The 127695-nt window shown below is 41.9% G+C and overlaps 1 protein-coding gene, 1 long non-coding RNA gene and 1 pseudogene across 7 annotated transcripts; 2 read left to right on the forward strand and 1 right to left on the reverse strand.

Annotated features, from left to right (window-relative positions):
* Positions 1 to 12896: 12896 nt before the first annotated feature.
* LOC130848333 (uncharacterized) lies at positions 12897 to 26961 on the reverse strand. 2 transcript variants are annotated; one of them, XR_009052604.1, is made up of 5 exons: positions 26675 to 26961; positions 25647 to 25726; positions 15088 to 15174; positions 14195 to 14387; positions 12897 to 13624 (listed from the first exon to the last, which is right to left on the reverse strand). It is a non-coding gene; the product is annotated as an uncharacterized LOC130848333 (long non-coding RNA). The 2 variants fall into 2 exon arrangements; XR_009052603.1 differs by having other exon boundaries at positions 12897 to 14387.
* Positions 26962 to 27303: 342 nt separating this feature from the next.
* Positions 27304 to 96306, forward strand: DCUN1D4 (defective in cullin neddylation 1 domain containing 4). Of its 5 annotated transcripts, none has more exons than XR_009052600.1 (13): positions 27304 to 27441; positions 47633 to 47703; positions 47880 to 47919; positions 56267 to 56381; positions 59218 to 59309; positions 67305 to 67375; positions 72208 to 72299; positions 78705 to 78813; positions 88518 to 88573; positions 89049 to 89281; positions 90567 to 90671; positions 92763 to 92865; positions 92981 to 96306. XR_009052600.1 is itself a non-coding variant. In XM_057726719.1 (10 exons), exons 1-10 carry the CDS (start codon positions 27417 to 27419, stop codon positions 93034 to 93036), a joined length of 774 nt encoding a protein of 257 aa, XP_057582702.1. In that variant the 5' UTR covers positions 27304 to 27416; the 3' UTR covers positions 93037 to 96306. The 5 variants fall into 5 exon arrangements, 2 of the variants coding, with proteins under 2 accessions (XP_057582702.1, XP_057582703.1); XR_009052601.1 differs by lacking the exon at positions 27304 to 27441 and adding an exon at positions 27740 to 27912; XR_009052602.1 differs by lacking the exons at positions 89049 to 89281; positions 92981 to 96306.
* On the forward strand, positions 94929 to 109551 carry LOC130848417 (ferritin heavy chain-like; annotated as a pseudogene).
* The last annotated feature ends 18144 nt before the right edge of the window (positions 109552 to 127695 follow it).

Consider the following 127695-nt stretch of genomic DNA (forward strand, 5'->3'; position numbering starts at 1 on the left):
CATAAGGAGGCAGGACCTTGTCTTCGCTGGAGGCCAGAGGATAGACACTCAAGATCCCTCTTGTTGCCAAGGACATTCAGCTCCCTCTGTTCATGCTGGGCTCTTTCTTTAAGGTGAATGTCCACTTCTGCCCTGCTTCAGATCCAGTGACTTAATTGAAGAGTTAGGCCAATGCTCTCCAAATGTTTTGATGGGTGCAGCCCTATCACTAAAAAACAATGAGCATGCACTGTCAACATATGTGCTTATAACTTATATGTGTACTACTATTAATCCATACATTAAATATGAGTAAAGCTGAATTTATCTCCAATATTTTGGAGTAAAAAGAAATATAAAGAAAAATTGTCACAAATTCTCTTTGTACATCCTCCATCCCCCAACCACACCCCAGAACCGCTGAATTGGGCAAGTGGATGCTCTGGGAGACACACATGGAATAAGGCTGAGTTCAGTAATACTAACAATTGCTGCCACGTTTTGAGCCCTGACTTTTTATTTGCTGCCAGGCATGATAACAAGTCTTTACATAAAATGTGCCATTGAATTTTTGCAGGGGCTCCACGTGGTAGGCACTCTTGATTCTCATTTTATTGTTGAAGAACTGAGGCTCAGAGATGCTGAGCTCTGCCCACCATTGCCACTAGCAAGAGGCAGGGCAGAATCTAAGCCCTCTGACTCGAAGCACATCTTGGTCACTGTGCTGTGCTGCTTCGGAGATGACAGTAAGCATCTGAGGACTAAGCACTGTGCTGAGCCCTGGACACACAGGGAACAGGGACGCAGCCTCCGCCCTTGTAAAACTGCCATCCTACTGGGCTCAGACACCCTGGGGGCTCCCTAGATCTGACTGAAAAGGGTTTCATCAAGTTGAGTGTATGTTGAGGCTTCAAAAAAATTCACAGCATGGAATTGGTTGTAGGAAATTTTTTAAACCTTAAAATGTATGCTTAAGCAGTATTGTAGCACATTTGGGATTGTTGGCTCTGAGTCTGGAAATCTTAGCATTTATAGCATTATTTTAATGGGAAAAGGCATTCTAAGTTTCAAACATTCTAAGTTTCAAACTTATAAACTAACTGCTTAATAAATTAACTTTTCACAATTTTTTCACGAGTTTGGATTTCCCGAACAACATACTAAAACAAAGTTATCATAGCATTTTAGAAAGATCAACAAGAAGCACTGATGAAATTTTTTGATAGAGTACCATGTTCTTCGAATATTCTGGTTAATTGAGATTATTCCTTCAAAATACTCTACGGTGAATATAGTCAGAGGAAAAGAAATCATTGCCCACATTCCTGAATGAAATAAATAACTTAAAGCCTGATGACATATTCTTTCCCAGCTGGAGATAACATTAATATTCCTTACTCACAAAGCCCTGGCCCCCATTAAAGAACTAGAAGTTGAATGTATTTCTCTTCATTTCTACCAGTGGTACCTGATAGCAATTGACTTTGCATCCCTAAACAGTAATGACAAATGTCACAAAAATTAACCATTGTAAACACCAGTATTCAGAGACTACCTTTGTTCTTTTATATAATAATGACGGAACATGTTGCTTTGTAGTCTGCAAGTCCTCTTGCAACTACAATTTCTTTTTGATCATCACAGTCATCTTTTTGAGCTGATGTCCTAATTTTCTATTATTATGTAATAAACCATGTCTCATGATTTTGTGGTGTTGACTTAAAACAAATAGACTGCCAGATAGTTCGCCAGCAAAGATGGGTTTACTCTGGATCAGTAGAGAATTGCAATTTGGTGTCTGAGACCACTACAAGCCATGTGCAAGTCCCAATACGGCCAGGGAAGGAGACCACTTGTATAGAAAAGGAATTTGGAAGGGCTACAGTAAACAAAGAGTCCAAGGCTGAGTCCTTGCCAGCCAAGAAGAGGAGTCTTTCTTCTTCCTGTGGGGTTCCACTATCATCGCCGGGCGTGAGAGCTCCCCGTCCTGGTCTCCTGAGTCTATTTAATTGAGGTTTGTTCAATAATTTTTTACAGTGGGTTAGAAATTTGGGCAGAACTCAGCTGGGCAATCCTGTTCCATGCGGTAATGCCTGGGTCACTTGCTGGCTTGTGGATGGTGGCTGGGCTGGACCAGAGGGTCCTAGCTGGCTTTACCCATGTGACTGTGTCTTGATGAGGAAGGCTGAAGAGGAGGACTCGTCTGAGTCCCTTAGCTGTCTTCTCTATGTTGTTGGGTAGTTGGACTTTATACATGGTGGCTCAGGGCTCTCAAGTGAGTATTCCAGGAGTTAGAAAATAGAAGCTTCCAGAAGACTAAGACGTAGGCTCAGATGAAACAGTCACTTCTGCCATATCCTATTCACCAAAGTAGTTGCTCGATTCAAGGATAGGGGACCAGAACCCCACCTCTCAATAGGAAAGGTATCAAAACGTATGTGACCATCTTTAATTTGCCACAGCTAGATTTCAGGAGGTGTTCTTTGCATTTTCTAGATGAGGAAACTAATACTCAGGCTGAGTTGACTTGCCCAGAAGGGCGTATCTAGTAAGCGGGGAAGGTGGGACACTACCCAGGACTGCCGATTCCAAGGCCAGTACAGCTACACTGCTGGAGGCCTTACTGGGCTCAAATAAGTATTTCTGAAAAACAATACGCAACACTGCTTCTTCTTTTTTTTCTTTTTCTTTTTTAGCTTTTAAAATTTATTGGGGGAATTCAGGGCATTTGAGGGCCCAGACAAGCCCTTAAGTGTCTGTGTTTCTGATGGTACGTGTGCCCAGCGGCTCTCTTTTCCCATTTGACCTATTTTCTTCCTGAGGCAGCAATGAAGTGAGGGCCAAGAGGGAAAAGGCGGAAGACTTTCTGTAAGAATTGGGGGTCAAGATAATTGTATTCAGCAGCACCAGATGCTGCCCTCAGCATTGGCTGCTGGTCCCATTACCTTGAGTTCTGAGTGAGCAAGGCGCTTCACCTGCGCAAGCAGCACCATTTATTTGAGATTAATGGGGGTGGGGAATTAGTCAGGAAATAAGTCACCATGGGACACAGAAATAAGTATGAGCTATTTCATTGACCAATAAGAATCAGTCCTCTGGAATCTGGCTTTAAATTGAGACATTACTTAACAAAAAGCCAGAGCAGTTTTCCTGTACAGTACAAATGGCTTTTTTGAAAACCACCGCCCGGTCCACGACATTTGCTCTATTGATCAGATTTGGTCACAGGAAATCCTGGGGTTGTCTCTGGTAGAAGGCACTTTGTCTTTACTAAAAGCTATGCTTTCACTTTTCTTTTTCTCAAAATGTCAAAAGATGCTTCTTTTCTGCACCCAGTGAAACAATGGCTATACTAACCCTCTCCTTTTTTCTTATTACAGCAGAGCCTATTGTTATATTACCCAATATTAGTTTATATTATTAATTATGTAACATTATTTTATTTATAGTATAATTATATTGCTATAATAGCCTACTGTATGGCTGCTATAGCCTATTGCTATAGTATCCTTTAGATTTAAATTAATGCACCAAGTCTTTGCAAACACTTCATCTCTCCTCTTCCAAAGTGCTAGAATTTGTTTTATCTACTGAAAAGAAACCTGCCCTATTTTTTACCAAACAGCAAATGCACTAAGGAAATCTACAAAAGCACTTTGGAAATCTACATCAGATGTAAGCCGGGAAAAATTCCCTTCTAAGTACTTCTGAATGTGACCATGCTGAACAGCATATTGCATACCCGTAGCCCAGGACTTCAAAGTAACAGCAAAATTAAAGTTCAATCAAAGCATCATTCACTCAGAACATTTTTGCTTTGTGGATACCAAGCACTACATGTACTTGCAGTGGCTAGAATTTCCATAAAAGGAACAACAGGAGTGCTAGATTGCATTACCTAAAAGCAATGGTGGCTGTTATCACAAAGGGAAAAAAATTAAAGCAGAGGAAAGATGATAGGAGTAGAGTTAGCTGAAAATGAAAGGCAGCGTGCTTGAGCACTACCAGCGAATGTTAGTGGGACCATGAGCTGTGCTCATCTGATGTGTCCCTTTATTATCTCCTTTATCCACAGTGTCTGAGGCTTGGGAGATTTCTGTGATTTATGAAGCTTGCCTCTCTGGCAAGGAAAGCCACTGTGGCTCAGTTTAGTGCAGTGGTTTCCAAAATGGGATCTTTCACTCCTAGGGTGCAGGAAAAATATTAATTAGAATTACTATTTTATTCCATAGTATTTTAGCATTTTAAATCTTGATTTTGGGGTCATGTTTATAGCGATGCTATTGAAAGTGAGGTCCGTCACAGGTAGCATCGGTATCACCTGGGAGCCTGTAAGAAATGCAAACCCTTGGGTCCCATCTCAAACCTACTGAATCTCTGCTGCTCTGGGGGTGGGGCCCCATGAGCTGTCCTTGAACAAGCTCTCTAGGTGATACCCACGAGAGTTTGAAGAGGAAAGGGTTTCTAGTGTATACATTTATAAATAAGTATACATAGGAGATGCACGCAGACGTTTTTACTGATGGGATGCTCAAACAAAAATGTTGGAAGATGATGTTGCGATGGAAACCTGCTGACTCAAGAACCAACTTCCCTTTTTTCCCATTTTGCTAATTAACCCTGGGATGGGGTGGGAAGGTATCATTTAGCCTCTTTTACTTTCTAAGTGAACTTAAACAGGTTACTTAATCACTCTGGAAAATGAGAATAAAGGGAGATGTTTTATGTCACAGGTCTGTTAAGGAGAGTTAAGTAAGCTCGTGTATACCAGAAGCATGTAGTGAACTTTGAGCACAAAATAGATGCTTTGTTTCTCTTTTCCCATATAGCTGTGGATGCCACAACATCAGCAGTGTAAGTTCTTCTGCCTGCTACGGTAGATCTATTTGTCCCCAAACACTGTACGTACGGAAGCTAAAAAAAAAAATCTCTTACGGTCTATAGACTATATAACCTTGTATATTACATTCTGTGACGCCAAGCCAATACAGACAAGTGGAGAGGGCAGCAAATGAGTTTATTCAACGCATTCACCCTTTCCAAGAGTTGTATGTCATTTTCCATTGAAACTCCAAGCTGCAAAGAATAGCAGTGTTGGTGATGCTGTAGACCGTAGCAGTTCAGCATCATGCTGTTGTGAGGAGCACCTAGCAAAACCCATTACTGATTATCCTCTAGAGCAAGTAGCTTCTGACTCGAGCTGTGCATGCTTCAGCCTGGCAGTCAGACACAGCTGAGTTAGTTCGTGGGAAATGATGAAGAGTATTAGCCAAAGTTTTTCTCTAAGAGATCTGGGAAATGTGCTGAAACTTTTGTGTCCACAAGAATCACCTGCAGAGCTTGTGCAACTGGCGCATTTCTGGGCCTCAACCCCAGAGATTTTTATTCCATCGGTATGAGGCGGGACTAAGAATCTGTATTGTTAACAAGCTTCCCATGTGATTCTACTGCAAGTGGTCCATGCAGAGGAGAATTTATATGCCCTGAATCGCAGATGTTTTAGAGCTGATTAGCACTTTAGAGCTCATTTGGTGTAAGATTTCTTAACCTTTTTCCCTTTATGAGAGCCAAGACGATTGCCATTAAGATAAATGCATGACACTTTCTCATTAATATATTCACATGTGACAAAACCACAAAGGTTGGGAAAGACTAAAACATACCACATCTATTAGCAGCAGTAATTCACAGCAGATTGAGGCATTGATAAGATTGTGTTTTACTCAATTCCCTGCTGTGGAATTTAATATTACTTCTCAAGAAAATTTATCAAAATATGAGGGAGAAAGAAAAAGTGTTAACACAGAGATGACCTCGAATCTACTCCTTTTAAAGAAATAAGTCATTAGTAATCTTGAGTACTTTATTAGTAACAGATTTCCTGGTGATACAAATCACAGCTGAGACACACCCTTGTGGCAGAGCCTGCTAGTTGTCTCCTGATATTTCTTATCCTCCATCCTCTGTGAGAACCTCCAAATTCTATTAGGGCACACGGATACTGAGGAAAAATGGCTACATTTCCCAACCTCTCTTGCAGCTAGGAATGATCATAGGCCCAAGTTCTTGACAATAGGATATAAGAGGAATTAGTGTGTGAGACTTACAGGCAGTGTCCTTGAAGAGAAGACATGCCTCTTCTCCTTTCTGTGGCTAGAATGGGAGGTGAAAGTTAAAGCAGCCATCTTGGACTATGATGGGGAAAGTATGTGTTGAGGGTGGCAGAGGAAAGATACAAGTAGAAGGGAAGAAATAATCAAAGAAATGATAGGAGAAAAATGCCCAAGGCTGAGAAAAGGTGGAATCTTCTGATTGAACATATTCTCCAAATCCTGAACAGGATGAAGGAGACTAAATCAACATCAAGAGACACACTGGTGACATTTCAGAAATCACAGCCCTTGCCATAGGATCCAGAGAGTTTTCAAATCGCTTAAGACTGCGGGATTGTGAGCTGTTGCTTCAGCACCTTAAATCTTGAAATAACTGCTCCTATACTCTGTTTCCAAGGTATAGAACAAGCAGTCAATAATTGTGTCTTAATCAATGTGCCTCAAGAGGAAAATGCTCAGACCAAGATGATGGAGTAGGAAGACCCTAAGCTCACCTCCTCCCACAGACACACTAAAACTCTCTCTCTCTGAGAATGACCTAAAGGTTAGCAGCACAACTCTTCTACACTTAAGGATGTAAAGGAAAACCACATTGAAACAGGTAGGAGGGGCAGAGAGTGATCTAGCCAGAACCCACACCCCGCCACAGGCTACCCAAAAGCAGAAGGGAATATCACAAACTCAGGGATCCTCCCTGAGGAGTGAGGGGTTCAAGTCCCACACTGGGTACCCCAGCCCTAGGTACCAGGACCAGGAAGATGAACCCCCTTAAAGGGTTTTGAAAAACAGTAGGGCTAGGGACTTCCCTGGTGGCACAGTGGTTAAGAATCTACCTGCCAATGCAGGGGACACAGGTTCAAGCCCTGGTCTGGGAAGATCCCACATGCCGCCGAGCAACTAAGCCAGTGCACCACAGCTACTGAAGCCTGTGTGCTTAGAGCCCATGCTCTGCAACAGAGAAGCCACTGCACTGAGAAGACTGTGCACCACAATGAAGAGTAGCCTCCGCTCACTGCAACTAGAGAAAGCCCACGTGCAGCAACAAAGACCCAGTACAGCCAATAAAAACAAACAAACAAATAAATAATTCAAAAAAGAAAAAAGAAAAGAAAAACAATGGGGCTCTATGACTCGGGAGCCAGGGGCTGGAGGAATCTGTGACTCCACTCTTAAATGGTGCTCACACAAACTTACTTGCTCTGAGTCCCAGCCCAGAGGCTGCAGATTGAAAAATGCCTGGCATTCTATCTGGCCTGCCAGGACCCCAGCACACCCCAGCCTGCACCAGATTCCAGCTCTAGGCCCCCACACTGCCTGCCAAGGCAGCAGCCCTCAGTGGGCCCCAGGAGAAGCCCCAGTCAGCACCAGGCTCTGGCTACAGCCCCACCCATCAAGGTGGTGACCCCTCAACATGCCCCAGGACAAGCCTCAGCCTGTGCCCACTTCAGGCCCAGTTCTCCCATCAAAGCCCCTGGGTACATGCAGTCTGCACAGGGATGTTCCTACACAAGGACATGCCTTTAAGACTAGGAGAGTTAACTGTTTTGCCTAATTCATAGAGACAAACACAGAAAGTCAAATAAAATGAGAAGAGAAATGTGTTCCAAGTGAAAGAACAAGAAAAAACCACAGGAAAAATACCCTAATGAAATGGAGAATGAGTAATTTACCTGACAAAGAGTTCAAAGCAACAGTCATAAAAATGCTCAACAAACTCCAGAGAAGAATGGAGGAACACAGTGATAACTTCAATAAAGAATTACAAAATATAAAAAAGAACCAATCAGAGCTGAAGAATATAATAACTGAAATGAAAAATGCACTAGAGGGAATCAACAGCAGACTAGGTGATACAGAAAAATGCATAAGACAGAATAGTGGAAATCACCCAATCAGAACAGAAAAAAGAATTTAAAAAAACAAGAATAGTTTAAGGGACCTCTAGGACAACACCCAGCATACTAACATTCACATGATGGAGTCCCAGAGGAGAAAAAAGAGGGAGGAGGGCAGAAAATTTATTTGATTAAATAATGGCTAAAAAGTTCCCAAGCCTGTGGAAGGAAACAGATATCCAGGTTCAGAAAGCACAGAGTGTCCCAAACAGGCTGAGTCCAAAGAGATCCACATCAGTACAAATCATAGTTAAAATGGTGAAAGTTAAAGAGAAAGTTAAAGTTAAAGAGAAAAATTTAAGGCAGTAAGAGAAAAGCAAAGAGTCACATACAAGGAAACTACCAGATTTTTTCAGCAGAAACTTTTGTAGGCCAGAAGGGAGTAGCACGATATAGTCAAAATGCTGAAAGGAAAAAACCTACAACTAAGGATACTCTACCCAACAAGCTTATCATTCAGGACTGAAGGTGAGAGAAAGAGTTTCCCAGGCCAGCAAACAATAAAAGAATCCATCACCACTAAACTGACTTTATAAGAAATGTTAAAGGGCCATCTTTAAGTGAAAAAGGAAAGGCCATAACAACAAATAAGAAAATATACGAAGGAAAAAAAATCTCACTGGTAAAAGCAAATTTATAGTAAAGGGAGTAGATCAACAACTTACAAAGCTATTATCAAAATTAAAAGACAAAAGTTGTAAAATCAACTATAGCTACAATAAGTAGTTGAGAGACATAAAAAGATGTAAAATATGACATCAAAAATGTAAAACAGGGTGGAAGGAGATGAAAAATATAGAGCTTTTAGAATGTCTTAAACAGCTATCATCTTAAAACAAAATTATCTATTATCTATCTATCTATCTATCTATCTATCTATCTATCTATCTATCTATCATCTACCTATCTACCTACCTACCTACATACCCACCTATCTCATGGTAACAATAAGCCAAAAACCTACAATAGATACACAAAAGAGGAACCCAAACATACTGCTAAACAAAATCATCAAATCACCAGGGAAGAGACCAAAAGAAGATGAAAAGAACAGAAAAGAACCACAAAAACAAACAGAAAACAAGTAACAAAATGGCAATAAGTATGTACCTATCAACAATCACTTTAAATGTAAATGGACTCAATGACCCAATCAAAAGACATAGAGTGGTTGAATGGATTAAAAAAAACACTCATCTATATGTGGCCTACAAGAGACTCACTTCAGGTCGAAAGACACAGAGAGGCTGAAAGTGAAGGGATAGAAAGATATTCCATGCAAACAGAAACTAAAAGAAAGCTGAGGTAGCAATACTCACATCAGACAAAAGTGATTTTAAAACAAAGTCTATAACAAAAGACAAAGCAGGGCACTGCAATAATGATAAAGGGGTCAATCCAAGAAAAGGATGTAACACTCATAAACATATAAACACCTAACACAGAAGGACCTAAATATATAAAGCAAATATTAACAGGCCTGAAGGGATAAACTGGCAGTAATACAATAATAGTGGGGGACTTTAATACCTCGCTTACATCAATGGATAGATCATTCAGACAGAAAATCAATAAACACTGACCTTAAATGACACATAAGCTCAGATGGACTTAATACCTATAGAACTTTCCATCCCCCCCCAAAGCAGAATACATATTCTTTTCAAATGCACATGGAATATTCTCCAGGATAGATCACATGCTAGGTCACAAAACAAACCTCAATAAATTTAAAAAAAGAAAAAGAGGAAAATGCCAGAAACATTACATACACAGATTCTAGAAATAGCATCACATACAACAGAATGCAAAATAACAGTAAGGTAGATAAACAATAATTCATACAGGAAAATAACTTTTATATCTGTACCTGCTGTTGAAGTCCCACAGAAAATGCACCCAGGAAACTTGCTGCTTATACAATCTGAGTCTACTGACATTGCAGAGCAAGGAAAACATAACCTTTTCTAGAGTCTCAGTAGGATCTCCAAAGGGGGAAGGTAGGGAAGGGGACTTATAGAGTTTGGAGGGCTGGAATTAGTCATAGGGTGGTTTAGGTCAGGGATCGACAGAAGTTGTAAATCTGGCAAGTTGCTAGAACTGTCTGTGGTCTTTAGAACACATAAATCCACGTGGAGTTATTGCTAATGTGGTCTTATATAGGGATATATGGGTCTGAATGAGCAGGTGCTAAAATAATTTGAGTTTAGATAGTTTATGTTGCACACTATAGTCAGCATAATCTATTTTGTGAATCACAATACAGGTTGTTTTTGTTTTTTTGCAAACTGTGGTTTTCCATTTCTTTTCTCACTGTAGTATCTAGCATAGTGCCCTGGTGGGCACTCAATAAATGTTTGGTTGAATGAATTAGTAAATTAATTATTAAAGGTGAATCAAGAACAAAACTAATGATCCAAGTATCTACACACAAAGGCATCTGGCAGTGGTACCTAATAAAGTACCTGGGGTCACCCCCCCAGAGAGTGTGATTAAGTAGGTCTAGATTTGGGGCTAGATGATTCTGATGCAAGTGGTCCACAGACTTCACTTTTGAGAAACACCAGCATAGTGGCATGGTGATAAACACAGTGGGCTTAAGATGTTAACATTGGAAGGAAATAAGACCTTATAGGTATCTCTGAGACTTGGTTAAATAGGATTGATAATTGAACTAAAGAAATCAAGAGTTATGTCCACTTCAAAATAAGCCAGCTGATAGAAAAGGATGCAAAATGAATTATATACCTACAAGCACACACCTACCTAAAAATCCATGCATTTTTATGTGATACAAGTGGTGAGCACTCAGCTGAGAACTAAAGGAAAGAAACAGAAGTGATATTGTCATGGTAGAGCAGGTCAGAATACAGTGTCTTGACAGAGCTATGATACTAGGTTATTTCTTATTAACAATAAAATGTCTAAATTTGAATGCTTTATTATGTTTTTTATTGAAGTCAAATTAACATAACATTAAACACTTTAGAGTGAACAATTCAGTGGCATTCAATTCATTCACAATGTTGTGCAACCACCAGCTCTAACTAGTTCCAAAACATTTTCATCACCCAACAGTAAAACCCTTACCCATTAAGCAGTTACTTCCCAATCCCTCTGCCTCCCACACTCCAGCTCCTGGCAAACGCAGATCTACCCTGTCTCTATAGATTTACCTATTCTGGATGTTTTACGTACATGGAATCATATAATATGTGACATTTTGTGTCTGGCTTCTTTCACTTAGCATAATGTTTCCAAGGTTCATCTATGTTGTAGCAGGTATCAATACTTCATTCCTGTTAATGGCTAAGAATATTCCACTGTATGCATATACCCCAATTTGTTCATTCATTCAGCCATCTGTGGACATTTGTGTTGTTTCTACCTTCTGGCTACTGTGAATAGTGCTGCCGTTCATGTGCAAGTATACTTGTTTATTTTACGTATGTACCTAGGAGTGGAACTGCTGCACCACGTGATAATTCTATGTTTAGATTTTTGAGGAACTGCCAAACCATTTCCTGCAATGGCTGAACCATTTTACATCCCCACCAGAAAAGACGAGGGTTCCACTTTCCCAACATCATCACCCACACTTTTTATTTAGTTGTTTTTTATTACACCCATCCTAGTGGATATAAAGTGATATGTCATTGTGGCTTTGATTTGCATTTCCCTAATGACTAATGATGTGGATAGTCTTTTCATTTGGTTGGTCATTTGTATACCTTATTTGGAAAAATGTCTATTCAAACTCTTTGCCCATTTTAAAATTTGGTTGATTGTCTTTTTTTTTTTTTTTTTTTTTGAGTGATTTCCTCCTGCTGGAAGCCTCTCTCAGTCATTTTTTTTCTTTAAGACCTTTTATTGAGATACAGTTGACATACAATAAACTGCATATATTTAAAGTGTAAAATTTGATATTTTTTTTCTTATTAGTAATGTATGTATGGCAAACCCAATCTCCCAATTCATCCCATCCCAACACTCCCCTCTTTCCCCACTTGGTGTCCATATGTTTATTCTCTACATCTGGGTCTCTATTTCTGCCTTGCAAACCGGTTGATTTGTACCATTTTTCTATATTCTGCATATGTTAATTTATGATATTTGTTTTTCTCTTTCTGACTCACTTCACTCTATATGATAGTTTCTAGGTCCATCCATGTCTCTACAAATTGGTTATCTTTTTATTGTTGAGTTCTAAGAGTTTTTAAAAATATATTCTGGTTACCAAGCTCTTATCAGATGTGTGATTCAAAAATATCTCCCCCATTCTGTAGGCTGCATTGTTTTTTAAGTTAATTGAATTGATTAAAAGTTATCTTTATACTAATGTAAGTTTCACTCCCTTGCATTCTCATATGCTTTCTTGAGTGGCAGACCTAGTTAGGGCCATGTGCACACATGCAAGTCTCTGGTATATTCTGCCTCACTCCGCATCTTATAAGTCTGTGGGAACAAGTTGCTCATGGGAACATATTTTTCAGGTGTATCATGGCAAAAAAAAAAAAAAAGAAAGAAAGAAAATTGCTTTTCTAGACCAAAGGTTCAGATTCAAGAAAAGGATGATGTATTTTTTTTAAGTAATTAATTAATTTATTTATTTACTGGCTGCATTGGGTCTTTGTTGCTGCACATGGGCTTTCTCTAGTTGTGGCGAGTGGGGGCTACTCTTTATTGTGGTGCGTGGGCTCCTTATTTCGGTGGCTTCTCTTGTTGTGGAGCACAGGCTCTAGGCATGTGGGCTTCAGTAGTTGCAGCACACAGGCTCAACAGTTGTGGCTCACAGGCTCTAGAGCACAGGCTCAATAGTTGTGGCGCACGGGCTTAGTTGCTCTGTGGCATGTGGGATCTTCCTGGAGCAGGGATCGAACTGATGTCCTCTGCATTGGCAGGCGGATTCTTAACCACTGTGCCACCTAGAAAGTCCCCGGATGATGTATTTTTGATTCGTGCATACCAAAAACTGGTTCAGAGGTGAGAAACAAAAGCAGGAGGGACACCAGCCTACATGGTACATAGGAAGTCTCCTCAGCCACAAGGACCTTGCTGTTCCTCAACCCTTGGATCTTGAGACAGTGAAGAAAAGCAAGATAATTCCATGATTCTTATTCACAATGTTGGCTCATTCAGCAGCTTCCATAGAACAGAGTACAGCTCAAGCCATTAGAATCTGGCTTATTAAAAGGGGACAAGAGTCTCACAAAGCCTCAAATACCAACTTTTTTTTTTCTTAAAACAAAACAAACTAATAGCAGCAGCAGCAGCAGCAGCAGCATGAGATGTAGCATGAAGCTGAAATGGTTCAGGTCCTGGAGCTGGAAGGGAACAATATGCACCAAAGACTGATTGCCCTTAATTTAGGAATAATACGAAGACCAATGGGAAAGCAGGCTGTTCCTGGCTGATAAAACCACGGAGGATTTCAAGTTTCCCAACACTTCTAGACAGGGCCCTAGCAGACATTAAGCACAGAGTGAAAACCATCTTTAATATTCGGCTGCAGACTTTCAGATCTGGAATGTGCTGCATCTTAAAGGAGGCCCACTGGCACGCAGCACGCAGAGACAGAATAAAAGCTGCTGATTCTTCCTTATGAAATCAATCCTACTGGCTACCCACAGCCAAATTCTAGACAAAGCAGAGCCATCTGTTAGCATATGTATAAACTGGAGACTGTGCATACTCAGGGCCAGTAGAGACCATGGACGAACTTGGTGGGTGATGAGAAAAGTACAGAAATCTACTCTGGCCTCTAATGCTTCACCACTTCTTCCAGTCCCAGTGGACACAATGATCACCAGCACAGAGCAACTCTTGATGGAGGAAATGTTTACTGAGTTTCTGTTACGTGCTGGAGACAGTGCTAAATGGTCAAAGACAGAGCTCCTGTTCTGAAGGTGAGACAGCCATACAGCGTAGAGGTTTCTCACACGGGACGATGGGGCCTGGCGGAGTGGGGAGGCCCACGGGACTTGGGAGGAAGGAGGGCTCCCCTCCCCCCACTCAGCTCCCTGACTGAATCTCACCCAGAGACCCGGCTGGTCTATACGAGCCTTTGAGGCAAATTAGAAAAAGTGACCCTTTTGTGCGGACACTGCCAGTGTGTGAAGAACAGGGTCCCCCTTCCTCTGGGCATGTACAGCTTCGCACCAGGCCTCACAGCCTGGTGAGGAGACTCTAGGTGGGGTTTCAGCCTACCTGCCCCCTCCGCTGTGCTCCTGTGCGCAGTGTACGAACTAGCCCATCTGCCGTGCACTCCGCAGTCCTCAGCTAGCCCGACTGGCTGTTGGAGACCCTGGTCTTTCTGTTGAGCCTTTCCTCAGAGCCTGTGCCCACCTACAGTGAGGGACCACACGGTGGCCAGGCAGGTGAGAGACTGAACTTGCATCGCCTAAGACAGAACATGGAAAAACAAAGAAATAAAGTGATGTGGTGCTCACAAAAAAACCCTGTAGTCTATTGTATAGTCTCAGAAGGCTGTACCTTTTCTCCTTCCTACTTGTCAAAATAGCAGCTTTACTTTGCTTGCATGATTATTTAAGGAATGTCTCCCCTGCAAACTTGTAAGCCCCACAAGGATAGCAACTGGGCCTGTTTTTGCCCAATATGTTATTCCTAGGGCCCAGCAGTGTCTGGCACACGGAAAGCCCTTAATAAATAATGTTTGTTTAATGAATAAAAGAATGAGCAAACAAATGAGTGTGTGTTTATTTCTCTGGGACTGGCTTTTTGAAGGGAGTCCTGAGGGGAGCCGTGGTTGCTGGCAGCTTATAAGCCCACAGACAGAGAAGGTTGCTTTTCCTTAATTCTGATTTTTAAAATTCCAGGGAAGGATGCTAACTGGCCCATTTGAGATCATATGTCCACTGGGAGTGGGAGGCACCCTGACTGGCAATTCTTACCAAAGCTCTTTTTGGGAAGTAGTAGGGTGAGCAGTTCCTCAAAAGAAGAGGAGACTGGTCCTGGCGAAACAGGGGAAGTCTGGGCAGAAATAACTCTGATGGTCCCCACACCGCCACTGATTTGCCATGGGCTGGTCACTTCCGTCTTTGTTTCCTCACCTGTGAAATGAGGGAATGAGCTGAGCTCACCTCTGAGATCATCCTGCCCAATGTTCCATTCCTTTGTTCTGCTTCTGGTTCTGGTTCTGTTTCCTTCTGCCAAATTCTGTTCTGGTGCTGCAGGTGTTAAGTGGAAAAAGACATGACTGTGGGCAGCCTCAGTCAAGGAAGGCTTAATGGAGGTGAGCTTCACGCTGAGTGGGGCAGGCAGGGGAGTTGTATATGGAGAGAGGGAGGACGGGAGGCTTTGCAGGGTGAGGGGCTGGCTGGGAGAATTATGTTAGGGATTGGCGTTGAGCCATTTGTTTGCTAGAAGTCTTTTTTTCTTTTTTTTTTGAGTAACTATCTTTGTAAGGGGTACCATGTTAACACCTATATTTTCTCCTGAATTAGCTTACCCAAGAACAGCAAGCCGGTCATCCACAAGGATCTGAGGGAATGAGACACTGGCCAGGTAAGTTCTGACCATCAAAATAGGTCCTGAGTACAAGCATCTCTTGTGTGTATGAATTAGGTTGATCACCGTGGGGTGGATGTATACAGTAGACTCTTGAACAACAATGGTTTGAACTGCACAGGTCCATTTTTATGCGGTTTTCAATAAATATACAAAAATATACCTGTAGAACGTTGTGTGTAAGACTTGTATTGAACTGGACAGCCTATCCTTACATATGTACAAGGTGAGTGATAGTTCATGTAAAATTACTAATATGTTAATTTTCTTACTGTTTTATAACTTTGCTTTCAAAGAATTACATTACCGTACAGTATGCTTCTCTCTCTCATAACTGGAGACACTACATATCAGCCTATCATCACGTAAGTGGTTTTTAAAAAACATGTAACAATGTTCCCAACATTGTATTACAAATATGACACTATATGCCATAAAAATTTTATAGTAAGTCATTTACTAGTGTATAGGCTTGGCTACTGGGAAGCAATCGTACCAATTACACTAGGCTACCATAAAGCAATCGTACTGCTGCTTCTTAGTCATCAATGCATGAATTGTGATACTTGTAAATATATATGAACGTCTTTTCCACATTATCTCTTCAGTTTTGATGACTAGTGTTATTAATACATATAGCATCTACAGTGTTTTATATCATGTAAGACTATCGATTTAGGTACTAACAGATGACTTGTAAACAGATGGCGTAAACTTACAGTGTTGATAAATACAGTACTGTAAATTCATTTTCTCATCCTTATGATTTTCTAAATAACGTTGTCTTTTCTCTAGCTTACTTTATTGTAAGAATACAGTATATATTACATACAATGTGCAAAACATGTTAGTCAACTGTTTATGTTATCAGAAAGGCTTTTGGTCAACAGTATGCTATTAGTAATTAAATTTTGGGGGGAGTCAAAAGTTACATGCAAATTTTTGGTGCCCCAAACCCATCTCCCCAATAGTTCAAGGGATAACTGTATTTTGTATGTGGGTTAGTTGGGGGTGGGAGATAGCTTTGCTCCAACAGCGGGAGAGTAGACTCAGGGAGGCAGGAAAGAAAGAAGTGTCTCCCTTTCATGATGCTAAAACGCATGAGGCTCTTACATACACAACTGACCCTAAACCCTTCCCATGATCATTAGGTACAATAACCTCTCAGTCCCTGTCTGTTCTCATTCCAATTTTTCAAGCAACCCCCCTGGTTTTCCTTAAGGATGTTGTTTAAGCTCAGTTCAGTCTCTGTCAATCTTGTTCCTATTGGAGAACAGTGAGGTTTGCCTTCGCTCCCTAAGGATGGGCCTTGTCCTGAAAGTGGGAGCAGTCTGTCCAAGAGAGCCATCCACCAGGCATCATGATGGAAGCTCTGGGCACCTGGGAGGGGGGCTGGAAGAGGGAGAGAAGGCTTCCAAGGGGATATGGCAAGAGGGGGACAAGTGGCACAGTTTGGAGCTGGGTTCAATGGCAATCCTATAACAACACTCTGCTACTTTGGGCCCTGCCCTCACACACCCCAACATATCGTCCTGTTGCCGCACCCTTGGATCTGTTTCACAAGTAAGAGAATAAAATTCCATACCCTGGAATTGGGGAAACTGTGTTTCATGTTACCACTAACAATGGACAGAGAGACCACAGGACATGGCCTAGATCCCTAGAACAACGTAAGGTGTGAGTGCCTACTGGTACCAGAAAAATAGGTCCAGCTTCCGCATTAGAGGCCCTGGAGTGTGCGCTGGGAGAGGGGGCATGGGGTGGGAAGGCAGCCCCCTGTAAAATGCTGTACAAAGATGCAATACAGCAGTGACTATAAACACAGATCCGAAGCCAGTCTGCGTGGGTTTAATTCTCCTGGTTCTGCCGCTCACTAGCTGTATGACTTTGGGCAAATTACTTTACCTACTTGTACCTCTGTCTCCTCGCCTGTAAAATGAGTTTAACACGAGTTTCTACCTCGTGGGATTGTTGGGAGGGTTAAATGAGTTCATACGAGCACTAGCACAGTGCTTGGTGCCATGTGAGTGGTACTTCAGTGTTTGCCACTATTTTTATTCCCCAATCTATTGTCTGTGAATTTGAAGTGTTTCCTAAAGCTGAAGTTATAAAATTTGAATGGAGGCTTAGAACAGACTAAGGTTGTGGTGATAGAGCTTAGAAGGCAGAAAAAGTGATTGTGAGGATGAAGGGATGGAGAATAAAAAGGATAAACCCACCAGACAGTGGGGGTTGGGGGGAGGGCAGCTGGGAGGCCTAGAGGTCAGCAGGAGCTGATGAGGGCCTGGGGTCGGGGATGAGGAGAAGAAACAATTAAAGGAGAGAGAAGGCACTGGGTGACTGAGGACAGGGTAGAGCCCAGGGTCTGGGTGGGGGGGGGGGGAGGGGTGCTGCAGAAAGAGCAGTTTTGACTGCAACCAGTTTGGAACTGGAGGTGAGCAAAATCTGGAAAGAGATGTCTATTTTTGGCATCTCCATTCCAGAGAGCACCACTCCTCTTTTGCTCTATGTCTGATACCTCCACACTGCCTTGAGAATGCTGCCCCCCAGAGCCAAGCCTCCCTGTTCCCACCTGAAACTGCTCACCTCACCCTCCACTCCCCTCACAAACCTCCCATTACTTGAGTGCAGGCTCAGAAGTCAGCCTTCCTGGAGGAAAGCTAAGGCTGGAACTCATCTCTCACTAACGAAATTACTGACAGCCATGGACTAGTCCCTAAGGTGCCTTCGTTTTAAAACGGAAAAACTTGTAAACTAAAATGAATTTCTAAATGAGGAATTCTTAATTTAGGGGGTGATGGAGTGGGCGTTGGTAGGTTTCAGGCCTTTGACAGTCATCATTTTCAACGATTCTTAAAGGGAGGCTTGTGATTCCCTAAATGTTAAGGGCATTTGCTTTAACCTATTTTGGCAAAGGCAGTGGAACAAAGTGTAAGTATTCAGGTTAGTTGGAAGAAAACAGTTTTCAGTTCTCTGAGTTAGTGGTTTGCGTGTGACTGCGTGTGTGTGCGTGCGCGCGCACGCGTGTACGAACGCCTCCAAATTCTTTTCTGCTTCTATTTTGGAGCCTTAGACATTTTTCTTAAATGCTTGAATTCATTGCTTTCTTCCCACCAACATGGCTCTTGCGGTAGCTTCAACTGGGGTTCAGGTGTGACTGTTGGGAGGTGTGGGGTAGCTGAGGCAGGTGTAACTGGATTGCAGGGGCTGGAATCTGCTTAGTCACAGGTTTTTGACATCCTACATCGTCTTCCTTTCTGAAACAGGAAGTCCATTACACGTTGTCATCACCAAGGAAGTGGGCATACATTTTCCACAGCGCCCATCCTCCTCTTCCCTCCCCCATTTCCTATTGCTGTTTGCGGCTCCATCCATTCTCCCAGAATGCTTCACTTTGCCATAATGAGATGCTCGGCTGCTGTGCAGCCACAACGTCTGGAGATGGATGGGGCCTCCTGTACTGCCCTGAGAGGGATGTTAAAAAGACACTGTATTCAGGGAAGCAGGCAGAAAAGGTGAGGAGAAATGAAGAGCCTCATTTCAACAACACACAGCAGCCATTGCCTGAGTAAAATGGTTTTTCCTTCTGTCTAGCCCCTGCGAGCTGGTAACTGAAGCAATGCTATATTTATGAAAGTCACTCTAAAGGTCATGCATTGTTTAGATTCTATTGGAAAATTATACCTTCTGGGATTGAATTTAATGAGACATCATTAGGACTTGATTAGCTCAATGCGATTAAGGTGAAAACATCCAATTCAGAGAAGAACATGTGGTGATGAATGAATATATTTTTATTCAAATATTCTGCTCAATCCCCAGACAGGTGTGATTTCCATAAAATAAAAGGCCCTGGATAGAAAAGAAAGGAGTCAGTTTAAGCATCTTATAGTTGTGCTGGAGAAAAGATTAATTTTTAAAAAAGGCTTATTAATGCTACCCTAAGAGTCACGTGTCAAGAAATCTTAAAGGTTAGAAATAGTTTCAAAAATCAATGAAATTTTCTCTACATCTAGGAGAGGCAAAAAAATTCATTGCTAAATGAAACTGAAATTGAAACACATGTCAAATCTCAGTGTATTTGAAAAATTCCTAGCTTTTCTGAGAGATCCCTAAGATGGCTGCTTCCTATAGAAAGAAACCAGGATTTTCTAGAAATTTAAAAAATACAGACTCAGTTTTACCTGAAATAGTCCCAAGCATAAAAATTAGCCAACTGCATCTCACAAAACTGCATTAAGTTCACCCAGAAATATGTGACACCATCACATAACTGGTGCTCAAGCATTCATTCCTGCTTCCCTCCTACTTTTACAAATGCTTCTATATATTTTATCTTATTTAGCCCTTGAAGGTATTACTACCATCTTTTATAGATGAAGGAACAGAGGCCCAGACAAGTTTAATGCCTGTTCGTGGGTTTAAGTGTAGGTAGGGTCTGAGTCTTAATTCAGGCTGGCCCAAGGGTAATACTTAAAAACATTTTGCCTTTGCCTCTAGTATAGCAGATTTAAAATCTTTTATACCCGTAACTGTGGCTCTCAGGGAAAGGTAGTATTACATCAAAGCACAAGGAAGAGAAATTATTCATTATGGGAATACAATATGTGTCTCTATTCAGGTAGAATCCCCCGTAATTAATTAATGATCTGTTTACTCGTTTGGGATACCATCCTTCTATAGTCACAGGAATTTCCTACATCCATTTGAACTTCCAGTATCAATAAATTTTCATTAAGCAAGGTTTTAAAGAGTTTGAATGACGGACATTGATACCAGGTACTCATTTTTTTTTCTTTACTGTATAAAGTCTCACGTGTAGTTCCAAACTACACTGATTTCACACTGGTGGCATGTCCTAGTGAAGGACGCTTTTGTATGCTAACTCAACGTTCCCTGTGAACTCTAGAAGGGAAGAAGGAAGCCCGGCTAATAGAACATTGTGACTGTGGAGTCACGGACTAGCTTAGAGGAAAAGACAGATTTGGGATGACAAGCTGGATGTGAGGGAAAAAGAGTACAGAATGTGTTGAGCCCTGGAGAGTGTCACACTGACCACAGCAGCTGTCGTTTATTGAACGTTACTACGTGCCAGGTACTTTTAAGTGCTTTACTTGTATTTACTCAGTCATTTAATCCTCACAACGTTCCTATGAAGTAGGTCCTACTGTTTTCACTATTTTGCTGATGAGGAACCAATAGGAGTTTAATCCAGGCCATCTGGCTCCAGAAAGCCTAAATTCTGCTTCAGAAAAAAATGGCATAAGTGCTCCCAAGGCTAAATAATGTCCAATGTAGAGGTGGTTCCAGAAAGTTCCATTTTTTTTTTTTTTTAAATTCGGAGACATGTTATAGTCCCAGCAGAGGCTGATGAAAAAAATGCAAGTCTCCTGAATGTGCATTATAAGCAAGCCCACATGACAGAAGCCTATCAATTTTATGAAGAAACCTGTAATGACTGTCACTTGTTTGTGTTTAATAGTCATTGTTCTCCATACACAAAAATAAACTCAAAATGGATCAAAGACCTAAATGTAAGGCCAGACACTATAAAACTCTTGGAGGAAAACATCGGCAGAACACTCTATGACATAAATGACAGCAAGATCCTTTTTGACCCACCTCCTAAAGGAAATAAAAACAAAAATAAACAAATGGGACCTAATGAAACAAACGTTTTTGCACAGCAAAGGAAACCATAAATATGATGAAAAGACAGCCCTCAGAATGGGAGAAAATATGTGCAAACAAAGCAACTGACAAAGGATTAATCTCCAAAATATACAAGCAGCTCATGCAGCTCAATATTAAAAAAACAACCACATCCAAAAATGGGAGGAAGACCTAAATAGACATTTCTTCAAAGAAGACATACAGATGGCCAACAAATACACGAAAAGATGCTCAACATCACTAATCATTAGAGAAATGCAAATCAAAACCACAATGAAGTATTACCTCACACCAGTCAGAATGGCCATTATCAAAAAATCTAGGAACAATAAATGCTGGAGAGGCTGTGGAGGAAAGGGAACCCTCCTGCACTGTTGGTGGGAATGTAAAGTTATATAGCCACTATGGAAAACAGTATGGAGAGTCCTTAAAATACTAAAAATAGAACTACCATATGACCCAGCAATCCCACTACTGGGCACATACCCTGAGAAAACCGTAATTGAAAAAGATACATGCACCCCAGTGTTCACTGCAGCACTACAATAGCCAGGATATGGAAGACCTAAATGTCCATCAACAGATGAATGGATAAAGAAGATGTGGCACATATATACAATGGAATATTACTCAGCCATAAAAAGGAATGAAATTGAGCTATATGTAATGAGGTGGATAGACATAGAGACTGTCATACAGAGTGAAGTAAGCCAGAAAGAGAAAAACAAATACCGTATGCTAACACATATATATGGAATCTAAAAAAACGGTACTGATGAACCCAGTGACAGGGCAAGAATAAAGATGCAGATGTAGAGAACAGACTTGGGGAAGAGGGTTGGGGGGGGAGGAGAAGCTGGGACAAAGTGAGAGAGTAGCACTGACATTTATACACTACCAAATGTAAAACAGATGGCTACTGGGAAGCAACTGCATAACACTGGGAGATCAACCCAAAGATTGGTGATGATCTAGAGAGGTGGGATAGGAAGGGTGGGAAGGAGGCTCAAGAGGGAGGGGATATGGGGATCTATGTATAAATACAGCTGATTCACTTTGTTGTACAGCAGAAGCTAGCACAACAGTGTAAAGCAATTCTACTCCAATAAAGATCTGGGGGGGAAAAAGGAAGCTTTTAGATACCAATCAAGAAAATAATAAAAATAAAAATCGAGAATGTACTTTAATTAAAAAATTCTAATGTACTTAACATTTATAATATCAAATTTTTGACTGCAGTTTTATCTTGCAAAAAAATGGGTGAGGATGTAAGCACATTCCCTTAGTTACCATGATTATTCAGTTTAAGAGCACACCTCAAGGGTTTTTTTGGATTAACATGATTAATAATTATAATTCAGCTTAAAAATATGAAAGGTCTGATAAAAAGTTACCAAAAATAAATTTTTTTTCCTCTTAAAAAAAAAAAGTCAGTGTTCTGACCTCTAGTGTAAGAGAGAGACTGTCCTTTTTGGTGACAATAAAGAGAAAGTCTACTTCCATGCTTTTTCCTTTAACCTGATCATTGGGACCTGACTATATGCAGGTGTTGAAAAATGAAACCAACATTTTTATTACCCTTGTAGCATGTGGCAAGTGGCTGTTTGCAAAACTGTTCTATGTATATATGTGAAGAGTAACATATGTTATAGTGGCATATGTAATTAAATTAAGAGCTGAAACTGGTTCCCAATAACACAGGCCTCAATGGTTAAAAGGTTAATTCCAGTAGGCTGAAGAAGCTGCCCCCTCTCACTGATAGATTATATATTTATCACATTTAGTAGGACCTCATGAGATACTCTGGATAAATAACCTCACTAATAATATACCATGAAGTAGATAGCTGCTGTTGAAATAAAATCAAAAGGATTAAACAGATTAAGAAAGATGTAGCAACCTGGAAATAATGTTTCTGACTCATATTTTTCATAATACATATCTACAAAGGCAGCTTGAGTGGTTAGATATTCAACTCTAGAGAGAGGCCAGGTTTCACGCACTACCTTTTAAAAGCACATTCATATCCATATTGTTATATCCTTATAAATAAATCTCTCACATATGTAGGGCATAACCTGATTGCGAAGAGTGAAAACTGAAGCCCAGCATGGGCACACCATCACACAGGGAGTTTGGCTACTTAGAGGCATTTTTACTTACTAGCTGAGTGACAAGTTATTGAAGCTCTCTAAGTCTCGGTTAACTTCTCTGTAATTTGGGGATAATGTTAGTACTCCACTGGGGGTGTTGTGAAGTCAGGTGGAATAATTAAGAAGCAAAGCACTATAAGACTAGAGCCTATCACACTGGAAACAGTAGGAAAAAGTCGTCATCCTTTGGGTCAGCAAATTGTCAGCTGGTTATGAGTTTGGAGAAATAAGCCATCCTGATCACTATGGACATAGTTACATTCTCTTCACATCTCATATTTATCTATTTGTCTGAGCAGGCCCAACTTTATTTCAGCCTTGAAGACTATGCCATTCTCCATTCTGTAACCCCAACCCTAATACATGCAGGAAAAGTAAGCTATAATGGAATTCGTGGAATTTGGGGAAAAGTTTTATTAAAGAGCACTGCTATTCTTTCTCACTTTTCCATATCAAATTTCAATCTAGGCTTAAGGTATTTAAAAATATATGATTAAAATTAATGTGCAACAGGGACTTCCCTGGTGGTGGTTAAGAATCTGCCTGCCAATGCAGAGCACATGGGTTTGAGCCCTGGTCTGGGAAGATCCCACATGCCACAGGGCAACTAAGTCTGTGCGCCACAACTACTGAGCCTGTGCTCTAAAGCCCTCGAGCCACAACTATTGAGTCTGTGCATCACAACTACTGAAGCCCACATGCCTAGAGCCTGTGACAAGAAGCCACTGCAATAAGAAGTCCGCACACTGCAACGAAGTGTAGCCCCCGCTCACTGCAACTAGAGAAAGTCTGTGCACAGCAATGATGACCCAACGCAGCCAATAAATACATAAATACATAAATAAATAAATAAAAATTAATGTGCAACAAATGTTAGAAAAATTCCAATTAAATTAGCTATCAGTTGACAGAAAGTAACTTGCTTTAATATTACCTTAAAGCAGTAACTGGGTGAAGCAAAATGGCCTAGAGACTACATTTCCAAATATCTCTACCCATCAAAGTCCCAAGACAATTATTAACTTTTTTCTCCAAGGATATGAATATACATGCACAGAAGTGTAACATTATTATCTCAGTAGACATCTCCACAGAGATTGAGTGATTTGGGAATGCTACCAATGAGAAAAAATGGAAGTGTATTATATATTTAAAAAAATTCCTTACTGAACTTCATAAAAAAGGAGGCAGTATTCCAGCTCTGAAGTACAGAATTTGAAGTAAATTGATATAATAACTTTCAAATGGAAAGGGAGAGTCGTTTACCCACCTATGGAATTTGAAGCCTTGCTAATTGGACAGTGCGGTGCAGGGGAAAGACCTGGTCTAGGAGTTGGGATACTTGAGTTTAATTAATGCTTTGCTGTTAACTAGCTGAGTGACTTGGACTACACATTTAACTCTTTGGACCTCAAGTTTCATATTCTCAAAATGAGGAAGTTGAATTTGACAATCTCCAAAGTTCCTTCCAGATCTAAAATTACACCTTACAGAAAACATTCAGTTCACTTTGAGGAAGAGCTAAGTAGTGCCTGCTATTTGAAAGCACTGTACTAGGTGCTAGGGACATAAAGAGAAATACAACAAGCTTCGTACCCTCAAAGGTTTGTGATCTTGTAGATTATTAAAATGGCAGGGTAATATTTGCAGAATATTATGCAGTCATTTAATTATACCTGTTTTATTATTCATAAAACACGTAGGGCAGGGAGGTTTAGCAGACTAAACCTCTCAATCCTCAGGCTATAGCTGACTTACTAGAAAGATCTGTGTAAATTATTCTCTACATGGGTTTTTTCTTTGAAAATAATCATACTGACCCTGAAAGTGATGCTGGAAAATAACAAAGGTTGTATATTCTACAAATTTTTATGGATAACATGTGCCAAAGGAGTGTTGGGTGCTGGGGCAAAGCAGCTGGCAGGTGCCTTATGTAGATTAACCCTTATATACATTATTATACAGTTTGCTGCAAATAACTCAATATAGTGAATGACTACCTAAAACAAACTAATTCTGGCCATATTTTAATTTAGAGATGTCAAGAAACAAGTCCATTTCTGTGCAAAATAACATGTCTCAGCCCTTGAAGTACCATGACAAGCAGTAAAAAGCCACACAAACATTACACATACAAAATATTACTAACATATATAAACTATAACTATTTCCTAGGTGTAGAATAGGTTGAAAACACAAATGGGGTAAAAAATGTAGGAGCAGTTTTTCTGCTCAGACTAAGGACAGATTCTCACAATTAGATCTGCCCCCAAAGGATGCCTATTTCAGAGTTCAGAGGTACCTACCCATCTCTGCAGGGCCCAGCTGATGCTCTGTCAGGTTAAAGGTCACCAATGATGAGATTCTTGTCTTGTTTCAATTGAACCTGAAATGGATAAATTCAGGTTCGGTTCTGAGAATCTATGATTAGATGAAGTGATCCATAAGTGTTTGAATGACAGGAACATGATAGATATAAAATTATAAGGATGTAGCTTATTAATGAGGCATTAAGGATTAAGAGGGATGGAGTATATTACAAGGAGAGTGGTGTGGGACAGAGGAACTGGTTTCATCTTGTTCTTTCAAATATGTTGTTTTGGGCCGTAATATTTATGCCGATTTGAAAGCTAAATTTCAGAACCCTGAGACTCAAAAGCCTTGGCTGTGTAAGTCTAAAACAAAAACGACTGTTTTGTTACCGGTTGTTTCTAGTGCCATCCATTCTCTGAGGCAGGACGGTGGAATGGCCTGGCTGCAAGATGGGGCAGGGCTTCTGCATATAGAGAAGCGGTGTTTGTGTGTTGTGTTTGGGGTAAGGGGGGAGGGGGCGGTCCTCCATTAATATCTCTATTCCGCTACAATAATATGGTAAGTGTGATGAGCTGGTTTGAAAGCCTTAAGAAAAACTGGTCGGAACTCATGAAAATGGTGCGAATTCTTGACTTAGGAAACTCAACCAACGGTTAGAAGAAGCCACCTAAATTAACGCCTTCCTCTGCCAAATAACAGCCAGTTTGGTTTTCTGGACCGCTTCCTGGCGTCACTGACTTAGGTTCACTTCGCTTACGCTAACTGTCCTTTGAGGGCTGGTGACTCGGCCCCTGGACCTGCCGACGTGCCAGACTGAGCCCGACACTCAGAGCGTGGCCCTGGGTTTCCTGCATGCGGTCTGGGGGCGCACACGGTGTGTCACCGACAACGCAGCATTCGAAGCCTTTAGAAGAGACCATTTGTGACCAAGGAGGAAGAAACGTGCTGTTTCTGGAACAGAAGTGCACTTCAAAAACGAGGAGAGGATGGCTTGTTGTACAAGAAAGAATCTGTTCCTCACCAGAGGGTTTGCTGGAAATGAAGACGCGGCGATTCCTTCTCCAGCTTCCAGCGGCAGGAAACAGCCAGCAAGAGAAGTCCCGGTCCAAGCTCGGCGCGGACCGGGCTCCTCCAGAGAGCCGCTCGGAGGCGTGGAAACAAGCAAGAGACCTCAAAGCGTCGCGCCAGGCGCGAGGGAAGCGCCGACTGCCCTACTCTTTGCAGCGGGATACCAGCCGCCCCAGCGGCTCTTCCCTCTCTCGGTTCTTCGGGAAACACTTCGCGTGCTTTGTTTCAGACGCCGACCCATCTTTCTCGGTTGGTCTACAGCTCCACCAATCCCGCCCGCCACGGGGCGGGGCTTCAGGGTCAAGGTGGACCAATTCCCCAGCCTCGCCCCTACACGCGCTTTCGGACCCCCGGGGCTGAGTGACAGCAGTCGGCTCCAACCTGCTATCCCCGAGCACGGCCTCCGCCGGGGGCGTTACGGGGACGAAGCGTCGGGACCAATCGCATCGGCCCTTAGGGGGCGGGACCTCTTTGCCAGCTCCAGACCGGCGCTCTCCGGACTCCTTTTGTCAAATGAGAGACGCGGAGGGGCGGGCCCTCAGCCGAGGTTCGGCCAATGGAGGGGGAGAGGTGGGAGGGCCGGGAGTGCCTGGCGGCGGGTCTTCAGCTCTTAGCTGAGGTGCGGCGAGCCGGTGGGGGGACCGCGAGGCGAGCGCGGGAGCTTGGGCGGCGAGCGCGGTGTGAGCTGCCCGAAAATGCACTCGGATGCCGCCGCTGTCAGTGAGTAACAGAGGGCGAGCCGGCCGGGACCGGGCGGCTGCCAACACTCTCCGCTCATCTCCCGCAGTCCCTGCTCTGCCCCTCCTGTCCCGTAACGCGCCGGGAGCGCCTGCCGGGGAGCCACCCCTTCCCCTCCCGGGGCCGGGGCGGGCGGTGACGCTGCGGGCGGCGCGGGGCGGGGGCGGGCGTGGGGGGAAGGGGCCGGCCTGCCGGGGGAGGGCGGAGGTGAGGGGGGTGGGGACTGGCTCCATTTCAGTGTTGGGGGAAGGGGGGGCGGGACGTGCGATGAAGGGCCGGGACCAGAGTGTCCCGGGTGAATGGAGGTGGAGGCGGCGGCGGGCGCTAGCTCGCAGGGCTGGGGGTTGGCACCGGCGGCGGGGGAGAAAGGGAGCGAGCGAGCGCGCGAGCGGGGCGCAGGGGTGAGGATTTCCTAGGGGCTGAGCAGTGCGGGCGGCTCCGTGAGAAAGGCGGGTGAGTGCTAAGGGAGCGCGGGGGCGGGGACAATGGGAAGAAGGGCTGGATGGCGGGGGGGGGGGGAACAATGGGGTGGGGGGTTGGGGGCAGCGGCCGTGCGGGGCAGAAGGGCGGGCAAGGAGATGAGGGCTGATGTAATGGGAAGGCGAGATGATGGGAGTCTTTGGGGTGTGATGGGATAGTTGGGGAGTCCGGCGGGCGGGAGGGCCATAGGAAGCGGGGAGGGGTAACTGGGAGTGGTGGGAGGGGGCAGACGTTGGGGTAATAGGATGGAGCAGGTGTTGGGAGGATAGGGTAAATGGGAGTGAGAGGAGAGGAAGAAGGTGGGGAGGGTTTACGGTGACAGGATGGGGGCAGGGGTAGAGGAGGTGCAGTGGGGGTGAAGAGCTAGTTGGGAGGAAAGGGAGGTTGGGAGGGGCCGGGGCAGGGGGAAGACTGTCTTGTCCAGATTGCGTCCGCGCGGGGCTCGGGTGGGGGGTGGGAGTGGTGGAAGGTGTTAGACTACGTGTTTGGGGAGGTGTATCCTCTCTCGGATTAAGGCAGGGTCCCTTGAGGGGGAGCCCTGAGCTTCGGGGTGCAAGGAGAGGAGGGGGCGGGGCTGAGGTGGAGGGGGCGGGGGAGATGCCCTGAGGTTGGCGCTGGCCGCGGGTCCCCTCGAGCGGCGGGAAGCGAGGTCAGCGCTGGCACGGGCTCTGGCTGCGGGACTGGGAGGCGGGGCAGGGGAGCTGGCTGCGGGTTTTCAGTGGCGGGAGCCGGAGGGGTCGGGCTCTGGAGGCCAGGGGCGAAGGGGGGGTGGTCCCTGGCGGTCCGTGGATTTGGCAGTCTGTGACGCAGTTGTCTAATTTCTGGTCGTCAGGTGTGGAGGCTGGTGCCTCGGGACCCGCTTCCCTGCCGGGAGGGCCGGACCACAGGCCCAGCGCAGCGTCCGCGGGGCGCGACCTCTCCCAGCGGTGCGGGGAAGGCGCTTTAGGGGTTTCCTTTAGGGTCTGGCTCCAGTCGCCGGGTGTGAAGGGGAAACAGGTCTCGCGGAATTCTGGGACTTGTAGTCCGGGCCGCGGTTGGGTTGGGTGCACGTGGGTAACTGTGGAAACGAGTCCCAGAATGCCGCGCGCCCGTCGGAGCCTCCCTGCCCTGCTAACCCAGCCTTATTCCCCGCGGACCCGAGCACGCTCTGGGGAGGTGCTCCTGTCCCCTGGGAGCTTCTCCCTGTGTCAGCGGGTGGGGGAGAACCAAGCCAAACGCAGTCCTTTCACACTTGGGTTCTTGATCCCGGAGTTGAGTATTTCCCCTGCATTTGGTGGCCTTACTTGTAGGATAAATGCTTAGTCTTGAACCATCTAGTGCATAGGTTGTGGAAAAACATTCAAGATGCAACACAATCTAAAGCAGCGTTTAGGATGGTGTATATTTGTGGCATCCGGTGTATATAAACACTAAGTTAAAAGGTTCGGTCTTAGATAAATCTGGGAATGCAGTGGAGACACATGTAAACCTTGTGAAGATAGTATAAATAATGTTTGTGGTTCTTGGGCTATTTGGATTGCCAAAGGATAAGGGAACTTTTGGAAAAAGAGATGCTCTTGAAGTGAATTGACTTTTGGAGGCGGCTTAATGGAATTGAGGGTGGAAATGGTCCCATTCTTTTAAGCCACTGTGAAAATGTGAAGATGAGTGAAGAGAATATTTGATGTCTTCAGTTTTCAAAGAGGCATGTGAAGCAGATGAGACTAGAGGAAGGTAAACTCAGTGGAGGACTTTAAGAGGTTTGCTTGCGTTTATGTTTTTGTTTTTTAATATTAGAAACCATGCCTTCAGTCTGTAGACTCTCCAAACATCACATCCCTTGCCAGTTCTCTTTACCATTTATTTGTATACGATGACTCCCGAAACCTGTAATGTAGAGGGCCATCAGATTAGCTCGGAGATGACAGTATTTTTATGTGTTATATAAGGTATTATGAAACTCTTCGTAGCATGGTCACTAGACAAGTGTGATGATGACCCTAATGATAAAAGTTTTACCAAGAAGTCCAAAGATTTGGAAACCGTCTGGTATGGTTACAAATAAACTGAACTTGAGTACTTGATTGAATAATGATGGTTCTTTTCCTAATGGTTGAAAAATTGGGCAATGTGTGATTTTATCAGTAAAAGATTTATATCTATTTTATATTTTTCTTAAGCTTATGGTGAAATACCCAGGAAATCCTTTGTGATATGTAAATATGTACCATGGACATGTTTGTTTTATTTTTTTTAGTGTGCATGTATCACTGGAATTTGCTCTTGTAAAAGGTGAAGTGTATGAGGTTGAAAACAAGAACTTTAATTGTCTGCAAGGTGGTGTTTTTAAAGAATATATTAGGCTAGTCATTTTTTTCTCTTTTATTTTTTTTCAATTTCATCCCAAAGGTCAGTTGCCCTGTGCACACATGACACTCCCACTTCCCCAGCCCCCAAACCTCGGGTTCCTATACATTATCACCTTATACCTTCTGCTCTGGTTTTTAGGTTCCTCTTTGATTTTTGGGCTTTGGGTAGGTTATTTTCTTATGAACTTGGCTATGCATTTAAACAGATGTTTTTTAAAGTTTACCCAGAATTTTTTTTGACTGTTTTAAACAGATGGTTCCAACTTAATGATGGTTCGACTTTACAGTGGTGCTAAAGGAATACGCATTTGATAAAAACTGTTGGGTACCTTGAATTTTGGATTTTGATCTTTTCCTAGACTAGTGATGTATGGGAGGATACTCTCTTGAAGCTGGGCAGCAAGCGGCATCCAGTCAGACACAGTCAGCCCCCAGTCAGACACATGATCAGGAGGGTAAACAACCAGTTCACTTATAGCTATTTTGTACCCAGACAACCCTCCTGTTTTTCACTTTCAATGCAGTTTTCAATAAATTACATGAGATAGTCAACATTTTATTATAAAATAGGCTTTGAGTGAGATGATTTTATCCAACTATATGCTAACGTAAGAATTCTGGGCATATTTAACGTAGGGTAGGCTAAGCTGTTAGCAGTAGGTTAGACATATTTTAATGCATTTTCGACATAGGATATTTTTAGTTTACAGTGGGTTTACTTAGGACATAACCTCTTGGTAAGTGGAGGAGGATCTGTACTGGGAAGGATTTCAGGTTATCTTGTCAATAACGTTGCCAGAAAGGAAAGAGCCCCTCATTTTCTCCACTTTAGAGGGTTCTGTATTTTTACTCTCTTCTTCCTCCGTTCTTGCTTCCAAGAAGTATCCCTGTTAACACTTGATCACATTTTTTTCAAAAGTTATTTATCATTATATCCTTTTCTCTTTTTATCTTTAGCTGCTCCCAGAAGCTCTTATTAGTTTATTGCTTGCTTCCTGACTATAAAATATGCTTGCATTTTTCTCATCCCAATAATAATAATCTTTCTTAGCAGTGTAAAAAATCATGGTTTCAGAAACTGATCTCATGATGACTTCTGTTGTATCAGTTAGGGTGCCTCTGGTAAATAACAATACTTAATCAAAAATGGCGTAAGTAGTAGAACTTATTATTGTCCAGTAACAAGAAGTTTAGAGATAGATGGTTCCAAGGCTGGTGCAGTCGTAATGATGTCTTATGAATCTAGGCTCTTTGTATACTTTTTTCCTCTATTCTTAGTATTTTGTTTTTATCAAGAGCCTCAGACTTATGGCCTCATGTTTGCAATATGGTTGCTGCAGCAACAGACATCATGTCTATGTAAGAAAAGGAGGGAAGGAACATATTTCCTTATGGTTCCCTCTTAACAGAGGGGAGTCTTTTCCAGAAGGTCACCTTGGAGACTTCCCCTTTAGTCTCATTGGGTGGAATTGACCTTATGCCACTGCTAGTAGTGAGGGAGGTGGAGAAAGTGAAAGCTTGGCATTTTCAGCTTCTGTTGTGGGATGCGGACTTTACTAGTGTGGACGAAGGGTGAGGAGAATGCTCTGGGTTGGCAGCCTACAGTTATATCCCTGAATCAGCTACTTTGTCCAGCTGTCTCTGGCTTGGTTTCAATCTTTTTTATCTGTTGATTTCTGCCACATTCTAAAATAATTAGAGGTGACTTACTAAACATAGATAAAATCCTGTCAAGAGAAAGAAAATAAATTATAGATTTACAGGCTGCATAAAAATGCTTGCCGTATGTTAGCAATGGGCTCTGAGCTTCCTAGTAGCCAAAATAAAGAGGAAAACAAGACCAGTTAATTTTATTCATTTGGTTAATGAAACTGCAGTTCATTTAATAACCCAAGCTAGAAGCTTAGACATCTCTCATCCTCTCTTTCCCTGGTCAGTAGCAAGAGAGAGGCCGCCTCTCTTCCCATGCCTGTCTTCTCTTTTCCATACCTATTGCCATTGCCCTAGGTCTGATCCCTTCTTTCTTATATTGTAATAACCAGTAATCCTTTTGCTAGGCTCAGCCTCCTCTCTTATCCTCTCCATCACCAATTGAATATCTTTGTCCTTATGATCCCCTACCCCAAAACCTCAAAGGCTCCCAGTTGCTTACTGAAATAGAGACTCCTCTGAAGCCGAAGCCGGAGTTGAACCATTCTGTAGTTCAGGCTCAGTTTCTTCCCCCTGGACTGCTCCCTCCCTACTGCCCTCAGTGCTACTTCTGTGGAAGTTCTCTCTGTTCCTTGTTCCCTCTCTCACAGGCTCTTTCCCTCCATTGAATCTCCAAAGACTGTTTACATCTATTCTCAGTTTTATATTATTTAAGAGTAGCTGCTGGTTACTTATTTGTCCCCTTCCTGAATTAGATGATCACCCCCTTGAGATCTGGGACTCTGTCCTACTTACTATCCACTTTATAGTCCAGCATGATGTCTTGCTTAGGACCCGAATGGGTAATGAATTGAACTTAAATGGTCAACTCTTGAGCAGTTAGTGAATTATCTGGAAAATGTAATGCTTCCTCCTGCTATTCTGCATGCTTCTGAGGTATCTTTCATTGTCTGTAGATTTTTCTTTCCAGGAATACAAGCTTTGACTTATTCATTCTATGCCCTTTTTTGACAAAGTTGTCCTATGCAAACCAATTTAAATAATATACATTTTTAAATACATGCAGATATCAGTTTTGGAGAATGTCTATGGCATGGAGAAATTCTCAAGGTGGGAGTGGAACACTGGTAATGTGCTGAGAGGCCAAGAGGGTGTGTGTGACCGTATCTGTGTCTGCTTCTGACCTGGTGTGTTACGGGCCGCGGTGGGGAAGGCACAGGCAGGGCTTGGCAGGTCTGCTGGTAAGGGGCCTGGAAGTGTCTGTTTTTCCCCTCTTCTTGTTTTATGACCAGATTCTGGTCCTAAGGGCTTATTTCTTAACGTTAATAATACGTCGAGCTCACTAAAGGCTTTCTTCCTTTAGAGAGTGAATTGTGTTAGTTGGAGGTGAAGTTTCTGAGCCTCTGACATTAATGCTAACATCTCCTTATAGGTGCTCAGCTTGAATTAAAGTTAATAGCTTTTCACAGCTTATTCTTTTATCTTATTCTGAGATTCAAGTTAGAAGTACCTCCTGAGAATTATTCTTTTAAGCAGAAAGTACACTTAAAAATATTTGTGGCTATAAAAGAGGCTATAATTTGTGGCTTATGTTTTAAATAGAAAAAAGTATCGAAATACATTTTAATTAGAATCATACAGTTTAACAGTCATTGCATGACTGTTTCAGATCTAAGGATCTTTATTGTATCATGTCCAGTATTCTAGTAGACAAAGTATCTGCTCCTTTAGATTTGAATTGTTTTTCTTTTAATCAGAAGATGCTGTTAACGAGTTGTTTTCAATCTAGGAAGGTAGGCTTATAGTTTTTGAAACGACTTATTAATATACTGAGTAAAACACTAAATGATGTGGAAAAGACCCTCACCCTCCCCAAATAGCATTACCTCTGGGTATGATTCTTTTTAGTTCCATCTTTGAGGATTTTTTTCTTGTGAATATTTTTTGAAAACCTTTCATTACTTGCTGGCTGTATCAGTAGTACTTGCAGAGATGGCATGCCATCCATTTGTGTCCATGATGGCCTTTGCCAGTCTTCGGGGCCCTGGCTCTTCCTCTGATTGTGGAATTCTTACTGTCAAAGGCAGAGCTGCCCAGACACACGCACGCCAGTGTGTGAATCTGAAGCTGATGGCAAGACATGGGAAGAAACTGGAAGTGTCTGGAGGCCATTTGGAGAGGATGGACAGTGGTGGTGGCTGTTTCTAGACACCTTGGAAGCTACAGTCCAAGCACATCCAGGCTGTCCTCGATGGTGCATGCTGCAGTATGTCCTTAGGCATTGTTTTGGTTGTACAGATGATGTGCTTGGTCCTCTGGTGTTCCTAGAGATTCAGTGAATTATCCAATAACCTTTAAAAAAAAATCACTGTTCTGTTTTAGTTAGCTCGTTGGTTTCTAATGCTTGCAACTAAGGATTCTGACAAATTCAGCATCCAGACCGGTTGATACCTGGCAGAGGCCCTTGAGGAAAAGAGCAGTGATCTGCCTTTCCTGGTTGGACTCTGTTCAGAGTCCAAGAGTCCTGGCTTGAGGTGACCCAGAAGACTTAAAGGGGGGACACAGGCAGTGCCAGTGGTGGGAGCTGCCTTTGCCAGTGGCCAGGCAGGACTCTGAGGGGCCCATCAGTCAGCCCACTGATCTCACTATATGGAGCTCTTTATTGCTGTCTTTTCCTAATCACATTTGTCCCCCCCACCCCCTCCCCAAAACTCTTGAGAGTATTAGGTATGGAAATAATATTGGTAGAATATTTACTTTGTTTAGCCAAAAATCATATCTAATAGTCCTAACTGCTTTTTAATTAACTTTATTGAGTATAATTTACATTCTATAAAACTATACCCATTTGATAAATACGTGTGTGTGCAACCACTACTATAATTAAGATATAGAATGTTTTCCTTAACCCCCCAAATTCCCTTGTACCCTCTTGCAGTCTGTACTTCTCTACCTCCCACCACAACTTTTGGCTTTTAATATATATCATCTTAGGCCTCCTCTGTGTTAGTTGATGATGTGTCATTTTGCTGTTCATGGAGATATTACAGTATAAAAGGTGTAATAATCTCTCTTTTTTTACTGAACTGTTAAATCCAAAGAAAAATTATCAGCGCTATATAAATTATAAATCTGATAATTAATACTTTACCACATAGAATTGGCTTGAATTAGAAGAATTGTTCCCTTGAAAGATTTTCTGGTGGATGGCTTTTCTTGCTTCTCTGTGCGCCAAAGGCATACAGTGCTAGGATTTGCTCCTTGGGTACAACGATTTCTTTTAATTGTTATCTGGGTCGGGTTGGGAGGCAGGAAAGCATAGTAGTTAAGTGTGGGTCCTAGAGTCACAGTATCTGGGTTCTGCCTCTGTTAGCTGTGTGACCGTGGATAAATAACTCAACTACTCTGTGCAAGCTTCAGATTCCTAATGCATAAAAAACACCTACTGAAAAAACAAAACAAAACAAAAAACACCTACTGTAGGGTATGGAGTTACTCAGTCAACAGTGTTTATTGAACACCTGCTATGTATCAATACCAGGCCCTGTTCTTCATCTGTTATGAAGTTCTTATTCCACTGTGGGGGAAGAGGCAAATAATAAGTAGGTAAGTCATGTAGTATGTCAGATGGTAATGAGTTCATTGAGAAAAATCAAGCAGAGAAGGGGAGCGCACGGTGGCCCTGTGTGCACGGCGTGGAGGCAGGAGCAAGAGCCGCGGATGCTGTAGTTTCACACGAGCCGTGATGGAGGTGAGGGGGCCTTCCAGGGAGAGGGAACTCAGAGGCAGAGACTCCGAGGAGGGGAGCAGGCCTGTATTTGAGGAACAGCAAAGAGGCTGGTGCGCTTGGAGTGGAGTTGGAGATCGGGCAGAGGAAAAGAAGTAGGAGGCAAGATCAAAAGTAATCCTGAGGGTTAAACTAGATGAAACACAGGATATTTGGAGAACTGCTTGGCACTTTTCTGTTTTTGTTGCTAGTGATTACTGTGTAATGACAATTTCCTCATTAGGCTTTAAAAGGAGACCCTTGAGAGGAAAAGAGGTTATAAGAAAGAAAAGAAGCAAGTGAGGCATTCCCTCACTTAGTCACTCACCAAACCTTTTTTCTTGTTGCTGCATGCTGCTGTAACAAACATGACTGAGCCTGGTTCTTGTGTTTAAGGAACTTTCTTCCAGCGGGCTTAGTGGTGGAGGCAGAGAAGTACTGGACAGTAGAGATATGGAACAGGGCAAGGTTACTTGGATGGCCAGGGTGCTTTGGGAACAAATAGGGAGTCATTAAAATTAGACTTCAGGGAAGGGTAAGCTATTGTCCTGTGGGTTTAGCTTTTGAAGTTTTAATACGCCAAGAAACATATGGGTGTTCCCTGGGGGTTGAGGTGGGAGGGTGCTTTCCAAGCAGAGGGAACAGCCTGGCAGTCACGTGGGAGTTGGGTGGGCCAGAGTGAAGGGGAGACGGGTGGACGGGTGGGAGGGGCTGAAAAGGGACACTAGGGAGGGTTTATGAGTGGAAAGGAGGTGAGGGGAAAGAGAAGTCAGAAGAGGAGGGTTGTGGGGAGAGAAGAGGAACAGAGTGGGATGGGGAGGGGAGAGGCTGATACGTGTTTATACACAGTGATTATTCTTGGGCTGCTCCAGCTGCCTTGCCTGCAGTAACTCATGGAATCCTCACCACAGCTCTTTGAAGTAGGTTATGTATGTACTGTCATCCCCATTTTACAGATGAGGAAGCTGAGGTACAGGAAGGTTAACCTTCTCAAGGTCACACAGCTGGGAAATGGTGACTTGAGATTCTAATTCAGGCATTCGGACTCCAGGGTTTAGGTGCCCACCACTGCCTGTGAAATAATACTCACTGTTTTATTTGTGATTTTCACTAACCCTTATGGTAACCCGGCAGGTATATTGGAATTCTATATTTTTGTTACTGGCCTGTGAATGCTGATGGCAGAGCCTGTTGACATGATTATCTCTGTTTTGCATTTGGTTCTTTTCTTCTTGGAATGGATCCAGACAGGATCAGGGTCTAGGATGAATTCCTTCTTTCCCATTGCTCTTCTTCCCCTCATTTCTGCCATCTCACAGTGACAGTGGGCATTTAAAAACGACTTGTAGCTTGGCAACTGATGGTGGCAAAGAAGAGTATTTCCATACTGTTTCTTAACTCACTAATGAAACAGTCATCTTTAGATTTAGATTTTATCTTAAACAGACATTTGTATTAAGTACTTTTTAAACACATACTTTATAGGAGATATCTAGCATCATATCAGAAACGTCATTGCAGAAAAGCCAGAAAACTTACCTTTTAGTGGAGCTACTAATGTAGTTTTTGTGTAACATCTTTGAACTGATTCTCTTCTTTTTCTGTAGTTGAGGGTGAGTTTAAGTCTTTTTCCCCTTTAAGATCTCTTTCTACAGATTCCATTCCCAAAATTCGACCACAGATTACTTGTTCTTCATTAAACAGGAAGCTGAGGAGGAGTGTTGTACATTCAAGTCCAGGCAACTGCCTTTTGAAGTGAAAGTTTTAAAGACCTGTCCCCTTGTCATCCCTCTGCCCCGTCTTTACGTTTTGATCTTCTGGGTTCCGTCTGTCTTAGTCTCTTTTATGCTGAATAATAATAGGAATGAAAATAATGAACCTCTGTTAGTGCACAGTATGGGCCAGCGCTGTGCTGAGGGCTTGGCACACACCGTCTCACAGATCCTCACAAGACCGTGTGAGGAGGGGCCTGCTGCTCTGCTCTAGTGTGGTTAGGTTACGTGCAGGGTCCCTTGGCTAGGATGCTGCAGAGCAGGGGCTCTCCAAAGCCAGAGCTGCACTGTACCCTAAATCTGGCCTCTTCTAACATTAGTGAGATGAAAGGGTGATTTTTCCCCTGAGCGATGGAGTGGGTGGATCTGTTCTTCAGTGGGTAGGGTGGGGTGAAGAGAGTGGCTCTAGGGCTCTCTGTACCTTGTCACGCTGGGAGCGCAGCCAGACCGGCTGTCCTGAAGTGGCCCATTCCTTTGAGATGGCACCTCCAGCAGGCCCAGGCTGTGCGGTGCGTGATGGGTGCTAGGTGGCACGCCGCCTGCCTTGGGCGGGTGGCTTCTCCTCCCAGCCGCTTCTACAGGTCCTGCGAGCGTCAGGAGGAAAAAGCCCGCAGCAGCAGTGTGCTTGGATGGCTTTAACTTGAGCTCTTGCGTTCAGTGAAAGCGCTGAGTCACCTGCGATGACCTGCTCCCTTTCTTGTCAGTTTTCCCCTTCCATGCTCTCCTTTTTGGCTTTGTGCCTTGTAAGTAGCAAATATTTATTGATGAGGAGAACGATGTTAACACCTTCCTCACTGCTACTTTGATTCTTTTCGTCGTTATCTAGCTTTTCGACCTTGAAAAGCCCGGATCTTGCTCTTTTCCTCACGCTGCGGGGGTTGCAGTGAATGAGCTGGTCCCCTGTGGCCTGTGCTGCGATTGTGAGCGTGGATGTGGACTGGCCGCCAGCAGGTTGGGGATTGACGCGAGGGTGGGGACAGAACTCTCTTCTCTGGCTGCACTTCAGAGTCACCTGGGCTGCTGGAGACGCCTTCGACAGCCCCGCTCCTGTTTTTGTGCAGCTGGTGTGGACTGACGCCTGGGCGCCGGCAGTGCTGCAGACTCCCCGGGCGGTTCTGGTGCGCAGCCGCCGGGTGAACGTTGAGGGGCCTGATGTGCGCTTGGGGCTGGGCTCGGGCCGCGGCGAGAGGGCCCCGGGCACCTGGCGGCATGAGTTCCCTTGGTCCTCACAGTGTCCTCACGAGGCAGGCGCTGTTACCATCCATGCTATAGACCAAAACATTCCCGCTGCTAACAGGTTACACAGGCGTGTGGTGTGAAGCCGACCCACAGGCCTGGCTTTTGGTTTTTCCTAGTTTTGCGGTGTGGAAAACTCGTTTCAGATCCTCGTGTTTTAATACGTTGGCCTCAACTGTGAAAATATTTGTTTTCACAAATGAGGCATATACTTGTGCCATCTCACGTAGCTAAGTGACAGCCAGTTGGTATGCAGAAGTGTAAACTGGTGTCTATAATACCAGTTGAAAACACTGCTTTTTATAGTGTCAAAAGTAGACCACTTTATGGTAGGTTTTGTCTTTCAACTCATTTTGAGGTAAAACTCATTTTTAATTATCTTTTTTACTTAAAATTGCATTCGTACTTGTCTTTTAAAATCACATATACTGTGTATGCTTGAGCTCATACATAGATCCGCCCTGACTTGTAACCTGACCCCACTCTGGCTTCTGTAACCTTCCAGAGTACTAAGCAAATCCAATCTCAGCATTTTAGACGTGCTCCAGTCTCATAAAGCCATCTTAAAGCCCAGACTCAACATTCCCTCAAACCCCTGTGCATTTCTCGTCTCCCCTCCATGGAAAAACTTCTGGAAGAAGTTGTTTGTGCCTGACTATTCTGATCCCTCACCCTCTGCTCCATCCATGGCCCACTGCATTCTAGCCTCAGTTCTGTCATCACATCTTTGCCACAGTCACAGAGTAACCTCCACATTGCTCAGTCCAGTGGCTACTTTTAAAGCATTCGTTGCCTTGGTTATTGGTACCTGTCATGTTTATTGGTACCTGTCATGTTTATTGGTACCTGTCATGTGCTAAGTTTGTGCTGTTCTAGGTATTGGGATACAGTGGTGAACAAAGCAAAAGAAAGTCCCTGTCTTCGTGGAGCTTGGGCTTCAGTGTGACATAGGATAAAAATGTAAATATGTATAAAGTGTAATGTGTTGGTCACAATGGACCTCATATTGTATGATTCTATTGGTATAAAATGTCTAAAATAGGCAAATCTATAGAGACAGATTATAAAGTTAGTGGTTGCCTGGTGCTGTAGGGATGAGGGGAGAAATGGGGAGTGATTGCAGATGGGGTGATAAAAATGTTTTAGACATACATTTGGGGATGGTCGCACAACTCTCTGAATACAGTAAAAACCATTGACTTGTGCACTTTAGATGGGTCTGTTATATGGTACATGAATTATATTTCAATAAAGCTGTTAAAAGAAGGTCCAGAAGTGAAGAGTGCTGTGCAAAAATATAACTGGTGGAGGATAGAGGTGCTGCTCTGGATAGGGAAGTCACAGGAGGCCTCTCAGATGAGGTGGCATTTGAGTAGGTATTTCAGTGATGTCAACTCTCAGGCCTTGTGAACACAGAGGTCATCGAAGAAGAGGGCATATTAAATAAAAAAGGCCCTGAGCTAGGAATTCACTTGCGTATTCAAGAAGAGCGTGGCTGGAATGGAGTGAACAGGATAATGAAATGGGGTGACTTGCGTCAGATCATGTAGGGCCTTGTATGGACTTGTTGGAGTTTTTCCTCTTATGCTGCAATCACAAATCCAAAATCTAGTGATTGAAATCTTAGGTCGTTATTTCTCTTTTGCAGGTTGGCAGGGGTCTCTCTTCCTCTCATCGACGTTCGTATCCTCGGTGTATCTGAAACCCATAGGAAAGTGGGCTCCTGTTTCTTAACAGTGAACCTCAACTACACACACTGTTGACTTTAACAGCAACGTTTTTTACTTTTTCCGTATCACTGAGTAAAACTGAGGTTTCAGGAGGATGGGCCACGTAGCCCATGGCTTGAAGAACCCCTAAGCCTTTTGTGTGGAGTCCGTGTTAGAGAGGCCCAGCCCTGCACCCCTAGATCATGCTCTTGTTCTGTTCCAGAAACATTTAGGATGAATGCTGATTTTGATAACCTTTAATTTGGTCCAACTTTGTTTCACTTTATGGGCAATGACCTGGTGAAGTCCCCATGTTCTGTTCCCCCTGCCCCAAAAGCCATTACTGATTTAGTACTTGATTGTCACTCATCAGTATATATCTGTGCATAGTGCTTATTAAAAATTTTTATACCTGAGAGCCTTGCTCACTGATCGGCCAACTGGAGTTTAGCTAATAATAAAATGCTTTCGTGACTCTTTAGTGACAAGAGGAAGGAGGTGTACTTAACAGAAATAACATTGGTGTTATGTATCTTTTCTGCACCATCTTTTAAAAGAGAAAAAAAGAAGTTGGTAGATTGTTTTAGACTTACCAGCTTTAGTCTCTTTTTATTTAATATTAAAGTTCTCTGACTTTGGGTGCTTACTTATTAACAACCTTGGGTGGGAAATGCTACTGCTTTTTATCCCTGATGGAGTGTGAAGATACGTGGACGCTTGTCCCATCAGAAATAAGCTAGAATGGAGAGAGGGGCCTTGGTTTGGGAAGCAGAAGTTGTGAATTATTCCCGGCTTGGCCGCAGCTAGTTACCCGACCCTGCTTGGGCTAGTTTTCATAGCTCAAGGAGAATTTTTGAGACTTGGACAAAAGGACATGAAATGGTGAGTGTCCCCCTCAGCTCCTGAAAGCAGCCTTGTTGGTTTTCCTCCCAGTACAATCACGTTTTGTATAGAGGTTTGTTCTAAAGTCCATATGTAAAGTGAAAATCACCAGTCTTAAAAATATCACTGGAAATACTTTCAGAAGGTGCCCCCTCGTCAGAGATTGTCTCCAACACAGCAGTTCTTTCCTCCAGCATTAGGACAGGTTGCCAGCTCTTCAGCTGAGCACCGGTGGCAGCAGCTGGCTTATGTTTAGGAGCTGTGTTTTATGAAAAATGCATCTCTTTAAATACTTGACTCATATTGTTGTGAGATGCACGTGGAAACTGAGCCCACCCAGTGACTGTCAGATTCCTGTTGCCCAGCTCCCGCTCATTAAGTAGAGGCCTCGAGGGCAGTTACTGGGACAACTGACTTTTCTTCTCTCTCCCTCTTCTTTTTGCCAAGCAATTGAATTGAATTTGTGTGAGTTAAATGTGGATGTCCTGCGATCCCATTGTACTCAGGATATCTCCTCTACTTTTGCTGCCACAGTCTACCTTAAGACCCTAATCATTTCCCACCTCCATCACTTCCAGTAGTCTTCCTGAAAGGCCGCTCTAGATCCAGGCGACACACTTGCCGTCGGGCAGCCTTTCTAAAAACTGATTAAAACACTTTCATGGCACCCAGGCTCACAACAGTGTTCTCCAGCTTCTCCACCAGCGTTCTGCTGTGGCGGAGTTAAGTACTCTCTGGATACTGGGAGCGTAACTTGTTCTGGTGAAATTCCTTTCAAATCTTGTGCTATAATCATTTTTTCGTTTTCACGTGAAACTGTTGTACATGAATCACCTTTGAGTAGGACCGATGCTGCTTGAATGTGCCACGTTTATCTGTTGTATTTGCATACCCTCTGATGGCCCAGTTGGGAATACAAGTCCTTAGGAGATTCAGCTCTTCAGCAGGATTCAGAGCTGCCTTTTTCTGACCTTGCCTGCCTTTTAAGTTTCCTCTTTTACCATGCTGCGTCTTACACATGAAGATCTAATGGTGTGAACGTACTGAAATGTCCTGAACGGATTGAACTTTTTTTTTTTTTTTGGTACACGGGCTTAGTTGCTCCGTGGCATGTGGGATCTTCCTGGAGCAGGGATCAAACCCATGTCCTCTGCATTGGCAGGCGGATTCTTAACCACTGTGCCACCTAGGAAGCCCCTGAATTTAAGTTTTGATGCCTTTGTACCTGCATTCATTTTTTCCTTGAGTATTTACTGAGCACCTGGTGTGCGCCAGGTATTGCTTTAGGTACTAGGGATGCAGCAGTGGAGAAGAGCAAGTTCTGGCCTTCGTGAAGCTTACATTCTAATGCACGAGGAAGATGACACACAAATATGACATAATATCAAGTGGTACTAATGCCATAAAGAGAAGTAAAACGTGGTAAAGTGATAGTGAAGAAGGAGTCCTGTTTGTTGGGTCTGGCAAGGTTCTGTAAGAAGGTGATATTTCAGTGGGAACCTGATGAAGTGTGAGAGCAAGCCATGTTAGTATTAGAGGAAAGAGTGCTCATTGCAAAGAGAACAGCACATACAAAGGCCCTGAGGTAGGAGCATGCTTGGAGTGTTCCCAGAATAGCAGGAAGCTCACTGGGAACTGAGAAGAGTGAGCAAGGGGAAGATGAGGAAGAGATGAGGTTGGATACATGGGTAGAGGTGGAATGTGCAGTCCATGACAAGGCATTCTTTTGCCTTGAATGCCTTCTGCTTCCGTCTGTAACTTTTGGGTGAGGTTGAAATTAATTTTAACTAATTTTAATTTGTTCCACATGGTAGCTAGTTGCCCCTCTCTTTGCTGAATAATTATCTCTTCCCCATTGATTTGGAAAAAAAAAAAAAAGACGGAAGATTTATTTGATCTGAAGAGAAACCAGAGTATTTCATTGATTTGAAATGCCATTTAATCATATTAATTATATGTGTGTTTATATATGCTTACAAACATACAGACATGTTTATTAGCTCTCCTCTATTGATTTGTCTCATTGCACATGTGCCATATTGTAATAATTACTGTACCTCTATACTAGGCATTGGCAAACTACAGCCCATGGCCCCAGTCAGGCCCACCACCAAGTTTTTATAAATAAAGTTTTATTGGAACACAGCCACACTCATTTGCTTGTATATTGTTTATGGCTGCTTTTGAGCTACAATGGCAAAGTAGTTGCAGCGGAGATCAGATGGCCCACAAAGCCTAAAATATTTAAGATCTGGCCCTCTCCAGAGAATTTACCAACCTCTGCTTTATATTATGTATTGTCTGATATGGCAAGTTCTTCCTCATTCTTCTTTTTCAACAATTTCTTGGCAAGTCAAGCATGTTTGTTCTTTTCAGATGAACTATAGAGTCAATCTGCCAAGCTTGCCTGACTCCCTTCCTTTCCCCCACCTCTTTTTTTTTTTTGCGATGGGGAAGTGGGAGGCAGGAAGAATAGGAATTTGATTGCATTTAATTTGTAGTTTAGTAAAGGGCAAAGTCATTGCCTTACAGTACTGGGTCTTTCCATTCCAGGAATATATCTCTGCATTTTGTCTTTCAGTAAACTTTTATTGTTTCTTCATTTGAATGCTGCATGTCTAAGTTTATTCCTACATGTATTATTGCTTTTCATTGTTGTTGTAATTGAGATCGCCTCCCAGCTGTATTTCACAAGTGACTATTCATGGCATAAAAGAAAGTTTTGGGTTTTTATGTATTTAAATTGTTTCTGGCCCTCTTACAGAGGGCCTGTTAGGACTGTCAGTTCTGAAAGTTGATTCTTTCTGTTGATGGTCATTACTGAACTTACCAATAATTGTTTTATTCCTAATATTTATGTCTCTGTCTATATTGTGGGATTCTATACTGAGGGTAGTTTGGGGGAAGTGAATTTTGACTCTCTCAGTGGCATTCACTTTTTTTTTCTGTTATGTAGGTCACAGCAAATGGTGCTTACAAAAAAAAAAACCAACCAAAAACTCAAACCCAGAACAAACCTAAAAAACGCCCGGAAAACTTTATGTCCCGTCAGCATTTGTTGATCATTTTTAAGAATACTCAGAAGATAATTTAGGCAGGCTGTTTATCACGTAGGCTGTGCCTTTCTGCAGAGCTATTTGTCACTTTTAATACAGAATGTAGGGTTTGCATGTCACACAGGAGAGTCAAACCCAGTGACTACTTTACTGTGGAGGGCCTTTTGATCATGGACTAAAGTTGTCTTAACCGAGCATTTATACTTTGGAATTGAAATGTGAGTAGAAGGAGATTTTATGAATCAGAACTTTCCTAAATACGTTCTCTGTAAAGCATTTGATCTTTACCCTGAACAGCTATTCCTTAAAGATGTGAAATCTATTTTAGATTTCAAGGTCTATTACTTGCCCTGAGCACTGAACAGATGAACCGTAAATTCAATATGTGTTAACCTTTGTGGATTTATCTTTTAATGCCATTTTGGTCTTTTTTTTTTTTTTTTTCCTGAATTTGTGTCTATTCCTTAGCTTCTTACCTCGGTGAAACTAAAGAAAAACTATTCATGCTGCTGGTTCCTTTTCATTTTTCTTTCTTTTCTTTTGTGTGTGTGTGTGTGTGTGTGTGTGTGTAGTGATGATGGAGTGGTTATGGTGTAGACACTGGATATGGAAATAGAAAATCGCTGACATATGTGACTTGTGAAATGAACCTTGTTGCTCATGTTGCCTGTAAAGTGAAACTTCGTGTGTACAACCTGATCTTAAATGCTTTTGTATATTTTTCCCACTGTTGAGATGATCTTCCACCATCATTATGAACATCGGTTGATGGTATACAAATATAGAAATGCCACCTGCACTGTAGAGATGGATCAGGCCTCATGCCTCAGTCACAGAAGGGAGCTCCAGCATTGAGATCTTTGATGTGGGGCTTGACTTGGACCTACAGAAAGTAGAAACCATTGTAGATAGCTGTGTGGTGTGAAAAATGGTATACTCGAATAGAGAGATAATTGGTGTCTTTTATTAGGTACTCACTGTGATCCAGGCGTTACATTGGATGTCTAGGCATTGTAATCTCACTTTACAACTGAGGACATTGAAATTTAGGTTAAATAACTGGTAAACCTGAGATTCAAACTCACTGTTAGACTCCAGAGTCAGGTTGAAAAGCTCTGTGAGTGGTATTATATTGGCAGAAACTGTGTGTGTGTGTGTGTGTGTGTGTGTGTGTGTGTGTAGAAAGATTTAGCAGTTTTAATTTGTTTAGATTCTCCTATGTGAATTTTGACAGCTGAAATAACATCAGGGTGGTATAGCATGAGCTCTAGAGACCTCATTGCTGCAGTGATCTTTGGCAGACCACTTCTGTGGGGCCTCGGTGGAGAGAGAATCTAGACCCTTAAGTTTTCTGATTTTGTTTTTTGGGGGGCCTGGGAGTTTAATTTATATTTCAGAATGTTAATGTAGTGTATGATTTGTCTTCCAAATTTTAAATTGAGAGAGTACAAAAAAGGGGATTATGGCTTGGTTGGAGATGCCAGGGGAGGGGGGCAGTGTAAGATTAAGCTCCCCAAAGCCTTCGCAGGTCAGGAGGAGGCTGTTGTGTCTCGCTTTAGAGCCCCCTACCCAGGTTTATGAAATAGAAGCATAAGTAAATAAATACACACATATACACACTCAAACACCCCAAATGGTTTTTAATTCTTATCTGTGCAGTTGCACTAGTTAAGATGGAAAATCAAGATCGGTGCACATTATGTCATCATTTACCTGAAATACGGCTAAACCATTCAGATGCCAAATAATTAACACTTGTCTGTCTTTGAGGCCCTGCTCTGGTTGTCTCTCAGCCAAGAACTCTAATTCTTTGGACCATTCTCGATGGCTGTACCGGTGGTGTCAGGCTGCAGGCTGCAGCCGGGTGGGCCAGAGCTGTGCACAGGCGTGTGTGCATGTACATGTACAGCCCGCTGCTCCTGACAGTGGCGTATGCATGGCAGGGGCTCTGCTCCTTGCTGGCCCCCCTGTCCTCCAGGCCAGCCCAGACCTGGATTCCTGGCACGATTTAGAAAAGAAAATGAAGCTTTCTAAATACTGGCAAGCAAGTCAGCTTGCTTTCCAGATTCGGAGCAGCAGCCCAGAGACTCCAGCCCCAGCAGAGACAATTTGTGTTGTAGTGTCCGAGCTTTGCATCATCATATGTGTCCCAAATAAAATATTCCAGCGAAGGGTGGTTTTTTTTCTTTTTATCAGAATGGTATAACTTGGAAAGTTACAGTATCTTTTCAAGGTTATTTTCAGACTAACCTTTACTAATCTTTATGATAGTAAAGAAAAGGAACTAATGTAAATCTTGATATTTTATGAAAATACTTCTCTTGATGCTTGTTCAAATATGAAATTATTCGTAGACTTTTAACTCATATTCACATAGCCCAATATGTAGACAAGCATACTTAACTGTATAAAAAACATTTGAAATTGGAGATTCAAAACAGTTTAACTTAAAGTTTTATGTTGTGCATGATTGTATGATGAAGCAACTTAATTCGTCTTGTGTGTACGATTTAGTGTGTAATTCTGAAATTATTAGAGATGGTACGGGGAGATGGTCTTTGGTTTGGTCTTGTTTCTCTGTGAGTGTGAGTTCTGGCTCTGTGTTTCTGGTTCTGTGGCATATTTTACTGTTGCAGTGCAAGTAACTATAGACTCCATCCCAGAGCCCTGGCCTTTCAGACTGGGAGCTTGCAGGATCGTCCTTTGATCTGTCTGTGTTTGCTAAATTAGGAGGGGGAGGGGCTTAGATTCCATTTCTGCTCTATGTTGTATAAGAGCCAACAAAATAAGTATATTGTAAGAAATGCCAAATGGTTGAGATGATTTCCTATTATTTTCTTGCCGGGAGCTTGATATTGTGCTAGTAATTCTGGGGAAGAGAAAGAGAAAGTGAACACATTTCATTTGAGATCTGCCTTCTATTTGTGTGACTTTAATTTGCTAGCATTATTGATGTTTTTCTTTTAAGCTCAAGTTCATTGCTGATAGGCTATTATAACTCCTGAAGTATTTTTGTTTTACCTTACAATTCACATGAAAATTTCATGAACTTTAACATTTGGTTGGGAATTTAACTTTGTTGTCAGACTTTATTTCTAGCAGATAGGCGGGTAGTTGCATGTTGTATCTTATTTAATAAGTATCAAATTAATGGCGATAGTATTCAGTTGTATCAAAACAATTGTTTATCTTCACTTCTGAACTTTCTTTTTTGATAGTTTTTTTGCAGTATGGGAAATAAATGACACTGAATTTTCCCCTTTTTCTTTTAAAGACTTTCAGCTGAACTCTCATCTCTCAACACTGGCAAATATTCATAAGATCTACCACACCCTTAATAAGCTAGTAAGTCAATCTTTTAAAGAGAAAACTACCAGCAGTTTAAAGTAGTAGTTTTAAGAGTATTTGATAAAAATTTAGATTACAGATATTAAGATATCACTTGTTTATGAAAATACTGAATTTTAAAACTTGCTGTATGGTATGTGATTTCTTGATAATAGTGAACATATTTCTTGCAGAATCTAACAGAAGACGTTGGCCAAGACGATCACCAAACAGGTATCTATAAATGCTAACACTACTTAATTTTAAATAAACTTCCTAATATATAAAGTTAGGAAGGAGAAATGCTAGCTGAGAATGCTCTATGTTATTATAATACATTCCATTAGCAAGTTGTTACTTCATTGAGAATGTTTTTCAGGGTGTATGGTGGTAGCCATGTCACAGCTCCTTCCCAGGAGGAAGTCTATTGTAGGGCTCTGGTTTATAACAGAGTACTTCAATTCCTTTAAAGGGGCTGAGGATTCTCCCCAGTGGTTTCAAGATAATCATTTCTCTACTGAAGTATTTTAGTTTATACTAAAAATTTGCTGCAGTTGTGCAGTTTGAAAGGTTTTCCATAAATGTTGACTTGAGATGTAAAATGAGTTGATTAGGTAGGTATGGGCATGTGTGTGTGTTGTATAGGTCCGGAGGGTTTATGAATAGGGAAATTGAAAGTTGATTATTGTAAACAATTCTCTATCCCTGTGGTTCTCAAACTCTAGCTGGCATTGTAATCACTGGGGGTAGCAGGGGAACTATTTCCAATGGCTTACTAGACTCCACCCCCAGAATTTCTGATTCTGTCGGTTTGGGGTGGGGCCTTAGAGTCTGCAGTTCTAACCAGCTCCCAGGTGATGCTGATACAGCTGGTCTGGAGACCACACTTTGAGAACCACTTCTCTAAACTGTAATGATATAAAGTTCAGAAACTTGCATTTGATCTGTAGTTACAGTATTTCATCTGTTATGAGAACTTCCAGCAAAAATTATTAAAATATATTTAAAGTTTTTGAAAATTAACACAGTAGTACATGAGTACATGCTTGTTAGAGAATTGTGAATAGCACAAAAGCAAATGAAGTAAAAAGCTATAGTCCTCCTTCATCTCCCAGTCCAGCCTTCCGCCAGTGTGCTGCTTAATGTTTGTTCTTTCAGACATTTTTGTACCTGCATATATTTTTATAGTAGTGGGTTGTTTTTTTTTTTAAATTTAACATCATTGAGCTCATACTATACATACTATATAGCATCATTCTTTTTTCGTTTAATTTTTTTAACTTAATGGTGTATCTTGGAGGTCGTTGGGTTTTAGAACTCTCCCTACCTTCCCCTCCAGATTGGTTCAGGATCAGCTGAAAATTAGCCCAAGATGGAGACTGAAGTAACAGCCGTGTTGGAAAACACAGCTCAGGGTCAGCAAAAATGCATAAGCTTTTCAGGATTTCACCTTAATTAGATAGTCTTACATGCAGTCACTGCCACAGCTAGTTAAGCACAGCACACCTCCCGGCCCCGCTCTCACTCACCACTTATGACAGTGGAAGGGTATCAGCTTCTGCTGGCAGGCTGATCTGAAAGGGAGTTCAGAAGGGGCTGGGCCCCTCTGCTCAGTGCCTCCCCACTGGATCACCAGTTAGATCAGACATTCCTCCTTCCAGGGGAAGGAATGAGAGAAGGGGGAGTGTATTCTAGAAGGCCAGGCCACAGAGGGTCACTTCACTTCATCTTTCTGTTTTAGTACATCTAGGTCAACTCAAGGCAGTCAAAAAAATTTCCTTAATAATTTTATTTATTTATTTATTTATTACAGTGCCTTAATAATTTTAAAAGCAATGTATGCACATGGTTTTAAAAGAAGTGTCAAAAAGGTGTAAAGAAGCAAAGGTTGCCATCCCATTTTATAAGCCCAGCTCCCATCCCCCACTAGTACTATACCTTTGACTCTCCAGGGGTAATGCTTCTATTCTTGCATCTGTTTCCCAAATGAGGATGATGATGATATGTTTTTTCCCCAAATACAAGTATACATTTGTATGTGCCTCTTGTTTTTGTCACTCAGTATACCTTAGAGACCTTTTCATAGCAGCACATTTATAAAGCTTTATTTTTTAATGACTGCCTGATTTTCTGTTTCATGGGTATATCATGTTTCAATTGATACACATTTAAATTTAACTTTTAGCTAATTTTCAGGGTCAGTTTTAAAAGTTTTAAAAAAAACACATTTCTCTCTCCTATTCTGGAACAATATATTGGTAGGTATGAGAGATTTTTTTAAACTTAAGAGTTAGTGTAGTTTTGATTTTTTTAAAACGATTTTGTGTTTGTAAAGCCTTTAGGTTCTTTTTCCCTTGGCTAAGGTAATAAAACATCTAAGTTCTGAGTCTTGTACATTATGTAGTTAACATTGAACTTTGGATTTAAATGAGTATTGTTACCATAGTAATTTCACATTTGAATATTTAACCTGAATGTGGCAGTTTAATAACTGTAAGCTATAATTAAGGAAGACGAAAGTGGAGAGTGTGTTTGGCCTTATGCCTCTTTCGCCCTTGCAGACAGTGGATGTGTCTGATGTTTGGTATGTGACTTGCTGGTGTAGTGCCTGGTACCTTGTGCGTGGCAGTCAATGTCAATTAGCATTAGTAATTTCTTAGAGTAGTCCATTTCATTAACATTTCCCCATCTGGCTATAGCATCACTTGTGATTACCATACCTGACAGAGGATACTTTAAAAATTAACATAACATCTGTAATGTTTGGAAATCTGAGAAAGTTAATCGCTGTAGTGCCTCTTTGAATCTCTTGACCCATCAGTAGTCTGAGCAGTTTCTATAACCACTGTATGTGGAAGAGCCAAACCAAGTGCAAACGAGGCCAGTTTCTTCCTGCTTTGTTTCCTTTAACACTTTTCTTTGGTGCTTTTAGTCTTCTACCAAAAAGAGAGAGAGAGAAGGGAGTATGTTAAAATTGGAGAAGTAGCCCAAAATACTGGGGGTGAATTTAAAAAGCCAGAGAAGACCAGATAAAAAAAAAGAAAAAGAAAGAAAGAAAATGATGAAGGAGGATGATAAATGTCAGGCCAGTATTATTTAGAGAGAAAGGAAAGGAAGTTTTTTGGTCTTAAGTAGTAGGATAAAAATTGCGCATTTGGACACTAATAGTTTTACTCAAGCAAGCAAGTAGTTCGATATTCCGTTCAAGAAAATGAAATAAAATATTTAGATACTGGTGAGATGTCTTAAAATGCAACCTATTTACCAACTTAAGTTACTATATCTTTGTGACATTGTTCAATGAAAAGTGAGGTGAAATGGCTATATAAAAAGTATTGAAGTGGCAGAATGTAGATGTAAAATGTTATTGGGTCAAGGCTATGTGATACAACAAACTCATTATAATGAGGATTAGATAGTGAGATTTTTGTATTGGAACATGCATTTATACTAAATTTGAAAAATCAGAAAAACTCTCTAATTGTATAGACCTCTTATTTGGGGATGACTAGAAACTGGGCACACAATTGAATATGTGTTACAAAAAATGAATCCTGACCAGGACCTGTTTTCACCTAAGACCCATAAGCAAAAAGGTTAAAAAAAAAAAAAAAAAAGCAGTGGAGCAGCTACTTAGATACCATTTATTAAGTATAACATGATTAGTTAAATTATTATCAAAACAGTCAGATGCATAGGCATTTAAAGGCCTTTGGTTTGATCCAGGTGAACTCAAATTGCTCTTTAAAATTGGTTTTCTGGGACCAAATATTAGAATAGATATGTTTAAAATGTTGGCAGTATTTCTAATTGTTTAATGTAAAAAGAATAGCTGTATTCATTGAATACCTGCTTTGTTTGAAATTATGGTCAGTTAATAGAAAAATTTATTTGTTCTCCTTAAAAACTGAACCAAAAAAAATGAACCTGCACTCAAATCATAAACCTTTGGTTAAAAAATAGAAACAATTTTATTGCCTTCCTAAGGATCATTCAAACACTTCAGCATCAGGAAAGAGCTTCTAATGATGGGAGAGTCAGAAGAGTTGATTTCAGAGTCGCTGCCCATCTAATGTACAAATATTATAGACTGAACACCAGAATATCTATCATGATAATGTGAAGGAGGCTGAATCATAGTTTGGGATTACTAGTTGAGATTATTCATCTCTTCCTCTTCCTACTTCTTTATTTTTATAATAAGAAGGCTTTTCCTCTTTCATAAGTACCTGCCAGACATTTCTAATGAGATTTAATGTGGATCTCTAAAATCTTTTTCATCACTGTTTTTTCTTGGGTGGTTGGCAGATATTGAAAACTTGCAGCGCTATCATTTCAAATCAATTTATGGGTTAAGTGTCTCTAACTTGTTAAGTATTTATTGAATAGGAACTTTCAGGTGCTCAGTTTATCAGCCAGCTTTCTTATCTGTAGAATTGGGGCAGTAATAATACCTCTCAGATTTGTGAAGATAACTTTGGAAGTGCTTTGAATAGTTAATAACTTAAAACGCCAGCCTTAATATTTTGCCTCTACCTGTAATGTCAGATTGTTTGTACATAAGTGGATACTTGTAGCAGGTTAAAACAGCTAAAGCTTCTTTGAAACATAAACATTCCATAACATTCTTCTTTATATTATTTGCTAAATAAATTTTCTTTTTAGTTTAAAAATAAAGTTTAATTAAGATAGATAAAGTGGTATAAGTTCTGAGGCAGTAAAGTCTAAATTTAATGATTCAAATAAATACAAATTTGTAAAACATTCATTTAGACTTAAGTATTTTTATTATTAAAAAAAAATCAGTTATTTTAAGAAGCAAACATTCTTGAATGTTTGTGTTTAAAAAAAAAAATCCTACCTGCCAAGAAAGTTAGAGTCAAGTGCTTGTTTTAACTGACAAATGGGAAAAAAATCTGAAATGGTGGTGTGTTATCTATTCATAGATGTTTTGAATCTCTGGAAATGTACTGATTTTTTAGCAGAATTTGATTTACACATGCTTTAGGAACATATTTATTCAACAAATATTTGAGAGTTTACTGTAGGACTCTCAGTACTGTGTATACCGTATTATTACTGTACTAAGATGCTATATTAGCTGCTGTGTCTGCACATGTGAACCAAATGGAACTCTGTAAACCAGGGTGTACTTTTGTGCATGAACCTAAAAACCGGAGTTGTTGCTTTTGTTCAGGTAGGATCCCTGGAGCCATGCTGGGGTTGGGGGAGCAGTTTCAGGGCCACCAAGCCTTGAGTTGTGTGCTCTCTGTGTATTTTTGTTGACTTGGTTCATGTTGACAAATTATTTTAGGTAAATTTGTCTTCCTCAGCATCAAAAAGTTTCTTTTGAGATAGCCTAAAACTTTTCACTGTCATGGGTTCCAGGATCCTGCCTGTGGAGCAGTGCCGTGTCGTGCTTTGTAACTTGGCTGGGTGTGAGTTGGACTCATCCTTCCTGTGAGGTGGGGTGAGAGCGTCGGTGAGCCAGCAGGTGCCTGAGCTGTACCGGGCATCTGGACAGACACCATTTCTTTGTGAAGGATGGCCCCTAACAGCCACTCGCTTGTGCTGATGGTTGGAGCAGAGAGATCTGAACAGGTGCCACAGGAATAAGTGAAAGAACAAAATGCCAGTGGGATGCTTTGGGACTAAAATATGAGGAGGTTTTACACCAGGAAAAGTGATTTGTGAAACTTTAACAGAAAGCATTTGTCAGTAAGGAAAAAAAAAGTAAGAGAAAGTTGAAAAAGTTACTTTGTGATGTTTGTATGTTTACCAGAAACATGATACTCTTGTCAATTAGGGATCCTTGAAAGCCAGACAATATGCCAGTGTTTCCGTGAAGAGGCAGATAGTGGTGAACTGATCTATATTGGTGAAGACATTATTCTAAGTGGTGTTCACCTTCCCACGGGCTGAGGAGATAAGTGCGTTTCCTCTGTGTTCTGCGGACACTGGTGGGAGGGAGAGGTTACTGCTGGACCAGGTGCTCAGAACCCGACCATGACCAGCACCAGGAGACTATGTCTTTCCTTCACGTGCGCGTGTCCCAGGTGGGAGAAGTAAGCCTCGAGGCTGAAGGCAGAGTCACTTCTGAGCACTGTGGCAGGCTTTCCGGCGAGGCGGGGTGCACTTTTTCATTCAGCCCTACCCCGGGACATAAATGGACAAGAATAAGTCTGCAAAAGCTTGGGTCTCTGTGCACCTCTTCAGACCTTTTTGTGCGCTTCAGTGTGAACAGGACTGCCGTTTCACAGGGAGGCGTGTGTGGTGGGTAGCACGTCCTCTGGCTCTTTCTCTTCCTGTTCTTGCTGCTGTTGTGGGGAGAGAGAGATGAGTGTGCCTTGTGTCTCTGAAGAACCTTCTACTCCCACCTTGGTTGGGCCCCGGGAAAGGATGGCTGAGGGTCGTCTTTTCAGCCCGGTGGGCGCTGCCTCTGTGCCAAAAGAGCCGGCGGGGTCTGGTACCCGGTGCTGGGCCCATGCCTCGTTCGCGTTGTTGTCCTGGTTTGTGGCAGAAGAGGTGCTTTCGGCTGGTGTGTTCCTGAAGCACAGTTGGGACTGTTAGCTGCTGACGACTCTCTCCCTGCCTTCCACGCAGCTTTCTAGAAAGAACTGTCCATGTTCACTGTGTTTATTCCCTCCACCCGCATCCCTCCCCAGCCTGTTGGAGCCCCGTCTCCACCCTCTCGCTGCTTCACTTGACCGCTGCCAACGGGCTGTGTCCGCCTCCTCCCCAGCTACCTCCCTGTGCACTCCTCGTCCTTTGGCTTTCGGGACAGCACGTTCACCCAGGTTTCCTCCCCACCCAGGTCTTCGGCTTCTTTTCCCAGCGCGTGAACATCCACACTTGCCGGGACGCTGGCCTTAGTCCCCTGCTGCTCAGTCACTGCTGCTGAGGCTGCGTGGAGGAGGCGGCGGGCGATGGCGGGGAGCTCGGGCCCCGCTGCCGAGCTGCTTGGGTTCCATCCTCGACTTCCCCTCCTGCTTCCCGGCTGCCCCTTCATCTCTCTGCCAGAGTTTCCTCGTTTGTAAGAACGAGGATGCTACGGATGCCTCCATCATAGGGTGCTTGCGAGGACTGGGTGAGCGTGCGGGCCCAGCCTGCACACACACCTCCCTTGTGGCACTCAGATCCCAACATCTGTCTACTCACAGCACTTGACACGTGAGCACGTGTTGAGTAGATGTTTTTCCCTCACGAAGTTCTGGAGACGTAGAGCTCACTGTTCTCATTCTTCAGATGATGAGCCAGGGACCCAGGGTAGGTCACTGACTGACTGAGCCGCGTGCCTGGGTGAGGAGCTGGAGCTCGTCCTTTGAGTGCAGAGCACTCAGACCCCAGCACCCGGCGCTGCCTTGTCCCCAAGGCTTGCTGAGCGCCCTGGGCCTCCCACCGAGTTGCCAGGGCCAGGAGGAGGACGTGCTGTCCAAAATTCACCACTTAGCACTTCCGAGACCTTAGAGAGCCTCTTGAATGTCTAAGCCTTAGTTTTTCCCATCTGTCAGTAGAGATAATTATCTCTGCCCTGCCTGTCATTCAGGGTTATTGTGGGTACCAAATGACATAATATCTCTGATCGTACTTGTGCCAAGATGGGGTATTTTAACTATAATTATCTTGTAGTTTATAATGGTTTAAGACAGTCTGAAGTGAGACTGTCTGGGTTTGAATTCCAGTTTTGCCGCTTATCTGACCCCACTCTGCCTCCGTTTTCTTATCTGCTTAGGCAATAGCGATTATTCTTTTCTCATAAGCTTGTTGTGAGATTAAGTGAGGTCATATATGTACGTGTTAAGAGCAGGGCCTGACTGGGATTGCTGTATATACATTACTAATAAAAAAATATCAAATTGTACACTCTAAATATATGCAGTTTATTGTATGTCAGTTATATCTCAATCAAAGTCCTTAAAAAAAAAGAGAGAGCAGGGCTTGGCTGACTGTAAGGTCTCAATAGGTATTCCATGTTGTTGTTACATTTTAATGTCTTTTACCAAATGAAAGGTATGCCTCAGAAAACCCTGACTCAAAGTGGCAGAAACAAATTAAAAATTTTTATGGAAGTTTTGCTCAAGATCATGTCAGGCTTTTGCCTCAAGAATCAAAATTCTGTTTTTTAAAAATCAGCTGTTCCTTGAAGCTTAAGAGTGTTGGGACTGATGTGCTTGTATGTATTTCAGACCCAAGGTCAGCAGTCCCGCTGGCCTTGCCTAATGAAGCACAGAAATGAGGTAGTAGTGCAGTTTCCTTCTGAAGGAACATTGACATGGAAAAGAAGCTGGAAGCCTAGATGATTTATATTAGTATTTTTGGAGAGTAAACTTAAATTATGATAACTTCATTTCTGGTGTGTTTTTTGGGGGGAATATTAACTTAATTTGTGTCACTGCTAGGTTTATTTCTTGACTATAACATTTTCTCAGAGGAGAAAGCATTTTTTCACTTTATAGCATTTACAGATAACATGTAAACCCTTTGCGGTATAAGCCGTGAACGCTCTTCATTTAGCAGTGATCTTCTTTGGCACGGTTTCAGCGTGGCATTCCTTACTTTTGTGCTCTTCACTGTTTTGTAGGAAGTCTGCGGTCTTGCAGTTCTTCGGACTGCTTTAGTAAAGTGATGCCGCCGAGGAAAAAGAGAAGACCTGCCTCTGGAGATGATTTATCTGCCAAGAAAAGTAGACACGATAGGTACGTCGCAGAGACAGTGGATCCACGTTGACAGCATACGTGTCGAAGAGGCACCTTTCTACCCAGGCCTGGTGTGGGTCTTCTCAGTATACAAATGCCAACTGGAATGTTGTTTTGGTCCTGCCAGGCAAACCTTCAAAGTGTAATTAGTTTGTGATACTTACTTAACGTGTGGGTTCATGAAACAAAAACAAATTAGGTAATCTGAGTTCTTAAAAATTCAAATTTTATCTCAGTCCATTGATCCACCAAAACTGGTGTAGAGTTTCTTTCTTTCCTTTTAAGGGCTTGCTGTCTGTGGACCTAAGGATTGGTATGTATTTATTCCTTAAGAGGGTCTCACTACCTACAACTGCAGGGATCGCATAGCTGCCTTTGCCAGGACCTGGGCTGAGTGGCTGGAGAGAGCTGTCTGTACCAAGCGCTCTAAGCCTGCCTGGAATATTAGCTGAACTGACGTTTCTTCTCAGAAGAGTGAGAGTTTGTTAGAAACCATGAAAAACAAGACTGTTGAAACCACTTCTTTTTGAGACAAGTGAACTGCTAATTTTGGTAACTTCCAGGGTCTGTTAGACTTGCTTATTTTAGACATCTTTACTGTTTCATCCAGCTTTTAATAGATATTTTTTGATTTTTTTCTGTTTTCTGTCTTTTTTTTCTTTTTTTTTAAACAATGAACAAACCTCATCATTTTAATCTTTTCTGCTTTTTCCCATCATCCTCCATTCTGGCTCTGTAGGTCACTTCCTTTCACTGATGTGGCCTGAATTGCCACATCGATAAATCAAGGGAACTGGATGAGATTTTTCTGCTTCTTTCTTGTTGTGATACTTCATATGCTACAACTCTTGGAGGGTTAAAGAGATGAACTCTGAAAATGTGAAAATCACGTCACCATTCATATCCCAAATGAGTGGAAAATACTATCTCGAAGAAGATCTAGCCATGATTTAGAGGATAATTACCACCAACGTTTAGACCAGTGATTCAGCTTTGTGAAGCCAAACTCTTTGACCATTTGGTGGTATAGATATGATTATCAGGGAATTGTTAAATTTAATAATCACTTAGCATGACTATATAGCACTTAACTGTTTTTTCAGTATAGTCTAATATCATGTACTGTGATGAAGCCAGTTTAGAAACTTGTAATTGAATTACAGAAGGGTGTGAGGTGTTCTCACTGATAGCATTTCATTGGTTACCCAGAGGATGGGCAGGTAGCATTATCTGAGTTTCATTCTTGGTCTTTTTTGAAAAACAACTATATTTACATACCACAATATATGCAATTTTAAGGATACAATTCAGTGCTTTTTTTTTACTAAGTTGTTAAGAGTTGTGCAGCCATCACTACAAACCAGTTTTAGAAGATTTCCATCCCCCAGTTAGATCTTTGATGCCTGTTCACAGTCAATCTCTGTCCTTAATTCCAGCCCCAGGCAACCATGAATTCACTTTCTGGCTCTACAGCTTTGCCTTTTCTGAACATTTCACATAAATGGTCTTTTTGTCCCTTGCTTCTTTCACTTAGCATAATTTTTTTGAGGTTCATCCATGTAATAACGTGTATTGGTATTTTGGGTTTATTTTTTTAATTTGCTGAATGTTATTCCATTGTCCTTTTTTGTGTAGAGTATTTTTAAGTAATTCAGACATTGTAGTGTCATATAGAGGTCTCCAGGATATTGACTAGTTACAGACTTTGAGCGGCGATAGGAATGTCCAGGCCCAGGGCTGGAGCAAATCTGTTTGAACCCCTGGCTGGGTATCCACCTTTGTTTCCAGGTGGCTACTTTTTATAGAAGAAATACAAAACTGGTGGTTTGCGGTTTCAGTATCTTAATACTTTATAACCATGTTTTGGGGGGGTATTAAAACCCAGAATATCTAATGCACTGTGTACACAGATATTCTGGTGAAATTCTTGATCATGAATAAATGCTCATTTAAAAAGAATTATAAATGATTTTATATTATCTGCTATGTAAATAAAAACTATTCATAAATGTTTATGACTATTTAGACAGTTTATACATACTCATAATATTTCTATCAAAATCACTATTTTAAAGATACTGCTTCTTTTCCCCTCCCCAAGTAGGGACTGTCTTGGTTCTCAGCCCTGTGTCGTCATGAAATAAGGAATTACTGCCGAGGCTCACAGTGTTGCAGGAGGAGGCAGCTGTGCTTACTGACTCGGTTCTCCAGCTTATGCGGCGGTTTCCACAGTGCTGGGGCATGATAGGAGAAGGGCAGAAGCCAGGGTTTCTCTCTACTTCTTTTTACTGAGGTTTTTTTCCTGGAGGCTTGGACATAATTTGATGTTTCTTTTTATTTGCTTAGCAAGTTCCTTGGGGGTGTCTGACATTGCCAGGTTCTTCCTTAGACCGCGTTCTGTGCCCAGCCTGACTTGTATGACACGGGAGTCAGGAGAACTTAATGCAGAGACATGAGTGAGTTCTAGGGTCATCAACTGAAGAGAACACCATCGATATTTCTTGCTGTATCTCACTATTGTTCTGTAGATAGTTCTGGCTGGAGAGGTAGGAAGGAGTATATCAAATACTTGTTCTGTTCAGTTTTTACAGATTATTTATTCATCAGAGAAAAACCTGTATTAACTGCCTACCATTTAATTTTATACTGGGTATGTCTGTGTTTAAAACCATAGTAATAAGAGCTGAAGCTTCCAAATGCAAGAAGTGAAATATTTTAAATATACATGAAATGCTGACTGAATGGATGTCTGGTTGGGTAAAAGAATAAAAATTATTTGCTACTTAAAAAAATTCAGTATCTTTAAATAACTTAAAACTCCTTTCTCAATTTCTAGCATGTATAGAAAATATGATTCAACTAGAATAAAGACTGAAGAAGAAGCCTTTTCAAGTAAGAGGTGCTTAGAATGGTTCTATGAATATGCAGGTAGGTAATCATTTATATCATCTAAGACTGAGCCTTATAAAAATAAGGAGTACCTTAGAGGAGATTAAAGAATTAAAAAATGAGTACTTTTTGAATTTGGGGTGTGTGTGTGTGTGTATATGTATGTGTGTCTGCCTGTTCTCGGGAGGGAACACAGTTGAAACAAATCACCAAATGCCCTATTTATAGCCAGCAGCTAAGCCAAAGAATTCAGAACACTAGAAGGGAACTGAAAAGATGAAATGTACTTGGGAGAAATACTTTGGATTGCTAGGAAACCTATTGAGAATGCTGGTAATGGGTGGCTATTTGGTTTATGCATCCAAGTTAAAATAAGCTTTGCTGCTTTGAACCTTTATGTAGCGCAATGGAATTTCTTGTATTGTGTCTCTATTTTGAAAGATCATTTGGCAGACAATGTTTGTTTTGTCATTTAAAATGTCTTAAATCCAATCCCATTTTTGCAACTTAGAATGATTGGTTGGATAATGCTATACTGAAATAAAGAGTTGGTTTGTTTTTGTGGCTGTGTATGTGTAAAAAAGGGGAAAGGAAAAATTCTCAGATAAATTTGAACTGAAGGCTCTTTTACCTTTCCTCTTCCCCACCGTATTTCTGGCCCTATCATAACTTATTAACTTGACAGTTGCAGTGACCCTCAAACCAATTTTCTTGACATCAGTCTCTATTCCCAAGCAGGTTCTATGTGTTTCCTATTGTCTTATTGGAAAAAATTAATAAACTGAACAGATTATACATGTCATTCCCTAACAATCCACTGCAAATCACTTAAAAATCCTTGCTACCTACAGGATAAAAGACAGTTAACTCACTGCCATCCCTTTGCCTGGAGTGTTTTTCTCCACTTTTCCATATGACAAGCTGCTGTACATCTCTTAGCTTACTTAGCTTAATAGCCTTCTTTGTACTCTTACAAGAAGGACATTGTTCATAATTGGTTTTGATACTCTTTTATTGGGTACCAAAAGGAGGATTCCTCCTGGGGCCAGTGTTTTCCTCCTACCCTACCCTTCCCATTTTCTGTTAAAAGTCTTGCCCCTTTGGCCACAGAGATTGTTCCAGGGGCTGCCAGGTAACCCAGATCAGGACAATCAGATAAAATTTCTTGGGATTTTCAGATTAAAGCTGGGAGAAGAGCATCTTTCTCTTCTGGTGGCAGACTTGAAAGGATGTGATCCTGATCCGTGTAGTTTTTGGATTTTTGTGAGCCACCCCAGTATCTTCCTAGTGAATTCCCTTGCATTGCTTGAACTAGTTTGAGCTGGATTTTGGTTGCGGGGCATAGACGCATAGCACAAACACTTACGCAGGATTAGAATTTATCTGTTTTCACGTTTAGGTCTTGAGAACATGAGTCTCTTGAAGACATTTTGTGTTCCTTGTGAAAGTGGTTAGCACATTTCCAGGTGTTCAGTACTTGGGTCTGAATGATGGAGCGTTTTCTCATGTTCACATCACTTTGATTATGAAGATCTCTTCCTTTCTTATGTTGGTTCACATTTATGGTTATGAAAAGTACTATAAAAAGGAAAGCTTAAACAGAAAAAATATACTTAATTCCACCACCATAGCACACCTATTTTGATATTTTTGTGTCTTCCTTTATAAGCAAATATGGATTTTTCCATAGTAAAAGCCACACTTCTGTTTTCTTTTAAAAGGAAGCAAGGTACAGTTTTCCTTCTTGTTTGTTTTTCTCTGGCTCAGAAAGGTGACATTTGGAATACAGATTAAGCCACATTCTTTAGGTTCCTTGAGGCCCCTGCCAGGTGGTTCCTTGCAGTTTCATCACTGTGAGAAGTTTCTGTGGGTGTGGCTATTCCTATTTTTATAGGTCCCTTCCTCCCCCACCTCCTTTTTTTTTTTTTTGCTTTTTTTGTATCTTATCAGGGAAAATGGCTTGAAATTGAGAATAATTAGAAGCCCCAACTGGCACCTGCTTTCATTTTTTAATATCCCAACCACATGAATAAAAGCTGTAGAAAAGTATTATTCAAGAAAAACACATGGTGAGAAGTCCCAGGAAGGCTGACAGGTTGTGCTCGGGGCGCGTCTGTGGGAGCGGACAGGGAGGTCGCGGGCCCCCCGTGCTAGGGTGAGGGCCTTCCCTCGGTGTGCTCGTGTTCCCTCGGAGAGAGCCACCTGCTTTTGGTTGACTCCCCTGCATTGAATCCAGAGTGGAGTAGAGGGAGGTTTAGCTGTGCTACACGGATGGACCTCAGTTCTTTCCAGAGTTCTCGGTTCCACCCTTGCCCTGCCCTCCGCCCTCTGTCCTCTGCGCTCCTTTAGCCTGAACCCAGCTCTTCCCAGCTCCTGCCTGGCCAGTTAGCCCCAGCCCTCCTTTGCACATCCTAGGATTCAGCCTCTCACCTTTTAAAACTCCTATCAACTCAGTTTCTGATTCTCAGAGGTTTAATAAATGAGCTCTCCACGGGGACTCTTATCCTGTCCTCTGTGGTTACAGGTTTACTCCCTTTTGTACTTTGGTACTTTAGGCCTCTGTGACTTTAGAAAGGATTGCTGGGGGCAAGATGGGGAGAGTGTCTTGTTTAGAACTCTGTCTGAAACTGGACTCTCATTTCTTTTCATTAAAATAGCAGTTTTACATAAATGATTTATCTAATACTTTTCACTTTCTGAACTATGTCTAAGAATAAGAGATGAGACCGAATACACAAGTGCCAACATTTTAGTCACACTAAAGCTCACGCATGTAGGTCATAAAAGTTCTCCTAGTCTTGACTGTAGGCCCTTCATCTCTACTTTGGATTAGGTTCTATAGCAGAATTGTTTTTTGGTTTACGAAAATGAGGTTAGGGACCAGAAACGGGTACTAAGTGACAAAGGAGACAAAGGTTTTGCCAACAAAGGTTTGTCGGCAAAGGAGATAGCGTGGCCCCATTTGCCCCAGTGATACAGCATAGTGTGATTATGAAAACTTTACCATGAGGATTTGGATCCTCATGAAAGGGTTAAATATATTTAGTTAGGGGCACCTGCTTGAAATGGCAGTGAAAGTGGGAGGACCACTTTTTTTCTAAATTATTGTCAGTACATCTGCCTTCTAAATGTACCTCTAGTATCTTTCACCGGGGCATTCTATAGCTTTTAAACCATCTCCCTCAAACCCACTTTTAATCCACTTTGTGACAGCCAGTGCCTATTTATTAGATTAAGATTGCTCAATTCTACATGTGAATTGGGAAGTCTAGTGTAAATTCACCCATAATCCCAGTGAACAGTGTGATTACAATAGATGTAAATGTGTGCACGGGAATGATAATGAGATAAAGGAAAAGGTGTTGTAAAGAGCAGGATTGTAGGAGCCTTTAAGTGATGTTGACTGATAAGCTGTATTTTAGTATTTTTAGGGTAAAATATTAAAGTAATATGATTCATGCCATTGCAAACCATACTGTTAAAACCTTGCTCTTTTCAAACACACAGATGCAAGTGTACATAAGTAACATGACAGTGGCATCTCATAAAATGTGGGAAAAAGAAAAAAGCACGGGTAACTTAACGTTACCACTGCGCAGTGTACCTCGGCAAACCTTCTTTGAGGGCTCGCTACGTGCCAGGCTCTGGTGTGTGGACAACAGAAGCGCTACTCAGAGCTTATTTTCTAGTGTGGCAGACAGTCAGACAGATGGAGAGGCACCGTCATTGTGATGTGCACTGACAGGGAGAAGAGGCCAGGTTGGAGGGGGTGTGAGTGGGACAGCCAGCTGGGAGACCCCTGGGCTCTGTGCACAGGCAGGGGAAGGGCAGGTGGCTTGTCAGGCTTCAGAATAGGTTGCAGTAAAAGAGCCTTTTTTAAAAAAATTAATTAATTTATTTATTTGCTGCGTTGGGTCTTCGCTGCTGCACAGGCTTTCTCTAGTTGTGACAAGCAGGGGCTATTCTTCGTTGCAGTGCGCAGGCTTCTCATTGCGGTGGCTTCTCTTGTTGCAGAGCACAGGCTCTAGGCACGCAGGCTTTAGTAGTTGTGGCATATGGGCTCAATAGTTGTGGCTTGCGGGCTCTAGAGCACAGGCTCAGTAGTGGTGCATGGATGTAGTTTGCCCTGTGGCATGTGGGATCTTCCCGGACCAGGGATCGAACCCATGTCCCCTGCATTGGCAGGCAGATTCTTAACCATTGTGCCACCGGGGAAGCCCCAAAGAGCTTTTTTAAATTACGAAGAATAGAAACCAAAGACAAAAATTTTTTAAGATTATAAAGTACCTTTTTTTTTCTCAACTCTATGGAACCAGCTGCCAATGAGTCCTATCAGTAGATACCAAGAAGTCATCTGTTCCTAGAAACAAAACCTCTTAGCAAAATAGTAATAGATGGATACTTTCGTATGAGAATAATCACTCTTTAATGTCACAGCCTAAATACTTTACCCTGGTGGAATGAGGAAAAGAACTGTGAAATGTGGGATACATACACAGTCACCTGCAGTGGAGTAATGCCAAGTGTGTCAGCTAGGTGTTCTAACAGGAGGATTATCAGACACAGTGAAAAAAACAAGGTGTAGAATTTATAGGTACACCATGAACCCATGTGTATAGATAAACAAATTCAGAGCTGCATTTCACTGTGTATTTGCACAGCAAAAAGATCTGGGAGGATATATGCTTGTCTGGTAAGGAAAGGAAGAAGGCAGGCTTTTTCTCTTTTTACCTTATTTTACTTGGACTTCTTTATTTGAACATTTCACCATGTGAATGTCTTCATATGTCATTTGTGTAATATACACATGAGTGAGCACATGGGGTCTATGCACACTCAAACCCAGATGATAAAATGCTAACTGTATTTTCATTTGAGTCAAGAATGAGATAAAGGTGCCTACTCTCACTCTTCTTATTTGCCATTGTTTTGGGGGTTATTAGCTAATGCTATTAGGTAGGAGAGAGAAAGAAGGGACATAAATACAGGAAAGGAGGAGGCAAAAATGATCATTTGTTGAAGATGAAATGATTGAATTGTTGTGTACCTGGGAAGCCAGAGAATTGCCTGAAAAACTTAGAAACTAAATAAATATGTATATGTTTTCCGCAGATAGAGTTTATAAAATAGCTTATTTGGGGAAGGGTTCTTAAAGAAATTATTTAATAAATGACTGCCTCTGGGAGTAGGGAGAGATTAGAGGGGAAACTTGCTTTTTTTTTTTTTTAAATATTTATTTATCTATTAGCTGTATTGGGTCTTCGTTGCTGCACATGGGCTTTCTCTAGCTGCTGCGAGCGGGGGCTACTCTTCATTGTGGTGCGCGGGCTCCTCACTGTAGTGGCTTCTCTTGTTTCGGAGCACAGGCTCCAGCCTGTGTGAGCTTCAATAGTTGCAGCACACGGGCTCAATAGTTGTGGCGCACAGGCTTAGTTGCTTTGTGGCATGTGGCATCCGCCCAGAGCAGGGCTTGAACCCACGTCCCCTGCATTGGCAGATGGATTCCCAACCACTGTGCCACCTGGGAAGTCCGGGAAACTTGCTTTTTTAACACTTTTATTTTCAGTTTTACTTTTAAATGAAATTTTATATCATGTTCAATTATATTAATGTTGCCCAAAAGAACTAAAGAATTAAGTAAAGTTTAATTTTCCCCAATAATCAAGATAAGAAAATTAAGAATACATAGAAAAACATGTAAAATAAAAGGAGAAAAAAGAAAGTCCCAGAAAAAGGTAACAGATTTGAATATGTGAAATAAAACTTTTTGTAACAAAATAGCACATTTGTGATTAAAAGGAAAATAACACATGCAGAAAAAGTATTTGCTCTGGCTAGATTATGTGAAAGAGCCTGAGTTTGGACTTTAAGGGGAGCCAAGGGTTAGAAGCAGAAAAGTGACACAGACCGTCCAAGGTGATTTTAATATTCATCCTTTGTTGAGAACAACCACCTTCACTGTTATTGTGATCTAGTTATTACTTTGTATTGAAATTACTCTTATGCTTTGTCTCCCTTCCTGGAGGGCAGGGACCATGTATTATTCCTCTTTAGCCACTTCTACAGTGCATAGCTCCAGGGTGTGCCCAGTAGATAATATTTGAATGCTGAGACATTTTCAGTGGTGGATCCTGCTGGTCTCAGCAACTTGCTAGATCTGAAGGCTGTGGAAGATTATAGAGTGATTCTTGTATTCTGATATTCATTCATTCCAATAAACTTTATTGAGCAACTACTTCATGCCAGGTAGTATGCTGAGGTTATAAGAAGAATAAACAGGGACTTTCCTGGTGGTCCAGTGGCTAAAATTCCACACTCCCAATGCAGGGGGCCTGAATTTGATCCCTGGTCAGAGGACTAGATCCCACATGCCACAGCTAAAGATCCCACATGCCACAACTAAAGATCCCGCATGCCGCAACAAAGATCCCGCACATGGCAATGGAGATCTCGTGTGCCGCAACTAAGACCCAACACAGCCAAATACATACATACATACATACACTAAAAAAAAAAAGCGTAAATAGCTCTTACTCTTGAGGAACTTAAAAGGAAAGGCAGATGGGCTGGGACTTAATGCAAATGTGAGAAAAGCATTCCTAGCATTGCCAGGGTCACAGGGGACTGCCTGACCCAGCCTCCACTGGTGGCGGTGGGGAGGTTAGGAGGACTGCCTGTATGGTTCCTGTCTTAAAGAATGAAGGAGCTTGCATGGGAAGATGGGGGAGGGGAGAGGGAGATGGGCTGAGGCCACGAATAGTTAGTACTGTGTTGGGTATGTGTCAGGAAGTGTGTGCACAGCAAACAGTGGGTAGGTATTTCTGGATCTTAGCTTTTATTCATTCAGCAGTATTTATTTGATTTTTTTATTTCCAGGAAACTTGATATGAAGGTGGAAAGCTATGAGGCTGAAAAGGAAGGGAGGCAATAGATCATAGAGAACCTTACTTGATATGCCAGAGACTTTGGACTTTATCCATAGGTAGTAGGGAGCTGAAAATCGAAGGAGTTTGTGTTTGAGGTGGACCCTTCAGGTGGCTGTGTGCAGCGTGGGTCAGAGGGGCTGAGGCTCTGGAACTAGGGAGATCCTGAGGAGACTGCTGTGGTCATCTGGTTATAAGAAGGTCTGAACATCTGCCTCAGGTCTGAACAAGTCAGTGCTGTTAGGAAATATTTGGAAAGTAAAATTGGCAGCGCACTTGATAATTAATTGGCTCTGGAGAATATAGGAGAAGGGGAGACTCCAGGATGATGCCTTGGTTTCTATATCTGACGGTGCCCCCCGTTGAGACACTACAGGAGGATAATCTCAGCTATCACAGAGAAGCCACGTAAAATAAAAGATTGACTGTGTCTCCTGGATATGGCGATTAGGAGTTTATTGGTGACCTTGGCAAGAAGAGTTTCAGTAGAGAGGGAGGAGCAAACACCAGATTGCAGTGGTTGGAGAATGAATTGGGGCTACAGCAGAGCTGGCACATGTGGACAGTTCTTTCAGGGAGAAACAAAGCTGATGTGGAATGTGAAGAAAGGGGTTATTGCCTTGTCTAGAACAAAAAGATTGCTTGAGTTTTTTTTTCTGTGTGAAAGGAACAGTTATGTTATTTCCCAAATAATTTTATAAAGAATATTAGATGGTTCTTTGTTGTGTTTCCAAAAATTATTGTATGTGTTAAAATTATTACCAAAATAAGAATGGAGATTTAAGCTGCTTTAAAGAACATAAATTGAAGGCTTGTAACCTTATCTTTAAGACATAAATTATGTGTACATCTGTCCACAGGTTGAAGAACTTGGCCATAAATTGACTTAAATGATTGTGCAGAACAGAATCCTTTAAAGATAGAACTGAAATTCCAGAATATTTTTCAACACATATTTAGTGATTTCTTTCTTCAGAAAGGATTTATGGTCTTTAAGTGTTATTTGATCTAAGTTTACTTTAATAATATTTTAACAGTATGCTACTACTATACTAGTAATAGTGTATGTACATGGTTAGATTTAATATATGTAAATTGCATTTCATCACAGGTACTGATGATGTTGTAGGTCCTGAAGGCATGGAGAAATTTTGTGAAGACATTGGTGTCGAACCAGAAAACGTAAGTCTGACTTACTAATTTGGGCAAATCAGTTGATCTGATTTTGTCTCTCAACAAACAAAGCAGCAGTAAATAAGTAAGAGTGCATTAGTTTTTATGAGGCAATCTAAGAAATAAGTTCCAATTCTAAATTGGTTTGTAAACAAAAAATTTTTTTGCAGTTGGTATGGTGTAACTAGTCAGTCTTTTTTTTGTTTGTTTTTTTTCTCGTTTAATTTCTTCTTTCTAAAAGGTACAGTAATAAGGTAATTAAAATAGATGTTTAAAAAGTGGCATGGGCACGTGTGCCTACGATGACACATAACTAGGGGACTGAGGGCATTGTGTATCTTTGTCCTCCTCCATAGTTGTTCCAGCCTAATGTAGTTTTTCCAGAACTTTGAATAATTAATTATTCATAAGGGTTTTGAATAGGTTGCAGTTAATCAAGAATTTTTCACAGTTCCTTCACTTCCAGTTGAATTTAGCTCAGAAAGTGATTGCTTTTTAGCGTAAAGACCCAAGTATTTCCTTTACAAAATTTAATTAGTTTTTTTATATGCTTAATTATTTTTGCTTAATTCTTATCATCATGTTATTGTTGAATGTTTTTTCTTATCCCACATCTGTCTTACTCTAAATGAAAAATTATACAAATGCCTTGACTCATTAACTATGCAATTTAATATTACATCAGCCTCCAGTGGAACAAATACTTGTATCCTAGATGACTTTGTGCTCTGGAAGAGTTTTCAAAGGATCAGCCCTCTCATTCAGACTATTGGCAAGATATCTGGTGCCCATGCATGTGTGTCATGCTCTTTGAGACTTTACACTTTTTTCTTTAAAAAACTTTTCTATGCCTCCATCCTACCCACTTCCCCCCATAACACTTTAAATTTTCTGAAGGCCTCTGGACTGTCTTTAACTTACTACATGGATTGTTGTCTGGTATTTTTAATTTTAATGTGATCTAGTTCAGGTATTTTGATAAATCATTCAGTTTGGTGCAAAGGTTTGGGGACAGCTGGGGCAGTAGTACTGAACATTTTGCCTGATCTAGTCCATAGCCTAGTCATAGACAAAAGCATTTCACTGACTTTAAGAAGGAAGTTTTCTGACAGGAGCTGGGCCGAGATGGGCGGTGTTTTCTGGACAGTAGCATAAGAGGGGTGAGAGTGAGCTGGGCCTGAGAGGAGGCCCAGAGGTTCCACCAGGGGACAGTAAATCGGCGTGTGGTCAGAGGGGTGGGGAGGTCGGGGGGCATCAGGCCGCAGGTGTGAGAGGGGTTGGGCAGGTGTCTACACGCAGGGCCACGAGGACCTTTCGGGGGGGAGGAGTGCTGATACCGATTCTAGCGGAAAGAACAAGGAGGCCCAGCTCTTTAAAGTTCCTCACCTTCAAGTACCAGTACTCAGTAAAAAATAGCTGCTTGTTATTATCCTTTTTTGGCAATTATGAGTCTTTGGTTCTCTATTTCTGTAGGAGTAGAAATAGTCTTGAAATGTTGAATCACATAGAAGACTAACAGACTGAATTCAGACTGTTATCCCAAAGTGTTTATTGCTGTACTTCAGTTCTGAGAGCCACTGAGAAGTGGTATTGTTTTACGCGTCACTAAAAAGGAAAAATGTTGTTAAGTAAAATCTGATAAGCCATCAATTATGGATGCATCCCAATTTCAGAAATTGTTTGAAAAACAAGCACTAACATAGTGTTTTGGAGGCCTGTCTGCATTGATGAGTGAGCACTTCAACGTGTTTAAAACCTTCACCTTGCCTGATATTTATAGCTTATGAAATTTAAGCAGGCTTGTGGAATTCAGGTCGACTCCATTTACTAAGGTAACAGCAAACTCCTTTAAGTAGCTAGCTTCCTTCTTAGCTGTACTAGGGGAAGGTCTGCTTTGTGAATACCCATTCATCCGTTGTGAATATCTGCTTTGGCTGTTTGGCCATATTACATGCATACTTGTGTGTGTGCTCCTTTACCATAACTAGTTTTTTGTTTTTGTTTTTTAAACCGTAAACCATAAATTTAAGTATTTATGCGGAATTTTCAATCTGTCTAATAGAGGATTGAGTATAGATACTGTTTGAGAACATACCAAGTTTGAATTAGAAAATATGGGTTAGTTCACCTATGTAAATTGATATACAGGAGTCAGAATTCCAAGAAAAGCTGAGGGATGAGGAGAAAATCTTCTAAGGTGTGAATAGTTTGAAGAACGTGTAACCCCTTCTTTTTGGCAAATTCTTCCTAGTAGGCCCCTAGTCTCTTAAGTCAGCATTTTCTAACCTATTTAACAGTTATATTTTGTGGTGATGTGCAGAATATGTAGAAAAATTGGTTCACATATCAGTTCTAGTTATCTACCTAGTAAACTAGATTTTTAAAATCTAAAACAACCTAGTGACTTTAAAAAATTGATAAATACTGATTGAATTGATATTCTCACTGATATTAATTTCCAAAGTAGAAAACCATAAAGTCAGCATCCAGAGAAGGCTTTGCATTAGTCTTCCAGTTACAAATTAGACAAAGCTGGAGATTTTTAATCTACAAACAAGCTTGTTGGCAATTGAAAGGGCAGACCTTCTGAACCTCCTGAATGCTTTTGTTCTGGAATCCTTAATGTGCCTGGCTCTCAGGGGGCAGAGGTGTTGCACTTTTATTTTGCATGTTACACTTTTATTTTGCATTTTGTTGTTGTTTGGGAATTTTAAACACTTTGGTTCTATTACAAAAAATAACATAAGGCAGGTATGAAACTGTATATTTTGATTCATTTTCAGGGATAATAGCCTAAAAATATATTGATGCTCTTTTTAAAAAAAATTTTATTGTATATTGGAGTATAGTTGATTTACAGTGTTGTGTTCGTTTCAGGTGTATAGCAGAGTGATTCAGTTATACGTATACATGTATCTATTCTTTTTCAGATTCTTTTCCCATGTAGGTTATTACAGAATATTGAGTAGAGTTCCCTGTGCTATACAGTAGGTCCTGGTTGATTATCTGTTTTATATATAGTAGGGGGTGTATGTTAATCCCAAACTCCTAATTTATCCCTCCCCCTCCCCACCTTTCCCCTTTGGTAACCATAAGTCTGTTCTCTGTGTCTGTGAGTCTGTTTTCTGCCTCACAGATAGGTTCATTTGTGTTATATTTTAGATTCCATATGTAAGTGACATCATGTAAGTATTTGTCTTTCTCTGTCTGACTTACTTCACTTAGTATGATCATCTCTAGGTGCATCCATGTTGCTGCAAATGGCATTATTTCATTCTTTGTTATGGCTGAGTAGTATTCCATTGTATACACGTACGACATCTTTATCCATTCACCTGTGGGTAGACATTTATATTGCTTCCTTGTCTTGGCTTGCCTCATTTTTTTATGTTATATCACCCAGGTTCCTTTCATCATCACCACCATCTGACCCAGTTGGGCACATGGATTGTGGTTTAATGGTTTGAGACAATTCTTCTGAAATGAAGCCTTTCGGTCCTGTGTAAAGAAATCAGATTAACTGTCAGATGCAGTTCCCAGCCAACTGTGTTACAGAAACGTTTCTTTTCTTCCCCTTGCCTTTTTTTTTTTTTTATCACAACAAATGGACATTAGCCATTCATCAGTGTATGTGTGGTCTCCACTTTAGCACTCGGGTTCCCTTTTGTATGAATGACTGTCCAGAGGTAGCCAGCCTTGTAGAGTGGCAGGACGGTCCTAAGAAGGCCCTGTCCCTCTTCTTTACCTCTCTAGGAGTGGCATACTTTCTTTTTTAGTTACTCTTCACCTTGTCTTGGGTCTTTGAGGTAGACGAGATGGGAGAGCTTCCTCCTCGTCCCCCAGTCCAGACGGCCTCAGCGCTGTCCCTGTAAGAGCCCTGGAGAGCTTGCAGCCGGAAGCATCTTTGAAATGTAATTTTGTCTTTTACACCTTCAGTTATTTGTTAAACTCACCAGTACTATCTCGGAGCCACCTTTTCTGTAAAGCAGCTAAGTGAAAAGTGATGAGCCGTACCAAACCCAAAGTTGTCACAGTTCCTCATGTCTGCAGAGTTTCAGAAGATGCCCTGAGAGCAAGGATGGCGCCCCACTGAAAAGTGATGGAGTGATTGTCCCATCATCCTGTGCTCGTGGCAGGCACAGCACTATCGAAGTGGAGTGTTGGGCTACTTTAAAATCTTTCCCCCCAGTGTATATAGTTGAACTCGCAAACACCGTGTCCACTGACCGTGTCCCACCACCTACCTTTTGGGTTTTTAACACCCTGTTCTGCACCTCACTCTTTTCATTTTCACGTAATAAATCTTGGAAACTGTTCCATATTTGTACCAATGGCTCCACTTCATTTGTCTCAGTGGTGACATAGTATTCCTTTGTATGCAGTGTGTTTAGCAAAGAAGTATTTAAATAATCCATTACTAGTAGATGTTTGGTTGTTTTCAGTCTTTTACTGCCACAGATAGTACTGTAGTAAATCTTGCTCACTATATAGCTTTGTGTACCTGTACATGTGCATCTGTGAGGTAACTTTCCATAGGCGGAACTGCTGGTTTCAGGTTTGATAGATACTGCAGAACTGCCCTCAGGAGAGGTTAATTGCTTTACACGTCCACCATCAGGCATCATGAGAGGTCATGTTTCTCCAAACCTTGTCAGCAGACTGAATTACCAAACTTTTCAATGTTTGCCAAGCTAGAACTCACTTTTGAAATTTCCCTGTTCATATTTCAGTGACTAAACGACCGTAAACAGAAGCATTTGGTGTGATGTTGATGTATTTAATTGCAGAGATCTGTCCTCCTGATTTGATTGGTCTTTTGTTTTGTTTTGTTTTTTAAACAGGTAGTTATGCTTGTCCTAGCTTGGAAACTGGATGCACAGAACATGGGTTATTTTACTCTACAGGAATGGTTAAAAGGAATGACTTCTCTACAGTAAGTCCTGAGGCTGCCCTGGGGCAGGGGTGGGGTCTGGTCCTCGCTCTCCCCTGGCTGGCTGCCCCACCCCAGGATCTTGTCTAGCCTGGGTTGGGTGACTGGAGGAAAACCAGGGGATCTGGGCAGGCTTCACCTGTGGCCGTAGGTGTGAAGACCAAACCCCATTTTCATATGGTAAGGAGGGCTATTATGGATGAATTTTAGCAATTAAAGTTTTTAAAGTTTTTATATAATGTATATTGTTTATTTTAGTATTCTTTTAGAGCAGCTGAATAGAAATAGGCCATCCTTGTCTCATATATGTGAGCCATGTATAGAATTTAAAATTTTCTAATAGCCACATTAAAAAAAGTAAAAAGAAACAGGTCAAATTTATTTTAATGTAGTGTACTTAACCCAGAATATCCAAAATACTATCTTTCCAACATGTAACCAATATTTTAAAAATCAGCACCTTCTTTTTTCATAGTGAATCTTGAAAATCTGGTGTATGTTTTACACTTATGGTACATTTCAGTCTTCATTAGCTGCATTTCAGGTGCCCAGTGCCCACATGTGTCTCGTGGACACCATACTGGACAGCACAGGTTTGAAATCAATGTATTAGCATCTGGCTTATAATTAGTGAGAAAAGTTGAGTAAAGTATAACTTACAAGTGAAAATATTTGATATCTTTTATTTGATATATTTTGATATTAGCTTTGGGCAAAGTTAGAACTTCATTACTCTAGTGATTAAAAAATAATAATAAGGTTGTGTTTACGTTACCTGGCCCAGAATTGAGGAAAAAAAACAGTGATTTTATGTGTTCACTTTGTGCTTGTGTGCACGTGCGTCTGTGTGTGTGTGTTTACATGTGTGTGCTTGCTAAGAGTTTCACTAAAGAAAACATAAATTGTCATTCTCTGCTATTCATTGAAAGATAAACTTGAGGTGGATGATGGGATATTTCAAATGATACTGGAAGAGGACGTGCTAAATTTTAATATAGTAACTGACCTAAAGTACTTGGAATGGCTTCTCTTTTTCTTTTTACTTTAGGAATAATAGACTTCATTTGTTACTGAATTAAAATTGGAATTGAAGTGGTTTTACGGTTTTATTTAAATAATTCTGGAATTTGTTAACTTTTAACATCATTGTTCCTTTGTCATTGGTAACAATGCTTTATTTTCGTTGCGCTGTAGCAGTTTTATGAGGCCTGTTCACCATTCTCTCGTTTGAGCCTCACTGCTACCTAGACAGGTCAGGCTTTACCCTGCACATTTTACAAGTGAGGAAACTGAGACTTAGAAGGAGTGTGTAATTTGTGAAAGTAAGTGGTGGGATGGGAAGAAAACCTTAGACTTCTGATTTTTCAGTCACATTCTTCCTCTAACAACTATTGTCTGATGACAAATGCATTTTAGGTAAAAGCCAAATCCCCCTTTTACAAGTAAACTTTCTTCTCAATGTGCTCTAGAATTTGAGAGTGAAGTCTCTGGAATCTCTTAAAATTGTGTAGGTCGTGTTGGGAAACATCTTACGATTTTAAACCTACGAACTCTTGCATTGCTTTCCCTGCTGCCTCAGTTGCTTTCCAGGTAGAGCACATGATGGCTGCTTCTTTTTAAGTACCCTTGTCATGACGCGTGCATGGCCAAATCAAGATTTTATTCAAGGCTTTAGAGAAGGCACCACCAGCATTTATTCAGGCACATTTTCATTTGTCTTAAGAGGGTATGATATCCGTTTTTGTATAGTTCTAGATTCGTTTTTACACTTGCCTGTACAAAAGAATGTTACCCAGTGCCAGGCCTTGCCCATGTTTTGAGGTTCACGTCGCCGGGGAATTGAAATGTGCCGTTTCCTGGAAGAGGCCTACGTGTATGTTTATGGGGTGGAGAGCACTCCACGAGCTCTTTGTTGGGAATTCTGCTCGCCACTTTGTGTGACACAAGTGTGGCAAGTGGGTTCCCGTAGAATGCTGCCACTTGGTCCTTACAATTTACGGTGGAGTAACAAACCCCAACCACTGTAAAGGAAGTGAGGAAGCTGCTTTCTTTTGTGATATGAAACTCTGAGATTAGTTTCCCCATCAATGAGGTCAAGATGATTACTCACAGTAACCTTTAAGGTTCTCTGTAGTTCAAAAATAGTTTCAAGTTTTCAAGTTTTAAGATTTAAGAACTTCCTCCCCCTCTCCCTCCTGCCTCCCGAGATCCGTCATTTGTTCGGCAAATATTTGAGTGGCAGCGATGTGCCAAGCACAGAGTTCTAGGTCCTGGGGAAACAAAAGCCATGAGTAAGACAAAGTCCATTTGGGGGAAGAGCTTGGAAGCAATGTTCAGGCAAAACATCCAGAAGTAATAAGGTCGCTTCTCTTTATGCTACTTGTATTTGTAAGGTATTTGCACCCAATAAATAAGAAAACTCAGAGGCTAATCCTTTATATCCTGTAAAGATGGAAAATAGTCCATCTTTTGAATGATCTGTTTGTCTTCTATTTGGATTTTTTCTTTTTTTCTCATTTTTGGCTTTGTTAAACCTGTCCAGTGAACTTTTTTTGGACTCAAGCTGGAATTAAAGTGTATACGACAAAATCTTTTTAAAAAAATTGTAACTGTACAATGGGTGCATGCTAGAAATAGGAAGCCCACGGGTTTTGGAACTAGAGAGTTTTGAATCAGTTCTGCCACTTCCTTGGTGTCCCTGGTGACATCCCTAAAAGCAGGAAGGTTCAAGTGATGAAATGTGGTTTTTCCCAGGTCACCCAGAAATCAGTCTCTTAGATGCTATCTGGAGTTGTGTGCTTGGCCTCTCCAGGGCCGTGTTTTGTGACTCTTGGAAGAAGTGACAGCAGCTGGCAGGGAACATCTATCCCCAAACTCCTGCAGTCATTCTCAGAGAAGGCACAGCTCTTGTTTTATTTGCTTGCGGGATCTTAGTTCTCCGACCAGGGACTGAGCCCGTGCACTTGGCAGTGGAAGTGCCAAGTGCTAACCACTGGACTGCCAGGGAATTCCCAGCTCTTGTTGTAATTGACTTTTATTTATTGCCTTGTTCCAACATGTGGGTTTAAGGTTACCTCTGATAAATTAAGCTTACAGAGTGTTTAAGCTAAACAAAACCAAACCCAAAAAAAAGTGTGTTAGAGTTGTGGCTGACTTTGTGTAGAACTGATGATGGGTGGAAAAATACCTTTGCGCTGACTAATGAAGGGGTAAAGGCCGTCCCGGGGTAGCGGGAGAGAACTACCTTTGATTTTATAACCTTTGAGGATTATTATCCTGATTGCTATTGCTTCTGACTGTGTTACAGCAGCAAAGTTCAAGTAAGCAATGATTCCACAATGTATGCATGTTTTCTTGTGGAAAATGATGCCCCTTAGCAGTGTGGCACTGTCACTCTGACTACCACAAGTTTTCTTATACGTGGTACACAGAAAAGCAGGGGGAAACGGATTGAATGATGTAGCTGCTTTACTGAAGTCTCAGGCCCAAGCCTGTTTCTTCACAGGCCCTTCGTTTGAACCATGCCCCTCTGCAGATGACCTTGTTGAGTGGCCACTAGATGGCAACCTACGGTTCAGACAGGGTGACTCGGCGGCCTGTCTCCCTGCAGGGGATCAGTCCACAGGCTCCACAGGACAAGGCCCTGTTTAAAGCAGATTAAATTCTTTATTTGACAGTATAGTCTCTAACCCATCCTTAACAGTTGCATCAGGTGAAAATTTTACTTTGGGCATTTTACGCTGGACACTCCAGACGAGCTCTCCGAGCATCTTGCAGACATAGGGACGTCTTTGCCAGTGTGGCTGGACTTGCTCCCAGGCACGCTGCACAACTTCACATTTGCCTTGCAGCAACTTTATTCTCCTTTGCTATGCAGTGGTTATCTAAGTGAGTGGTTCCTGCTCTAGGATCTGTTGAAACAAACAAGTGCTCTTCTTCCTTTCATTGGGCAGGACTAACTATACTAAACCACTGGCCCAAATCTGGCCAATTTCCTGTGGTTTTGGTCCTTAACCTTCTTTCCAAATGAAGAGGGGACTCTTGGCCTTAGATGTTCTGGGTAGCTGGCTTCCCTCCTCTTTGATCCTCCCACATATTATTACTAGTAAAATATTATTTGTTATTTATATACATGGTAAGAAACTCAAGCCATACAGTAGAGTGCCCAATGCAGAGTAAGCCCTGCTCTCACTCCTACCTTGCAGGTTCCACTTACTGCTTTCTTGTGCATCCTTTTAGCCTCCATCAACCCTCATTTGGGTTTTGGCACTAAATCTCTAACTAGGCTATGAATCAGTGTCTCTTTTTTTTCTTCCCTGACCTTTCTCCACAAAGATCCAAGTGGGTCTGATCATGGTCTCTCCCATGATAGGAGATGGCTTCCGTTGTTTCTAGGATTCAACCCCCCCCCCCCCCAAAACAAACAAACAGGAAAACCCACTGTGGACCACAAAAACCCTTTATGGTCTGGGCCTGCCTCCCTCTCAGCTTCATCTTGGGCCACTTCCCCTCTTACTTTACCCAATCTAGTCACAATGGTTTTCTTTTAGTCTTTGGACTTGGCATGCTCCCTTCTGCCACTGGGCCTTTGCACATACTGTTCCTTTAATGTGGAAAGCCCTCCCCTCCAAAAACATCTAGTTTCCACTATCTTTCAGCTCTCAGCTTACATGTCAGTCCCTTAGAGAAGCCTTTTCTGACTTCTAAAATAGTCTAATTTTAATCTTTTTTAGTTTTCAAAAACATCAGGATTAAAGCACATTCTAAATTGTTGTAGTCTCATAGAAATGAAACATTTACTCTGACTTTTGACTTTTAGGCATTTTATCATCTCAATAGATCATGGGAAGTTTTTTGCAGCTAGCTACAAAAAAAAAGTTTTCACAAATTTATTGCTAAAGATACATCAGTGCACTCTTATGAACCATATTTTAGTTTATAAAGTATGTAAAATATTTACATTAATAATGCTTGTAATCTGTATTGTCTATACTTAGTAGGAGGTAAAAGCTCTACAGAGAAACACAAGGAAACACATCCAGCATTGAAAAGCTTTAATATTGCCAGTGAAAATGATAACTCTTGGTTCTCATTTTTAAGGGCTAGATATCATGAACAGAAAGTTAGTTTTTAAAAAGAACCAATCAGTCTACTTACTTAAGAAAAATAGTGTGTTGCTTACCTGTGAGAATAGATTGTCATCCCCGGGGCTCCCTGGAGAAATAGCTGATTTCAAGTCTAGGGTAGAGAGAGTACACGGCAAGCTAGAATATCTTGTGCCAGAAAGTGAGGACGTGCTCAGAGACTGATGGGGGCATGTCAGAAGAACACTGGAGCCAGCTTGAAGGGTCTACTGCCCAAACGAGGACAATTTATGCATCAAATGAAGACAGTGACAGATTATAACAGAGTAAAAGGCAAAAATCCCTAAGTCCAGAAAGTAAGAAAGGTGGTGAGTAGAATTCTCTTTATAGAACAGTTCCAGCCTGTAAGTGTAAAAGCATGATAGAATTAGAAAAATCACCCCTTTGCATCTTCGTCTGTAAAACTGATTCAGGCAGGGATCATCAACAGATGCTAAAGCCACCTGACAAAAGGTTATTGAGGAATAGGATTGTCAGTCTCAAGGTATCATCCCTTACACACCATTTCAGAGGGGCAAAGAGTACCGTTAAGTGGAGAATCTGGTGGAAGCTGCTTTCACCAAATGAATCAACTTAATATCACCCGTAATGGGACAGACCGACGTTTTGAGCCTCCTCACGGGGTGTACTGAGAACAACATCGCGTGGAGAGTTCTTATCATGAGTACTTAATCTGAATGTAATCATAGGGAAGTTACCTGACAGACTGAGATTCTGCAGAACAACTGGTCTGGCCTCTTCAAAAATGACATTGTCAAGAAAGACAGGAAAAAATGCAGGATACCTTCTAGAGACTAAGGAGATAGACACGTGAAAGCAGTATATGAGCCTTGATTGGATCCCGATGAAAAAAAAGCAGCTGGGGGACAACTGGGAAATTTGTGCATGAGTCATATTAGCTAAGGAAGTTAACACTTCTGGGATATTGAGAGTGATGTGGCATTGAGGCGTTTAGGAGTACAGTGGCATTATGTTGGCAACTTACTTTCCCATGGTACAGAGAAAAGTGCATGTCCGTGAGAGACAGCACAATGTGACTGCGCTCATGGTGAACCCAGGGGATGGGGAAATGGGTACTTATTTACTAGGCCTTCAACTTTGCTGTGCATTTGAAATTTCTTAAAAAGTGTAGGAAAAAAAGTAGCTCATCGTGGCTGTGTTCCAACTCCAGGGTTTTTATTGTCTTTTGGTATTGTGTTTTATATTATTGCCCCACGTAAGAAAAAAACTCGGGTTATAATTTGCCTTTATTCTGTTTTTCTAGATGTGATACAACAGAAAAACTCAGAAATACTTTGGATTACTTAAGATCATTATTAAATGATTCTACAAACTTTAAACTTATTTACAGATATGCGTTTGACTTTGCACGGGTGAGTTCTCTGGAGCCTATCCAGATGTTTCCCTCTCTTTCCCTCCCCTTTTTTACTGCCTTTTGAGGTTTGTTTTACATGCTACAGCAAGGAAGTTGAATAAGCTACTCCCAGGATGCTAGTTAGAATTTCTCTCCACATGGACACTTTCTACACTAACTGATTGTGGGCAAGAATGTAGTATGTCAGCAAGAAGCTCTAGTGACAGACCTTTAATAGCTCTTGAGATTGGCTTAGAAGTAACTTGTAAGTGGGCATGTAATAGACACTGTCCTAAGTGTCTCTTAACTAAGCTTGGAAAAGCTTTTCCCTCTCACGAAACAACAAAACTTCACCCGTTGCGTTTACTGGAATAAGCTAGTCAGATCGAAGCCAGTTTCACTTTGGGTGCTATGTCATATCTGGAAATCGTTTGAATTTCAAACATAAGCTAATTTCAGTGGACGTTATTCAAATATAATTTCTAGTCATCATTTTGAAAAGTGATCATCTTGTCTGTCACGTAGTGAGCCAGTCCAAGTATGTGAATAGGTGGTTCTCCTGGAGTGAAATAAAGCTGTATTTTCAGCCTGGTCACCATAGGTAGTGAATTCTGAGGCATCAGTTGGCATTGTGTTCATTCACTGCCAATGGCCCATCTATACGATTACACTTTATAGCAGAGTGGTGGTTTCTTTTATGTTTGTGTGTTTGGTGGGTTCAGGTGACTAGGCTTTCTTGACTAATGATTTTTTTTTTTTAATGATTTTTCTTTGTAAGCAGAGAACTCAGTGACAAATGATTCTTTTTTTCTTACCACCATGTTATTCTTTTCACTTTTTCTTCACTTTGGCTCTGTTACTTCAGCCAAAGGTTTATTTGCTGATGAGTTCTCATGCATCTATAATAATTAGTAGTAGTTCTCTGTGGTAGCCTCACTTGAGAATTTTTGCATTACGTTTGCAACCTTCATATAAGATCAGCACATGCATGAAAACTTAAAGATGTTAGAAGTGATATGGTGAAATTCAGATGCATTGTTTTACTAAAGGGCGTTTGTGTCGTATATAGAATTTGTTTGCCAGATGCTTTTAGAATAGATGCATAGTTTCTAGGATTAGATGTTTTGCTTCATGAGAGTTTTCTTTCCTCCCAGAGTCAGCGGTGTCCTGTTGTATGGGCGAAATTTTCTTTAGAAACATGATGCCCTCTCACCAGAATAAGCCATATTTTCTAACCTCCCTGTTTGGGGGTCAAATTTTCCCGCACATCCGCTGCTTTAGAACCAGGCTCCATTTTGCTCCTTCCTGACTTTCCGTGCCCTTCTCGGCGGGTCACCAAGGCCCCTTCGGTTGCCTCTTTCTTGATGCTTCCACCACAGCCTTGGGGTTGAGGCCGTGCCCCTCACCTGCACTGCTGCTGTGGTCTTGTGTCCACGCTCCCTCCCTTCTCACCTGGGGCTCACCCCAGTAGGGTGTCGTCCATCTTCCATCAGCCTGGGGCCACTCAGCCACCTTCAGCCCACCAAGCCATCACACCCATCCCCTCCATGTGAACGTAGTGCTTCACCCACTGTGTGGACGCTACAGTTGCTCCGTCAGCAGCTGAGTGATGGAAAATGGGATGGTTTCGTCCTTCTTCACAGAGGAGTGACGAACTTGGGCCCGGGTCACCTGGTTGCTCAGCAGTAGGTCCAGGGCTCACAGTCAGGTTTTGGGTGGTGTCTGCGAGTCACTCCAGGCCCTTGCAGTCCAGTCCCAGGCTTCCCCTCCCACAAGATGCCTGTGTTGTGCTGATGGCAAACTAATTGTTCTCTGAACCAGCCACCTGCTCCCGCCTCTCTGCTCCCCGCCTTTTGTCACGCCAGGCTCTGCCTGGAGCCCTGTCTGTCCCCGGACTGCCCTCTCTAGCTTCGGGCTTCTGGTCCCAAACCACATGCCTCCTGTGTCACACAGGATGGTCCTGCCCCTGAGAGCCGTGTGCCCTCACTTTCGTGGCCCTCCGGTCCTCTGGCTGGGCCTCAGAGTTTGGGTACAGGCCTGCATTTGTTCTGACAGGTTAAGGGACTGTGTGTTTTCTTTCTTCATATCCCTGGGAGCAGCCTGCAGAGATTGTTGCCTTTTAAGGAGAATATCAATAAATATCAGTGAATTAATAAGCCCCTTTATGTAACGATGAATAACAACCACCGATATTTAATCGTTACCAAATAGATTCAGTTCAGCTAAAATATGCTCTAAGATTTGAGTTTGTTATTGAATCCTTTGTTTCGTTTAGTTTAGCCATATCCCACGAGTGTTGAGGTGTTGTGTATTCATTTGTATTCAGTTCAGAATATTTTTCAGTTTCCCTTGTGATTGTTTTGGACCCTTTAGGTATTTAGAAGGGTGTTGTTTATGTTATTTGCCAACTATTAGGACTTTCCAAGTAATCTTTCTATCATTAATTCTGTGGTCAGAGAACATACTCTCTGCAGTTTCAGTCCACTAACATGTATGGAGGCTTGATCTATGGTCCAGAATATGGTCTGCTGTGATGAATGTTTTATGTGTATCTGAAAAGAATGAATATTCTGCTGCTGTTCAGTGGAATGTATTATAAATGTCAGGTCAAGTTGGTTGATCGTGTTGTTTCAGGTCTTCTGTGTCCTTATTGATTTCTGCCTACCGTTCTATCATTCACTGAGAGAGGAATGTTGGACTCTCCAACTATAATTACTTCTGTCATTTCTACCATTTCTTGTTTCATGTATTTTGAAGCTCAGACGTTAGGTTTAGGTGTACTTAGTATTGTTGTGTCCACACCAAGAACTAACCCTTTAGCATTATGAAATGTCTGTCTTTATCTCTGATAATATTCCTTGTTCTGAAGTCTACTTTCTCGAATAGAAATATAAGAAATATAGCCATTTCTGCTTCTTTTTTTAAAAATTACAGTCTGTATATGTCTTTTTCCATCCTCTTACTTTAAACCTATTTGTGCCTTTATATTTAAAGTCCGTTTCTTATAGTTAGCATGTGCATAGTTGGGCCTGACAATATATGTCTTAATTGAGATGCTTAAGCCATTTACATTTAATGTATTTATTAATATGGTTAAGTTTACATCTCCTACAGTGCTCTGTATTTCCCTTTTTGTCCCCTCTGTTTTTGTTTTTTTTTCCTCTTTTCATGACCTCTTTTGGATTGAGGGTTTTTTAAGATTCCATTTTAATCATTCTATTCCACTGTGGTCTTATTGGCTGTATCTCTGTTTTATTTTTTTGTGATTGCTTTAGGCTTTACAGTATACATCTTTAAATTTTCACAGTCCATCTTCCAATAATATTAGATCACTTTATGTATAATGCAAGAGCCTTTCCAGTAGTGTACTTTCATTTTGCCCTTCCATACTTTTCACTGCTGTGTCATACATTTTAGTTATACATGTATCATACATCTCACAATATATTGTTTTAGTCTCTTCAGGCTGCTGTAGCAAAATACGAGAGGCTGAGTAGCTTCTAAGTAGCGGACATTTATTTCTCATGGTTCAAGAGGCTGGGAAGTCCAAGATCACAGTGCCAGCAGGATAGGTGTCTTTAGCTGTGACCTCACCTGGTGGGAGGGAGGAGGGCGCCCTCTGCAGTCTCTGTTTCAAGGGCACTGCTCCGCAGTCATGAGGGCCCCACCTCCCACTACCATCACCTTGGGGGCTACGGTTCAAAATACCCATTTCGGGGGGACACAGACATTCAAATCATAGATATATTGGTATCATTTTTGCTTTAAATAGGCAAAAATATCTTTTCTATTTACCCAAATATATACCATCTGTCTGCTTTTTCTTCCTATTGTGTGGATCCAGGTTTCTATCTGGTATCGTTTACCGTCTGCCTAAACATTTCCTCCAGCGTTTCTCATGGTACAGATTTTCTGGTGATGAATCTCTAAGCTTTTATTTTGCCTTCAATTTAGAAGGTACTCCTCTAGATAAAAGATTCTAGATTGACCATTTATTCTTTTAGTACTTGCTTTTAAGATAGCTCTCCATTGTCTTCTTTCTGGTGGCCTTTCTGGTGTTACGTCTGGTGTCATTATTCCTTTGAACGTGTTGTCTTATTTTGTTTTCTGACTGCTTTTATTCTCTTTTCATTGCTTTTCAGCAAGTTGATTATGATGTGCCTTGGCATAATTTTCCTTACGTTTATTCTGGTTCGGGTTTGTTGAGTTTTTTAGGTCTTTGGACTTACAGTTTGTATTAAATTGGGAAATTTCTCAGCTGTTATTTCTTCAAATATTTCTTCTGTTCTCTCTCTCTCTTCAGTTATACAGTTATACCTATGTTAGATGCTTGATATTGTCCCACAAGCTACTATGCCATGTTCAATATTTCTGTTTTTGCTTTCCCCCTCTTTTCCCTTTGGATGATATTTACTGTATTTTATAATATTAATCTTGTGCTGATCCTAGCCAGTATATTTGTAATTTCAAATACTGCATTCTTCATCTCTAGAAATTCCATTTGTGTCTTTCTATATCCATTTCTCTCATCATGATAATATTTTCTTCCATCTTCTTAAACATCTAGAATGTATTTATAACAGGTGTTTTAACAATGTTATCGTCTGGTTCCATCATATTTGTCATTTCTCTGTCTCTTTCTCTTGGTTAAAATTTTTTATCTTGTTTCTGGGCCATATGTTACCACTTCTTTGCATTCCTAGTAGTTTTTTGTTTTGTTTTGTTTTTTGTTTTTTTTTATTGGATGCTGTGTATTGTGAGTTTTATGTTGTTGGTTGCTGGGGGTTTTGTATTCCTTTAAATAATGTATTTAAATTTTTTTCTGATGTATATTTAAGTTTTGAATCAGATTGATCCTTTGAAAGGACTAGTCCAGAACAGTCTCAGTCTAGGGATGACTTAGCCCCACTAGTAAGATAGTAATACCTTTCTGAGGATTCGACCCAAGGCCCTGTGTATTATGAAATTTTCCCACTGTGGCTGGTGGGAATACAGACTATTCCCAGCCCTGTGTGAGCGCTGGGAATTTCTGCATACTCTTCTGCAGTAGTTCTTTCCCCAGACTCAGGTGGTTTCCTTTCACATGTGCGTAGACAAGTCCTCCGCCAGCGGCTGGGGAGACACTCTTGTGGGTCTCCAGGTCTCTCTGTGCAGCCCCCCCCTTGCTGGTGTTTTGCCCCATAAATTATATGTCTCCTTGAACTCCATAAACTCTGTCTTTTCCAATTCAGTGAGGTTCCACCGGGCTGGGTTTGGGTTCCCACTTCCTGTGCCGTGACCTGGAAACCACCTCTACACCGTCTGCTGGTGTCAGTGGGGGGCTTATCCTTTTTCTCAAGGGTCACACCCCTGTGATGCACATTGACCAATGTGGGGGAGCCATCGTTTCATGTGTTTTGTCCAGTTTTCTGGTTGTTTGAAATGAAAGAGGGGTAGGTGGAAATTTGGTTTCTCTAAGTCCCTCTTGGTTGGAAGCATAATTCAACCTCCCCCCTTTTTCCCTCCAATCCTTTTTTTTTCCTACTAGAAAAATGACTCCTAGAAGTAATAATGCATAATTACACAGCAGACCTTTTAAAATTAAACTTTTAAGAGGAACTAACCTTTGTTATAGTTTTAATATCCTAAATATTCTCTAAATGACAATGACGTATGTTAACTATTCTGAATTACCTTTAATATACTAGGAAAGAAACTACAGTACCAGAAAATGATAAAATGCCCCTTCAACATCTCTCCACCAAAATGATAGTCCAAAGAGTGTGATAGTTTTTCCACTCACCTTAGAACTTTGTAGCCATCTAAAATAGTACTTGGTTGTAAAATTGTATTATTTTTCTCCTAATTTTACTTTGACTTGAACTTATTTATAGTCTTATGGATGTCAGAGAATTTTGAAGCTTTAGAGTTAAAACAAACAAGAGGACACTTGGTCCAGTCTTGTCACAGTGCAGATGATGAGACTGAGGGCCAGAGAGGAGGGGATCCCATGAGGGCCCGAGCTCTGCCCGTGAGTGCAGACCAAGTCCTCTCCACGGAGCCACACCGCCTTCCTGACTCAGACTGTCGCCATCCTGTGGTGTCCTGTTCCAGGAAGATGGTGGGATGGAGACTCAAGGGTGGACAAGGCCACTTCCTTCTACAAGAGGAATTTTGTCTGAGCATTTTTATGCTTAGTGTTTTCCCAATGTAGATTTTATTTATTATATAAACAGATATTGTTGTATGGATTCCTTTAAGTAAAACAGCTGTTTTTGCCTTGATTCCCTTAAAAGGACCTAGTAAGAATAAGATTGGACAGACAGAATGAGATAAATGACTATTGTGATTTTTTGGGTTGATCTGGGACTAGTTATTAAATATCCGTTAAATTTGGTTTTTCTGCATTTTCTGGGGCAGAGACAGGGTACTGTGCTGAAAGCCATAGAGAGAGTTGCCTCTTGGGATTCTGAGAAGGATGAACGTTGGGCTGCGTGAGGCGCTGACAGCAGCAGCACCTCAGCATCTGGCCGAGGGTAGACACCGTGAACGGATGGCACTGCCGCTCTCGGAGACCTCCTAGCAGTGCAGTGCTGCATCCGACAGCCTCGGTGCAGGAGGGAGAGGAGGATGGGGGGACGGAGGGAAGTCTGGGGTTGGGGGGAGGGCGGGGGTGGGAGCTGCTGAGCGGAGCCCTCTCGAGTAACTGAGGTGGAGAAGCTGCTGGATGGAGAGAAGGGAGGTCTTCCAGGTGAAGGAGAGAAGGGCAGTGAGCAAGAGAAGAATGGGAGACTTCTCTAGGGGCACGTCCTTGCTTTTCATCGCTTGCAGTAATGCTTTGAGAAGTTGTAACGGAACATTTTGTGGAGGCAGAAGGCGCCAGTGGGAATCCCCCTTCCCGAGAGGTGATCCTGTGCCGGCGAGTCTGCAGTTAGAAGGTCGTCCTCACAGCCTGTCCCTCGATGCGGCCATCTTTCCAGCTACCCGTGCTTTTACTTAGTTTCTGAGGAGCTGTTTCAAGAAGGTGTAAGAGGTCACACATTAAAGCTCACGTCCAAGTCGATTCCATTTAATGGAATGGTTATGGATGTTACTTATAGAATTCGCTAAGGAACATTTTGCCGGGTCTTGTGTTCAACACCCCCTGTTATCAGAGAGCTCTGTCTGGCTCTAACCTGCTCTAATCTGCTCCAGCCGTTTGCTTCGTTTCCTCTTCTAATGTGATTCAGTTTCTTACTTCTTAGCCAATGTGCTTGTCTAATTTCCCTTTCCATACAACCCCCAGTGCACCAGACACACACGTACACACGCCTCTCAACGTCTGCCTTATACTTTCATTGTAAATTATGAGGAAAAGAGAAGGTGGGCCTGGGTGAGGACAGAAGTAGGAAGAATATGTGGTCATCCAACCCCAGGTCCGTTACCCTGAGCATCTTGTCAGCTTTACCTTCAAGACTACCCTTTGGTTATTGCCCAGATTTGCTCAACAGTTGTTTTGTAAAGCGAATTGGACTGTGTGTCTCCTAACACTGAGAGCTGTCTTCCCTCCTTGCTTCTCCAGGAGGCGAATTGGTACACAATGAAATGCTCAGGCTTGGAATCAGACTCCTGGTTCCGGCCCCAGCTCTTATCAATTGTCATGTAACTCCTGTGCCTCAGTTTCCTTATTTATAAATGGGGTTATAATAATGCCAACCTTAAGAGAGTTGTTGTATTAAGTGAATTTTAAGTATAGAGCACCTAAACCAGTTTCGGGCTCAGTTTAAGTTCTCAACAAAAGTTAACCATGGAATTAGAGATAGTTGTTGAGTTATTCTTTGCTGACGTTACTTAGGTGTCTGTAAACCTCAAGTTTCAAATAATAATTTACCTTCCAAGAATAGTGCTTACAGTAATAGAATCTCTGCCAAGCAGAACAGCTGTGGAAAGGCTTTGCCTGTTGGTAGATCTTTTTTTGTTTGTTTGTTTTCTTTTGTTTTAAAGGAAGTGTCAGTAGTTGAGCTTAATGGAGTAATTGCCTTGCAAACATTGTTACTTGAAAACTGTGCTGGGTGAGTTCTAAGAGCATCATGTTTTAGTTTCACTTTTCCCAATGGGAGGGCATTCATGGGTTTTATGACCATTTTTGCTTGTTTTTAATGTCTATTTTAAAAACAAAACAAAACAAAACAAAACTCCCATACAAAAAACTGATTTGCTATAGTTTCAGCTTTGTAAACCACCACATTAAGATTTTGAGTTCTTTAGCACTCTATTTTTTGCCTTATGTTTGTTGAGCTGTGGTAAGGAAGACTGCATTTTCTCTTTAGATTTTGTAATCCGTGTGGTCTCAAATGAGAATTCCATGACCTATATTACAGGTCTTCAGTGAGGCCAGTTGAAGAAATTTCACGGACCAATTTCTGACTTGGTTGTCACCATTCAAAGTGTTTGTGATCATGGGCACTTAAACATTGTTTCTTGAGTTCATCTAGGCTCTCTCAGAAGTCTTCAGATTTCTTTTTTAATGTTGAAGATTTTTGTTTATAATTTTAGTGATTCAGTGTTGCCCTTCTCAAGTACAAGTCTTTCTTTGTGAAAATTGGAAATAGATCATTTGACACAGGGATCTATGATACAGCATATCTGGATACCTAGATGTTTGAAGATTCATTTTTGTAATATATTTATATTTACATATTTATAATTAACTGTTTACTTTGTTTCAGTTTGCATCATTTGTGCCATTTAAGAAAGAAATGCTTAATTTTCACATCTTATAGGAAGACCTGTGTCGGAACAATCTTACATAAACAAAAGCACTATTTGTTTTCATATTTGAATGTTAAATCAGAATTTGGTAAAATTTCATTATTCTGTACATTAGGTGTTAGTAGTTTTTAGCTTGAGGAGTGCATTTATTCCATATACGAAACATAAGCTTTTAGAATATTCACAAAAGGATCCTTTGGTTTTGCAGCTGCAAATAAGAGGCCTGATCTCATCTATAACTGCTTTTTAAAATCTGTGTCTAGGGAAGACCACAAGGCAGAATCTAGTTGTGTATTGTAGGGGGTTAGTTCATCTTTGGTGTATGTATAGAACCTGTTCAGTTCCTATGATTATTTGAAAAATAAAATTGTTTTTTATTTTATCTTAGAAAATGAAAGTTTGTGAAATACATATCTGCACATCTTGGGTTAAGAGATGGGCAGGGAGAAAAGTTTCACTTCTCCTGTAAGCTCAGTGGGTCTTCTGGGGATGCTGATTGACTCTGGACAGTTTGTCTCGAGGTACTTTCTGCTTAGATTCTGAACCTGAGCTGCAGAAATCTGCCCCTCGCTCCCTGGTGCTCCACAAGCAGAGTCACAGCGTTGGCGTTGACAGTGTACGATTTGAATTTCCTGCGAGGGGTTTCTAGATGTCTTTGCTGTATTCCTTGAATTTGTTAAGGTGATTTTTTTTTTTAATGTTGACGGCTGCTTCATAGCATCCTGGGAGATTCATTTCACTTTTAATTGGGAATCCCTTTGAGAATGCCATTAGGCTCTGTCAGAGAACCCCCTGGGCGTGTCTCCATGTTGCTGTTGAGTGGATGTTTGCTCTGGGATCCGTCAGCTGTGCTGTCCTCAGGAATTCGGAGTGTTTCCAGTCATGGTCATTTGCACGTAGCCTCACATCCACCCGCAGGCGAAGTTGGTTACCAGCAAGATGCCACTGTTCAGATGGCAAGTGCGTCCATAATATCTCTCTCTTATTTGCTAGGCGGAAGATGGTGTTAGTGATTGCGAGCTGCTGGCTGGCACCCTTGCAGAGCAGGCGTAAGTGAGTGCTGTTCAGCTTTCCGGTCCTGTGAGTCTGATGCCTTCCCTCCATGTTTTGGCATCGCTGCCAAACACATGCATTGAAATCCTCCATGATCATCAGTTTGTCAGATGCTTGCACTGTTTCAGACAGTCTGTCCAGGTCTTTTGTATCTTTTTTTTTTGTCACCTTAGTGTATGTCCATTGTGATGGGGACATGGATGATGTTGGAAGAAGGCGCAGTATGTAGCAGGGCAAGACTAGCGACTGTAGGTTGAGTGAACGATCACAAACTCCTCAAAGGGAGAGCATTTCCAAAGTGCCCGTGCCTCAGCCCAGCGCGGCCTGAGCTGCCGTTCAGCCAGTGAACTGGGGCCCGGTCCCGTGGTGCCGCATGTGTTTTCAGCAGTTCCCTCGTTTTTCTTGTGGATGCTCCGTAGCCGTCACACCCATGTGACAGGGTGAGAGGAAGTTTTCCGTTTCTTTGCACAGTGCACCGCAGAAGCACGAGCCCGTGCAGTGCAACAAAACCAGCGAGGCTTGGGGGCAGGAGGTGGGTGCCCTCCAGGGCGCCCCCGCCCCCCGCTGTCATCCTCTCCACGGAGTGAGCACTGCAGCCCTGAGCAGGACGACACGCCTGGCCGGGGACGGCAGAGCAGGCTGTAGAGATGGGGCCTCCGCACTGAACTGTGGCCTTGGGGTCCCCCACCATCCTCAGACTTCAGGTGTGCGGCCAGAACAGGGAAGGGCGACTCGGAGCCATCTGACCTGTGCTGTACGACCAGGACCAGGAGACAGACCCATCGCACATCTTCCCACATCTTCATCTACCTTGTTGACTGTCGAGTGGGGCCCTTACATTTGCTGTATTGTTTAAGTCCTTCACTTTAAAATTCAGTGTCACGGTCAGAAATCCTCTGTACGCTAGAGAGTACTTCGCTGTTAGAATCCTTTGGTAACAATTTTATCGGGAGGTGTGTGCGGCTGCACACGTGGCTGACGTGGTCACGGCATCATCCCTAAATTTGGTGGACATTTAGCGTCCACCTCACGTGGGATAGCCAGGCACTTTTTCCCTCTGTACTTGTGCAGACTTTCTTTCAAGTTAAAATACCATGAGGAGGCTAACTTTGGCTATGCAAGGTTACCGCTTAGGGTCCCGGGTCCCCTGTCCTTTTGCATAGAAACTGCCCACCTGTAGTTCCCAATGGAAACTTGTAAGAAAGATCAGTGAAAAATTAGGATTCTTAATTGCAGATATAAGTGGAATGAGCTTAATCTGCCCATATTCAGGTTTATGTAAATGTCTTTTCTGGATTCCTTATGCAACGTTGTCTTTCACTTGGCTGTTAGTTAGGGGTGTTCTGCTAGGAGATTTCACATCCAGCAAATCCAAGGTAAGAAGGACTGTAGCAGGTAGACAGACTGCTTTCCCCCCGAGTGGGGGGATGAACGCATCCTCTGACTTGGGGAGACTCTCCAGAGCCCCAGCATTCATTGTGAGCTCCATTTAACAGCAACATTTTTAGGTCCAAGAAAAACATTTACCATTGAAATAAAATTGGTGGAAAAGTGATTTCTATCAAGGAAACCTGATTCCTAAGCATGGAATATGAAACCTTTCAACTCCATTTAGTTAAGGGACGGGCTTTGGGATCAGTAATTGCGATGGTGTGAAACAGCCGGTGACTGAGTTATAGATTCTCATTTATCCCATGAAATAATCATAGGTATCGTTACCATTTAACTAATGGATTTTGCATTAGGGTGGGTCATTCAACGGACATGAATCTTTCTCACAGTAACATTATATAATACAAAACCGTTCAATCCTTCTACTGTGTCTGACTACCTCCGCTCCCCTCCCCTTAGTCTTGATTCAGGGTTTTTATGGTGTATGATAAATGAGCTGTTTACTGATGTCTCATTGAAGTAAAATAGAACTTTGGGTTATTGGAATTTATTATTTGGGGGCACCTTGGCTCATCCTTGTTTTTGTTTGTTAAACAGGAAAAGGACCAGCGCAGCCTAGACATAAACACTGCCAAGTGCATGTTGGGACTGTTATTAGGAAAAATCTGGCCCCTTTTTCCAGTTTTTCACCAATTCTTAGAGGTACTCAATTGTTATTTTATGGAATGTATGTTTGCTTGCTTAGAACTACGAAGTATACTTTATTGAACTCTTTTATGTAATCTTGTGTTTGTTGTACTTTTCTGCCTGTAGGAGCTGTGGTGACAGAATTGCTGTCAGCACTTGCCTGTGTTCTGAGTGTGCCCGTGTGTGCATTGCACGTGCCGCATGGCTCCCCAGTGCACACGCACCAGAGCCCGCGCAGCTCTGTCCTTTCCTCTCTCGGCCCCATTTTAAAAGCTTGTTTTTGTTTAGATTTTCTGCTCTTTATAAGAGTAAAACAAGATTTACTTTCTTTTGTGGCTTTACATGAAGTTATACTTTTATGACACAAAGGTTAGAGAACAGCCACCTGCCTTCTCACTAAATTATCTACTCTTATCTCCAAGTAACTTGGGGACCTAGGTCGGTCTAAGGAGCAAACTCCTTCGGACAATATCTCCTGCAGTTTACATTTCCTTCACATTTGTGTTAGAAGTAATCCAGCACTTTCCTCCATTGTTGTTGTGTGTTTGCGTTAAGTATTCATGATAGACGTTTTCAGCTGCTGGTTATTAGGAACTGGCTTTGATGCAGTGTCATAATACTGTAGGACCTGAGAGAATCTGAGATGTACGTTTGAATTCCTTGGGTTGTCGTAATAGCATCCTTCTTGCCCCCCAGTCCCAAATCCCTTTAAAAAGTGCTTTTTGCTTGAGAGGATGAAGTGGTGGATCTTTGAGAAAACCCTGGGCCTTCCCCTGACTCCAGCGCTTCACTCTTGAAATAACCTTTCTTTCAACTTACTTGGTAGAATGGTCCAGGAAAACTTCCCACTGATAGGATTCTTTGAGAACTGTTATTAAAAATTCCTTTTAACATGACTCCCTGGGATTCCTGAAGAAAGGTATAAAAGCTAGTTTTTAATATAAAAAGTACCCGTTCGCATGACAACCCATACGTACCAATGATATGTTCCAGTTTCTCTGACAACCTTAAGAAATGTTAGCTTTATTTGGAAAAGGAGTAGAAACGGGCTCCTGTTCTCAGAGAGCTGGGCAGAATTTGAGCCCAGGTGTGAGGGGTCTGTAGCTGAAAGACCTTGCTGCCAGCAAACTTGACTTCACACAGTTCCAGGAGCACCATAAACGGTTTCATTGACTGGGTTTTGCTGTTCGTTCCTTAGGAAGTTACGCTTGTGGCCTGTGCTTTATTCTCTCTCTTATATTAGTTTGTGTTTTTCTTTTAAAAGGACACAGCAGTCCTTTCATCTGAGCTTTTCTTGTGTTTGCATCCTCCAAACCTTGTTGGCTCAACTTTCTTTGCTTTTTATGTACTTGTTTTGTTTTCCAGTGTTCCTGATTTTAGTGGCGAGGATTTAAAAATTGTTCGACTGGGCTTTATTTTTAAATCTTTATACAGGAATACTGCATTTTAAGATACGCATGTGGCATATTTCTGGTCTAGGAGGAAGATAAAAACTATTTCATCGCTGTTGTAAGTTCTTTTATGATCAGACTCCAGTTCTGAAGGAACTCTTCAATGGCTAGTCTACGTAGCCCTGAGACCGCTTGCAGCACGTAGCAAGGTCTAGTTGAGTCAGCCCACCACTGCGTGTGCTGTAAGGTAACAGCTTGACAGTGAGCATGCTGTTCGTGTCAGAGGCTATTAATGGGAGCAGCTCTTTATGTAGCACTTACTGTGTGCCAAGCACTAAATAAAGTACTTTACATAAGTTACAGAAATGATCTCTTTTAATCCTTGCCACATCTCTGTGAAATGGGTATTTATCCCTCTTTTATGTAAAAGGGATTTTGCCGTCTAGAAATTTCACTTCTAGGGCTGTAAAATTGTTTCTTTGATGTATTTGTTGTTTTGTGTTGAGCCCCCATAATATGTTTTTGTAACAAAAGTTGTCATCTGAAGTCGCCCTCTTTCCATCTCTCACCCTTCTCCTAGATGGGTGCTTAGCATACCTCCAATGGAAAGCGTTACCCTTGGGGAACGTTATTAAGTTGATTGTTTGAGAGGTTGAAACCACCTCATTTGTTAATTGTGAGTGTCAGTAATTCATCCTACTTTTCCCTCCACCAGCAATCAAAATATAAAGTTATTAACAAAGACCAGTGGTGCAACGTGCTCGAGTTTAGCCGAACAATTAACCTCGACCTCAGCAACTACGATGAAGACGGAGCCTGTAAGTAGCGGGCAGGTGGTGGCCCGGCTCCCCCGCCCCGCACGTTTCCTCTCCTGCCTCATGGTGACAAGCCTCACAGCCGTGTTGTTTCTCTCTCTCTCCCCCCCTCTCTCAGGGCCAGTTTTGTTGGACGAGTTTGTGGAGTGGTATAAAGACAAACAGATGTCCTAGGACTTTATGCATAGCAGCGAGAGAGTCACTGTTGCCACAGTTATGTCCACCATTAGCCATAAATTGCTGTCTGTACCCAAGCGCATGCTGCTTTTCTTGCACTGTCCCCCTCCGGCAGGGCCGTGCCGGTGTTTGCTGTGGAATGGGCCAGCTCTGCGTGCTGTGTAGCATCGTTCTCTTGGAAGGCTGCTTTGCAGTTCGTATTTACACTACAGATTGGTGAATTTGCCAACGTCCTCACTGTGATGATGTGTATATTGCTGTTTAAATTTTGTATATGTGTATAAAAAGAAAAAGCTTCACCTAGAGATTATTTCTGCAAAAATGTATTGTAAAATAATTTTTGTGGCATATTTCTAGTCCCTTTTTTCAAAAGAACCAATTACACTTTTATTTGGTCTCAAATGTAGCATTTCAGAAAACAAGACAGAACAACTGTTCCCATATGCAACTGTTGCCAGAATGACCCTTACTGTTTAAGAGGCCAACTTTGGAAGGAGGCGGGAGTCATAACTTTGCCGAGGCATATGCCAAATACAATCTGGTTTACTTAAATATTAGCATTTTTAAATGACGAAAGCATAATTGAACACATAGATATATAGCATGCCACAAATCATTTCCACCATGCAGGGTTATAGGTTTTGAGTTTCTAATGTTAACGCTATCATAGTTTGAATATAGGTACAGATGAACAAGTTAAAAATGCACCTTTTTTTCTTTTTTTTTTTTTTTGGTTTTAAACTCTTGTAAACTTTTTTAGTGTTTTTTTTCCTTTTGCATTCTTCTAGTCAGTGTTTGGTCTGCTGATGCTTCCTCTGCCATTCTAAGTAAAATTTATTTTGCCGCCTCCATGAAAACCTAATGGTTTGCTGGCAATTTATAACTGCAGAGCACTTTTAGTTGTGGCTTGAATTTTTAGTTAAGCTTTCATGGTGTTTAATTTTCTAGTTTTTTGGGGGGGAAAGAACTATACTATAAGTGAGAGGTGTTTTGTTTTGTTTTGTTTTCCTTTTTTGTTTCTTTCACGCTAGGCTTTTCCTGGCAGAATGTCCATTGCAGGCAGTGGACACGACACCACCAGCATTGAGCTAAAAACTCAATTCACGGTAGGACCTTTCCTGGAGGGGCCGCTCGTCCTTACTTCTGTAATGTGTACAGAGAGGTGATAGCCATTATTTATGTGGATGAGGAAACAAGAGTAAACAGGACGGTATTTTTAGGTTTGTATTTTATGTCTTTTTTTCTTTCTTTCTTTTTTTTTTTCCTTGTCTTACCCTTCTCAAGGAAATGTATAAATAACATGTTTCTCCCTCAACTATCTGGTGCTATTGAATGACTAATTTAGTCCCTAAAGTTTTGTGAAAACACAAAAGTCTAATGACTTAAACCAAGTGAAAGCTAATGGTGTATTTGAACAAGTGAATGTGTAGTTGTGAGCAAAATCCTTGACTGAACATGCAGCGGTTGGAAGAGGTTCGGATTATTTCAAAATCTGGCCCCAAAACCTCTTGGGTCAAATATGAACCTTTAAATGGCATTAAATGAGTAAAGCACACAGACAATGCTACTCTTGACCACGATTTCAGTTTCTTTGCAAACAGTGTTCAGATTTTCATATTATTTTTTTTCCCTAACTGAACCACCAAAGACAGGAATTTTGTATGTATATACAGTGTGTGTGCATATACAAAATCATGATGTGGTAGAATGAAATTCCTTCCTTTTTCTACCAAATAGAAAGGTTTGGTTTGCTGTGAAATAAACCAGAAGTTTGAAAAACTCTTTAGTGATTAAGCATACTTAATCATTCCGTTTAGAAGTTGTAGACTCCTTTCTACCTTACACATTCATACCAGTTTGCACAAATTCATATCTGTAAAGGATAGAAGATGTTGACGGCAAACACAGCTCCTGAGACCAACATGTTGAAAGGGCTTCCGTTCCGCCGGGTGCCTGCTGCTCCAGTGGCCACTGGCTATAGGCAGGTTCCGGTGTGCGGAGAACTTGAGTCATTTTCAAAAGGATCCTGTAAAGTTAACAAATCACACTTTAAAGGCAGCAGTTCTTAAATTGGATCAACTCTAGTTTTGTTTAGAGCAAATATAAATCATAGATGAAATTGTTTTAAAAGGTATTGTTAGAAACGAGAATTTTTTAAACGCTAAGCACAGGTAATCCTAAAATAAAAGGATTGTTACAGGGAAGATGTTACATTTTAACCACAGTGAGCATTTTGATGATAAGGGTTTTGGAAAAGCCAAGTAAAAACTCTTTCGTGATGTATATTATGGAAGTAAGTATTCCAAAGGGATAACCTTGCATATTTAGAAGAGTCCAAGTAATCTTTGAACTCCCTTGAAAAATAAATCTTTGTGACTGCAGAGTGCTTGCGCTTGGTTTTCTTTATTTTATGCAGTTATTTTTAAGGGGAAGAAAAGGGGCCAGAGTAATAAGATACTTTTTCTCAAAAATGTCCCTAAGTTACGTAAGGTTGAGCAGTCACCAAGCACTTATTTGTGGGCAAATGCTAAGTGAATGAGGGTGCCTTTTTCTGGCTTTTCTTTATCACCTACGTCTCCACCCTTTCTCTCTTTCCATCATGTTTTGAACTCCACGTTGCAATACTCTGTCATAATGGAATACAACTTGTAGATGTTTACTGCTGCGGTAGGTCGGAAATTTCATTATTTGATTTGCCATAACCACCCTCTGTAACGTTATGTGCAGCTTATTTGAAGCATGACCTCTGAATTAAGTTTTTACAAATCTGACTAGACAAACCTCTAGATTCTAAATTCACAACAGACTTCTGTTGCCTCTCAGTCTCCATCTTAACAGTGCTTTTGAAGTTTATACAGAAAGCTTTAAAAGTTAGTTTGTGCCCTTGGTTTTTATTCTTACAACTGCTAAAATACCTCTGTAAGCCTTATCTTTTATTCTTTCATACGGTGTATAATAAATGTATAGAATTCATTGACCAACTAAAAGGTTGGGTGTCTGTAAATGAGACCAAAACGTGGGTTGCTTTTTTTCATGAAGTCCTTTCTCTCGGGGGTTACTGTTAGTGAACAGCAGCCAACCTGTAACTGTGAATGCTTCGTGTCGTCAGTATTTGCATTACCTTCATGAACGTGTGCAAGTCCTGTGACTCCCAGCTTAACTGAAATACTGTTATGCCACCTAACTTGAGTACAGCAAACTGGTTTTAGATTTTAATGGAATTGATGTAAAACGATACCCCATAAATAAAAAAGTATTTGTGTTTGGTTTCAGAACTGACTTGTCAATTCTTTCGTCTCCTCTCTGACTTTTTTTTAAGAATCACTTAAGGTAGTTTCAGAGCATTTCGTTTTTTAATCTGTGTTACTTTTCCCCAAGTTTTTATATGGAAAAATTTCAAAGCTGTGGAAAAAATGCAAGAATAACATGATGAACACCCATACACCTATCACCTAGGTTAACGGTTGTTCACATTTTGCCACATTCTGCCACATTCTCTGTGCCACTCACTGTGTGTGTGTGTGTGTGTGTGTGTGTGTGTGTGTACGTGTGTACTTCTCCCTATAGATACAGAGATGGAGTTTTTTCTGAACCATCCTAGAGTAAATTATGACACTTCGTATTTTGGAACAAGGACATTCTTAAAACCACAATACAGTGCTCACACTCAAGAAAGAGAACATTGATACAATACTATTACCAGTATTAAATCCAGAGTTTAATCCAGTCCAGTTTAAAATCTCCCCTTTGGTACCAAGAATGGCCTTGAGAGTTATTTTAGTTTTAATCCAGGGATAAGCAGTGCAATTTAGTTGTCATGCATCTTTAGTTTCTTTTAATATAGAATTAGTTCCAGATATAGTATTGTAACAAGACAGGGCAAACACTCCTCAGTCAAAAAAGGAAAAAGAAGTTAAAAATTTACTACCGTATGTTGAGCATTTCTAAACATTGAGCTAATAACTTTGTGCTTACCACGTGCCAGGAGCTAGGTAGAAATAACCATTTTTACTACCTCCAAGGCTACCACCCACTTAGTCCGTGTGTGTCAGCCTTGGTCACCACTTTCTAAAGTTGTCTTACACTAAAATCTTAGCTCCCTGACGGTGGGACCTCCAGCTCAGGGCGGATGCCCAGAAAATGGATGAGGAAGGAAGCAAGTCACAGAGTTCCCACTTCGCCAAGAATTGTCAGGACCTAAGAAACCTTGTGTAGAGATCAGAGACTCCAGGAAGGACTGATACAGATGTTAAGATTCTTAGAAGCTTGAAAGTAAGAGAGGAGGTAGAGAACAAGATTCCTAAAAAACAGCATCCAGGTACACACTGTTATAATTGGTGATGTAGGTGGTTCGTTCCACTATAGTTTGGGCCAAAAGCTACAGGTCAGACCAGGAAAATCTCTGTCCTTCTAGACATCTGCAAAGGTTAGGGATGGGTGGTAGATGGAGATAAAGGAAAATTCTGATCCTAAATTGATGAAAAGGAGTGGCAGGTGACAAATCTTAGGACAGGGAGTTCTTAACCTGGGCTACAGCAAACAGTAGGAAGTCACGAGGCACATTATCCACTAATAGGAAATAGGACCACTAATAGGAAATAGGAACAGATGTATTCTCCAGGCTATCCTAGTAGGCCACCTAAAAATTAACAGGAATTGAAATAAAGTTCTCCAGCAAGGTGATTGGAACAAGGTAGACTGGAAAGAGATCGTCACTAATGCCTGCTCCAGATGAAAAACCCAACTGAAGTGCATTGCAGACAGATGCTGTAAGGAAAAAAGTTACAGGAAGTTCATTCTAAAGGAAGGGTGTTTTTAAAGATAGCTTTTTGAAATAATGGGACAAAGAGGAAAGTGAACCAAAAGATGAATCACAGTACCAACCCCTGAACCCTGCCAAAAAAATAAGCAGGGAGGGTGGGGTGGGGGGATGTAGAGATCATTGAGTCGCTGCAGGGCTGCAGAACCGAGGAAAACAGCTATTACTGGACTTTCTTCATTTGTTTGAACCTACAGGAAGGCAGGACCTGTTTTCCATGATGCTGTAATGGGTTACATCATACTGAAATGACTCATTTGCACGTTATTCGCAAATTCTGAGGTGAAGAATAACTTCTAGGCAGAAGCTTAGAGAAAAGCTTTTGTGATTTCTTTAGAAAAGAATTGCCTTTGGAACTCTGTTATAGCTAGCAAAGGAGGGGGAAAAACTCACGTGAAAAAATAATACATCAAGCTTTCTGGCCCTGTCTACTTAGCTAAGCTTGTAGGGCAGAAGATTATCCAAAATAAGGCATGTTTGCCACTTTTGGCACATTCAGCAGAAAAGTGTTTGGTTTTTTTCCCCCTGAATTTGTTCCTAACATTTATCTTCGATTGCCTTAACAAAAAATAAAATCATCCCATGTATAGAAGTACTTGCTTAGAAATTATGGTGAGTGAGTTAAGTAGGCTGTGCTGAGAATAATAACTGGAAACCGAAAAACAAAAATTGACTATAGTAATTAAATGGAAATTTTTTTAAAACATCATTTAAAATGTAAATCTCGTCTCCCAAAGAAATGTATTCAGTCCTTTGAAGGAAATTCTTTTGCAGGATTCTTCTGAAGAATGGATTGTGAAGAACCCTGGCCTTGAGGAAGTAGGCTGAAGAGGTTTGGTTTTTCCTCTGATACTTTCCAGCAGAAACGTCTCAGAATTGCCTAAATTTGAATATCTGAAATTCAGACTAGTGTTTTCTAGAAGTCTTATGCATGATGATTAAAGAGAGCTGCAGCTGTACTTGTTACCAGGCAACTAACTCACCAAAGAGTTTTGGGCCAACTTTTAATACGAGGATGAGTCAAAAATTATCCACACTCTGGCTGTAGAATTTATTTTAATTAACTTTTAGAAAAGACAAATACATCATTTTTTGACATAATCACCTTCCTTTTCAATACACTTCATCCATCTGTCAACAAACTTTCATATTTCCTTATTAAAAAAATGTTTTAGGCTGAGCTGCGAGCCACAAATGCACCACTGTCTTCACTTCTTCATCAGACGTGAATCTTCATCCTCGTAGGGCTGCTTTCAGGGGACCAAGCAGGTGAAAGTCCGATGGAGCAAGATCAGGACTATAGGGAGGACACTTTAACATCTCAAAACGAAGTTTTTGCAGAGTGTGGGCAGAAGTGTGTGGACATGCATTGTCATGCAAGATCACAACGCCCTTGGATAGCAGTCCTCTGTTTAATCCGAAGTTTAGGCTCCAGCACAAACTTTCCAAAACCTAGGTCTTGTGGATTATTTCATAGGCAGAGCCATGGCTGATTTGCAAATGATTTGCCACATAATTCACTGTCACTTGTCTATTTGACAGTCATTTCACGTGTACGCTCAGTGTTGTCATCAGCCGTGGATGTGGATGGGTGTCCAGCTCCTTCTTGATGCCTAACGCTTGTGCAACCTTCCTTGAACTTCTCTATCCATTCATACACACTTCTTTGCGACAAAACACTTTCTCCATACTGTGCACAAAGTCTTTGAAAAATAATACCAGGTACACCCTCAGATCACAAAAAACGAATCACTGCACACTACTCTTCTTTCAGGCAAATCACAAGCAGGGCATCCATTTTTGCGGGCACCGCAGTTACAAATGAGCTGATGTAACACGTTCACACCGGCAAAGCAGTGCCTGGAGAGACAGTAGCTGTGAACGGAAAGCGCTGATAAGACTGCGGCCAACAGAAGTTTTAATATAACTGGAGTGCGGATAATTTTTGACTCACCCTCATAGTATATTGAAAGTCACTGCATTTTGTCTCTAATTGCTTATTATTTATTTTGGCTTCATTACCTGTCATGGTTCCTACATATTCCATCTCAAGAGTAGAACTTGGACAAGGGTTATCCTATCAAATATGCTCCCAGAATCACTGCATAAAATAGGTGTCTTTTAACAACCTATTCTGCATGTCCTAAAGTGCTCATAAATCTTTCCAAATCTTATTCCTCTTCCATCAAGGTTGACTTTCAGATTCTTCATATAATCATTGTCTTTATTAATTTTAAGTGTATGTTTAGGCAGAATTCCAAGGTGAAATTGGGAACATAAGCATTAAAATTTATAAACGTGCAGAGAGGGGACTGGGGAAAATAGAAAATCAACAGGTTAACAAATTTGGAAGGACCTCCGGATGAGAGGTCTTGTGCTGATTGGACGTAACTGGCATCAACCACTTATAAACGGTAGACACGAAAGATACTGACTCGGAGCTGAAAGTTCCCTTTGGAGAATTCGGCATTATAGGGACAGATGGAGACTCAGCCAAGGACTGTCCCTAGGGAGGTGCTGCAGTGTACACAGATAGCGATGGAGGCGGCAGAGAGGTTAAGACTGAAGAGTTTGTGCTTGTCACCAAGAGTTAGCAATATAATTAATGAAAAGATGCCAACAGAAGAAATCTCCTTTAACGGTTAAAGATATGGAATGTACTGAGACGGCTGCATAAAGCAGGAGATGGTAGAGCATGCTCCCTGGTGGAGGAACTGCTTCTCAGATCCCCAGAGTTCACCAGCCCTAGTGCAGTGCAAGGATTCCACCAGGCACGAGATGCTCTCTCTGCCCTCTCATGGGAGCCAGAGGGTACTTAACTGTCTGCCGTCCTCTGGAGCCTTTGGCCATACACCTGCCCACCCGCCTGATGGGAGGAGCTGGTGCAGGACACTCTAGCACGTTCCCTGCAGGAGGGGGGGGGCAGGAAGGCCAGTTGTCTAGGAGCACCCTCCCCAGGCCTAGCCGCTGAGCATTTTCATAGTGGGGAGGACACACATGGGAGGAAGACCCCAAAGGTTTTGGAAGGGGAGTGGGTAGCCAAGGTGCTGGGAGGTGAGAAGGGTCAGACAGTACAGCTTAGGGGAGGGCACCTCCGTGGGGAGCGGTGGGGGAAGGATGGGAGTCTAGTGCTGGGCAAATAGCAGGTTCACCTGAGACCCAGAGCTGTCCAAAGGTTTGGGTCAAGCCTCCCACCGAGGCGTTGACGGCCTGCGTTGTTGCAGAGAGGGCGTGCAGACTAGCGGAGATCCTGTGCTCTTTCCTCTCCATCAGAAAGGACATGATTTTCACACTGCATATGTTTTTCTGTGCAGCGAGTCTCAAAACCTTTGCAGCTAGGCAGCTGCATTGCTGAGGACTCCCCTGCCCTCAGCCCCACCCTCCCTGCTAGAAGAATAGGTTGCCCAAGGCGGCTGTAACCATCTCACTCTTGCTCCAACAGGGAAATCTGGAGATAAGGGAACAGACTTCTGTGGGTCTTTTTCTAAAAAATCCTGACCACTATGAGATGACGTTGCAGGATCCTGAACAAGAGAAAATGAGGCTTTTTATCTTTCTGGTTCAAGGTGGTCATTGTCAGACTTTAGTACACTGCTGTCAAGTGCATACATGTGGATTTTGTTTTGAGACTTGGTTGCCAGCAGGCTGTAATGGATTTGAGGGATGCAGCCAAGAAGGCCAGCCATTGGCTTAATGACATCAGGTAGCTCCTTTCAGAAGAGGAGGCAGCCAGCCAGGCAATGTGCTCTAGAACTGATCCCCTGGAACAGCTTTCAACAATCATGGGGAGTATATGGAGGAAACTGGGGTTCGGAGTGTTTGAGCAACGTGTCCTAAGTCACACAGCTGGAAGCAGGTGTAGCTGAGGTTTGAACGCAGGTAGATGTCTCCACCCAGCCGTTTGCTGGGATGCCCGCACGGTGTGGAGAAAGTTGGCCAGGAGGAGGCTGGAAGCGTGTAAGCCCTACGTGTGCTCCTTGGTTCTCTGATGGACTTACTGGTGCCCCTATCCTGCTAATTTTATAGAGAGTTTTGGCTAATTTTTCAGAAGTGGGGATGTTTAGGGAATGGTTGAGCGTAAGTCAAGGAACTGAAGTCACTGGAGTGAAGCTACTGCTGATTTCAGAACTTTGGGGCTGGCTTCCAAAAGCATGTTCTGATGAGTGGGTGTTTTCCAACAGCACTAAGCAATTAATTCTGACACTGTCTACCCCAAGACAGCATCCGATCCCACAGTTTAAGGACTCAGTCCCACAAGACTGCATCCCCACTTCAGATGCCAATCCCAAGTCCAGTTTATTACCTGTGTTTCTAGCCAACTGGCTATAAATTTGTTAAATTTCCTGCACCGCTTCCTTAGGTTCGATTAAGTTGCTAGAGTGGTTCGTAGAACTTAGACAAACACTTAATTACATTATCAGTTTATAATAAAAGTATATAACTCAGGGACAGGCAAATGGAAGAGTTGCTTAGGACAAGGTATGTGGGGCACAGAGCTTCCATGCTTCCTGAACACCACTCTCCCCAAATCTTCACGTGTTCATCAACCTGAAAGCCCTCTCAACTCTGTCCTTTGGGGCTTTCAAGGAGGCTTCATAACAGGAGGCCTGATTGGTTAAATCATTGGCTGTTGGTGATTGAACTCAATCTCCAGCCCCTCTCTGAAGATGAGGGGGTAGGACTGAAAGTTCCACCCCTCTAAGCACAGGGCTGGTTCCCCTGGCAACCAGCCCTGTCCTTAGATTACCTAGGGACTTTCTAAAAACTATCTCATTAACATAACAAAAGACACCATACTTTCTAGTCACTTGGAGAAATTACAAGGATTTTAGGTGCTCTGTGTCAGGAACTGGGACGAAGACCAAATATATATTTCTTATAAATCGCAGTATCACATGTGGATCCTGATACAAGGCTGTCACTGAGCAATAGAGACAAGTTTAAAATGAGTTCCAGCAGTTACATATTCCTATGGCCAATGAACAATCCACTTTTCCCTCCTGTTTTGAATTGGGAATATTCTCAAGATAAGGAGGAGAAAAGAGATGATGATGGAGGGAAGGACTGAAGGAAGAAGAAGGAAGGACCCCAAAGCATAGGTGGAGGTTTAGGAGAGGGACCAGTTTTCCCAAGACAAGCAGAAGATGGACGATGTTTATAAACGGGGTAGGAGGTAGTGAAGTGTTCTCACGTTATGGCCTTGATTTTCTCAGGGACTGATTCAAAGATTTCTATTGAGAGGGAGAAAGAAGAATTAGGAGGTTCAAGGAGAGAGATGAAAGTCTGGAAGAGCTCCTGGGGAGAATGAGAACAGATGATTAAGGAATAGGTCACGTTGCCCGAGAGAAATAAAAAGTAAAAATAAGGACTAGGCTGTGTAACTGTGGCACAGCCAGAAGTGATGAATCCAGGACATGAAGTCCAGGTGCCATTGCCAGCAGGCTTCAGCCCCCAGCTGAAATTGATATAAAAGGCAGCAGGATTTGGACACTGGGCTCCTCTGACCTGGGAAACTCCTCTCTCTTTGCAGACTGCTGAGACTGCCCACCTCCGGACATTCCTTTTGTTCTCAAAGGGAGACCCAGCAAAGTCATGTCCCTTGGCATCCTTGAAGGCTTGCATATACTTTGCGTCGTTTTCTAGGTGAGGGGACGGTGCAACAAAGTGGAAGTTTCCATAGCTGAGTTGCCATTCCAACCAGTCTTCAAATCCAGATCAGCCCTGTGGTCAGCCCTGTCCCTGCAGAACGGCCAACAGACTGAGGCAGAATGACCTCAAGTGTAGGAAGGTAGCAGGGAAAGACTGAGGCGGGTGTGAGAAGCTTCCTAAGTTCCTGGAGTGGTATAATCCAGCCAGGGGCTTTCTGTGGCTTTTGAGCTGCAGGCACAATGGAAGATGGCATCTGTGTGATTATTGGGGGGCACTGGAGGGGGTCAGCTGGTGGGTTAAAAAGGGAAAGTGGGACAAAGGAAATGCTGTGCCTCAGAATTACAATTCCAGGAATACCAGACTACTCCTAATTTGGAACAAACATCAGGGGAGGTCAAATTTTTCCAAGCCAGAGAGTGAGATAATAAAGTAGAAGGACAGTTAATGAGCACTTAGGTAAAGAGGACTCACCCAGTGGTGCTCTGGTGGCCGTCTCCAGGGCTAGGCTCCTGCCTGGCATCTAGGAGATCTTGAAGGATGTTCTGGAGGAAGGAAGTGTAGGAGACCAAGACTCTAACTAGGGAGGAGACAGTCGCTCCAGTGGGGAGCAATCTAGAAATGGAAATGGTCAGTAGGAGTAAATGGAAGAATGGTCTGGTGGCCTGACCCCCGGACGATGACATCATCACAAGCATGACAACACATTTAAGAAACAGAGAAAGAAGAAGCAAAGGTTGACCTTCTCCGTTGTTATCCCATGCTGCACTCCCCAAATCCAAGCTGGATGGGGCACACCTGTACCAAACCACAGACTTGGCTGAGTCTTTCATATTCTCTTTCTCAGGAACTTGAACCAGGAATACTGAATCAGTCAGGAGGAAATAGGTGAGTATAAGATCTATAATGTCATGAAGATTTGGGGTAGGTTGATATTTTACATTGTTTACATGTCAATAAGTCAGAAGTAAAAGCTGATCAGCAAAGAGCAGCAGAAGAAGCAGGTATCTGATGTGCAGTTCCCTGAGAGATGGATAGGGCAGCTTTGTCCCCACAGTTTCAGGTCCACAACCCATTTTCCCATCTCTTTGTTCTGCTTCTCAATGTCTTTTTAATATCTATAAGACCACTGAAGCCTTGAAATAAACTTCCTTTAAAAAAATTTTTTTTTAATTTATTGGCTGTGTTGGGTCTTCATTGCTGTGCACGGGCTTTCTCTAGTTGTGGTGAGTGGGGGCTACTCTTCGTTGGGGTTCGTGGGCTTCTCATTGTTGTGGCTTCTCTTGCTGTGGAGCACAGGCTCTAGGCGTGTGGGCTTCAGCAGTTGTGGCATGTGGGCTCAGTAGTTGTGGTGCATGGGCTTATTTGCTCCACGGCATGTGGGATCTTCCCAGCTCAGGGATCTAACCCATGTGCCCTGCATTGGCAGGCGGATTCTTAACCACTGTGCCACCAGGGAAGTCCCTAAACTTCCTTTTATTAGTTAAAAAAATATCATACAGAACCTTATGCTATGTCTACAATTTCTTGTACACAGTGTTAGCAAACACTAAAAAATAATACAAAAAGGACTAGATTTTCTTTAAAAGGAAAAATCAATAGAAAAAACCCATAAGAGATTCAGATATTATGGTTATCTGACATGAAATTTAATAACTATAAATGAATATTTATAAGACAGAATTTCAGCAGAAAACTGGAAACTATAAAAAATAACCAAATGGGAATTCTAGAACTGGAAAATTCAATTAGATAAAATTAACAAGTCAGTGGATTGGATTTAACAGAAGATTAAACACAACATAGAATTAGTGACTAGAAGATAATGTCAGAAAAAAATCTAGATGAAAGCACAGAGAAACTTTAAAAAAAATGTAGAAAATATAGAGACTAGTCAAGAGATTTATGGCACAGTGAAAAGCTCTAAAATACACATAATGTTGGTCCTGGAAAAAGAGAAGAGAGAAAGTAAAAGAAGCTGCATTTAAAGAAATAATGTTCAATAATTTCCCCAAACCAGTGAAAGAAAACGAGCCCCAATTAGAGTCCTACAAATATCCAAGCAGGAGAAATATAAAGGATCCAGACTTAGGTACACACAAGTAAAACTTCTGAAAAACAAAGACAGAAGATCTTAAAAAGTAACCACACCTGGGGCTTCCTAGGTGGTGCAGTGGTTAAGAATCCGCCTGCCAATGCAGGGGACACGGGTTATTGGGCCCATGTGCCGCAACTAAGGAAGCCCACGCGCCTAGAGCCCGTGCTCTGCAACAAGAGAAGCCACGGCAATGAGGAGCCCGTGCACCACAACGAAGAGTAGCCCCTACTCACCACAACTAGAGAAAAGCCCGTGCACAGCAAAAAAGACCCAACACAGCCAATAAAATAATAATAATAATTTTTAAAAAGTAGCCACACCTATAGGTGGCAACTATAAAATACTATAGACAAATTAAAAACAAACAACAACCAGAAGGCACTGGAGAGTAAGCAAAAACAGGATCTGAAGGGAAGTGGATGCCATGTGTCATAGCGTTTGGTCCAGGGCATGCCCATGCTCGCGTCTGTCCCACGTGGGGTGAGTAAATCTTTGTTAGAAACCCTGCAGTCTTTCAAATAACCAGAGGACAGATTTCAGGGCAACCACAGCCTCTAGAAAGTAAGGGGGGAGTCCCAGAAACAGAGCCAGAAAGGAGAAAGCCCAAATTCTGAGTATGAACTCTGCCCAAATCTTCAGCGAATCCCTGAACCATGCGTGTGCAGGGCAGTTTGCAAGGAGCCCAGCTCAAGATAAAACTGCTGAAATGAATTTTGATTCGCCACACAATAGAGTTTGCCATTTGAATGGAAGCAAGTTAACACTCTTTGGAAGAACTTAACAGAACCTAGAGTTTCCACAACAAAACAGTCAAGATATCCAGGATACAATTTAAAATGACTTATGAAGAACCAGGAAAATATAAGCAAATCTGAAAAGATAAGACTATCATCAGAGACTGGTCCTGAGATGATCCAGATATTAGAATTAGTAGACAAGAATTTTAAAGTGGATATTATAACTAGCTCAACATAAAAGAAAATGTGGTCACAATAAGGGAAAGGGTAGGAAATCTCAAGAGAGAAATTGAAGTATCTTATAAATACAACCCAATGGGAATTCTAGGATTTGAAAAAATTCAATATTGAAATGAAAAATTCACAGAAAAAAGATTCAATATAAATTAAGGTAGATCAATGGAAATTAATCCAACGTGAAGAACAGGGGGAAAAAATTGAAAAAATAAATAGAAGTCAGGAATCTATGGGACAATATAGCAATTTTAACTTACATATAATTGGAGTTTCAGAAGGAAAGAAGAGGAAGAATGAGGGAAAAAAAATTTAGAACTCAAGGCTAGAATTTCCCCAAATTTAGTGAAACACATACATTTATAGATTTGGGAAGTTCAGGAAAAACAAAACAGGGTAAATATGAATAAAACCATGCCTAGGCACATCACAGTCAAACTGCTGCAAACCAAAAATAAAGAACAAATGCTGAGACTTCTCTGGCGGTCCCTTCCAACGCAGGGGTGCGGGTTTTTGATCCCTGGTTGGGGAGCTAAGATCCCTCATGCCTCGCAGCCAAAGAACCAAAACATAAAACAGAAGACAGAGGATGGGGAGGGGAAGCTGGGACAAAGTGAGAGATTAGCATTGATATATATATATATATATACATACTACCAAATTAAAATAGATAGCTAGTGGGAAGCTGCTGCATAGCACAGGGAGATCAGCTTGGTGCTTTGTGATGACCTACAGTGGTGGGATAGGGATGGTGGGAGGGAGGCTCAAGAGGGAAGGGATATGGGGATATACATATACATATAGCTGATTCACTTTGTTGTACAGCAGAAACTAACACAATATTGTAAAGCAATTATCCTCCAATAAAGACCTGAAAAAAAAAAAGATTTGAACCCCCAAAACAAAAAACAAACAAAAAAGCAGAAGCAATATTATAACAAATTCAATAAAGACTTTAAAAATGATCCACATCAAGAAAAATCTTTAAATACAAAACAAAGAACAAATGCCATACTATATCACTTATACGTGGAATCTAAAATATGATACAAAAGAACTTATTTACAAAACAGAAATGGACTCACAGACATAGAAAACAAACTTATGGTTACCATGGGGAAATGAGGTGGGGGGGGGGATAAATTGAGAGTTTGAGATTAGCAGATAGAAACATCTATATATAAAAAAGCTAGGGACTTCCCTGGTGGCACAGTGGTTAAGAATCTACCTGCCAATGCAGGGGACAGGGGTTTGAGCCCTGGTCTGGGAAGATCCCACATGCCACGGAGCAACTAAGCCCGTGCACCACAACTATTTGGCCTGTGCTCTAGAGCCATGAGCCACAACTATTGAGCCCATGTGCCGCAACTACTGAAGCCCACGTGCCTAGAGCCAGTGCTCCACAACAAGAGAAGCCACCGAGCACGGCAATGAAGAGCAGCCCCCATTCGCAGCAACTAGAGAAAGCCTGCGAGCAACAACAAAGACCCAAGGCAGCCAGAATTAATTAATTAATTAAAAAAATAAAAAAATAAAAAACATAAAACAAGAAGGTCCTACTGTATAGCACAGGGAAATATATTCAATATCTTGTAATAAACCATAATGGAGGACTTCGGTGGCGCAGTGGTAAAGAATCCACCTGCCAATGCAGGAGAACACGGGTTCGAGCCCTGCCCTGGGAAGATCCCACATGCGGCAGAGCAACTAAGCCCGAGAGCTACAACTATTGAGCCTGTGCCCTAGAGCCTGTGAGCCACAACTACTGAGCCCATGTGCTGCAACTATTAAAGCCCACGCGCCTAGGGCCCATGCTCCACAACAAGAGAAGCCACTGCAATGAGCCTGCGCACCGCAAGGAAGAGTAACCCCTGCTCCCAGCAACTAGAGAAAGCCCGTGTACAGCAACGAAGACCCAACGCAGCCAATAGAGAAATAAAATAAATAAATTTATTTAAAAAACCATAATGGAAAAGAATATGAAAAAGAATATCTATATTTGTATCTATATCTATCTATCCATCTATTTGAATCACTTTGCTGTACACCAGAAAATAACACCACATTGTAAATCAACTACACTTCAATTAAAAAAAAAAAAGATAAAGAAAAAATTACAAAATCAGTAATCAGGGTAAAAAATAATTACTCTTGTATACAGGGAAACAACCATTTCAATAACCACCACTTCTCATCAAACATAATGAGGTCACAGCCTTCGAGGAGAGTCACCTTGGTTTCCTGCTCGGATGGAGCCCGGCGCTCGTCCCCCGCGCCATCCGGCCGCTCAGAGCCAGCCCCCGCCACCACCGCACAGCGCCCTCCGACCACCCAGCGTCCCCGCCGCGCCCGCACCGCGCAGCCGCCGCCGCCTCTGCTCAGCCGCCTGCAGGACCCCCGCATCCCCCTCGCAGATGCGCCCGCACTACCGCAGGGACTCGGAGGCCGCCGTCCACCGCCAGATCCCCCTCCACCGCCAGATCCCCCTGGAGCTCTACGCTTCCTACGCCTCCGGTCCATGTCATACTACTCTGACCGCGGTGATGTGGCTTTGAAGAACTTCGCCAAATACTTTCTTCACCAGTCTCGTGAGGAGAGGGAACATGCTGAGACACTGATGAAGCTGCAGAACCGACGGGGTGGCCGAGTCTTCCTGCAAGACATCGAGAAGCCAGACCGTGATGACTGGGGGAATGGGCTGAATGCAATGCGATGTGCGCTACACTTGGGAAAAAGTGTGAATCAGTCGCTACTAGAACTGCACACACTGGCCACCGACAGAAATGACCCCCGTGTGTGTGACTTCATCAAGACTCGTTACCTGAATGAGCAGGTGACATCCATCAAAGAGCTGGGTGACCACCTAACCAACTTGCGCAAGGTGGGGCCTCCCCCCCCCGCCCCGCCCCCCCGGATCTGGCGTGGCAGAGTATCTCTTTGACAGGCACACCCTGGGAAACAGTGATAACAAGAGCTAAGCCTTAGGCTGGCTTCCTGTAGCCATGGGGGTGACTTCCCTGGTCACCAAGGCAGTGCCTGCATGCTTGGGTTACCCTTACCGCCTTTTCTATAAGTTGTACCAAAACATCTACAAGTTCTTTCCTTAGTACCATTCCTTCAAATCAAGTAATTTGGTACCCCCCCCCCCAAAATTCCAAAACAAACAAAAAACCTTAATGAGGTTGAGAAGACACTGGACCAATACTTTTAATGTGCTAAAATGAAAAATAAATTTGTTAATCCAGAATCTTTACATGCAGTGAAAATATCCTTCAAGAATAAAGGCAAAGTAAAGCCAATTTCAGATAACTGAAAATCAAGAGAATATGTTCCCAGCAGTCTTGCAGTACAAGAAATGTTAAAGGAAACTGTTCATGCTGAATTGACGGACTGAATATTTTTACTGTTATGAAATATCCCTTCTTATCTTCAGTAACATCAGTTGCCTTGAAATCTACTTTGTTTGATGTTACTGAGTAAAGAAGGATATTTCATAACAGTAAAATATTCAATCCATCAAAAAATATAACAAAAAGGGACAGCACCAAAAGGAGAAATAAAAAAATCCACATGGAGATTTTATCACATCTCTCTCACTGATAGAACAAGCAGACAAATAGACCTTAAGGATATTCAACATTTGAACAACGCAATGATCAAACTCCATTTAAGTGACTTACACAGCACACTGCTTTTAACAACTTCAGAATAAACCATTTTTTCAAGTGTACGTAAAACAGTACCCAAACTAACCCTATATTGGTCCAAGTCTCAACAGGTTTCCAATAAGATACCAAAAAGCAAAACTAAATAATGGTCTCAGAAGTCAGGATAGGATTACCCTTGGGAAGGGGGATAATAATAGACGAGGACAAGAAATGGGCATCTGGGATCCCGATTACATTCTGTTTCTCAGCCTGGGTGCTGGTCACATGGCTATATTCAGTTGTGAAAATGTACTGGATCCTTTTGTGCACTTTTCTGTATGCTCCACTTCATAAAAAGTTAACAACAGAAAAACCTTCCTACAAAACAAAAATGAAGCAAAACTTCAGGCTTGGATAACCCCGCCAATGAACTCTTCCCAACATCTGAGGAAGAGATAACACAGATGTTTTTGAATCTTCTTTTATAATGTCAGTGTAACCTAAGAACTTTACAAGAAAGAGTACTGTAGGTCAATTTCTTTTGTGGCATAGGTGCAAAATCTTAAACAAAATATTAAATTGAATTTGATAAAGATTTTCAAATTGGGTTTATTCCAAGAGTGAAAAGGTAGCTTAACTTTTGAAAATCAATCAGTGAAATCTAGTATATTTACAACACAAAGGGAAAAATCATATAATAATCTCAATAGTTATAAAAAGATTTCACACAAGCATCTGAGATTCATTAATTAACATCTGAAGATTCATACAGTTAATCATCTGAGAAATACAAATTGGAACTCCAGTGAGATGCTTTTACTCAAACCCTAGAGTGGCTACAATGAAAAATAAAATGACTGACAATCTCCAGGTTAGTGAGGAGATGGAGCAACTGAAGCTCTTATTCATGGCTGGTGTAAGTATACTTTGGTACAAACACCGTGGAAAATCATTTGTAATTATCTACTAAATTTGAACATACACAATCCCTGTAATTCGTCACTTCCCCCCAGGTATAACTCAGCAGAAATGCTCATGTATGTGTGCCAAATGATTTTGAAACGCAACTTCAGAGCAAACCACCCCTACGTGCAACAGCATAGGTGATTATTACAATTCTACTACCAAATGAAAAAAACAAGATGCAACTCATTCTCTGTAATTCCCCTTACTAAAGGTTCAAACCCAGGAAAACTAATTTGTAGCGTTAGAAGTCAGGACAGTGGTTACCTGTGAGGAAGAGGGAAGGAGTTGTCATTTGGAAAGAGAATAGGTGGGGGGACAGGGATGAAGTTCTAAGGCTCTGGTAGTGACTTGTCCATCTTAGGATGATGGTTGTACAGGTTTTTTCACTTTGGAATAACTCCTGGAGCTGTGCACAATATCTGTGCCCTTTTTAGGTATACATATTCTACTTCAATAAAATAATTTATATTAACATAACAGCATAGGAAATTGTCCATTTTACTGCAGTTCTAAAATCTTTGCGTTGCCATACAAATACTGTCCTGGTTTCTTTTTCCGAAAAGCAGCAGCAGTTCATCCTGTGCGTGTACAAACCCGAACACAGCCCAAGAATCAGGCCAGTGGGCGCAATGTATGTGGTATGTGAGGCCTCTGGATGGCTCCTCGGCTGTCACAACAGAGCCACAGGGCTGCCAGGAACCTCAAGGACCAGAAGATGATTTAGCAAAATCCTTTATGTGGCAAGGGCTTTAAGGAAGGCTCAGTTAACAAACATCCTGTGGGAACTCTCCTGCTCTGCTGACTGCTGGTCACGGACCACAAGCAATGGAGGCATGAAAAGTCTGCCACCAAAATAACCGTACGTAATATCTGCTGAACTCTTTTTATGATCCAGGCCCACTGCACAGGCAATACCTTACTTGGTCCTCACTATAACTTGTTACTCTCATCATACGGATGAAAATATCAGAGGCACAGGCTGCTGAAGCAGTTTCCCAGACTGAAGAGGCAAGGTTTGAACCCAGACAATCTGGGCACAGGGCCCATACTCCTAACTTCTATCCACATAGCTGCTCCAGGCTGATTAGCAGCTTTACAAACTGCTCTTATACACATCTCAGTAATGGGATGGAAGGAATACAATTTTTTTTATGCACTGGTAGAATGTTTTTCCTGCCCAAAGAAAATATTATATATTTTTTTTCTCTGTTGGGTGTGGTTAGAAATTCATCTGTGTGGAAGGCCCTTGCTTTTGGCAGCTTTACAATAGAAAACTTCCTCCTGCCCAGTCGAGGGAGAAGCTTGGGATTAGGGGAGGCTTCTGATCCACTAGAAGCTTCTGACCTCAGGAGAGCTTAGCTGTGACAGTGAGTAACTCTACCCGTTTCTGGAAGCAATAGAAGCCCTCTCTTTACAAAGCTCTGTCCTGCTCACACCCCTGTCTGGTTCAAACCCTAATTCTTCAGGAAGAAGAGAGATATTATAGACTGTGTATCACTTTGGAACATCAGACTTTCCTCAGTGGGACACCGTTGAGGATTTTTGTTTTTTTTGTTTTTTGGTCAGGGCTTCTTGGTTTTTATTTATCTCTTCATTTGAAGATACACGAAATTCTATTAATCTGTTTTTTGTTTCCCTGATGAGCAACCAGGCCAATGTAGGAACCAGAAATCTAGATTTTGACACGTTTGCTCCTCCTTTAAGCTGTTAAAAACATTCTGCATTTCCAAAGTTTCCCATTTTGGCTTGATCTGACTTTATCTTCCAGTAACTGAAAGCCAGTTACTTCTTCAAATTAAGTTCTAAGAAACTAAGGGTCCAAGGGATACACTAACAGCTAAAGTATTATACATCATGTCCTTACGACATTCATTTCTGTAAATGTGTTTCTGGAAATGGGTGATTAAAGAAAAGTGACTTCAGAAAAGCCAACCCTGACACGGCTCAGCTGGCTTAGGGGTGCCGGGCTGTCTGGGAGCTCTGATTCCAGCCAAGGTAACTGTGGGGTGTCCGCAGATGGCAGAATGTCTGCTGGGATGAAGTCTGACTGAAGCCAATGTGAACGGTAACGGCTGCGGTGTTTCTGCTTGTCCAGGCAGCGATCTCAATGTGCGAGACCTGCTAGCCTGGCTCATTTCGTGCAACTTAATTACATGAATACTGATTCTATAGATTCTCTTAGGTGCCTGCGTGGTGTCACAAACAATCAAATGGTTTTAGTCATCAAATAGGTTAAGAAGAGGCACAGAGTGCCAAGTTTACGATGAACCAGCCCTTCCCGGATTCTAGTTGCCGTTTCTTGGAGAGGAGCCGATTCCAGTGTTCTCAATGGGACAGAATTGGGTGCTGGTGTTTCCATGTTGTGTCTGCAGATTGCAGCATACGACTGGGATGCTTTGTGTATTGCTCGTGACTTACTGACAACATGTTGTGTCCCTTCCCTAACTTTAAAATATTTTTTAAAATAATAACTGAGCATGGTTATGAATTACATAATTCAGAGAGGATTCTAATGAAAACCACCAGTCACCTGCATCACTCATTCGTTCCCAGCTCAGCTCAAGCCAAACTGTGGAGTTTTGCAAATGCCAAGAATGTTCTTAACAGCTTAATATACAAGAGTTAATATGCCAGAGTTTTCTCTTGCTGTTGGATGGTTTGTTCTCCAATTTCTCTGTTTACCACTGAGTCATGTTATAGAGTTGGTTTATCATACCTTTCTCTTTAATGTTTTAGGCTGTAATCAAATATGTGATGGTCTGGAGAAAATCTGCAAATTCAGTTTTCTTGAACCTGTCAGAGAATTGAGGTTGTAGGTCAACCTAGTAACTTGAAATGTAGGGAATTCCCTGGTGGCCCAGTGGTTACAACTCTGTGCTTTAACTACCGTGGCCTGGGTTCAACCCCTGGTCGGGCACTAAGATTCTACAAGCTGTGAGAAAAAGAAAAAAAAAGAAAAGAAATCTAAGGAGAGACAGGTGCCTTCAAGAAGGAATGGGCTGTGAGCATCTGCTTGGCCAGGGCAGATGCTTCTAGATACAGTACAAATTGGTAGAAGAATTCAATTAAGATTTTTAATGAATTGCTAAGGACTGGATGTGACTAGTATAAGGATATAAAACTCCTTGCAGCTACAGAATTTGCACCAATTTACAGGTTCTTCCCTAGAGCTCACCAGGTGCTCACAGAAAGCCCAGGGACAGGGTGGTGACGATGGTTTCGGTCACAGCCAGGAACACTGAGTTGAGGGAGTCACCTCTCGCAGAGCAAGCCTGCTCTTTCTCCTCAAGGAGGGGCAGCCTCATCCCTAGGGCCGTTCCCTGCACTCACAGCCCTGAGAAGTGCCCTGGGAAGGGGGCTGAGGGCTTGCGTTCTTGGCACACCCAGTAGGAACCTGTGGGCACCCACATGGCAGATCACCTCTCCCAACAAGGTCAAGAACCAGTGTCCAAGGACCCGGCCCAGAGAGTTCCTCCACTGAATAGGGAAGATGCCTTTCCGGCCCACCAGGCCTAGGCCACGGGCTTGCTCTTTGGGCAGGAGGATGTGAAATAGTGGAAGTGAAAGGTCAGAACCTACCCCTCTGGCCTTGAGAGATTGTAGGAGGTGATAAGAGAGGAAGCAGGAGGGGAGAAGAGACATGAGGAGGGAGGGACTTGGGTTAGAAGTGACCAGGGGATGCTGAGGGCATCAGTCAGGACTCTGGGAGTGCTCCCACCTCCCACTGACCTGGGGCCACCAGAGCCAAGCTGACTCAGCCAGGCCTGGAGGTGGGGGCTGGAAGATAGCTTTGCAGAGCTGCTCTCTGTACCACTGTGGTGTGGCTCAGACCAGGCAATCCTGCAATGACCCAGAAGGGGGTGCACTGGACCTAACTTGTGTGCCTCCCTGGATTGCTTTGGCCACGGGCTCCTGGTCCAGCCACGGGGCTGCTGCCAGCCACGCTGGACCCTTTCCACCCTCTGCCGCTCCTCTTTCATGGTAGTCAGCCTGGGCCAGTGATGCTCGGCCCGAGCGAGCAACTGCCGGAGGCCTGCTATTGACCTCACCCTCTAACTGTTGAAATGTGGGCCTCGCGGGAGCCATTGCGACTGAAGCCAGAGCCCCACCATTTTCAAGTTCAGATGCAGCACCATTTGACAGGGATTTGGCTCCTCTGACTACTGAACGGAGGGGCCGGGAACACAACCCAGAAGCGCAGGAGAGTTTTGGCTTGTGGGGTAAAGCTTGAACAGGGAGGGACAGGAAGTGGGAGGAGCCAGCCAGTGCATTCCCTGCCCTTCCTCCTCTCCCCGCCACCCCAACCCAACCCCTTGACTATTTCATGACTCCAAGATCCGAGTGGCCGCTCAAGAGCCGTCCGTGTGCCCGGGCCACCAGCTGCGTTTCCTTGAGCATCGTCTTGTGTTTGCATTCCCTTGTCCTTTGCTTCAGTGACCTTTCCTTCTCACTCCGGCTTCCCCGGGATTGTTCCCCATCCCCACCCCTCCCTACCAATAATACACTGGCTTTTCAGGTTTCCTGCAAACTCTTTTTTCTAGGGACCCCAGGTTCAGGCGGCAAATGTGTAGGTTGGTTAAGGTTTTTCCTGGGGATCTTGTCCCAAAGCAGAGCACGGAGATGGGGCCAGGTGGCCCTCGGTGGAGAGCATTAGATCTAGAAGTGCAGGCAAGTCAGGCCAGCCTCAGTGTTTGTGAGAGTCTGGTGGGGACCAGCCGGTGAGGGGAGGACCTTGACAAAGCCGAGGCAAGAGACAGCCAGAGAATGACAATAAGATGTGTAGCCGCTGGGTGGTCCAGGACACCTTCTGCAAAGCCTCATTTGAGAACCCTTTCTCCCCAAAGCCCCAAAGACAGAGTGTGTCCCTCATATACCCAGACACTGACTGGAGGAAAAGAATAGAGAGGAGACAAAAATTACAGAGATGAAGTCATTCTAACGAGGCTCCTCAAACCATTCCTGACAGAGAATTCAATTACTTTTCAACAGAAAAATTTTATCCAGAAAGAAGACAATTTAGATAGGAAGAGATATAAATATTTTTTTATTGACAGGTCTAAGTTGTTCCTGCCAGCTCAGGAAGAATATCAGTTGCAGATGAAAGAAAGAAATCGCATTTACTCTCCAAGTCTGCGTGGCTTTTGAGTGATTTTGTGACCCTACTATAATTCACTGGAGTTCTAGGTGCGAGCCAAGATTGCAGGTCTAAGGGAACAATGGAAGTGGCCCTGGATGGGAGACAGCTGGCCAACATTGCTGTTCACTAACTTTGTGATTGAGAGAGAATTCTTTCTTTATCTTGAAATGTGGCTTTTTGGTCAGATCCATGGTTCTAAGGCAGGTTGCAGGCTGCAGGTACCCATAAGAGCCAGGCAGGTAATGAAATTGGTGAAGAGGACCCGAAGGGAACTGTGTGAACTGGAGTATGTTTGGCCCATATGAACAGGCAGCCACTCCTTGACTCCTGCAGAAAAGAGGGTGTGGTGCTCCCAGGTAATAGCTTACGTATATTGAGGCACGTAGATGATCTCATTTTAAGCTCACAATAGCCCTATGTGGGAGCTACTATGACGATCCCTATTTTTCAAATGAGGATGATGAGTTGCTTTGAGTCCTGAGGCACAGAGAGGTGAAGTAATCTGAAGGCCAAACAAGTAGAAAAGTGGTCTAGCTGGGCTTCAGACTCAGGCAGTCTGGCTCCAGGATATGCCCGGTAATGACAGCATCTGCCATGATTAGTGGAAATGGAGATTTTAAAAAATTTCAAAAAATGATAAAAATTTAAAAAAATGATACAAGTGAATTTATTTATAGAATAGAAACAGACTCACAGACTTAGAAAACAAATTTATGGTTACTAAAGGAGTTTGGGATTAACATATACATACTATTATATATCAAATAATCAATAAGGACCTACTGTATAGCACAGGGAAATCTACACAATATTCTGTAATAGCCTAAATGGGAAAAGAATCTGAAAAAGAATAGATATATGTATATGTATAACTGAATTGCTTTGCTGTATATCTGAAAGTAACACAACATTGTGAATCAACTATATTCCAATATAAAATAAAAACTTTTTTAATTAAAAAATAAAAAATTTTAAATCCTCCAATTTAAATATTCGGAGTTAAAACAAAAAATACTCTGCACGCCAAAGAAAACTGAAGTGTGGGCCAAGATATGGCCTGTGGGTTGCTAGAGTGTGTTTGGCGTTCAATGAAAGTAAGTTAGGCAGTATCCTTGGAAAGCAAAGCTTTTGGTTTTTTTCCCCAAACATTCATAGCGGAGTTTAAACTTACGGGTTTTTCTTCAGAGCAGTCAAGTTGGGCACCTACACACTTTTACCAAAAATGCTTTCATTGCTCAACACATTTCTGGAATTCTTCTTTTGGAATTGCCTTCAGAAAGGTTTACAGACCAGCTATATTATTTTGTAACTATATCTCCTTTTTTGATGAAACTAGCACTTCCCTGCATGATTCCAATCATCTTCACCAGATGTGGCTCTGAATCACTTTTAGTTATTTCCAGAAATCACACTCATTCTGAGTGCATGGCAATTTACTGCCCAGGGAATCATTCAAAGAATGTGTTTCAAGAATCATTAAAATAAGTTGATAGCCTCCAAGATAACGGCATTTAAAAGGACACACCAATTCATCTCTTTGTGTTCTTATGAGTTAAAAAAACAGCCACTAATATCAGGCTTCATCTCATTTAAGTTTATTTATTTATTTATTTTATTGGTTGTGTTGGGTCTTTTGTGCTGTGCACGGGCTTTTTTTAGTTGCGGTGAGTGGGGGCTACTCTTCGTTGTGGTGCGCGGGCTCCTCATTGCCATGGCTTCTCTTGTTGTGGAGCATGGGCTCTAGGCGCATGGGCTTCAGTAGTTGCAATACATGGGCTCAGTAGTTGTGACTCACGGGCTCTAAAGCACAGGCTCAGTAGTTGTGACGCACAGGCTTAGTTGCTCCGCGGCATGTGGAATCTTTCCTGGAGCAGGGATCGAACCCGTGTCCCCTGCATTGGCAGGCAGATTCTTAACCACTGCGCCACCTAGGAAGCCCCCAGGCTTCATCTCATTTATATCAGCTGGGTTGGACGTTCTGAGTAAGGATGTGATATAATCCCTTGTAAATTCTGCCATAGGAAATCAATCATCTCTCTTTCTTTCTCTCTCTCTTTGGTGTTGAGAATTATGACAAGGTACAGAAATTTAAATGGTTTAGGCCTACAATAGCATAACACCTGAAATCTTGAAAAGCTGAACAGTATGCATTAGATTACTTTTTCTACATTTTTTGCTGTGTATAAGGTGGCTCTGCGTAGCATAGGATTTCTAAATGCTTCTATTATGTGCAGTTTTCCTTTAGTTCCTGTGATCTGAAACAAATTCCAGTGTAGTTACTATCCACATAAAGAGTGCAGTTTTCGATGTTTTTTAAATGGGAAAAAGAACTAAAGAGATATATGAAATAAAGAAGAATAGCAGCGGTGGCCAGTTGGAGAGATTACCCTGTTTCTGCTGCATCCATTCTCAACTCATGGCCTCCCCGAAAGTGGGGCTGGGGAGGCAGGGTGCTATGCTGATACGATTTGCTATCCCTTCTAGATTAGAGTGAGCTGGACTGGCTTCCGATTAGGAGCTGTTACTCTGTCTCTATTGCATCTATGCTGGAATCCACATATTTTCTTTTTGTATTTTAAACCCATCCTCTTCTTACCCTAAGCAAGTGTTAGTGCATTTATTGCTCTTTCCTGCCCATGTAAGGATATTAAAAAAATACCATCTATGATTGCTGCCATTTGATGAAAGAAAGGTGATTTTAACCTTTAAAAAAGTAAAAAAAAAAAGACACAATCCTAAAATAAAGCATGGTGAAATAAATTTATCTCTCTACACCCTATGTGATCACACCCGTTCTTGAAGAGAAAATAACAAGCATTGGTGAGAATGTGGAGATATTGTAACCCGTGTTCCCTGTTGGTGGGAATGTAAAATGGTGCAGCTGCTATAGAAACCAATACAGTGGTTCCTCAAAAAATTAAAATTTGCATATGGTCCAACTATTCTACTTCTGGGTATACACCCACAAGAATTGAAAGCAAGGTCTTGAAGAGATTTGTACACCCGTGTTCATAGCAGCACTATTCACATTAGCTAAAAGGTGGAAGCAACCAAACTGTCCATTGACAGATAAACGGATGAACAGAAATGTGGTATACAGATACCAAATAATATATTTAAAAAGAATGAAATTCAGACACGTTACAACGTAAATGAAACGAGAATATTATGCTAAGTAAAATAAGCTGGTCGCAGAAAGACAAATACTGTATGATTCCACTTATATTAGGGCCCTAGAGTAGTCAAACTCCCAGAGACAGAAAGTAGAATGGTGATTGCCAGGGGCTGGGGAGAGGCGGGTATTGGAGTTATTGTTTATTAGGAACAGAGTTTCAGTTTTCCACGATGAAAAAGCTCTGGAGATGTTTCATGATAATGTGAATATACTTAACACTACTGAACTGTATACTTAAAAATGTTAAGATGGAAAATTTTATGAATTTCATCACAATAAAAAATAAAAAATAAAATAAAATAAAATGAATGAAACCATCATTCTCCTCTTTAAAACAAAACAAAACTCACCCTACATGAGTGTATCTCTTGCATCCCTCATATCTCAGCAGGCTGGTCAAACTTCATAACAGTTGGGCACTGATCCTCAATGGCTGTTTGGGAATCATTGGGCCAGAAGGCCTCATGCTTCCTGGAGGGAGTCCAGGTTCTAGACTAGAAGCAGAGAAGGAGCAGTGGAATGTCCCTGCCTCAACCAACAAGGCAGTTTACCTGGGACAGGGCAGCTCTGTGGGAGGAACCTGGCTGTGTCCCCCAGGCAGGGGAAGCCTGCCAGTCTCTGGCCACTCAATTTCAGGTGAGGAATCTGACTCTGGAATGTGCAATCTTATTCATTTCCCTTCGCATGGGGTAACAGTCAACTATTTTAAGGACAAACATTAATCAGTGGAATGGATGCTGGCTGAGTGTTGGGACAGGGATCTGGAGTACCCCCTGCTGCTTTACTGGGTGATCTGCCTTTGCTGGAGGGCTTCAGGAGGCTTGGGGAAGCTGCTGAATGAATATCAGTGTTTCAGTATCTTACCCGCCACCCCAGCTTTATAAAGGTATAACTGACAAATAAAAATTATAGATATTTATAGTGTACAATGTGATGTTTTGATATATGGATATATTGTGAAATGATACCCTTGATCAACTCAACATATCCATCACTTCACATAGTTACCGTGTGTGTGTGTGTGTGTGTGTGTGTGTGTGTGTGTGTAATAAGAGTGTTTTGCCTGACCAAAGTTCAAGTATACAATATTGTTACCTATAGTCACCATGCTATACTTTAGATCTCCACAATTTATTTATCCTGCATAACTGAAACTTTGGACCCTTTTACCAACATCACCTCATTTTTCCAACTCCCCCCCACCCCGCCCTGCCACCAGCAAACACCATTCTACTCTCTGCTTCTAAGTTTGAAATTTTTAGATTCCACATATAGGTGATATCATGCAGCTTTGTCTTTCTGTGCCTTGCTTATTTCCCTTAGCATAATGTCCTCTAGGTTCATCCACGTCACAAATGATAGGATTTCCTTCTTTTTTTTAAGGCTGAATAATATTCTATTATATATATATGATATTTCTTTATTCATTCATCCATTAGTGGACACTTAGGTTGATTCCATATATTGGCTATTGTGAATAATGCTGCAGTGAACACGGGAGTGTAGATATCTCTTCAAGATCCTGATTTCATGTCCTTTGAATATATACCCAGAGGTGGGATTTCTGGATCATAGTGCCAACTAAAAATTGGCACTTGCCATCTGCCTCTGTAAGGATTAAGTCACAAACTGCTGTACTGCTAACCTTCAACACACCCTGAAAGGAGTTTAGGGTGGAGATCAGGAATGAGGCACTCTGTGCTCTGGGAAAAACTGGCAGAACAGGCCTTCAGATAGTTAGATATTTTTAGGATACGGTTTTATGAGTCCAATTCTTGCATCTGCTCATATCTAGAAAAGCACTAAAATCATTAACAGTGATCTCTGCTCCTCGTGACTAGCAGCGAGCCTCTGCCAAAATGTGTGCTTGACTGCATGTAACCCCCTTCACTAAAATCATGCATGATACTGACCTCTCTCCTATCTCTGTGGAGCAGTTTCTCAGAGCTATCTGAAATGCTGTCTCCTAGGCTATAGTCCTCTTTTTGTCCCAAATAAACTTAACTCACAACTCTTACCTTGTGCATTATTTTTCTGTTGACAACAAGTAGTTCAATTTTTAATTTTTTGAGGAAACTTCCATGATGGTCATATCACTTTACATACCTACCAACAGTGCATAAGTGTTCCCTTTTCTCTAAACCCAAAACTTGTCTTTTGTCTTTTGATAATAGCCATTCTAACCAAAGGAGGTGATACCTTATTGTGGTTTTCTTTTGTATTTTTCTAATGATCAGTGATGTTGTATTTTTCCATATATGTCTTCTTTTGTGAAATGTCTTTTTATGTCCTTTGCTTATTTTTTAATAGAGTTCTTTGTTTCCTTGCTACTGAGTTGTTTGAATTCCTTGTATATTTTGAATATTAGCCCCTTATCAGAGGTATAGTTTGTAAATATTTTTTCCTGTTCCATAGATTGTCTATTTACTCTGTTGATTGTTTCCCTTGCTATGCAAAAGCTTTTTAGCTTGATGCAATCCCATTTGTCTATTTTTTTGTTGTTGCCTATGATTTTTGGGGTTGTATCCAAAAAATAATTGTCCAGACCAATGTCAAGAATCTTCTCCCCTACATTTTCTTCTAATAGTTTTACAGTTTCAGGTCTTATATTTAAGTCTTTAATCCATATTGTGTTGATTTTTTTATATGGTATGAGATAAGGGTCTAGTTTCATTCTTCTGTATGTGGATATCCAGTTTTCTTAGCACTGTATATTGAAGAGATTATTCTTTTCCTATTGTGTGTTCTTGGGCCTTTGTCAAAGATCAAGTGCCTGAAAACACATGGATTTATTTCTAGACTCTCTATTCTGTTCCATTGGTCTATATGTCTGTTTTTATGCCATTTCCATACTGTTTTGATTACTATAGCTTTGTTGTATATTTTGAAATCAGAAAGTGTGATGCCTCCAGTTTTGTTCTTTTTGTTTAAGATTGATTTGGCTATTTGGGGTCTTTTGTGGTTCCATATAAATTTTATGATTGTCTTTTCTATTTCTGTGAAAAATATCACTGGAATTTTGATAGGGATTGCATTGAATCTGTAGATTTCTTTGGATAGTGTGGACATTTTAATAATATTAATTCTTCCAACCCATGAACATGGGATATATTTCCACTTACCTGTGTATTCTTCAATTTCTTTCATCAATGTTTTATAGTTTTCAGAATACAGATATTTCATCTCCTTGGTTAAGTTTATTCCTAAATATGTTATTGGTTTTGCTGCTATCATAAATGGGATTTTTAAAAAAGTTCTTTCTCGGATAGTTTGTTGTTAGTGTATAGAAATGCTACTGCTTTTTGTATGTTGATTTTGCATCCTGCAACTTTACTGAATTTATCACTTCTAACAGTTTTTTAGCGAAGTTTTTAGGGTTTTCTATATATAAGATCATGTCATTTGCAATATTTCAATGTCTTTGTAACCAGTAGGATCACACTGGTGAATACCAGCTCAATACTAGCTTGCCCATTAGGTTCTTAATAAAGGCCTTTCAAGAAATTTCTGAAGTCTGCTGCACTCAACTGAGGAGGGAGGAGATTTGTTTGTATCTGGAACAAGTTAGCTAGGGAAAACAAAGCAGCTTAGATCAGGTGTATGGGTTTAGGGGAGAGTAAGGAGGAGTGATGATCAGCAGCTGGCCAACTGGAAAATCACGGAAGAGCCAGAGAAGCTGTGGTAAGGATGTGGGCAGAAAGGATAAGTTGAAAAGAGTAAGTGGAAAAACACCTCTCCCTTCCCTCTTTTCAAGAGAGTGTGCAGAGCCTTGGCATACATGATTAACCTTGCAAACTCTAATAAAAGTAAGGACAGTTAATACTTCATCTTGCCCCCACCATTCTGTTGGAGCTCAGAGCAAATCACAAAGCACATTTTCTGAAGCCAGCAACCCAGATAAATGGCTGGTTAGTTCAGGGAATAGTTAGCTTTTGTATATAATCAGGCTCAATAGCTTTCGGGCATCTCGTGGGCACATCTCAGTGTAACCTACTTTCTCTTGTTCTGTTGGGAGGTGATGATATTGACAGACGAGAAAAGCTGAAAGCCAAACAGGAAATGGAAAAAGCAGCCAAAGGCCTGGAGAGCATCCATGAAGACTGAGTGGCCGGCAGCACCTTCCATCAGAGAAGACTGACCACCACAGTTTAAACCTGAGAATCCTCCCATACCGGGGGTGGTGGTGAGCCCCCAGTTGGGAAGAGAGGCAAAAAATTTGCTCCCAGTGCACCACTGGAGCCAGCACTAACATGTCTCTGCTTAGAGGAGTTAAGCCACTTCCCTCAAAGCACTTCCCTGCGCAGTAATGGCAGAGCCAGGGCTCAAACCACGTCTCATATCAAAGCTGTCCTCCTCACCAATGCACTAGAGCACCTCGTGATAAATCACCCAGAGTGTAAGAAGAGTCCACCTGGGGTTGGGGGGTGGTAGTGGCATAGGAGAGGAAAGGATGGATGAGAGAGACTTTTGCAGAAAGCATTCCAAAAGACAAATGTTATTCATCTTTCTCAACCCAGAAGCCTGAAAAAGCATAGTTCAAAGATCAATGACCAATTAATATCCAGCTGCTGAATGAGAACAGTGCTTTGACCTTAGCAGAAAGTTACATAAACTCTCCCTGGGGCAGGAGACTTCTTAGGGAGAATTAAGAGGTAGCATAAACACAGCTTATTTGGGAAGAACTGGAAGAACTTTCCTGTTTAATGCCTAGAATTCCACTGAAAGCTGTGGCGGTTGGAGGCCAGAGGGGACTCAGCAATTGCTCTGGAGGTTCTGGAATGAGGGCATCAGCTTTCTAGAGGTATCTCAAAGCCAAAGACGATGGGATGATGGTAGTGTTGGGGGTGATTTCCAAATTCTTCCTTTATGCTTCTGTGTTGCTTTCTGGACCCAGGCTTGATTGTTGCAGTAAAGCTCTGGCTTGCTTAGGCTCCCTGGCACATGGTGCTTTGCTTGATAAGCACGGACACAGTGTGGTATGTTAGAAAGAGCTCTGAACTTCTGAACTGGATTCTGGTCCCAGCCCTGCGTCATGGGCTGGCTGACCTTGGCTGTACTACTCTGAGCTGACTTTTGTCATTTGAAACGCAAAAGGGCTGGGCTTGATTAATTTTTAAAAATCCATTCCAGCTCTAAAAGGCTTTGATTCTGTGACACAAATATTTTCATTTCCTAAGTGAAATGAAACTTTCCTAAGTTTCACACAGAAACTTTAATGAGGCAACCCTAACTTGGAAGTAGAATAACAATAACAACAAATGTTTGTATGGTGCTTATTGGTACCAGACATGGTTTAAGTGCTTTACAAATGTTGAATCATTTAATTCTTACATCAGTCATTTGAAATAGAGAATGTTATTATCTTCATTTTGCAGATGAGGAAACCAAGGCACAAAGTGGTTATGTAAGCCTATGGGGTAGGTGCTATTCTTATCCCTATTACATGGATGAAGACACTAAGGCTTACAGGTGGGCATGTGCTGCTAGCTTTTGGCAGAGGGTGGAAAGGGTCCAGCATAGCTGGACCAGGAGCCCGTGGCCAAAGCAATCCAGGGAGGCACACAAGTTAGGTCCAGTGCACCCCCTTCTGGGTCATTGCAGGATTGCCTGGTCTGAGCCACACCACAGTGGTACAGAGAGCAGCTCTGCAAAGCTATCTTCCAGCCCCCACCTCCAGGCCTGGCTGAGTCAGCTTGGCTCTGGTGGCCCCAGGTCAGTGGGAGGTGGGAGCACTCCCAGAGTCCTGACTGATGCCCTCAGCATCCCCTGGTCACTTCTAACCCAAGTCCCTCCCTCCTCATGTCTCTTCTCCCCTCCTGCTTCCTCTCTTATCACCTCCTACAATCTCTCAAGGCCAGAGGGGTAGGTTCTAACCTTTCACTTCCACTATTTCACATCCTCCTGCCCAAAGAGCAAGCCCGTGGCCTAGGCCTGGTGGGCCAGAAAGGCATCTTCCCTATTCAGTGGAGGAACTCTCTGGGCCGGGTCCTTGGACACTGGTTCTTGACCTTGTTGGGAGAGGTGATCTGCCATGTGGGTGCCCACAGGTTCCTACTGGGTGTGCCAAGAACGCAAGCCCTCAGCCCCCTTCCCAGGGCACTTCTCAGGGCTGTGTGTGCAGGGAACGGCCCTAGGGATGAGGCAGCCTCTCCTTGAGGAGAAAGAGCAGGCTTGCTCTGCGAGAGGTGACTCCCTCAACTCAGTGTTCCTGGCTGTGACCGAAACCATCGTCACCACCTTGTCCCTGGGCTTTCTGTGAGCACCTGGTGAGCTCCAGGGAAGGATTTGGAGCAGGGACAGATTCAGAGCATCTACCTCTTTCCTCATTGTAGGCAGCTGGAATCAGTGGCTGCTATGGAGCCTGAATGTGTACAGAGCCAGGTGGCTAAGTATTTCCAGAAACAACCAGCTATTTATTGGCTTCCTAGATCCAGATAAGCTGATTGGTGATTTGATAAGGGCTCTGACAGAGTAGTGGGAGGAAGATGAATTATTGGCTATCCTTACTTTTAAAGTTTTTAAGATTATGTTTTAAAAATATTTATTTATTTATCTATTTTTATTGGCTGTGTTGGGTCTTCTTTGCTGTGCACGGGGTTTCTATAGTTGTGGAGAGCAGGTACTACTCTTCGCTGTGGTGTGCGGGTTTCTCATTGTGGTGGCGTCTCTTATTGTGGAGCACGGGCTCTAGGTGCACAGGCTTTAGTAGTTGTGGAGCATGTGCTTATCATTAGTTGTGGTTGGTGGGCTCTAGAGCACAGGCTCAGTAGTTGTGGTGCACAGGCTTAGTTGCTCCGCGGCATGTGGGATCTTCCTGGACCAAGGTTTGAAACCATGTCCCCTGTATCGAAAGGCAGATTCTTAACCACTGTGCTACCAGGGAAGCCATAAGATAGTTTTCATGCCAGGGTTGTACATACTTCCTTGAAAAGATTTTTCACGGTAAAAAGACTGATAAAAGGTCTCACAATTAGATGCAAAGAGGCCCTTGGTTGCTGGCTGTCCTTACTGTCCCGGGTTTGTAGACTGAGCTGCTGAGACCCATGGAAGATTATAGAAACCTGCTCCTGGTCCTTGAAGAAGAACTCAACACATCCTCCCTGCTGGGACTGGTGGAGGATTATAATAAAAGGCTCCCACTGAGGCATGACTGCATTAGGCACACGGGTCATATGGAAATCAAGGTGGGGTCCCAGTATGGTTGGGAGGCCAGGGCAAGTTCAGGGCTTTGGTTAAAGCACTGAAGGAGGCTGAGGACTCAAGAGATGAGGGTAGATATCACTGGGGACCTAGAAATACCAGAAATCTTTACCCAACTCCTTTTAAAATACACTCATAAGTGGGTTTCCATTTACCAAAACATAGAAAAGTTGGGTCCAAGCAGCCCTCTTCTGATGGTGAAAATTGTCAGAGAGATAGTATTTAGCAGCTCTATCTATTGAAATTTTATGAAAATGTTTTAAGTGAAGAGAAAGTTAGACTGAAAGTCAGCAATAGTTAACATTCTTCTAATTTTAAAATTTTCTAGAACACGAGGATGCGTCCCAAGAGATCACATAAAGTTATTATCAGAGGAGCCTGACTGCATCCTTCTTTAGTGATTTCTGCAAAGTGAACAGTCTGGGACTTCCTTCCCATCACTAGCATGTGTGTCCTTTCTAATAGAAGTATGTTGAAAAGCACTTCTCCTGGCTTCAGTTGAAATTTATTTGTTTAATCAAAAATGTTTATTGAGACACCAGAGGGGAAAGGAGGTGGGTGGGATGAATTGGGAAATTGGGATTTATATATATAGACTAACTAATATGGATAAAATAGATAACTAATGAGAACCTGATGTATAGCACAGAGAACTCCACTTCACTGAACAGTAGAAATTAACACAACATTGTAAAACAACTCTACCCCAATTTTTTAAAAAAGTGTTTATTGAGCACTCATTCTGTGCCAGGCACTGTTCCCAGCCCAAGGGATGCTCTCGTGACCAAGACAAATCTGATTTTTGCTCTTACTGAGAAACAGACAATAACACAAGGAAATATTTAAATAAACAAGAATTTTGTAGATAATTTTAGGAGGTATGAGTGTGATAAAGAATGCTTCGGGTGGGGTGTGCTACTTTAGATAAGATGGGAAGGCCTATCCGTGGAGGTGAGACTTGGGCTAAGATCTTTCTGACCGTAAGAAACCCTAGTGG

This window comes from Hippopotamus amphibius, chromosome 3 (genome assembly GCF_030028045.1).
Source record: "Hippopotamus amphibius kiboko isolate mHipAmp2 chromosome 3, mHipAmp2.hap2, whole genome shotgun sequence".
NCBI lineage: Eukaryota > Metazoa > Chordata > Mammalia > Artiodactyla > Hippopotamidae > Hippopotamus > Hippopotamus amphibius.

Excerpts from the sequence above, each read along its gene's own strand:
- DCUN1D4 (XM_057726719.1), top strand. The coding sequence starts at position 27,417 with ATGCACTCGGATGCCGCCGCTGTCA. Across the intron at positions 47,920-56,266 it reads CCAAGACGATCACCAAACAG|GAAGTCTGCGGTCTTGCAGT; the intron begins GTATCTATAAAT and ends ACTGTTTTGTAG. Across the intron at positions 78,814-92,762 it reads ATGCGTTTGACTTTGCACGG|CAATCAAAATATAAAGTTAT; the intron begins GTGAGTTCTCTG and ends TCCCTCCACCAG.